We start from the raw sequence: 144,179 nt of genomic DNA, 5'->3' as shown, positions 1-144,179 counted from the left end.
GTGAGGAATGTGTGAGTGTGTTACCTGCAGGAGCATCAGAGTGGTGGCATGATAAATAAGAGAGTGACAGACAGTGGAGAGGAAAGCAGAAAGCTAGAGAGAGAGAGAGAGAGAGAGGCGCAGCACAGAGCTGGGAGCTGTTCACTCACCTTTATACACATTGAGAGTGATAGTCCTGACTGCGATCCTGACCATGCTCTCTGGATGGTTGAAAAACTTAATGGCCTCCGTGTACAGGGCAAAATCATTAGTGTGCTGGAAGCATGGGAGACAGAGAGCGAGCACGTCAACGCGAGGAAGGATTCACTCAGAGAGAGGAGAGCTGTGGTCACACCGCTACAGCTACGCCACAACATATAGTCCATCATCCAATACACGTGCTTTCATACAATCATATCCTCAAATCTGATTGGTCAGAAGCTCTGACAGTAGAAAAGCTGCATATCACAGGTTTACAGGCCTGTTATTGAGTGATATCGTTTCTAAAGTAACAATACATAAGGATTCGCCAGTAAGGCGGGGCAATGTGACGATAAAATGTCAATATCATGATAAATTAAGTCACTGTTCTAAGATATCACTGGTGTGGTGAAATCCTTTTTTTATTTTTATTTGTAAATAGGAATTATAAACTCTGATTACAAGCTGATTTCTTGTTAAAAATTTGTACTGAACCATTGAAATTTATATTATATATATATATATATATATATATATATATATATATACACACACACACACACACACACACACACACACACACACACACACACACACGGCATATGTCGTGATATGATATTTCTACCATATCGCTCCACCCCTTGTCTCCAGTGTCAGGGGGTAAAGCTGTAACGTTAAGCTTTTTTAGACATCTTCCCAGGAGTTTCCACTTTTCTGGTGAGAGAACGACTTTTTATAGCTGATAAGTGATAACAGGAACGAACTTGCTCCACGGGCGAGCGACCACAATAAATGCAACGACCAACAGATAAAAAAGTATGCGACCTTAAACCAAAGTCTGTAAAGTATTTGGGGGGAATTCTAACAATCACATTTTCTTTCCACTCCCCTAAAAAAATAAGTCTTATATGGGAAGTCATGTTTTAGTATTTAATATCTCCAGAAATAATATTCCCAGCCAGATGAGACAAATTTAGCAGAAATAAAGACAAATTTGTTTTATCTGTGTAAATGCAAAATTTCCAAATGTGAGTGACAGTAAGGGATTAGAGAGCCCACTTTAATAGACACAGTTTGTGCTTACACTACTGTATTTCATGGACTCTGTGAGGTCTGAGCAACCAATACAATTCAAGATATTGACAAATTGACAAGAGAAGTCTATTTGGACATGCGCAGATGGTGATGTTGACTCACTTCAACAATAAGACAGACAATATAAAAATCCTCCCCACCGACTGTAGACTGTTGTAGGAAGCGCTTTATGAAGTCATACATATTTTATGTCCATTTTATGTAAATTGGTACAGTCGATGCTATGCAAAAACATCATCAACATCGCCATCTGGGCACGTCAAAATAGCGCAAACTTTTGAACTTGTCATTTTGTCAATATCTTGAATTCTGTTGGCTGTTCACACCTCAGGTTTTGACACAAAGTCAACGAAATACACTAGAGTAAGCACAAACTGTGACCTTTAAGCCCATTTGGACATTTTGCACTTTTGACCCGTTTTAACGATCCCATAAGAAAAAAAATGGCCTTCTGTGGTGACTTCTGAGCATTTCTACAGATAGAAAACAAGTGTGTATTTACGTCTGTCAAATTTCATCGGGCTGGGAATATTATTTCTGGAGATATTAAATCCTAAACATGACATCCCAGACAAGATTTTTTTTCAGGGGAGTGATAAAAGAATTACTAACATGTGAGACATGCAGCAGCAATTATATATGAATTGACACGGAATAAATAGTTAGCCATAACTTTACTTCATTAAAGTTTTGTTCAAAATATTCAGAGAATTGAACTGAATCCTGACGCCAGTATCGTGATTCAAATCTAATCGTGACCCGATAAATAAATGACCTAATTTTATCCCTGTTTATAGATAACAGTGTGAGGCTGAAGAGATGCCACACTTGCTAAACGGGTAGCTTTAGGCTTCCATTACAGGTTAGCCTTGTAGCACAAGTTCAGAAAACAGAAAACATTGCAGCGTCTCAAATTAACTACTATATGTACTAAACGAGATTAGAATTAGTGTGTCCCTGATCATACTATATTGAACCGAGTATCCCAAAGGGACCCGGATGCTCTACTATTTATGATAGATTTTTGAAGTGTGGATCCGTGGACACGTTTTCAGCTAAGATTACCCACAACTCCTTACACGAGGGAGGGAGGAGGAGCTTTGTCGAAATTTAAGGACACATTTTAGAGCGATGTAAATGAAATGTGGAAATATAAATCAAAGGAATGATTAATTAAATTAAATAGTAAAAAATATGTAAAGAATAATGAAAGAAGAAAAGCTTAAAAGCTGCAACGAGGAGTTTGGTTATGGTGACGGTGTGCATAACTAGGCAACAGCGTTCTCTTCAGTTATATGACGCGTTAGTATGTCCCAGTACTTGCATACACACACACAAAAAAAAAAAAAAAAAAAAAAAAAAAGGTCATACTATTAGTGTGTAGTACAAGTACGCAGCACATGACTATATTTGAGTCAGTGTAATTTTAATTTATAGTATTAAACTTTAAACCTATAAAAATAATAATTATCATAAGCGCTAACTACAGGACATTCCAGACAGAAGCGGTGTATCACATCATATTATTTGCGTTGTGTAAGTTCCTACAATAATCTTCTTTAATCTAGGGTTATTTTATTAGACAGCCACAGAATTTATTAAAAGCTTTTTCCAAAGTATCTTCTCTAAACTGTTCACACCTGCAGCAACAAATCTCTCATACAGCAAATCCTTCCTCCCAGGCTTTCTCTATTCCAGACACCAGCGCACCGCCGCGGGTCAGAGAGGTGTCCGAGAATAAAGAACACAGGGTAACACTTTATTCAAAGGCTGTTTACATAAGGACTCCATAACACATGCATGCGCTCTGAAAAGTTTTGCATAAGGACAGAAGATAGGATAAGGAGGGAGAGAGAGAGAGAGAGAGAGAGAGAGAGAGAGAGAGAGAGGCTGGTGAGGGAGCGAGAACAGAAGTGTAACAATAAGGAAAATGATCAACTCGTGAATACGAAGTAAGTGTTACGAAGCTCTTAAGTCATGTTGTGCATGTGTTATGAAGGTGTTATGTAGACAGCCTTGAAATAATTTGATACCGAAAATAACATGTGCAACCATTTACAGTACACCAATAACTTTCCCCTATACAAAAGAGCCGAACCAAAAAAAAAACAACCAAAAAAAAAAAAAAATTTTTTTTTTATTCATTGGTTGATATTTATTTATGTCTTTTTTTTTTCCCCTTCACTGTTTGAAAATGTTTCTCCGGAACCTTCCAGGACCTTACCACAGCCTTACCTCGTTGTAAAAGAAATGCACGGTGTGGTTGTTGAGTTTCAGCGACAGCGTCTTCAGAAAGGAGATGTAGTAGGCCATGATCTCCTCATCGGAGAAGTCAAACTTATGCACGATGATGGAGTTGACGTGGTTATTCGACAGCAAGTAGTCTGTAGAAATTTTTTAAACAAACATCAAAACAAACCATTAAGTGTAAAACAAAACAAAACAAATCAGTGAAAACTCTGAAATGTTCACAGACGAAAGCCGAGCACTTACAGAGAGACGTCTCGTGACTTATGTTCTCGAACAGGATGTTGAGCGTCTGCAGGAGCTGCACGCAGACGTACCGGCCCGACTTCTGCCGCAGGATGTTGAGGAAAAACGCAAACATGTTCTTCTCCAAAAAGAAGCTGAAAAGTAAGAATGAGAGAGAGAGAGAGAGAGAGAGAGAGTGAGTAAGACCTCAAGCTCTCACGACTCAAACAAAACAATAAGTTAAAAACGCACTCGAAGACCGAGCTGTCATTCTGATCGCCCCAAATGAGGATTTCCGTGATGGAGCGAATGGTCTCGACGAGCAGGTTCCGGTTGTGATCGGTCACCGTCGTGTTCTTGGTCAGAACGTGATACATGTACCTGTGGAGACGAAATGAAAAACATGACAGGTCAAGGATGATGAGTGAAGTATGTAGTCTCGCTGACAGGAGAAGATGTCTTTGAAGGAGTTCCCAAATTTAATACATTATCTAAAGCACTGGGATTTCGTACTAAAGTTAAAAAATACAATACAATTAAATAAAGCTTTATTTTTCTCTGAGGTTTTTTGCCTAGACTGCACAATAAATAACGAGTACACACTGTCGATCCGTCCTGGCCTTCTAATGATATAAACGTATTTAACAGATGAATAAATTGTGAATTTAAAAAAATAACTGAATTAAAAAAAGAATAATAATAATAATAATAATAATAATACACTGATATGTGTATAGCTACTAAGAGACCAAAATAAGTGGCCTCCAACAAATACAAATCCATAATCACTGATATGGTGATGTTTTCTGTAAGGAGACTGGAAGTTTATTGAACATTTGTGGAAGGAATCTCCGGTATCAGCAGGTAAAGCTGTAACTTCAAGATTACCGATGAAAAGGTATGACGAGTCGCTCATTTATGAATTTGATGAAAGTCGTAATTGTTGGAAAATTGCTGCGGTATAAGAAGAATAAAACACTTCAGGACAAACTGTCACAGGAAAATAATCAACTCTGGAGTTGTAACTCAGACTCCGCTTCATCACGCCAACTTTACTGTAGTGAAAACAGAACAATAAGCGGATTTAACTAGTTACAAAAAATGCAAAAGAAAATCGCATTTATTCAAATTTGCTCATTTGCATAATATACAAGATGCCAATATAAATCCTTTTGGCTGATTGTTTAAAAACAGTCCATTTTAAAAGCATACCCATTACGTTTTTTAAAATACCATATATTGTACAGCACCTAAAGAATGTTACATAATTAATGTGTGCGTGTATCATGCATACATTTACATAATTATAACGAGGCACGTCCTATAACGCAAGATTTATATCCACAATAAAGTTATTGGACTTGAATACGATTTAAGATAGCTAACGTAGAGCAAAAACAGGCTACTTACTGAGTGTTTAAAGCTTATAATAACGACCATGAAAACACGAAAACACACAAACACACAAACACACAAAAAAAAGTTAGCTAAGCGACTAGCTACAATTTTGTTACGAAACGTAGCTCGCGCTATGTAGCTAGCTGTGCTGTACTAAGCGACAAGGGTTTGTTACGCTCTTAGCAACACTTACTTCAAATGATCCAAAGAGTGGATGTTTTTGGACTTCCCTTGCCCTCCCACCCAGCCCCTGGACCGGCCGAACATGGTGGCGTTTTATTTTATGGTGTCACTTTGTTTTTATTTATTCGACTCGAGTAAAATAATCCATTACGGCTCTGGTGAATGAAAAAACATCGCTAAGGTTAGCTAGGACAGCGACAAGAGAGGCTGAAATCCAATACTGTCGTAAAGCCCTATTCGAGTACACTGCATAGGGTTTGACGTAACCGCTTTTCTGCGCTGATCTAGTGCGCTAGAGCTCGTGTAGGGAGGGATTTGGAATTGAACCGCTGCTCTGGCGAGATATTGACGCTCATCCGGCCAAGAACGTGGGATTTGTAGTTTAGCTACCAACACGGGCGTAGACATTGTAAACGCATATCCGCCATTTACGGACTACAACTCCCAGAGTATAATTTGAACGAAGGATTATATGAGGCGTGTTGACGTCATAAGCACGCGACATTTGTTTTTGTTTTTCTTATTTGACACCGATTGTCATTTTGTCTCGATTTTAACCTTGTTTTCCCTGTTTTTGTGTAAAAGTTAAGTAGACGTGCATGATACCGCCATTTTAAAACAATCGACGCGGCGTTCCACAAGAGGAAATTTTAAAAGTCGAGGTGTTAAAAATGGATGTTAACGTCAGAATGCGGTTTTATACAATAACACAAGTTGGTTGGTGTGCAGACAATGGAGTTATCCAGGTCTACATGGAATGTTAAGAGACATTTAAATGATAAAAACGTGCTGATTTCTTCGTAAACGTCTGTTTTTCCCCGAGGTGACTGGTATGTTGGAGAGTTGCAGAGTCAGCAGATGTGTGTGAAGGAGTGCATGTGCTGTAGTTGGCCTGTTCATTCATTGTACACACACCAGAGCGTTTAACAGACTGGATAGAATTTATTATTATTTTTTTTAAATCTTACCAGTAACTACAAGTCATGCACCAGAAGGAGTCACTCATTCTGCACTTCATCTTCTTCAGCTAAACCTTTTCCGCAAGTTTGCAGGATTTGCCCCATGAGACAAGATCACATGTCTGAGATTCTATGCCACACTCCGTCTATTTCCGATTAGATTCTGTGGAATCTTTAATTGACGTCCTTCCATATATGTTTTATCTCGGCCTCTTCTTTATAAACGTCCTCATCCTCTACTATGCCTTTCTGATGGAATACATAGTGCTTAATGTGGGAATCGTGTTCCTGCCCGAGGACATGGACCAGGCACTGGTGGATCTGGGTGTCCTCTCTGACCCGGCGTCCGTCCCATATGAGACAGACACAGAGTTTGATGTGTTTGAGGGATATCTGGAATAGCTAGTACAGATAGAAAATGGCTCGAGTTATATGCCATATAAGTCAGCTGTGTGGTAGGAAGATGGCATTGTGGGTAATACAGCCAAGGACTGGAGCCATGATGATGATGATGATGATATTGATGATGAAGATGGATGGAAATCATGTTTATGATCGCTGTAGGTGTGAGAAAATGGTGCCTTGGTCATCACATGGAAGAAATCCGTGCATAAAGAAGTAAGTTAACACATGCTCTTTTGAATTTGTGCAAAATAAATGACCCGTATGATAAGGTCATGAGGTAAATAAGCAAGGAATATAATGCATGCTGTTACAGTAAAATAATCACCAACAGGGTGATGTGATGAAGCAGAATGAAGTGTGTGTCCCCTCAAGTGAAGTCCCCAAGCGTTTTATTCCCCTTATACAACAGCAACAATTTACAACAAATAAAATGATTTATTAATTAACAAACATCACACTTTTTTTTTTACCCATGTACAGTTGCATTTGATGTTGTGGAACATCCTCAAAACAAGTTAGTTCCTGTTCTTGCTTATTTTATAGCAGCTATAAACACTCGTTCCTTCACCAGCCTCTATTTATTTCCTCTCTATAAGACTCTCTCATGTCAGAAAACATTAAGTTACAGCTTTATCTCTGACTGTTACAAAGCATGGACACTGGAGAATCCTTCTATAAATGTTACATAAACTTTACAGAAAACTTTACAGAAAACTTCGCCATATCAACAATTGCATGCTTTTGGGTTTTTTTTATTCTATGAATGAGCTGTTACTATAGAAACGATAACATGTTAGAACGAGGGCGTTAAAGAGCATCTATTATGCTATATAAGCGTGCCTAATTTTGTTTTAGAGGTCTCATACAATAGCTTTACATTCGTCCAAGGTCAAAAAGCACTTTAATTTTCTCTTAATTTACACTACAGCATCACCACTTTTTCTCACAAACGACTCACTCAATGATCCGTTCACTTAAACTCCTCCCTTCAGAGAGCCTACTCTGCTCTGATTGGTCAGATGTCCCAGTCTGTTGTGATTGGTCTACCGCTTACAGCCCGTGTTGGAAAGGAACCGCCCACTACCATATCTGAATTTCAGCTCAGTAATAATGACGGTTTTACCTTATCAGTTTGAGCCTGAGTCTGATAATGATACTTCGGAAGATCAACCCGAACCACCATCGCAAGCACGACGAGAACAGGACGTTTCTCAGTGGTAAGTTTATATGTAGTTTGACAATAACGTGAGTTAGCTGGTTAGCAGAGGCTAACAGCTGTGCAGTGGCTGTACACGTATATAACACAAAACTATGTATTGGGAACACTTGGTAGAAAATATATACATAAATAATTAATCATACTTACAGGTTGTGATCCAGAGGCGCAAGATGGTTCAAATAAAGTGGGTACGGCCGAATCTTTAACGAATAATCGTTTCGCAAATCCCGCGTTGACTTCGAAGTTGAACTGCTTTGGTATCGTTTTAAAAATGAATTCTAACCACTGACACTTTACATCCTCATCCTTTGGGAGTCCATGCAAAGTGGTTTTGCTTTTGCAGCATGAACCTAAATCTTTCAGGACGCAACCTCAACTGTAGTGTTTGAGGGTGGGTCAAAGTACACGTTGTTCGCGAGCAGCCGATGAAGACCAGAGGCGGGTTTTTGTTACAAACCTACGTAGGTTTGTGCAGGAAGTAAGTCTGGAATTACTGACGACTCGTTTCAGCTGTTCAGAATCGCTTCCTTCTTTTGGGAGTCAATAACTCCGTTTGTCATGCGCTTTTGATTTGTGAAACTAAGCAGGCTTTTTACATTCACAAACAGCTCTATAACACACTACATGAAAGGAAATATCTGAAAAAGCATAATAGGTGCACTTAATATAAACCTGTGCTACTGTCAGAGCTGCTGTTACAGAAAAGTAATCAACACGTTCCAGAATCCCACAGCGCTGTGGTGTAAGTTAGAGATGAGGATTAAGGTGATTGTTTTGCGTATCAGTGGTTGAGTGTGTCGTGTCTTCTCAGGTTGTCCAGGCTCAAGAAAAACGACGTGCAGATCTTCTCATCAGGTGGAATTTTCCAAGGGAAAAGCAGGACTTCTGCGCCGTTAAACGGATCGGATCGACGTCGGACATGACATCATCATCTACTCTGTGGCTCACTAATCACCAAGCTGGCTTAGTGACATTTAGACTGAGGTTTTATTAAAGCTGCTGAGATTCAGGTTTGGTTTACGCCAGGGCTTCATTGCATTTCATAATCAATTTATTTTTATTCGATAAATGAATAACTTTTGACACTTTCATTCCGGCCAGAGATGTCCGAGTTCTGCATGTGTTTTTTTTTTTGTTGTTTTTTTAAAAAAAATCTTTTATTTTCTAGATTAGACGATTTAGTTGAGCAATACCTCTTTGAGACTGATGTGATATTCTCAGTATTGTGCTGCTTGTGAGGAGTTGACGAGCTGTACGCTTGTTCCATGCTGTAAAACATGGATTCAATCCAACTGGTGGATTTCAGATACAAACCTTATGTATATACACACACACATATATATATACATATATATATATATATATATATATATATATATATATATATATATATATATATATATATATATGTATATATAAAAATATAAAATAAATAATTAATTTCACTTAATGCAGCTCTGACATTGTGATGCTTCTTTCATTTTTTTTCAATTACGCAGGAATAACATATATTTAACATATATTTTTTAAAAACAATAATAATAACAACTTAGCTTTTTAAATTTTATATAGAAAAGTACTTTATTAGGCAGCAGCTGGCTCATAAAAAATGAAAAAAAAATCAAACAGAAATAGTGCAACACGAAATTGATTACGCACCGTAAGAACATTAGTGTCTTAGCCGAGGCGACAGCGTTCAGTAAAGTGTGTGTGTGTGTGTGTGTGTACCTGAAGAACACAGTGTTAATAGCAGCAGTTTTCTTTCTTAAATAAAAGGTGAATTATAGAGCTTTAATCCTGCAGTCTTGGAGCTGAAGATGCTCAAAAACCCCGTAAGGAACACAGTCGTTCCACATCCTGGAAGAAAAAAGAGAAAACGATTCAGAAGCAAGACAGAAGATGATCGTTTAAATGATTTGGGTAGCGTAATGAAATAAAACTATAAATCATGGAAAGAAGAAGAGCATGGTAATGTTAGACATTTTAGTTTTGTAAAAGTTATGCGTTCAAATCTTGATAAAAATAAATTAGTAAATAAAAAAGAAAAAAAGATGACTGAGCTGTGACTGTTTTTTCCACACGTTAATTTCAAGCACTGAAGATGTGTCTTGGAGGGGAATGGTGTACGGTTTATTAGGAAACGAAAAGAAACACGATAAAGCTTACAGCATTAAAACACGTCGACTTCATTACAGCTTGAGATACGTTTAAAGTAGTGATGAAATGTGTGAAATCTGAAGCTAATACTGTTTTTAAAAAACTCACTCTGTGTGTGTGTGTGTGTGTGGAGGTGACTTACTGAAGAGACTTCACACTCGACGATTTCTTTAATGCAGCGCTGAGCTTTTTGGCTCCAATGTCTGTGAACTTGTTGTACTTCACACTGAGGACAGAAACATGATGACGATGATTATTATTATTACATTTATAGACAAATGATTTAAAGAGCACTTGGGAAATTAATTAATTTGGTTTTGTCACGTTTCCTACTAATTCGATTACATTAATTAATTCATTTATTTTTAAATGTACTTTAATGTAATCTAAATTATAGCTAATACTTATTTTATGTTTGTTTTTTTTTTTAATTCGGGCTTAGACCATGTCTTTTTTTCTTATTTTTTGCTGCTGTTGTTTTTTTTTTAAAGTATTATTTACTTTTATATTTTGTAGCTTTTAACTTTAATTCATCACTGAAAATTTAATGGAGAAAAATAATCAGTTTGTCTCCATCATCTTTCCCCCCTTTATTTGTGGCTTACTCCATTTTTTCTTTTCTTTTTTTTTGCTGTTTTGTTCTTTTATTATTATTATTATTATTATTATATATTTTATTAATTTTCTTTAATGTTATGTCCAAATTAAACATTGAAAAATAATCCATTTGGCTCAGACACTTTACCCCCAAATCAATTACATTTTATTTATTGAATACATGTTATATATGGAGCACACGGTGGCTTAGTGGTTAGCACGTTCGCCTTCAAGTTTGAGGGTTCGATTCCCGCCGCTGCCCCGTGTGTGTGTGTGTGTGTGTGTGTGGAGTTTGCAAGTTCTCCCTGTGCTGCGCGAGGGTTTCAGAACTACAGGGGTTTCCTCCAGCTACTCCGGTTTCCCCCCCCAGTCCAAACACATGCATGGTAGTCTGATTGGCATGTCCAAAAAGTGTCCGTAGTGTACGAATGTGTGTGTGAATGTGTGTGTGTGATTGTGCCCTGTGATGGATTGGCACCCCTTCCAGGGTGTCCCCCTCCTTGTGCCCCATGCTCCCTGGGATAGACTCCAGGTTCCCCGCAACCCAGTAGGATAAGCGGTATAGAAAATGGATGGATGGATGTTATATGTGTTACATATTTTGTTTTTTGTTTTTTAAACCTTATTTTATTTTGGGTTTTTTTCTTATTTGGGCTTACTGCATATATTCTGGAGTTGCGTGTTTGTTTGTTTTTTGTTGTTGCTGTATTATTGTTGTTGTTGTTATTATTATTAAAATTATTATTCTAATTATTTACTTTTACCCCCTTTATCTTTTAACTTCAAACAACATTCAACACATCATTTAAAATGTGGTTGGTTTTTTTTTTTAAAGAATTGACTGAAAGTGTGCTACACTCGTGAAGCGGCTCGAGTCTGTCCATCTTCTTTATCTGGCCAGAACCGGGCCTGTCCACATTTTAACTCCGTGGGTGGAATTGCCAGACGGTCCCTTAGGGCCCAAGTTGTGTTGTGATACCGGGTCAGAATATTCTCAGGTGTAAATATGCAGCTCTAATACACACTGGTATTTTTGAGTAAATGTTTTATGTCCATATAGAATAATTGAATATTATTAAAACTAATGGTGGTATTGATATCTGTGTAAGACTGTCACCTCTATAGAACAAGGGCAGGGGAAAGTGAATATCCAGCGAATATCAAACCTAAAACTAACTTTATTGCAGTGAAGCAACATGTTTGAGAAGCCACTGATGGATTCTGCACGCTTTACAGTTAGTTCAATTACACCCGGGTTATGCGAGCATGCCACAATACCAAATAACTCCAACTCAAAAAATAAGACGGGAAGAAAGTAGAAATGAGGCATATTTGAAATATGTTGCAATTTTTAGGAAAAAAATGGGTTTTAAACATAATTCATTGGTCCTTTTAGTTTTCAATATTAAAACAAAAAATTAACGAACGCATCGTCATTTGTAATTTATTTTTCAATTTTGAAACTAAAAAAACCTAATGAACAAAACGTACACGGACCAGAATTTGCAAGTTATTTATGTGTTTGTTTAATATGTTATATATTTGATGAATTTCCTAACAGCTTTTATGTGGCTTAACCCAGTATTTCATTTTCTTTTTTTTATATGAACTTTAACACACTGATTGTGGGTTTGCGGTAGTGTATTGATCCTGTCCGCTTTCTGGTTTCTCCTCTATTTGACCTGGAACTTAATTTAGACCCTGGTTGCTGCGGTGGAAACACACAGAGTACCTCCAAACGCCTCTAGTTCCTGGTGAAAGTTTCTGTGGTGAAAAATGTCATGTGTGTCTTGTTTTAGTTTCAGCTTTAAGCTCATACACACAAGGAGGACTCCGCCTAGAGGGTGTATGTGTGTGTGGCTGTGTGTCTGTGTGCCCATGTCCATCTGTCCTTCCCTTCATTGTTTTCTTTCCTTCCTTTTTTTATTCTTTCTTTCTAATTTGATACAGTGATAATGAAATGCGAGTTTGATTCATTCCCAAGCTCATAACTTTAGAACCTTGTGTATCTTGAACGAATCTCAAAAGCAATAGGCCTTAAATGATCATGAAGGTCAGTGAAGTTCACAGCTCTTTAGAATGTGCCTTCTCCTCTCATTTAACATGCGTCAGGTCAGATCAGTGGAAGCCCTGAACCTGGACGTGTGCCGATTTCAGTGTGCTAGAAGAGAAAGCTGAAATCTGAGCCGTGTGTTACACTGCACGTGTAAAGCTGAGCTTTACTGATGAACGAGACTCACTCCAGGTCCAGCAGAGACGTCATGAGCGGTAAAACTGACGCCAAGCTCTCAGCGCCGCTGTCCCCGATCACGTTTCCATACAGGCTGGAGGAGGTGAGAGTGACAATATTACTTCATAAATACAACACACCGCATCATTCTCTACAGCTGTACACAGGTGTGCTATTATCATTTTCTCATTTGTAAGTTGCTTTGGATAAAAGCTTCTGCTAAATGAATAAATGTAATGTAAATGTAAATTTAGATGAATAAAGTGGGCGTGGCAGGAGGTTGTACCTGAGGCTCTGCAGCGAGGACGCGGACGGTAGGGCCTCGGACAGTTTCTGCACTCCGGCGTCTCCGATGCAGTTCTGAGAAAGACTGGAATGTCGGAGGAAGGAATTTAACGTTACACGCGCTGTGACACTTTCACACAGATTTTATAAATAATCAGCGAGTTCAGGAACACATGCGAGACTGACTTCAGCAGCTTCAGAGACGACAGCGAGCTCAGCACACCGGCCAACTGCTCCGCTTCAGCATCCCCCATTTTATTATTCTCCAGACTGCAAGAGACAAACAGAGTGTTAAAGAGAAGCGCAGTGAGGCGTGTATGCACACACACACACACACACACACACAGAGACGGTACAGCAGTCCTGTATCCTTCACATCAGCTTTACAAACCGCTACACAACAAACTCATAAACTCTCTCTCTGTTTAACGCCGCTTTCTCCCGTCCATCCTTTACATGCTCTATTCCTTTCTTTTTCTTAGTTTTTTTTTCTTTGATTATTTATACATTTCCACTTTCCTTTTCTCTTTTGTTCTGTCCTCCATGCTTTCTTTCTTTCTTCCACTTTTTTCTTTCTATTTTTTTTTCCAGTTTCATTTTTATTGGACATTTCTGCTGGACATTTCTGCTGGACATTTCTGCTGAACTAAACATTTCTATTGAACATTTCTATTGAACGTTTCTGCTGAACATTTCTGCTGAACATTTCTGCTGAACATTTCTGCTGAACATAACATTTCTGCTGAACATTTCTGCTAAACATTTCTGCTGAACATTTCTGCTAAACATTTCTGCTGAACTAAACATTTCTGCTGAACACGTCTACCAAACATGTCTGCTGAACATCACCTTTTTTTCTTCTCTCCTCCCCTCCCTTTCCCAAATATTCCATTGAGAAGAAAAACAAACAAACAAACAAACAAAAAAACAAGTTGAGCAACACACACCAGTAAACATTCACAGGTTTTTTTTTCTTTTTATACTAACAAAGGAAAACAAAATTAAAAGTAACCCCCCCCCCGCACCGGCTCATCATGGCTACCCAATAACTATCGCTGGTTATATAGATATTGTAAGACCCAACAACAGGCACAAAAATTTAAGTGGGAAGTGTCTGTAACTCCATAAAGTATACGATAAAGGGATGCCATTTATAAAAAAAACTTGTCCGTACAACCCTTCATCGTATACCTTATTTTCTCGAGTTTTAGAAAAAACATCACGTCCTTTAGCCACTGGGAGATAGACGGGTATTTAGCAGACTTCCAACGCAACAGTAGAGAACGTCTTGCTATAAGGGATGTGAAAGCAACAACAGCCTTTTGTATCGAGCTCAACGGAACTGAGTCATCAGGAATCCCAAATACAGCAATCAATGGGCAAGGCTTTAAATCTACCCTAAGAATAGTGGACATGATGGTAAAAAAAAAAAAAACAGACCAAAAACCATGGAGATCAGGGCAGAAGAAAAACATATGGCCAAGATGGCAAGGAGAGCCATGACATTTATCACACTTGTCCTCTACGTCAGGATACATCACAGAAAGTCTCGACTTGGACAGACGGACTCTGTTTGAAACTTTGAACTGTATAACTGTGTAACTTTGAACACTTTTTTCTTTCTAAATGTTTTCCTTCCTTCTTTAGAGTTTTAGTTTCCTTTTATTTCGTTCTGAACTTCCATTTTTCTTTCTTTTTGCTTCTCTTTCTTCCTTTGCATTCTTTCTTTCTAAATATCTTTTTCTTTCTTCCTTCCTTTGTTTTTTTCTTTCTAAAGTCTTTCTTTATTTCTTTCTTAGTTTTTTTTCTTTCTAAATGCCTTCCTTCCTTCTTACCATTTTCTTTTATTTATTTCTAAACTTCGATTTCTTTCTTTCTTTCTTTACTTCCTTCTTTCCAAATTCCCTTTTTTCTAAGCTTCCATTTTCTTTCTTTCTGACCTTTTTTCTTGCCTTCTTTTGTACAGGATACAAACCTTTGTACATTTCTTCTTCTTTTTTTTTTTTTTTTTTACCGCGTGATATTTTTCCGCAGGTGAACGTTTATAAGTAGAGAACTTACTCCAGATGATGGAGAGACTGAAGAGCAGATAAGACCTCTGCCTGCCGGAGAAAAACCTCAGGACTGTTCTGCTGGCCGAGCCTTTAGTACATAAAGAGAACACAACACGCTGATCAGTACACACACACACACACATACACACACACACACACACCATCACAGTGTTCCTGTGGACTCATCAATCCTCAACATGCCCCTGTTTATTACTTAGCACCAGATGTTCACTACCTGAGGGCTTGTGTCACCAATTTACAGAAAAAATGTTTAGAAAAGAGAAGAACGAAGCTCGTTACACATACCACAGGTGTGTGTGCATGCGCAGACACCTAATTCATTTAATCTATAATAAAGTAAGTAATCTAAGCTTCAGTACCCATCTTTAATTTTCTGCTTTTCTATCTTTTATTTTCTTGCTGTCCTTTTCTTTATTTCTTTATTCTATAACACCCGACATAAACCAGCTGAATAACGTATCCCTGACGGTCACTGATGAAAGACATCATAAGAGATTTAACATAAATCAAAGAAGATGGGAAAAGGAGGCTGGAGGATTCACAAAGGGTACCACTTTTTGCTTTTTTTTTTGTTTTTGTTTTTAAAATCGGATGGTGGCGTCTTCTTATTCACCGCTCAAATGGAGTCCACATCTAATCTAACACTTTCGCATCATCTTGTCGATATCAAATGAATTAAAAACAGTTATTATTAAGGCCATCATGAGTAATAAGAGATAGAAGTTGACTGAAGTAATTACTCATGGGTGATAACAGAGCTGGGCGATATGACAGAAATATCCTCAAGTATCCTGATATGATATTTTTATGACACATGATGCGCACCACAATATAAACTTTAGCCAACAAACTCTGCAAAACAGTAGTAAAATAAACAAAAACAACCGTTAAAACTAACTGTAATGTCAACAAAAACAACGACAATTAAGTTTAAAAAATGACATCGAATCAGCAGCATCAATTTAGTACCATTTCATTTGTAATGATTAAAACGTAACAAATACATCATCATACCAACGATATCTCAGAAAAGTGTATCGCGTAATCATATATCATTTATATTGATATATCGCCCAGCCCTATGTGATAATGGTTCTTAGTACATGAGCGTTATACGGACAGTTACAGAGTTAGCAAGCTAATTCATATTTGGTGGCTAAAAACGTCATGACCTTTACAACTCCTTAAAATCCTTTAAAAGCGGCAGATATGTTGTCAGTGAAAGAAAATCACAAGACGAGGAACTTCCGAGCACAAATCAAGGCAACAAAAGTAGGAAACGTTCTGTAAGCACAGTGAGGAGTCTTTAAAACGCTGATGTACTGTATCTGCATGGACAGTATGTGTTTGGAGCAAGTTTCTAACGAAAGTATGAAGCCAGCTTTCTTAAAAAGAGATTTGAAAGGACAAAAACCAGTCAAACGTATCAATGAAAGTTTGCTTAGAATTAATTTTTTTTTTTTTTTAAAGTAAACAAGTTTCAGTTAAAGCTAGCCTGACTGAAATTTCTTGTGCTGCCTTCAAGTGTTGTCACAAATCTATGCACTCGGACGGCATCACAATATCATAATTACAAATCAGGAATTCATATTTTACTATGATTTTTCCAAGTCACTGTACAGCAGACGGGAAGATTTAAGTGGGAATTTTGCATGTTAGCTAGTCAGTTCTATATTTTCTTTCAGCACTCCACTATTTCTTTCCAATCAAAGCACTAGAACACACCGCATCATAATAACCACCTTTGAACCCATACAAACAAACAAGGAGGACGTGAAGGATGCGTTTAAGCAAATAATTTCGGTTGAGGGGTTGGGAGGAGGTTTTAGTAGAACTAAATGTGTTGGAATTAAACGTGAACGTATGTATATATGTTCAAATTGATTTTATGGATCCTCTTTAGCCTACTGGTGATTTTACTGTCCAAGTAGACATCAGATTATACTGTAGATCAGAAGGTTTTGAGGGCCTTTTAAAAAAAAATAATATTATGTACATTTCCAATAATCTAAATAGATGGCCGTGATCAGCGGAAGATCTGTTGCTAAGTACAAACCTGAAACATGACAATCTTGTCTGATATTGCAGTCAAATATTATTTGAACAGGTTTTGGTAGGACTCACTCGTACTCCAACTTGTGAAGATGTCTCACCGCTGGGACACCGTCCTCTAGAGCCGGCTCCGCCTCGCTGAAAACACAACGGTGACCGTCACTACATCAGGCTACACAAGTGTTTTATTCTCCCTGTTCACTGGATCTTTAAGCATACAGTTGTGCTCATAAATTTACATACCCCTTGCAGAATCTGCAAAATGTAAATAATTTAAAAAAAACAAGAGGGATCATAAAAATTGCATTTAGGTTTAGTTCTGTGCTGAATAAGCTGTTTTACATAACAGATGATTACATATAGTCCACAAGACACAATAATAACTGAATTTACACAAATGAACCAGTTCAAAAGTTTACATACGCTTCATTCTTAATACTGTGTGTTACCTGGATGATCCGTGACTGTGTTTATGTTTTGTGATAGTTGTTCATTCCTTTGTTTGTCCTGAGCAGTTAAACTGCCCACTGTTCTTCAGAAAAATCCTCCAGGTCCTGCACATTCTTCTTCTGCATATTTGACTCCTTTCCAAAAGTGGCTATATGATGTTGAGATCCATCGTTTCACACTGAAGACAACTGAGGTACTCATACACAACTATTACAAAAGGTGCACATGTTCACTGATGCTGAAGAATGCAACACGATACATTAAGAGCCAGGGGCGTGTAAACTATTGAACAGGATGATCGGTGAAAATTGTTATTATTTTGTCTTCTGGGGAAAATAGCTTATGTAGCTTATGAAGGGCAGTACTAAATAAAAAAAAAAGAGCTTTAAACAAATTTCAACATCATATAGCCGCTGCTGGAAAGGAGTCAAATATGCAGAAGATGCTGGAAAAGTAAAGAATGTGCAGGACCTGGAGGATTTTTCTGAAGAACAGTGGGCAGTTTAACTGCTCATGACAAACAAGGGACTCATGAACAACTCTCACAAAACATAAACACAGTCGTTGATCATCCAGGTAACGACACACAGTATTAAGAATGAAGCGTATGTAAACTTTTGAACTGGTTCATTTGTGTAAATTCAGTTAGTATTGTGTCTTGTGGACTATATGGAAACATCTGTTGTGTAAAACAGTTGATTCAGCTCAGAACTAAATAAAAATCAACTTGCAATTAAAAAAAAAATTATTAACATTCTGCAGATTCTCCAGACAACTGTATGTGCCGTTACTGTAAACACAAATCTCAACGAAAGAACAGAAAACCCATTTACTCCAATGGAAGATAAAAGGAAGTTGTTCAATTTAGTCAATAAATGTTTTAATTTTAAATGAAACGTTTTGTTAGACGCGTCAGCCAGCAGTGTTTGTAAACTTAGTTGTAAACCTGGTTAAACATTGGTCTGGGACTACTTTTCAGAGGGCAGAATTTGTGGTTAGTTGTGGCTCTGATGGCGTATGGATACAATGCAATCTTCAAGAATGTGTCAAGTGTATAAGTCCACAGTTTTTGCTTGCGAGAATTTGCATCTACACAACACTCATCATTAAAGCATTGTTGATGTCTCACCATAAGGGCAGCTTCTTCTCATTGTGGATTTGTACAAGAACGAGCAGGTTCTCCACATGAGACACCTGAGACACCTTCAGAGGGTTTATAGTAAACTTGTCGATGGCATTTTTCAAACTCAGTTTATCATTGCTGTGATGCAGGTCCTCCCACAGATTAATGGCGTCCATCGTAGGTGCTCTATTGGGGGGGAAAGGCAATAAATAATTAAGAAGTCCCCAATATAGCTTTATGAATATAAATATGTACAAGATTTACAATATATCTCAAATATTCAAATATATTCTACTTCAAAAAACAATATAGAATGTTTTTGATGACAAGAATTAACAAAAAAATTTATTTCAGTTTTAAATTATACATCTACATTACTGCATCTACACCTTGCAATATGTCTTACCTTGAGGCTATTTAAAAAGTTAACTAAAGTGTGCTTTTTTGTATGATTTGCCACAATAATGCTGTTGTCGATAAAAACAAATTGCAAATCTTAAATGGTCATGTGCTGGTCTCGAGTTAAAATGGTTGGCCTTAGATTGCTTAACATGGCCTTTGGGACCAAAAATGGCCAACAAAAAAATTCTGGAAGTGTCTGAAATTGTGGAACAAAATCTCGTAATCTCATGATTGTTGACAAGTCACCAATAGGACTTGTGAGAGAATGTAATGTATGAACTAATGTACAGATCACATGAACATGACTCATATTGCACAGAATTAGACTAAGATCTTATTGGCAACATCTTGTTCACCATGATGTGGGACAAACTGATAACGCCACTGTTACTGCATTGTGTAAAGCAGAATTAAGCAAACTTAAAAACATGGATTTCTCACCGGAATGAGGCCACACAGTCCAGCGCAACCAGCTCTTTGAGACCACTGAGAGGAACACACGTGTCCCTCAAGTCAATGGAAAATGTCCGTTTGAGTCCTTTGGTATTCAAAAGAAGATGCCAAACAACATAGACATCCACTGGAGAGAGCTGAGCTCCGCAAAATGACAGATTGTCAGGAAGGTTTTTGACCAGAAGTTTGGCAAGTTTGACATTTCTGGCCTCGTACACACAGTGAAACAGTTCCAGTAACCTGCTGGGAATCAGCTCGCCCGGTTTCAGATTCTCCAAATGGACTTCCACTGCTTTTCTTTTGGCCTGTAGGTCAGTACTGCTTTGGAAGACCCTGAAACAGGGGGGGGTGTTTTTCTGAAAGAGTAATCCCATTACGAACCTTTGTAGCATATCCTGCCATTCTCCTGGAGACTTCCTTTTACGTTGGTGGAGTGCAGTCTGACCCAGCAGCGCTTTATCATTCATTTCATTAGAATGTACCAAAAGCAGAGCAGTTAGAAGGTTCTGCACAAAAAGATTAGCAAAATAGGTGACCTGCTTGTTGCCAGGTTCTTCATATCGTGTACGTGTCGTAAGTATCCCAGAGTTGAGTCCGTAGTCTACCAGGTTTTTGTTTTGATTTTGGTTTAAAAGGGAGCTTTGCGTCTTAAATCCATCCCATGCCACGTTACACAACTGCACAATGTCCTTGTTGGATCCCTGAAGGTTATCATTCAGCTCTAAATGCTGGCTGAGCACTCTTTGGTATAAATCCGTAAGAGTCGAAGGCAAACCATTGCTTTTTTGATGCTCTGACAAAAAGCACGTAAGGCGACATAGCAAAGGGTTCGAGCATAAGTTGAAAATATATTTTTGGCTTGTTATTGTTCTTAGTGCATTCTCTTTCTCTGATGTATCCACAAAATAGTTTGAGACATACATTTCTATGTCCTTTGGAGAAAAGCAACATAACTCCAAGATACTGTCTACTTTCCGCAGCAGCTGATTCAAGACATCTTTGGGTCGGGTGGCAATCAAAAGTGTGCACCCTGACAGAATCTTTTTCTGGAACAAACCAGAAAAGAGCTGCCGGATACTGTAGTCGCCATCTGTGGCTGAGGTAGCGGTGGATTGAAGAAGACCTTCAAGGTCTTTCATGTCATCGAAACTGTCAAAAACAACGAGAACATTCTCGGGAAAGGCGAGAACGTGTTTGAAGACGGCCTCTGAATCCTCACACTGAGGAAACATGGATGAGTCAAACAGCAAACTCTTCAGACTATAGCTCGCCTGAGTCAGATTGAGAATTTTGCAATTCAGCAAAAAGATGAATTGGAACTGCTGAAGGCCACCGGTGGACCAGTCCAAGGCCAAACGCTGGATAAATGTGCTTTTTCCCATGCCGGCTTTCCCAAGGACTGTGATCAGTTGCTTGTTATTGGATCCATAGTTTTGGAAAACATGGCTCCTGTGCATCATGGCTTTCTTTCGCTCTGAATCACTGAGCACCACAAGTTCCTTCTCTAAGCATTTGTTTGCATTTTTGCCAGTTCTGATGATAAGCTTCCTTTGCACCAGTGGTGTGTCTATGTAGTGAGACTCCATGCTCATTCCTCCTTGCATCATACTACACGTTTTTTGTAGGTGTAACTTCAAGCACTCAATGGAGTCTTGAACATTCTCTGTACAAAAAACACATTTTAGATATTATTGATATGAGCTTTAAATGATTATTTGGACACAGAATTAGTCTAGTAACTTTATTTTGCCTCACTTGGTATCACTGGCATCTTCTTGATTTGCTGGGTTGTAGAAAGATACTCTTTGGAGGGTGATTTGTCTGTGATGTAACAAAATCAGACAAAATAAATGGTTCTACAAAAACAACCAATAACTGACCAGCCACTGAAATACTGATTATATAAGCAAAGACAAGAACAGTAAGTCTACCTTTTGAGGGTGAAACAGGAGCTAGTTGGGATGGAGACTGACCCCTACTTGCGCTGTCCGATAATGAGCTTACGGGATGAATGGACATGCTGAGCTCTAAAGGAGCCACTGTACCATCGACTGAAGAAGCAAAGGATAGTTGATAGTTAATGCACATATAATGAGTACCATCATTCTTTTGAACATGTACTTGGTGGTGTCAATTCAATTTAACCAAGCCCAAAGTTATGCATTATTAACTCTGTTAATAATGCATGACTCAATGCATATTTCCATTCCTGACCATTCACCTGTCATCAATTGAATTGGCATGGCTGGTTTAATTATATAATTATACCAATATTTAATACCAATACAAGTTAATTACAGTGGTTGCAAAAGTTCTGGTTTCTTCTACTTTACATAGGAACTACAATCTCTTCAAAAACCTTCATGGCAATCTGTTGTTTTGTCTTGCAGAAACTGTAAAGTGGAAGCCAACATTGATGGTCCTTGGAAGACCAATCTGAGGATATATTTCCTGTAACACCTGAGGAAGTTTGACCAGCTGCAAGAGCTGTTGGTCCAGTTCAATAATCTGTACTCAGCACTTGTATGAAAGTCTGGTTTGGCTTTGCCAACAATCATGAGTTCAACAGACCACACACCAGGACATGTTCCATATAGAGCTAGGAAGCGAATGGCAAATATTACAACCGACCCCTTGCATGTTGGCTACAATGTAAAGTAGTGAGTGTACAGCTTGTATAACAGTGTAAATTTGCTGTCCCCTCAAAATAACTCAACACACAGCCATTAATGTCTAAACTGCTGGCAACAAAATTGAGTACACCCCTAAGTGTAAATGTCCAAATTGGGTCCAAAGTGTCAATATTTGTGTGGCCACCATTATTTTCCAGCACTGCCTTAACCCTCTTGGGCATGGAGTTCACCAGAGCTTCACAGGTTGCCACTGGAGTCCTCTTCCACTCCTCCATGATGACGTCACGGAGCTGGTGGATGTTAGAGACCTTGTGCTCCTCCACCTTCCGTTTGAGGATGCCCCACAGATGCTCAATAGGGTTTAGTCCATCACCTTCACCCTCAGCTTCTTTAGCAAGGCAGTGGTCGTCTTGGAGGTGTGTTTGGGGTCGTTATCATGCTGGAATACTTCCCTGCGGCCCAGTCTCCGAAGGGAGGGGATCATGCTCTCGTTCAGTATGTCACAGTACATGTTGGCATTCATGGTTCCCTCAATGAACTGTAGCTCCCCAGTGCCGGCAGCACTCATGCAGCCCCAGACCATGACACTCCCACCACCATGCTTGACTGTAGGCAAGACACACTTGTCTTTGTACTCCTCACCTGGTTGCCGCCACACACGCTTGACACCATCTGAACCAAATAAGGTTATCTTGGTCTCATCAGACCACAGGACATGGTTCCAGTAATCCATGTCCTTAGTCTGCTTGTCTTCAGCAAACTGTTTGCGGGCTTTCTTGTGCATCATCTTTTGAAGAGGCTTCCTTCTGGGACGACAGCCATGCAGACCAATTTGATGCAGTGTGTGGCGTATGGTCTGAGCACTGACAGGCTGACCCCCACCCCTTCAACCTCTGCAGCAATGCTGGCAGCACTCATACGTCTATTTCCCAAAGACAACCTCTGGATTTGACCCTGAGCACGTGCACTCAACTTCTTTGGTCGACCATGGCGAGTCCTGTTCTGAGTGGAACCTGTCCTGTTAAACCGCTGTATGGTCTTGGCCACTGTGCTGCAGCTCAGTGTCAGGGTCTTGGCAATCTTCTTATAGTCTAGGCCATCTTTACGTAGAGCAACAATTCTTTTTTCAGATCCTCAGAGAGTTCTTTGCCATGAGGTGCCATGTCGAACTTCCAGTGACCAGTATGAGGGAGTGTGAGAGCAATGACACCAAATTTAACACACCTGTTAATGGCTGCGTGTTGAGTTATTTTGAGGGGACAGCAAATTTACACTGTTACACAAGCTGTACACTCACTACTTTACATTGTAGCAAAGTGTCATTTCTTCAGTGTTGTCACATGAAAAGATATAATCAAATATTTACAAAAATGTGAGGGGTGTACTCACTTTTGTGAGATACTGTATATAAACTCCTTCTCTCTAGAACGCACTTCAGATAAATATACATCAAAACCACAAGATGCCAGAATGTCTACCTTATTCTTCTCAGTTCATGTTACTACATGTCTCTACTGTGCCAGTAGGATGCCAGTTTGGCAGATTGATTTACTGGGTCCATTCCAGAACAAACAAACCTACCCTGGAAAAGTTCCCACTTTCCTTCCCTGACTTCCTATGCAATAGTTGCATATTGTGTCTACATCTGTAGATAGCAAAAAGGCCAATATATTGGTAATACAGTCTGTGTTCTGCCTGTGTTCTGCCAATACAGCAACACTTTACACTTAATGCAACCATTAGTCTCTACATTGGCTGTATTCTTGACTGGTGAACAGAAACCATTTGACATTCTGATTATTTTTGCTTCAACGTACAATGAAGTAAAACTGAAATGTGCAATCTTATTATGTCTGTTTCACTTTCCCAACAGCAAAGGTGTGGCCTCATCTTGCCATCGGAAATAACACCCCTGGGACCTAACACTGTGACCTAATCATTCAAGCAGCCATTATTGAAAGTGTCGCGTCATTGCTGTGTCATTCGTACAAACAGATATTTGATTTGGAAAAAGTCATCTGTTTTACTTACCAGGTGACATAGGGGCAATCTGTGGCATTGGCACTGGAGCTAGAGATTGTGGAGAAACTACAGAGTCACAGACAAAATGGTGGTCACTGTTTAGACAAAGAATAAACAAACAGATGGTGAGATAATGAAACTCATGACTCACCCAGCACATAGGTGTGCCCTACCGGCAGAATGCCTTTAATCACTGGAGGAGAGAGAGGGTTGAATGTTTGTATGATCTGCATTGCTGGTGCACCTGAAAGAGTGGAAAAAATCCACACATGGTTACATGGTGGCTGAAATCTAACCAGGAAACGGGACCAAAATATTAGAGCTCATGTTCACCAGATGGCATCAGAGAGGCGGTAGTGGCAATCGTTAAGGGGAAGCGTACAAGCGAGGACATGCCAGTGACGTGGAAATCCCCTTCCTGCACAGCCATGTTGACTTCAGGGGGAGTTTCAGAGCTCTGGGGGGCTAATGGAAGGATGAGACAAGTGGGAAACTAAGGGGATTACCAATTAAACAAAGAAAAGGTTTCACTTTATACTTTGAAATGAGTGTGCATTCACAAATGTCTTTCAGTATTTGACAGTTACATTTTTGTTTTGTTTTTTATTCTGAGCTTACCTCTTTTACTGCGTTTAGGGCGAGGTGTTTTCTTCGGTGCCCTTTCACACACTACTGAGAATCACACAGATACACAGACACACACACACACACACACACACACACACACCCCTCGTGTGTTCACAGTTTGCAAGAGTAATAAAAAAAGAGCAAATAAAGAAGTGTAATCAATGAATTTAAATAATGTTCACCTCGACGCTTCCTGGTTGGTATTTCCTTGGGAGCTGAAATCTCACTGCATCCATCATAAACCAGTGTGGATTTTTCATCTAATCCATCAGATAAAGAGAGGCAGAAGCAGCAGAAGCAACAAATCAACTGTCAGTGGTTAACTTAAAAGCAAACCAGTTTAACTCCATATCCACCATCAATGGATGATAAAGATGCGGACGTTTAACTCATTTTTCATCTTCTGGTGCACTTTAGTAGTCGGTTCTATCATTGGTGTCTTTACATGCCATAAAAAACTGCCTTGCACTCACCTGGGATATCGTCCCAGACCTCATCTGAGTAACTTGAATCTATTGTTAAAAAAAAGGGAATGCATAAATATATTTTAAAATAGAATTTTAAACTGAATCTTAGATGTTTGTCATTTATGTGTAGAGTGGAGTTTAACTGACCGAGAAATTCTTCAAATGGAAATTCTTCAAGTGGAGCAGAGACGATCATGTCCAATAGACGATCTGTTACTTATAAAAACAAACAAACAAACAATGCTTCATATTCTTTAATTGTCGGCTATATATATATATATATATATATATATATATATATATATATATATATATATATATATATATATATATATACACACACACACACGCACAGTGGGGGAATTAAGTATTGAACGTGTCCATAGGGGTTATTCACATGAAATTTTCACCAGACATCAGTATTAACTCAAGAAATCTGCAAATTTAAAGAATTCACAACATTAAAGTCCATAAATAAAGTTGTGTGTAATAAAGTGGAATGACACAGGAAAAAAGTATTGAACACACTAATAAAAAGCAGTTCTCCAAGGCAAGTTAAGGCAAGGGACCAGCTGAAATCCGTAAGTAATTATACCCCCTATCTGTGTAAATTAATATCAGCTGGGTTAGTAAATTGATGGTCTATAAAAAGGCTTTTCGTTACCAAGGTGTCACACAAGAAACATCTCATGATGGATAAAAGCAAAGAGCTCTCCCAAGACCTTTGCAACCTTATTGTTGCGAAACATATTGATGGAATCAGATACAGACGTATTTCAAAACTTCTGGATCTTCCAGTAAGCACCATTGAGGCCATTATCTGCAAGTGGAAGCAACATAACTCCGTCATCAACCGGCCATGCACAGGAGCTCCTCACAAGATTTCTGACCAGGGAGTCAGAAGAATAGCCAGAAGAGTAGCCCAAGAGCCAAGGACCACTCGGAAAGAGCTCCAGAAACACTTGGAGGCAGCAGGTGCCATCGTCACAGAGAAAAGAATAGGCAATGCACTCCACTGCTCACGCTCACCTCGCAAGACTCCATTACTAAAGAAAAAGCATGTCGAAGCTCGTTTAAAGTTTGCTACAACTCATTTGGACAAGCCTATGAAATACTGGGAGAGTGTAGTCTGGTCAGATGAGAGCAAAATTTTACTTTTTGGCTGTCATACTACACACCATGTTTGGAGAAGAAATTGCACTGCACATCAGCCTAAAAACACTATACCAACAGTGAAGTTTGGAGGAGGAAGCATCATGGAGTGGGGCTGTTTTTCATCCCATGGTACTGACAGACTTCATATAAATGAAGGAACGATGAATGGAGCCCTTTACCAGGAGATTCTTGAGAAGAATCTGCTGCCATCCACCAGGATGATGAAGATGAGACGTGGGTGGACCTTCCAGCAAGGCAACGATCCAAAGCATACAGCAAAGGAAACTCTCAATTGGTTTCAGAGGGAACAAATCAAGGTGTTAGAATGGTCCAGTCAATAACCTGACTTGAATCCAGTTGAACAAGATTTAAAGACAATATGTTTAGAAGAATGGGAAAAAATCACACCTGACTACAGCGGCTGATTAATTACTTCATGCAGGAAGCATCCTGAAGCTGTCATTACAAACAAAGACTTCTCCACTAAGTATTAAATATGTTTCAGTTAGTGTGTTCAATACTTTTTTTTCCCCCTGTGTCATTCCACTTTATTACACATAACTTTATTTATGGACTTTAATGTTGTGAATCCTTTATATTTCTGGATTTCTTGAGTTAATACCAAAGTCTGGTGAAAATTTAATGTGAATCGCCCCATTGGAAATATATTTACTGAAAAATACTATTGGCGAGCCCAATACTCATTTCCCCCAGTGTGTGTGTGTGTGTGTGTGTGTGTGTGTATATATATATATATATATATATATGGTTTTTTTTTTGGTAAATGATCCTTACCAGGCATGGTTTCCCCATGATCCACACTGGTCATGATGTCTTCAGGTTCTATGAGAATACAAACGGGGTTAAACTGGATTCACTGCCAGCAGTGTGAGGGGAACAGGCTTTAATTTCAATTATGCTTAATTATATGGACTTATTTTTAGTTATAGACTGAATAAACATTGCCTAATTAAATTAAAGGACATTACTGTAGCTTGGACATTCCTTTGTTAATATTTTAAATATAGTTTTGTGGTTTGTTATGTTAACTAATGCAGTAAACAATGTTAAGGTAAAGATTCACTATTAATACATTAGCTCAGTAGTGACATGGAATTGTGATTAACCCTTTAAATGCACAGGAGCCATTCAGCAGGTCTTTTAAGGAAGCAATGTACCCCCTAACCATCTGAAGTACCCCTTAAGGAAGCAATGTACCCTCTTGTAATAATATTACTGCAGCAAATGTTACTGAATATCCTCTTGCTGACTCAAATAAAATCATAGCATTGGAACAAATGTGCATAAACACTTATACACACACACACATATATATATATAGTTAGGGGTTATATTGCATCTTTAAGGGGTTCTTGAATAGTTATGGGGTGTATTGTATCTTCAAGAGGTTCTTTGGATACATACATACATATTTATATTCTATTATATCCAAAACACTTTTTTAGTAAGCGCCGTGCACCTTTATTATAAAACAAACCCATCAATGTGCCCCTTAACTATCCAAAGAACCCCTTAAAGCACCAATGTGATTCCTCATTATCCATAGCACCCCTAAAGTAAAAGCTTTTACAGTAAACTAGCACAATGAGCACGTTTTGCTTTTAGTTGTATAAATAGCAGTTAATAGCCTAGATTTACTCACTGAAGGAAATCTTTTCATTTATTTTCAAAACGAAAGCATGTGTAACACTGTATTAGATCATCATTCTCCTACTCATCCTCATCACTACGAATAGCACCATTGTGCTAGTCATGATTAACTTCCATCAGATTAGGCTATATCATCAGTTCTTCTCCAGCGCAATTTAACTAGACATTAATAACATTATTATGTTATATAAAACACACATAACGAAACGGTATGCATACATATATGTTTAAAATGACTTTCATGATGTGCGCAGTGTATCTTCAGGAGTCATATCAGTGACTCCGACTCGAACCGCACACAGTGCGCCAAAAATAAACCGCCTCAAGAGTCGCTACATCGATCATACAGCATTTATATATGGCGTCTTTATTGTGGTTAGAAAACACAGAGGAAGAAGCGCACTTAAAAAGATGCACATTCCAACACATTCCAACCAAGCCGGCTACAAAAGTACATCTTTACACAAAATATGTCCCCCAAAAAGTATTAATAGACATCACTGCAACAAAAAAAAAAGTTATTAAATGTCTCCTAAAATAAACAATAACATTATACATAAATGCGCGTAAACATGCTCAAACGTCACCAAGACGCGCTTTTATTCCAGTTCTTTAACGAGGTATTATTCAGCTCTCTATTCTATAGCCTATAAAAATGATAGATTACCTGTTTCGGAGCGTGCCTCCATTTTATACTGCAAAAGCATGTTTTTAGTTCATGATAATATGAGTAGGATTGAAGAGGGGAAGCTGACGCTCTGCCTATGTCCTCTGTTTGCACTGAACTGGCGCAGTGTGGTGCGACTTGGGTTTGATTTGGTTTTACTTTCATATTCAGGGGTCTGGCCTGGAACTGTGGCGCTCAGCACAGATGTTTATACGTGCAGGTGCAAGACTTTAGGATTTCATTTCGAATTACTTGAACGTTGAGTCAATTTATTATAGTAATGGCATGAAAATATAGGAATATACAGAAATAATGCAAATATCGTAACATATTTAGCTCTGTCTGTCTGTCTGTCAGTATGTGCAGACCTGACCCCCCTGACCATCACACCCATTTGTGCTTGTTGAACATCTCATTCTAGATTTATTCCCCACTTTGCTGTTATTATAAGCTCCACTCTTCTGGGAAGGCTTTCCACTAGATTTTAGCACGTGGCTGTGGGGATTTGTGATCATTCAGCTACAAGAGCATTAGTGAGGTTGAGATCAGACACTGATGAACAGGATGTCTAGGAGGCTCCAGTTCCAGTTCATCCCAAAGGTGTTCAGTGGGGTTGAGGTCAGGGTTCTGTGCAGGACTCTCGAGTTCTTCCACCTTCTTCCAACCATAACACACTTCATGGAGCACGCTTTGTGCACTTTCATGCTGGAGCAGGTTTGAGCCTTTTAGTTCCAGTGAAGGGAAACTGTAATGCTACAGCGTATAGAGATGTTCTATACAACTGTGCGCTTTTAACTTTTGGCAACAGTTTGAGGAAGAACCACATACGAGGGTGAAGGTCAGGTGTCCACATATTCTTGCCCATATCATGTATATCAATCAGTCTATCTATCTACCTGCAATTGCCCATGCCATTTTTGGGTGTAGAGGCAGTGCCAACTGTACCAGGTGTGAAATGCAGCCTTACAACTCATCAAATACACAAACCCTGGAGCTGGAATTACACTTCCTGTTTACTCCCATGGTTCGGTGCCCATGACAACACCGCCAACATTCTTCTGGAGTGTCGTGTAATGATCTACCGAACCAGTATTAAAAATTCAAAGACATCACTGATTATAAACAGCCATTAGAATGTCGTGATTAAAACCTGCCAGACAGGAAGGTCTGCTAGGTTTGGCTCTGCACTGCCAAGAACACAACCACAAATGCCAGTTATTATGCAGTGCTCTGGCAAGAGGGTGGGGGATGGGTGGCAGTTTCTTCTTGGCTGCACTGCCACATATTTCCCATGACTTTTCCCACAAGTTATTTTGGGCCTTCAGGATTTATCAGAATTTAACAGGGTTCCTGGACACACGTTTATTCTACAGGTTTGAATAACAATAATAATAATAATAATAATAATAATAATAATAATAATAATAAACAACACTATCAACTGAAAAAAAAATAATCACCAAAGGTTTAGAGGACAATCATACCATGGATATCTCTCTCGTTCTCTGTGAGGACTGAAGAGAGGATTACTTTGCTGGCATCCCATTTCTCCCAAACAGGAAGAGCGAGTCTCCTGGCCAAATCGTCCACATCCACATCGCTCAGGCTCTCGGAAAAAAAGCTCTGGTAGTACTGAGCAGAAAAGATCTGAGCCTCCACAAGCTGGGTGAGAAGTGAAGGCAGGAAGTTCGGATTCAACTCCTGCAGAACCCTCCTCACCTCGGATAGAACGTCTTGGAAAGGCACCATGATTCCACAAGCTCTTCATAAGATTCTCATGAGGCATCCAGGACCTTCATCAAAATCTTCACCAGACTGTTTGGATGGAGGAACAGCTCGAAAGCAACTCACAACAAAGCATTCATGATCGCCAACATGCAATGCTCGGACAGTTTCACATGTGCTTTTCCCAAATCAGAGAAACACGCAGATACTTTGAAGAGGATGGCTCTATCTCACTTCACTTTTTTTTTCAGACTAGAAATCAGATGTAACGGAGAAGTGGGAAGTTTAATTCCATCACAATGCGTAAAACTCATGAAAATGGTGAAATGCTAATCAAGCATCGGTGAGTCAGTCATGTACGATCCACAAATCTGATCCGAGGTCAGAACTGCACTGAGCTGAACTGAATAAACAGAACTATTCACATAAATAACAAATTATTAAGCCTTCGGGTCACATTCTAAGAGAATCAAACAATTTTTAAGTTATTAACATTTTTAACAGTGAATTGTAAAAATATAAAACAGAGTATTACAAAATAAAAACAATCATATAAAGCCATTACAGATGCCGGTTTGATTCTTAAAGACTCTGGTATTGACTTTCACTTTTGCAAGAAATTCATTTCATTTCAGACTGCACTTTTTTCTTTGTGGAAATCCCCCACCAATTTTTTAATGTGTCATTTTTAAAAAATGAATCAACTCTATTAGGAAACATGACATTTATTTTGAACAGTATACTCTTAGTGGATCCCTACAACAATGTGTTTTCCTTCTAATCCAAGTACTGGAAAGATCCAGCGAACCCTTAAAGAACCCTTGGAGAACCTTCCCCCTATAAAAGTGTATGTATTAACGTGTGTACAGGTGTGATGGAACTTGTAAAAGTTCTATGTAGAACCATACAACAATGTTTTCCTGTAAGAAAGAGTATTTGAAAGCAGTAAGGGTTTCAAGTAGAGCCTTTAAGAGTTTCCACATACCCAGTAAAAATACACGTTCCTAGAAAAAAAAAAGGTTTTCTAAGGGTTTGTTAAAGTTTTATTGGATAAATAAAGGACTGTAGTTTCCAAAAAGGGTTGTACTTGGATTGGAACAGATAGGAAAACAAATGTTGTAGGATTCTATGAACCCTTAAAAAAAAACCCCTGAAGACTCCATACTTATTGCACAGAAGCCTTGAAGAATGTAGAACCCTATATATAAGGGTTTATCAGAAAAAGGTTCCAAGTGATAACATTTTTGGAAGCAACCAGTGAACCCTCAAAGAACCCCATTTCCCTTAGCTTGTACTTATTAACTGCATAAGCATGTTGGGGAACCTTTAAAGATTCCATCTAGAACCCTACAAAGTGTTTTCCTATCAGAAAGGCTTCCAATACAAGTACAAGCTTTTTTTTTTTGGACACTAAGAACCCTTAATTATACAATGAAGGCTTAAAGAACATCTGAAGAACCTCTACTTATTAAAAAAGAAACCTTGAAAACTGTAGCTCCATACAACTATAAAAAAGAGCTTTTTTTTGGAAGCTAATATCCCTTAAATATACAATGAATCCTTAAAGAACCCTTAAAGAACCCTTGAAGAACCCTTGTTTCTAAGAGTGTATGTATTAACTGGGTAAGTACTGAACTTGTCCCGAGTTTAACATTTAGCTCTTGGTAGCTGCTTAAGGGTTCATATCTTTCTAAAAGATTCTTAACTGGACCTTTAATAATGTTTGAAAATGTGATCTACCCAAGCAATGAAGTAAAACTAAACATTATTCCTAAACAGGATTTACTATTCATGATTCATTTCATTTAAAAAAAAAAGAATGAAAAAACACAAAGCATTTCTGACGTCAAATATGATCTATGAAATATGATGAATTGTAATTAAAAAACACATTAAAATGATTCAACTATCACCATGTTCACTTTTAATAATAGCATCCATTGTGCAATTCGACAATGATCCTGATTACCAAAAAAATTCCAGAAAGTACAGAAGGAAATTTTCCCTTTGTTAGGTCCCCAGTCCGTTTAGAACAGTTTCTTCTTCATGGGTCTTACATTTTCCTCACTAGAAACTTCACACCTTTTCAGTGTTTTTTGAAACTTCCCTGAAGTCCCCGCATTTAGCTTTGTTGTTATATTTTAAAGGTCATCCATGAAAAGAGAATACATTAAAATGCCATGTGCAGAAAAATGAGGGAAAGTTAAAAAAAAAAAAAAAAGTCAAAAGACAACCAAATAAAAGCATCAGTGTCTTCCAGAAATGCTTTCCAGAAAAAAGAAAAAAGAAAAATCCAAGTCTGCAAAAACAATGACTTTAAAATTCCACATTTTTCTGAATGGCACCAAAATGATACCTTATCAAGTCAAATTATGTGTAAGCAAAATGATCCAAGATATTATCTATATATCTATAATATTTCCATTTTTACATCATTATAAAATAAATACATAGCTTATTTCTAAACATTCACCAACTTTCACCCTGAAAATATCTCATTCTGTTAGTGTTTATTTCCAGAAAGAAGCTAAATTAAGCATTTGTGTCAAGGTTTAATATGAGATTATGATGAAATATTAGATAAAGGAGACTATATTTGTATTCATTATGCTCACTTGTGCAGTGTGTGAGCATGGGGTTTGCTATGGTGGTGTTTTAGCGGTTTGTGATGGCAGCTTTACAGAACCGATGATCAGACGATAAATCAGGATGGAATGCTGTTGAGGACGTTCAGGTAGATCAGGTGGACATCAGACCTGCGTTTCAATGCTTTGTTAAACACACCCTCGTCTACTTCCTCTTATGACTCAGAAGTGTGTGTGTACTTGTAAACCATGTAAACAAACATCTCCATGACCATTTGTACACTTTATTTATTCTAGCTGTTTACAGAGTTATACTGCCTAGAACAGCGATTACTATGACGTGTTCATTAATAACTAAAAAAAAAAATGCTTTTATCCATTTACAGTTACATTTAATGTCTGTGAAACAAGTTCATTCATTGATCTAAACTAAAGTTTGGAAAAGTTACAGCACTGACACTGGAGACTCCTTTCTATAAATGCTGAATAAAAATAAAAAACGTCCCCAAATCAACACACACTTGTTAATCTGTTTATTATTTGTGGAGCGTCCGCCGTACAAGTCCCTGTGAATGATCTGTTGCTATAGAATCCGTAATGTACACACAGTAACGAACAATCAACATGTTCTGGCCAATCAGAAAGAAGATTTCAACAACGCTGTGGTACGAATAGGAACATTTCACTACATGAAGCCTCATTTTGCTCGTGTTCACATTGAAAACAAATTCAGAACAGAAATCATAACCACTGATGTTGACTGAAATGTTCTCCTTCAGTGGTTCATCTACTCATCAGGGATCACTTGCATTCATAAAGAGGAAAATTTAAACCATTACCATAGTTCCGTGTTTAGCGATGCGCTAAAAGGAACTGCTAATTTAACCCCTGAAACTCCGAGTGGGAAATTTTTTCCACATTAAAAAAAGAATCTGAATGAGCACTGAGTATTTCAGCATGGAAGAATTAAAGAGCAGTTACGTAACACATACATTTAAAGAAAAAGGATGTAGATGTCGGTGCTGTCACATAAATTGTAAAGGAATATCGCAAGGAGTTCATGACCAGAAATGACTCACTCAAGCGTTCCTATAGATGTTCAGATAAAGCCAAACTGGGGGGGCGACGACTACGTACCCCCTATAAAGAATGTAACATGCTCTTGTAGCTCTTGTAGAATGAAAACCAATTCTGGAATTGATTATGATTGTGATTATGATTATACACCACAGATTGTTGTCCAGCGCTGATGTTCACTTGTTATCCATGTTTGAGTTTCCATTTGAGGAGAAACCAGAATCACAGTAATCTTTTATACCTGGGTGGGGGGGAGAAAAATAAAAAAAGTTATAACTTGCAGTAGATTTAATTTCTGTAAGGAAAGGGTTAATTTTTTAATGTTTGGCTCTATGCACTTCCTTAAAGCAGTCACTTCTGGGGTTTTTTCTGTCGTTGTTTTGCCTGATGAGACTCTAGGGTTATATGAAAACCTCACCCATGTCGGTTTTTCCTTATCACTGACTTGAACACTTGCTACTTCCACATTTTAAACCAAAAATATACCAATAACAACCGTAAGAAATTATAACATTTTCACACTAGTTAGCCAACATCCATTCTTAAGTTTTCTGTCACCAACACTGCTAACAAACTGCAAGCAAGACAGGTGTTGCTTTTAAATAAAAGTAAAATCCCAATTTTAAAAAAGGTTTAGATTGAACAGTTTAACATGCAACCAAAAAAAAAAAAAAAATCTTGAAGAACTATTTTTTCTGAAGCGTCCATGTCTTCTCAGGCTTTGGTGCTTTAGTTATTATGGTTCTTTTGAAAGACAGAGTTCTTAGCTTTTTATAATGGTTAACACTTTTCTCAGAAGGAAACTCTTCTGTTTAGCACTCTCTTCCTGTAGGTTAAGCAAAGACACAACGGAAGAAAACTTTTAGTTTTGAGAACCAACAAGGTTTACAAACACGACAACGGGAGGATTTCCTCATCGCAAAAAAAGTTCCAATAAGAATCCGTAACAATCCAAAGACGACTTGAAGAAGCCCCACAGAGGGATCTATGTAGACTGGCCAAAATATAATGTGCATCCCCAAGACAGTTACTAGCATAAATGATAACAGTATGTAGTACAATTTTTGATTCTGGGTAGTAAGTGATATTGTCCATTTTCTTTCGATAAAATGGCTATTAATCCCCTCAAAGTTTGCTTTAGTGAACAAGACTTCTGTATTAATGAACTTTGCCTATTTTCATTGAGAAAACAGGTGAATTTGGATCTTTTCATTCATATAAAAAGTCAGAATAAAACAAAATATGAATCCAATTAACATGTATCTATAATAAACGTATACAAAAATGACCACAAAAGATTTAGAAGGGAGTTGTTTTTTTGAGATTTACAATCATATTGTGAAGCAGCCCCTAATTCGTCGTCGCTCATCATGTTCTCGTTATATTGTCCTTGGTAGTGGTGTTCAAAGGGGCAAGCTCCTCTGAGTACACTCCCATGTTCTTCCTTAAGTGATCAACATAAGCATCAAGGACTGGACTTTGAGAGATACAATCTGTCTGACAATCTACAGAGAAATACATCCAATCTAATCAGGAGGAACTTCATCATGCAGCAAGACAATGATCCAAAACACATTGCCAACTCAACAAAGGACTTCCGGAGGGGTTGGGATGTCTTAGTGGAAGTGGAAGGTTTTAGACTGTCAATCACCAGACCTTAACCCAGTTGGGCAGTATTTCACCTCCTGAAGAGGTTCAATGGCTCATCATCAATTATTCCTTAATTAACACATACCTTAATGTAATTGTGACATTAAATTCATGTTATTTTCATAGCGTTTCAAAAAGGTCACAGTTATTTTCATAGGTTATGATATTCATAATTCAGATATTCATGTTGCTCCACTCAGTCCTGCTGCTCATGCTTTAAAGTTTGTAGCATTTTTTTGTGCGAGACAGACATTGGGAGATTCAGCACACTGCATTGTGTACCACTTTGATCTGGTTTAAAGGTTGTTGCTTTTTTTTATTCTCAAAATTGAAACAATCACGGTTACCTAAGGAGAGGAAAGTACTAGTGAATTGTTATTTGTCAATACTGGCAGAAAGTGAATCTTGAATTCCTTATGTAAGGGTCTCTTTAGCAGCAATGTCTGCTTGTTCATTTAAAAAAAAAAAAAAAAAAAAAAAAAAAAAAAAAAACAGAATCCAACACAAAATGTTGTAGTTTTGCTTTTGTAACAAGTCTACTTTAAAATGTGAACAATTATGGGGTGGTCTTTAATGATTTAATTGATTGAAGACTTTGAATCTGTAAAAAATGAAAAAGTTCCATAAAGGTTCATAAAGGAACCATGAGAACAGGCCAGGTTCTAATATAAACCTCTATTGTCACAACAAAGTTTCCAAAAAGAACTGATATGTACCAACTAACCAAGGGATCGTTATAAAAGCTACAAGTTCCATGTTGAACCTTTTTGATAGTTAGAAGTTCATATTTGCAGTTCTTTTTTGAACTCCAAAGTTTCACACTCCAAAATGTTGTTCTCCAGTATCTTCTATCTGTGGTCCGACAAAGACACTGGCTTTGTCTTTTGAGTGTTGAAGGGACTTGAAGGCTGCCGATGCCATAACAAGACCTGTGACAAATTGTTTCATAAGGCCCAATTTGATGTGCAGTGGTGGCAGCAGCACCTTCCAGAGGTCCACCAATAGCTCCCACTTGACCTTGCTCCTCCTAACAGCGAATTCCACAGCGTCCTTTGTAGCCAGTCCCACCTCTGGTAGTGCGCCTTGGTGTCCCTGCTGCCCAATATACAATGACAGCAGGGAAACGTTTTCCTTGAAGATCCATCAGGAATGCCACTATTTTAAAGTCTACGATGACCTCCCAGCCATACTCATTATACTTCAAGGCATCCAGCAACGTCTTGACGCTGTTGTAATCCTCATTGAGTTCAGGAAAATCAACATATTTTGAAATTTACCTATTTTATTCTGACTTTATGTGAACGAAAGATGCAAATTCGCCTGTTTTATCAATGAAAATAAGTCGATATCAAATTACACACAAAAGCACCTGGGTCACAAAAGCAAAATTTAAAGGGAATAATAGCCATTTTATATACTTTTGCAGTATAAGCAATTAAGAAATAACACTTACTACACAGGAACAAAAACAAAGTTTCATAGTGATAGTTAGCACACTAGCATTTCGGATATGCTAATACGTGACATTTTGCACGACATTTTTTAGCAGTTTAGCTGTATACATTTCTGAAGGGCAGCTTTCAGTGTCCTTTAATGTTCAATCTTCTGTGGTAATAGCGAGATAGCTGTGTTTAATAACCTAGAACAACTACTGAGCCCTTTTCCTTCTGTTTGTGGAAGGAGTCTTTATATTTTTTTTGCTGTCTTATTAACTTCACAAGAGAGAATAAAAGAGAGGCTGGTGAGGGAACGACTTTATAGCTGGTAAAGGAGAACTTGTTTCGCTGACGTTCCACAATGTTAAATGCAACTCGTGTGTCGTTCTTTAATAAATAAAAAATTGTAATTTTAGCTAATTTGCTGTGGTGTAAGAGGGATAAAGCCTTTCAGGATGTGCTGTTATACTTCCCAGTGGTATCAGTAACTCTGCTTCATCACACCATGGGGTTGGTGATTATTAACAGCAGCTCAGATAGTAGTTTCAGCATGGATCAGAGAAAGGAGTGGCATTAGTAGATGATTGTTGATGTTGACTGTTATTGTCACCACATTTAAAAAAGAAAGAATAAAACATAGAATGAACTGAATTGATTTTCACATTTCATTTCATTTAGATTTAATTTATTAATTAATTAATTAATTTATTTATTTATTTATTTTCGTCTCAGGGCTGACTTTTGAACCATACTGTACAGCTTGGCAGATTGCTACAGCATGATAATTTTTGTTATGTATGGTTACCAAAGCTTTCAGAGAAACATGGCTGACAATAACATGGTGTGTATTACCAATAAAACCATAAATAAAATGGTTTTATTGATGGAATAAAATCCTTGGCTGTACCTTTGCCTATGTTGGTTGAAATGATTTACCATGCAGTTAAAGAAAGAAAACTGACACTGAAGCACTGGTGCACTTTAATCATGATTCTCCATGACTTCTGGAGCTATAGATAAAAAAAAAAAATAATAATGAAATTAATTCTAACATCTAACAAGTCGATTCAGATTTGAGCTTTTAGAAGATCATATCAAGTAACTTTAGTTCCACATTAGGATTTTCCTGCCAGTCACATGGTTTGCCAGCACACACGAAGTATAAAGCTTGCAGATCAGGTTACAGAGGCAGTAATGAAAGGTGTTTTCCACCTCTATGGGAGGCATTTCATTAGCTTTGCTGCAACATAGACTATTACAACCTAGAAAGGGGCTTTTATAACGGCACTAGCTCATCTCCAAAACACCCACGTGTGTGATAAATGTCACAGTCTGGGGTCTGCTGGTATATATATATAAAAGAAAAAATTCCTTAGTGGCTTCTTATTGATACAAAATGAAAGGAAGTACCATCAACAATCACATGACTGGTAATTTCCCAAAATTAAAGGCATGAGAAAATCATTGATATGGAGTAAGTTAACCCTCGGAGGTTAATCACACCACATTTAATAAATCTTTGATGGAGACTTTAATGACACACATTCTCCCACTGTTGAATGACCACACATTTGGTGAAAAAGGTCTGGCTGTGGAGTATAATCTGAATAAATTAACAAATTAATAAATTAAGAAATGTTTTTTGGGGTTTTTTTTTATTGCTAAACTGTGAAGCTATGAGCTAGAAATGTTTTCGTGATAGAATTCACACCAAGTTAGTGTTTCTACAAACCCTAGAATGCATTCTTAATTAAGGCTAGACGATACGATGAAAATATCAGAGCACAATACAATTTTTACAATACAAGATATGCAACACAATATACACCGATCAGCCACAGCATTAAAACCACCTGCCAAATATTGTGTAGGTTCCCCTTGTGCCTCCAAAACAGCTCTGACCCATCCAGGCATGGATCCTTTAAGTCCTGTAAGTTGGGGCCTCCATGGATCGGACTTTTTTGTCCAGCACATCCCACAGATGCTCGATGGGATTCAGATCTGGGGAATTTGGAGGTCAAGTCAACACCCTGAACTTTTTGTTCTTCAAACCATTCCTGAACAGTTTTTGCAGTGTGGCAGGGGCATTATCTTGCTGAAAGGGGCCACTACCATTAGGGAATACTGTTGCCATGAAGGGGTGTACTTGGTCTGCAGCAATGTTTAGGTAGGTGGTACGTGTCAAAGTAACATCCACATGAATGCCAGGACCCAAGGTTTCCCAGCAGAACATTGCCCAGAGCATCACACTGCCTCCGTGAGCTTGATTTCTATATAGTCAAAGACCCATAGTGCATCCTGGTGCCATTTCTTCCCCAGGTAAGCAACGCACACACTGTCCACATGATGTAAAAGAAAACGTGATTCATCAGACCAGGCCACCTTCCTCCACTGCTCCTTCCTTGGACTACTTTTGGTAAGTACTAACCACTGCATACCGGGAAAACCCCACAAGACCGGCCGTTTTGGAGATGCTCTGACTCAGTTGTCGAGCAATCACAATTTGGCCCTTGTAAAAGTCGCTCAGATCCTTACGCTTGCCCATTTTTCCTGCTTTCAACCCCTCAACTTTGAGAACTAACTGTTCATTTGCTGCCTAATACATCCCATATCAATATCCCACCGCTTGACAGGTCCCACTTTAACGAGTCAACGTTATTCACTTCACCCGTCAGTGGTTTTGATGTTATGGCTGATCGGTGTATATAGTGTTGAATCTTAATCATTTTTATTATCTATAATCTTTATAAATCTGTCATTTTTAATACATTTTACAATTATTAAGTAGGTGAAGTTTAGATAATAAAGAGCATGGCCTTGGCAGTAAAATTCTTATTCAATTATTTTGTAGTGCAATAATTCAAAAGAATTAAAAGCAACCCAAAATGTCTGATCCTGATTTAACAATTTAAGTTTAATGCCAACGCATTACTTTAGCTATTTCTCAGAGACGATAAACCTCAGGAACGAATTTTAGCATTAACCAAAAAAAAGCTAAAAAATAGCAAGACTATTCCAGGAGTTCGAACGCCAACAATGCCTGAGTGGCAATCTCTTTCTCCTGTGTCAATCACAGTGACACTGGCCAATCGTAGGGGTCTGTGAGCTCATGTATGTGGAAGAGGGAAGAGAGTGCTTTCTTCAGTGTGTGATTGGTAGCAGCCATGTGATAGGGCAGAGCTAGCTACTGGGTGGGAATTGGCAGGTGACCAAAGTATGGAGAAAATCCATATCCTACAATCTTTTCATCTTCAGCAACCTAGGACAATCTATTACTCATTCATATATATATATATATATATATATATATATATATAACTCTAGCACTATGTTCTGTATGAAGAGTGAAGTCAGACAGAGTTACGGTTGGACGGATGTGGGAAATAAGTGAAAGGGTCTATAATCAGACAGAAGCCTGAGCATGATGCTGTCTTTTTTTTTTTTTAGAAGCACTGAGACGCAGCAGTAAGACAACAAAAAACCCTACAGGCCATTTGAAGCACAGGACGAACAGATCGTCTCTTGGCTTCAGCAGGTGTTTTGCTGCTTACATGCAAAACACAAACAAAACCTGAGCTGTGACTCTGACTGGGAACTGAAACACTCTGCGTTTTCAACACAGCCTCGCTCTGATAACGACGTGCATGTAATGAAAGCCAGTTTGTCCGGAAAGCAAAACATGCTGCGTTCAGCCACTGTCAGAAATGAGTAAACCAGCCTGAATTACATCTCTGTCTGATTCAACATGGCGGGTAATTCGTTAAATATACAAAACTAACAGCCACGTAAATTGGACTTTGTTTCAAAATATGTTCAAAGTTTTAAAAAGTGGTTGAACACAGAATATTTAAAACACTTGGATAAAGTTTTGAAGTGCCAAGCATAAGAATGTAAACAGTTTGTCTGGAATGAGGAAAATCTTTGCAGACACACTGTACTGACTACACTAAATGCAACAAATTTGTTTTTTGTTTTTCAAGTTTTGGCTTTCTGTTCACACTGAAACAGCGTTTTTGGTCAGCATTTTTAAAAATCAAACATTTTGTACCTGCACCTCATCATTAAAGACACCAATACAATATTAGAATGGAGAAAAAAACAAAAAAACAACAACAACAAAAAAACATCATTCTGGAAAAATATTCTTGTTTTCATTTTATACTTTGCCACTTCTGGGGAAACAATTCAAATGCTACAGATTGCATGTGTAATGCATTACTTAATGTTTATAACGTCGTTTGAAGCCATGAAACACGGGCATTTTGCTTTTAAATCCTGCTTCCTGACATCTCTTTTCTTCAATGAGTGCATCAACATCAGCAGTTTTTGGGCATTTGCTATTTTCATAATGTCATTCAGATGTCTGTATGCGAGTGAAGAGCGAAGGTTGGACTTGTTAATATTCGTTCTGGAAAAAGCCTGCTCATGCAGATATGTAGTCCCGAACACACGAAGGATTTTGGAGGCAAAAGCTGTCATTTTGGGGAATGTCGGTTCTAGGTGTCAGTAGAATAAAATAAAACCACACTGACTTGTGCTGCAGTTCCATTAGTTCCATCATTTATCCGCGTGCGTCTCATCATGTCATTTAATATTGTACTCTTTTGCCAGAGCCATGGGATTGTCGGCTGTTGACCTCACAGATGTCAATTTTTCTTTCTTTTGGGACATGTTTAAGATCACAAGTCGCTTGCCACTCAAGCATTATTTCCAAGCAGCGATCATCAATAAGTCCTGTGTAGAGGTTAGAAAGGATATGCCCCACCTCCGGGGGTGTGTCTAGCTCTGCAGTAGCAGCTCATTAGGAGTAAACGTGGTTCGTCTGTGTGTTTTTGGCACGTCTTCCTGCACACTATTCCCTTTTCCTGCCGTCGCTTGGTTGAGTGTTGGGAAGAAGGTGAAGTTTGTCAGAGTTGGTGTTTATGTGACTTTACCACTAACCTGTCGTTATACACCGTTTCCATTAGTAAGAATCGACAATGTCATTATGTCGACCAATCGGTGACGACCCTGCATCTCTCCACTCGACCTTGGCTCATACACGTACGGCAGGACTCAGGAAACACACGATATCTCGTGGTCTAGGAAATCATCCCAGTAAATGTGGACAGGATATTTATTTAATGCATTTGTGATGCATGATATTTTGTCAGATTGCCCATCCTCTACTCATTTCTGCGTCAATATTAGTATCAACGAGAACCAAAAATAAAACGTTCCTTCTCAACACTCACAGTGAATCTTCTTAGAATATGAGTCTTTAGGTCTGAAAAGAAACACGCTGCATCCCTACCCAGGACTATAAAAAGAATTTGCACAGATGTAGGTAGAATCCGCTGTATAAATGTGCACCTATGAAAAGTCACACAAGGTGCGATCTTTTGTGCTTGCATTTTAGCCTGATATTTATACTATCATTTTTCTTGCTCATTGTTTGTCATTCTTCAGCCTTGTTCCAAAAAGCAGGAAATAAAAAAATAAATAAAAAGATCAGAATGCTTTCATCAGGAAGAGATCACCAAACACATGCTCTCCTCTCAAGGGGTGTGTGTGTGTGTGTGTGTGTGTGTGTGTGTGAGTGGGTGGGTGTGTTTGGGTGGGTGGGCGGTTTTGCCAACATTGTTAAAAACCCGCCCTCCTTTTCAGGTTGTGTGTCCTGGTATGACCCATGCAAAACAAAGACAAAGAATCAGGAAGTTTGTGTGCGTGTGTGTGTTTGATCTTACTCTGCACTATAGCCCGATAGACTGCGGCTGCTGGAGAATCTGGCACTTCATTCAGGAAAGACTTTCCCTCGTCACAGCTTCGACCTTTGAATTTAAAAAAAAATTAAAAAGGAGAATTACAATTAGCAAATGCAGAACCTGGTTTAAAAAAAAGAGAGAACTAGAAACTGGTAGAAACTGCTGGCGACAGAAGTTACATTCTACATCACAAGAATACTCAAAATGACGAGGTTTATATACACCATTTCTTAGAATGACTGTTTTGTTTAAAAGTTTTAAAAAAAAAAAAATTCTAATAGGAAGGGAGAATATAAACGGAATAGTACGCAGGATGTGGTTTTACTGGTTTAATCAGAGAGAGAGAGAAAGAGAGAGACCATTATTATATTCTACTGAGTTATAACTGATATGCTATTACAGAAAAATAATCAACAAAGGAGTGGTGTGATTATTTTCCAATAACAGCACATCTTGAAGTGTTTTATTGCTCTTGTACTACAAGCAACTCCCCAATCATTACAAGCATTGTTTATTAAAGAAGGACACATTGGCCTTTTTATCTATTTATGGCTATGTTTAATGTTGCGGAAGGTCTGCGAGACAAGTTCCTGCTCTCACCAGCCTCTCTTTTTTTTTTTTTTAAGTTAAAAAGAAACTAAGCTTGTCGATTTACACAGAAATTTACAGTTACGTCGTTATGACTTTACAAAGTGCTGACACTGGAGCCGCCTTCTATAAATGATAAATATAATAATAAATCCTGACACGAAACGATTACACACATCCGTTTATGTGGTGCATCCTCTGTGAACAAGCTGTTACTATAGAAACGATAACGTACTAGATTGCGCACATTAACTGTGAAGGAGCTGTGATTTGCTGTGACTGTCAGAGAATAAATCGAACACCTTCCGGCCAATCAGAATCTGGAACCGAGCGGCGCCGTGGCATTGCGTACCTATCCGTGGGTCCAGAGGAACTCGGCCGAGCAGAGGCAGACTCAGCTCCTTGCACATCCGCTGAGCTCCTCCCGTGGTTGGAGGGAAAATCTGAGACGTGTTCTGTTTTAAGGGCGCATGAAATAAAACATTTCAGACACATGAAAGCAACTTGCTCAAGTCTTTCATGCAGAATTTAAAAACGGGCTAAAATCTGAACGCTAACAAGGAAGGGGCTTTAATGGGAAAGCACCACAAATTTCTCTAGACTGGCGTGTGAAGTGGTGTTCACGATTACAATGTGGATAAAAGTTCAGATAAAGCAAATATATACACCAAGTTCCTCTTGTGGGGAAAGTCCCTTGGAGACCAATGTTACAATGTAAAAACAAGCTGAAAGTTAGGATTAAACTCGACCTCTTGCTTCAGAACAGGTCACTATGTAAAACATAAACAGAACAAGAAAGAAAGGCTGAACAAAGAAACACAGAATAATCCGTTTATACAGTCGGGTTATTTTTCCTCTCGTAAATGAATAAAAATTGCGAGTGATCATTTTCGATTGGTTTGCTTAGTCTATTGTCACATTTTCTCACAAAAAAGTGTATTTACATTTATTCATCTAGCAGACGCTTTTATCCAAAGCGACTTACAAATGAGGAAATACAAGCAAAGCCATATATCGAGCGGAGAACAAGCAGTGCTACTATACAAGATTTATAAGTGAGTTCTAGAAAAACAAAGTGCACAGAGTAGAGGTGTAAGTGCCAGAGTATGTGGGTTTTTTATTTTATTTATTTTTTTAGGATAATGTGGGGTTGGCATTTTAAGGGTTTAAACACCGAGTAGCACATAAGATACTTCAATCAAATGCAAATGCTAAACAAAATCTTAGCAGAAAATTAGAATTTGTTTATACCTGTCTGAAGTGGAAAAGAGAAGACGAAAATAGAAATACGTTTTATAAATAAACGCAGGTCACACCTGACACAAATATCCAGATCTGTCTAAATCATAAACATGACATGGACACGGATCAGAGGACATTCACGCTCTGGTTCAGATACAACAAACAATGCTCTCAAGTTTATTGATTCATTTTAATGAAGATTGACTGAATAAACATCAAATGTTAAATCTCTCCGTTACAGCCGTGCACTTCGGGTACTGTAGTATTTGGGTCTTTTTTAAATTCCTGATCACTTTTACGTGCGAATATCTTGAGGCTTTCTGCATGAAAGTCGCTGATGGATTCATGTTTATCAAACTTTTTAGAAAGTTAGTCACTAAAATCACATCACAAACCCATTCACAAAGACCACAAGACGTCCAGATAGACGTCAACATCGCTGTGGAGTTAAGGCGTGTGAAATATAATGACGGTAAATCTTAAAAGTATCGTAATTAAAGATTTAAGCACGCAGACTGCTGGAATGTATTCATGGTTAAAACATCAGTGCCTCCCTTTATTTATTTTTAGATTAAAAGTTCTTATTCTTTAGTAAAAGTTCCTCTTAACTTGCCGACAAACTTTTAGTGCTACTTAGGAGTATTGTTTTTTGAAAAACAACTGTGAATTTGGCCATCTAGTCTAAAATAAAATAAATAAAATAAAATAAAATGCCCAGTAGTAGATAGATTTAAAGATTATGGTTGTCGATTAGTGTGCGCGTGTGTGTGCTTTTAGGACCTTGCCATTTAAGGAAGTTCATCTGGGGGCGGTGTGAAACCACTAAGAAACAAGGCACATGATATCTGTTATAATGAAGACTGAATAGAAGATAAGATGAAGAATAATGAATGTGCTGCATGAAAGGGTGTTTTCATGCATACATATATACACACACACACACACACACACACACATATACATATATATAAAAAAATACATAAAGAGCGCACCCATTATTTTAAAAATAAAATACGTATATATAAATTAAGAAGGAATTTTTTATTCTGTAAAAATTTACAGTTTTTATGTTTCTGAAGATGTTAATGCACACTTTAGATTTGATGAACCTGAGGGGAAAAAGCCTGTAAAAAAGTAATTGTGGCATGTGCAAAAGTTTGGACACCCTACTAAGTCAGTACTTAGTCAGCACTTAGTCACAGCAGATATCACAGCTTAAAAATGCTTTTTGTAGCCTTGTTTAATGCATTTTCACCCAGGGGTGCCCAAACTTTCGCACACAGCTGTAAATTCCGCCGGCGATCTTATTTATTTATTTATTTTTACTCGCCTTGCATTTGGGACACACGAAGCCGCTCATGTTCTCCACCACGCCGATGATGGGCAGTTTCACCTTCTGACAGAATCTGATCTCTTTCCGGACGTCCTGCAGAGATACTTCCTGTTCGGGGAAATTGAGAAACGGTCGGAAGTTGATCAGAGGTAGGAGGATTACATCCTTCACTTCCTTATGCAGAAAAATCTAAATCTTTTGTCTATTTGTAATCGCTTCATATTAAGGGATTTTTGTTCCCCACAGTAGAACGTAAGAAACCTGATGTGGCCTGATTTACACAAGGTTATGAGGTTATGGAGTTGGGTCAGTCTGAGGTGTGTGTGAGTACCTGTGGTGTAGTTATAATAACAGCTCCATCGATGCCTGCTCCACTCAGATACTGCACCACGGACAGGTGTTCATCAGAGGTTCCCGGGGGTGTGTCCACTATCAGGTAGTCCAGCTCGCCCCAGTCCACATCCCTCAGGAACTGCTTTATCATTCCTACACACACACACACACACACACACACGTATTATTCAGCAGCTAGAACACTAAAGGTTACACAAGGAATAAACCCCTGTGTGTTGTGCTGTTAGAGGAAATTAATCATTCCGAAGTTGATTATTTTCCATTAATGGCACGTCCTGTTTCATTGTGTTTAAGCGTTTCATTCCTCTTACACCACAGTCTGAATATGATTAAAATGTAAAAAATAAAAAATAAAAATATTGTTGATATTGTATTTACATTTATTCATTTAGCAGATGCTTTTATCCAAAGCGACTTACAAATGAGGAAATACAAGCAAAGCGTTATATCAAACAGAGAACAGTACAAGTAGTGCTACCATACAAGATCTTTTAATTGAGTTCTAGAAAAGCAAAGTGCGCAGAGTAGAGGTGGAAGTGCCAGAGTAAGTTTTTTTTAAAGGATAATGTGGGGTTGGCGTTTTAGGGGTTAGTTAGGTGTTCACAGAAGAGGTGGGTCTTTAGCTGTTTTTTTGAAGATAGTGACAGATTCTGTGGTCCAGATTGAGTTTGGAAATTAATTCCATCACTGAGGGACAGTCAGTGTGAAGGTTCTGGAAAGGGACCGTGAGCCACGCCGAGTACGCACTACTAAGCATCAGTTGTTTATGTGTTGTTCTTTAATATTTATAGTTACATTTCTAACACACAAGTTACATTCTGTTATCACTTGTGCTATTGCAGCTATAAACAGATGTTCCCGAATAAAAAGACAAATAAAAAAAATTCAGCTTGTTGAGAGAGACAGACATTAGGCCTGTATCTCTGAAACACATCCGTACACCCACACATATATATGTATCCGTGATATTGAAAGTAAAAATATTTCCCGTCCGCCTAGTTCAACTTCCTCAAAATCATCCACAAGGTTTCATGTAAGCTTTGATAATCTCAGAGAAATGCAGTGCATGCACCTTTTCTCATCAAGCAATCTGGATCTTTAGATTTTTATATCCTTATATTCATATTCTTGTATAACAGTCCCCCTCACCCAAAAAAGGGGGCCAATAGGTTATAAACAGACTCCTAAAAATAAATATTTATCTTTATTGTTGTTTTTCTTGACATAGTGCCATCACCAGGAGACGAGGAAATAATCCTTTCCTTACGACGTACTGCAGAAAAGAAAGAAAAAAAAAATGCTACTGATTGAATCCTGGATTCCAATTGGTCAGAATGATGATTAATTTTCTATTACAGTAGCTCTGACTTTAGTGCAGAAACAAATCACAGGTTTATTTATAACCATCATGCTGATTCCAATACGTTTCTGTAGTAACCGCTCATTCGCAGAGATTGATTGTTGTAACACTCAGCAGAAGCTGGAACTATTTCCGGCGTCTTTAGGACAAAAAGGTTTACGCTTTATAGTTTCTCGATAAAATGACAAGCGCCAAGCTGAGTTTGTACTTTTTTACGTCGAGAGAGAACGAAAGAAAGAGAGGCTGGTGAAGGAATGATCGTTTAGATCTTCTATAACGTAAGCGAGAACTCATTTCAACACAATTAAATGTAACCAGAATCAGATAAAAAGTCCAACCTGATGCTCTTTAATATTTCAAACTGCACTCATTTATGGTGTAAGAAGAATAAAACACTTCAGGACGTGGTGATACAGGAAATGAATCAACATGAGGATGGTACGAGTGACTCTGCTTCATCACGTGTTGTTTATTATTGTACTATAACAGCACCACACCCTTGTGTTTAATTGCAGGGCCTTTATCCGTTGCGCTGTCCATCTCATATCGGAAATATCAACACAACGAGGTACTGTGTTGTGTACTTTTGGTGAATAATTTTGCATATTCAACCCCCACAGCACTGACATGGTGGGTTTTTTTGTGCTGAAAGGGAACCGTGTCACCCACAGCGGCGCAGGTGACGGACGCAGATTGTGTGCCGGTGCCATTTTCATCCGTTTGGAGGAAGTGAAACCGGTGCACTGGCTCGAAGTAGTGTTAAAAAAAACCCAAGCAGTGTAGGATATAAACTGCTTCACCAGGTCCTATAGGTCTTACACATAGCCTTCTGTGCAATAATCCTATTTAAATATAGAGCGAAAATAAAGCTGCATACGACTTTGTGCGCTGACCTGGTGCAGATCGAACCTTTCAGCACCATGTGTTGTTTGGGTTTTGGTTACATGGTGGTGGTTTGGTGGCAGGTACAAATAACATTGAGAGCAAACATGTCGCAGCACTTCCCGTTTAGCATCAAGGTGTCAAGTGACCCGAGAGAAGCCACGTGCGGTTCAGGAAATCATGTCCCCTTCAAACAGTCATACGACATGACTGCCATGGTGTCGAGGAAATCTACTGAGTAGATCTGACAAGATACGGCATTATAAGAAGAGGAATAGGAAGAACAATAAGCAGACAAAGAAGAGGAAGAAAAAAGAAGAAGACAAAGAGGAAGAAGAAGACAAAGTAGAAGATGACAAAGAGGAAGAAGACGACAAAGAGGAAGAAGAAGAAAAGAAAGAAGATTAAGACAAAGAGGAAGAAGACAATGAAGAGGAAGAAGAACAGGAAGAACAAGAAGACAAAGAGGAAAAGAAAGAAGAGGAAGACGACGAGAGGAAGAAGATGAAGAAAAGGACGAGGAGCAAGAAGAAGAGGAAGAAAGAAAAGAACAGAAGAAGGTGTGGTGGGGTCACTGCTGTAAGTGTGCTGAGATGAGTGCAGAGTTAGGGGAAGTCTCGTTTCTCCTCCTCACAGCAGCTCGTGGCTCCACCCACCGTTTTTCTTCGGGCCTCTCCAGATTACAGCGTCATCAGGACTGCTGAGCAGGAAGCCGATGGACATGACAGCCAGGTTATCTTCTACGTACTGAGGAGAGAAAACACACACACACACACACACACACACAGTGACATTAATTGCAATCACACACATGCGGTTCAACTTTTTAACATTTATTCAGCTTTAGAGGTGTAAATAGTATAATCTATAACATTTAAAATCACAGATCCTCACCACAGGAGACCAGCCAGAGCCACTCTGATGAACCTACACACACACATAGATCACAAATCACAAACACTCCAAACACATACTGCAGCTATAACTAATAGAAATTGTACTTGATGACACTCTGCTGTGATGTGAGAGGAATAAAACACTCCAGGACGTGCTGTTAGAGGAAATTAATCAACTTCAGGGTAGCAGCAGTGTCTCTGCTTCACCACACCATCTCACTGTTGATTAGTTAACCGTAACGGCACCACACACAGTGGTTTATTCCTCACTTGATGCAGTGTGTTAAGATGAGAATTTACAAAAACACACACACAAAAGAAAGCAATATAAAACTGTAGCGTTTAGAAGCAATTAAAGATCACTGTGGTTTGTGAGGAACACAACCAAGCCACATCTGAAAAGAGGAACTCCGTCTATAAGCCATGACCTTAAAAAGGAAAAGGGAAAAAACAGAGACCAAAAATGTGTAAAAAAATGTGCATTTCTAAAAACACGTATTTCTAAAAACGACAAAAGACGGTAAAAAATTTGCTCATTTGTAAGTGCATTCCAATGTTTGAGAAATCTGTGCTCCTGCCACATCATTGAGCAACACAGTGAGCAGAAAGTGGAATGGAAACTTCTAGAGAAAAGCCATGAGCAATGACGACAGCTCAAGGAGGAACAAAGACAATGTTCACGGTATGATTTTTTTTTGATCTTCTGCATATTTGACCCCTTTCCAACAGCGGATATATGATGTTGAGATCCGTCTTTTACACGGAGGACAACTGAGGGACTCGTACACAACTATTACAAAAGGTGCAAACATTCACTGATGCTCAAGAAGGCAACATGATGCATTAAGAGCCAGGGGGTGTAAACTTTTGAACAGAATGATCGATGTAAATTGTTATTATTTTGTCTTCTGGGAAACAGGGAAATATCTTATGTAGCTTCTGAAGGGCAGTACTAAATGGAAAAAAAGAGATATTTAAATAAAATAACAATTTACACTGATCATCCTGGTAAAAGTTTACACCCCCTGGCTCTTAATGCATCGTGTTACCTTCTTGAGCATCAGTGAACGTGTGCACCTTTTGTAATAGTTGTGTGCAAGTCCTTCAGTTGTCCTCAGTGTGAAAAGACGGATCTCGACATCATATAGTCACTGCTGGAAAGGAGTCAAATATGAAGATGCTGGAAAAGTAAAGAATGTGCAGGACCTGGAGGATTTTTCTGAAGAACAGTGGGTAGTTTAACTGCTCAGGACAAACAAGGGACTCATGAACAACTCTCAAAAAACATAAAAACAATCCAAGTAACGACACACAGTATTAAGAATCAAGCGTATGTAAACTTTTGAACTGGTTCATTTGTGTAAATTCAGTTATTATTGTGTCTTGTGGACTATATGGAAACATCTATTATGTGAAATAGCTTATTCAGGGCAGAACTAAATAAAAAACCTAAATGCAATTTTTATGATCCCTCTTATTGTTTTTAAATTATTAATATTTTGCAAATTCTGTAAGTGGTATGTAAATTTATGACCTCAACTGTATACATCTACAGTTAACTCTTGGGGCTATTTTTGCATGCTTTTGTCTATATATAAACCCTTTAAACGTGTTTACCATGCAAGTGTCTAGTATTTTTTTTTCCTCAGCACAACCTCGCTAAACTGTAAGGAATAGCAACAAACTGCACTGATATACAAAAATAATACACCCCAGATATTTTCCTCTAACAGTATGATTTCAAGAGTGTTATTCCACTTTACACTACAGAGATCTGCCAACAATTAGTCTTTAAATCATTACTAAATAGCACATCGCTAATAAGATATCACACATGGTCCTGCTGCCTTTTGTCGTGGAAAAAAAATCTTGAGATTTACTTTTTGTTCTATATATATATATATATATATATATATATATATATATATATATATAAAAAGTGTCTGTTGTTTTTCCATTTAAATCCGAGCCTCCCTCCCTCCCTCTCCCTCTCTCTCTCTCTCTCTCTCTTCCTGATCCAGACTGGGTTTGAAATGTTAGTGACTGAAGCACTGTGTTGTCGTACCTGCTCTCCCTCTAGCCCCATTATTCTGGGTATCGATGGTCCACAGATGTCCACGTCCAGCAGAGCCACCTGGAATTAAAGAAGAAAATGTTAATTATCATAACATCTAGTTTAAAAATACGGATAATATAAAAAAAAATTTTAAAAGAATATTGAAACGATCCTTTCCTTTGTTTTTTGCATTCATTTTTTAAATAATAAATCAAGTTAATAATTTGGCTTTTTTTTTTTGGCATGGCAGAAGGAGGTGGAGTGGGTGTTAACTGAGGTGGGGGCATGAAATGGGTTAGTGGCACTACTGACCTACCATCTTGTGTATATGGTAGCATGACAGCTGCCTTATTTGCTTAATAACTTGAGGGAAAGTAATGAGTAAGTAGCGATTGTTTATAGCACCAGTGGAAACAGGAACTAACTCATTTCACAGATGTTTCACATTAAAAGTAACTATAAAACGGATAGAGTAGGACATGACAATCTTTTACAAATAAAGAATTGTAATCCATGAAAACCTTGTGTGGTGTAAGAGGAATAAAACTGTCAGGCTGTGCTGATAAATGAAAAAAAACTTGGCTCCCGGTCACTGATTACTTTCCTATAACAGCATGACCTGTAGTGACGTGCAGTCCCACCGGTTCCTGTTCCTCTTTGTGCTCTTCTTCTATTCTGGTCTATCTGTGTATTTGTACCTGTATGTATGTGTATTTCTTTCTAACACATGGCAAAAGGATGGAATAATCATAATGACTAAATGGAAATTTTATATTTATTCATTTATTTATGTTCAATAAACAATTCATCGTGGTCAGGGTTGTGGTCTGCACGGATCCCAGGAAAAATGGGGAGCGAGGTGGGAATACACTCTGGACACAGTGCATAAATTAATGACAAGGTTACCAAACCGGGTGAAAAATAAATAAATGAACAACTGAATGACGAAATGAATACATAAATGGACTACAGTTGCAATCAAAATTATTCAACCCCATTGCAAATCAGGTTTATTGTCAAAATTTACAATTCAACTGAAAATGCAACTTATAATGATTTCTCCATTTTCGAAATTACACAACAGCACAAATATGCAAAACAGGTGTCTCAAGCACACCTGATGCAACTAATCAAGGGCTTCATTAGTTGCACCAGGTGTGCTTGAGCTAGAACACATGAAATACCTGAACTGGCTAGAGGCAGAAAATGCATGAAATACCTGGACAGGGCAGAAAAAGGAAGCTATCAATTGTGAAAAACCCGTGAGTGACTGCAAAAGACCTGCAGCAAGACTTGGGGGCAACAGGCACTGAGGTTTCAGTGAGCACAGTAAGGCGTGTACTAAACGCAGAAGGTTTCCATGCCAGAACTCCAAGACGTACACCACTACTGACCCAAAAGCACAAGAAAAGTTGGCTTGAAATCTTATAAATAAGCCACAGAAATTTTGGGATTGTGTTCTGTGGAGCGATGAAACAAAACTGGAACTTTTCAGCACGATAGATCAGCGGTATATCTGGAAGTAGAGGAATGAAGAAAGAACACTCTGTCCACAGTCAAGCATGGTGGTGGCTCGGTGAGGCTCTGGGGCTGCTTTGCATCCTCTGGCACTGGAAACCTGCAGCGTGTCGAAGGCAAGATGGATTCATTGAAGTATCAGGAAATCCTAGGAGAAAACGTCATGTCGTTTGTGAGGAAGCTGAAGCTTGGGCATCATTGGACCTTCCAACAGGACAATTATCCCAAGCATACCTCAAATTCTACCAAGGCTTGGTTGCAGAAGACGACCTGGACGATTCTACAGGGCCATCACAGTCATCTGACCTTATACAAAATCTCTAGTGGGATGTGAAGAAGACGGTTGCAGCACGCAAATCCAATAATATTACTGAACTGGAGGCCATTGCTCATGAGGAACAGGATGCTGCCAGAAGCTATGTCTCTTGTTTGCAGCAGGTCATAACAGCAATAGGGTGCTCTATTCATAAGTACTCAAGATGCTTGCCATGAAGGAGTTGAATCATTTTGAACCATAAGTTTTCAGTTGACTTTGGGGAAACCACTTGAAGCATTCGTTGTGTTTCAATTTAAATTGCTTTTGTTTGATTTGTTCATTGCAAACAGATGAAAGTCTAAATTTTGACAATAAACCTGATTTGCAATGGGGGTTGAATCATTTTGATTGTAACTGTCAAAGTCATCCATGGTGAGACAATGAATCACTCCAGAGAACACAATCAGTGACCAGTCATAGTGATCTTAAGCTTGTGTGCAGCCATCGACCATGAAAAACACATTTCATGAAGTTTTTAAAGAGGAAAAAAAAAAAACCTGGATGTGCATCAGTATTGGAAATGAAATCCTCAAGGCTCCAGTATCAGAAGAGAAAACGTGCTATAATGACATCTCTAATCACAATATTTATTTTTGATCTTTATATGTATGAATTTTGCTCTAAAACATATCCTTCAGTAACACTTTCTATGCATGTGTGTGTTATAATGCATTCATAAAGCATTATACACGTTGTTATAATCATTTATGCAACTGTTTTATAATCTGCTGTCAGAATGCATCATAACTGTTGTTCAGAACACATTATATTATTAATAAACACCAATTATCAGTCCTAGAGTGCATTAGGTTTAGTCGCAGACACACTTCCAAAAGTCATAAAGCTTTATAAGATTTCCTGATAACATCTCTGTGGTAATTCATTTGGTGAGTCACGATGCAGTATACAATATAAACATATAACGCATTATGGACGCTCATAGAGAACTAATTGTAATTATGTAACTAATTCCAAAACTGTGTATAATGCCTTAAGATTGTGTTAGCACCTGATATGAATGTGAAATTATTAACATTACAACAGTTTATAGTGACTGATGAAACAGAGACTAGGTGAGTTTTATGCGCTACAGCGTTCGGCGTTCCCTCTCTTCCCGTTTGCCTGGTCTACCACTTCGTAGCTGAGCTGTTGATTCTCATAGGCATTTCCATTTCACAATACTTACACTTGACTGGGGCAGATCTAGTGGAGCAGAAATTTCACTAACTGACTTGTTGTAAAGATGATAAAGGTGACATCCTGTAACAGTAAAGTCACTGAGCTCTTCAGTGCAATTCATTCTGTCTCAAAAACCTGAACTCACTCATTACGAGGTGGGTGCACATACTTTTGGCCATATAATGTGTTTATTTTTGTGGTTTCTGACAATGTGTCGATGGTGTTCATAAACACTGCCATGTGACCGTCATTTAAAAAGTTATTTTAATGTTGCTCCTATTTCTGCTGCTGTTGCAATTCCCAGAACACTCAACTTCATGCTACTCACACACACCTGCATCCAATTCACCATGCAATCATAACCACAGTATAAAAGGACTTCCTGTGCATTCACCCTTTGCGATGTATATGCGCAGTTGCCTCATCTCTGTCATTTCCAAGACTTGATACCATGCTAGCTTCTGGTTTTGACCTTGTTCACATTTATGACCTTGTCTCTTTGCCTTGACTGTTTGCCTGACCTCTGCCTGTCTTTGTTTATTGATTTCTGCCTGTTCCATTGGACTATTGTATTAAACTATCTAACCTGCACTTGCTTCTGTCTCAGCCTCCATTATGTGACAAGGACAGAGTTTGGCAAAGACAAATAAGAATGAAAGGAAATAAAGTAGAAGAAATGCAGAAATGTCAGGAATGTCACCCTTTTACATTTTTCCCCCCACAGCAGAGAGAAAGAAAAATGACGATTTACAGATTGAAGTTCAGCAATAATAATAATAATTAAAGCTGCAAGCAGCATTTTCAGAGGCCAAGCACTCAGACTCGGTGAGCCGCACAGTCACAGACGCACTACAATTTTTGCAAATAAGCAATCACAGGAAAGCAGAGCCATAACTTTAGGCAAAGGGATTCAAGAGTGATTTGTAGTTTCACTCATTTGCCAGCGCGTTACAGGGGAACAGTTTTGAGTATCAGAGTTTGGACAAGATTTGGAGGAGTAGTAAAAATGGCACTTAAATGGAAACATTTTCAGCATGTTATTGTACCTTTTGACCAGTAGGTGGCACTGTCACGAATTTTTTTGGAAAGCCTCAGGTCATGGTCCTGATAATGCCTACCAAGATTTGTGTCGGAATGCAAGGTTGTTGCTGAAATACAGCCTCATTTCCTGTTTGGTGGCTTCGCTGTCAGATTCATTGGCCCATTACGCTCAAATCGTTTAGAGTATTGAAAATTCTTTTGTGAGGCTTACTTTGAAAATGATATGTGCCACATATGGTGATGATTGGACAAAATTTGTAGGACGAGTAGCGAAAAAACAGTTTTTGACAAAATCCAAAATGATGGAAAGTCTTGTTAGGTGGAAATTGGCGTCATATGGTGTCTTGGACTCTTTGCAATGCAGGGAACCCAGGGATGCCTGGCTTTTAAATTTGGGACCCACGGTTCAAAAGTTATGACCATAAACATACTTCCAAATTAGGCCCAAAAGTGATGGTGGTGCTAGAGCATTAGCAACACTTTGCCCAAATTTGGTCAGAATGTTGCTTAGACCCTCCTTAATCAGTGTACCAAATTTCCCAACTTTTTACCAGATGGTTCTACAGGCTGCATTCAACACACTAGCCAGAAGAAGAAGAAGAAGAAAACATTGGTGCTTGGCCCCCTAATAAACAATAAATAGCTTGTTTTCTGGCCCGTTTTATTTCCTTGCCATTTCCTTCTATTTCACTGGACAGTCTAGACCTATATGCTTGGCTTTAGGTATATATATTTTGACAGTTTGTCTGTTTGACCCAGAAGAAAGGACAAGTGAACAACAACCTGCTAAAAATGTCAGCTAGGTTGATAAATGAGGGCTCAATTCAAATGTACCTCATTTGTTTTGGGGATTTCCTCTGGGTACTCCAGTTTCCACCCCCAATTCAAAGACATGCGCTGTAGGCTGATTGGCATATCCAAATTGTCTGTAGTGTGTGTGAGAGATTGTGCCCTGCAATGGGTTGGCACCCCTTCCAGGGTGTCCCCCACCTTGTGCCCCGAGTCCCCTGGGAGAGGCTCCAGGCTCCCTGCGACCCTGTGTAGGATAAGCGGTACAAAATGGATGGATGGAATGAAAAATGAGGGAAAAAAATTATTTAAGATTTGAATGATGATTTTATATTAAGAAATCCGTGTTCGTTTTGTGGAAATAAAATGGAAAACAGATTTGGAGTGAACGGATGATACCAGGATTAATCATCTGCACATGTGGGGCGTGTGTGTGAGTGTGTGTACTGCAGTACACACACACACACTGAGTGTGTGAGAGGGAAAAACACTTCTGCTCCTACCTCACACCCGCCCCCTAGTGGAGCTGCTGCTCATTACCTCAGTGAAAATGGAGGGGAAAAAATAATGACTACACTTTTTTTTTTTAATCAGACTTTATACATATAAATATGCTGCAAAAAATTTTTTTAGTGTAAAACAATCACTAAGAGTAGTCATTTTATTTGAAATATTTTAAGGGTGTAACTAACGCTAGAGGTCTAGTTATAAATGCGACCTTCAGAGAACGTGTTTCTCTAAAATGGCTGGAAAAAACGGCCATGTGTTATTTTAGACACATGGGTGTGTACGGGAGTCAGAGGTAAATTGTCTCTGTGTGTGTGTGTGTGTGTGTGTGTCAGGGACAACAGAATATTAGCAGGAAGTGGGAGTAAAACACTACATTTCTAACAGGATGTTCTAATCATGTTTACTTTCCCTGGGTCAAAGAGCTGAGACAGAAAAAACACACACATGGTTCACTCAGAGCCAATGCCTTGGTGAAGGTCGCGTATGGGAGACTTCTATCACACACACAAAATAGAGCACTCGAGTACAAGAGCAGCGTACACACTGCAGAGAGAAGAGTGTGGAAAATATGATGTAATGAATTATCCCTCTGTAGGCAAGACTGCAAACACACACACACACACACACACACACACACACACACACACACACACACACACACACACAACTGCACTTCACACCCCTCTTCATCTCCCTCCACTGGCTTCCTGTAGCCGCCTGCATCAAATTCAAGGCCTTGATGCTCACCTACAAGACCTTGTCTGGAACAGCACCCTCCTACCTCAACACTCTCCTGAAGGCCTACGTTCCCTCACGTAATCTGTGATCGATTAATGACCGACGCTTAGTAGTTCCTACTCAGCATGGCTCAAGGTCCCTTTCCAGAACCTTCACACTAACTGTCCCTCAGTGGTGGAATGAACTTCCAACCTCAATCCAGACCACAGAATCTCTCACCATCTTCAAAAAACAGCTAAAGACCCACCTCTTCCGTGAACACCTAACCAACCCATTAAAATAAATAAATAAATAAAAATAAATAAAAAAAATTTACTCTGGCTGTTACACCTTTACTCTGCGCACTTTGCTTCTTCTGGAACTCAATTAACAGATCCTGTATGGTAGCACTACTTGTACTGTTCTCTGCTTGATATATCACTTTGCTTGTATTTCCTGATTTGTAAGTCACTATGGATAAAAGTATCTGCTAAATGAATAAATGTAATGTAAATGTAACTGCTATTTATTATTACAGTAACATCTGACCTTTAGGTTCCATTCATCACTGCTGTGAAAGCTTTTTCAATCTTGTGCCATTTTATCCTTAACCACATTGTTTAGTGTTGTGGTTTGTTTTAATGTTGGTCTAATTTTTATTTTAAATGCACTGTACGTATCAGTGCCATTTTACACTATTATAAATATTCACCTCACTGATCTCTCTCTCTCTTTTATATCAGGTTTAAGAGCCTCAGATTGTCTTTATGATTTTTTCCCCCCCAGTAAAAACTAGCTGTTAAATTTCCAAGGAAACAAATCCAGAATAATATTTCCTGTTTTCAGTTCTCAGGTAACCTCCTTTTTCTTCAATATTCTAGATACAGAACATGAAACAGACGGCATTGATGTCTGTTACGACGTGAGTGAGAACAGGGACTAACATGTTTAAGTTAAGTGTGACTATAAACAGATATATGAGTGTGTTATTCTTTATTATGAGCCTGATTTAGCTGAGCTTCCTCACCTGTACCCCCTGCTTACACTCTCAGGTGTTTGTGACTGGACTCTGCCTTGCAGATTGGACCCTTTTGGAGGCAGATGCTTTAGTGTCATAACCCTCACAATCTCTTCAACGTCGTCCTTTGCTTTCCATCTTCAAGGCTCAAAAAATTTTAAAACCTTTCTCTATGGTCGTCACTAAATTATTAATGTCAGCATTGACTGAATTCCAGCCAATAAAGCAGGCACACAAACTGTAGGTCATCAGGGGACACGAATCACTCAAGCACACAGTTTTAACTTTCAACAGTTTTAACAGATTCGCTTTTGTTAAACTACAACTGCAGCTTAAACTGCTTACACAAAACCCTCATAATATGACAATATGACAATCTTTAAGCCTGATAGACTTCAGTTTGTGGGAATTTTTTGTCTTTCGTTTCAGGATTTCCATCTGAAGAATCATCAGAACTGAAGAAGCTCTCTACAAATCAGCAAACAAAGCTTGTAATGTCGCAATTACCGTAGTTACGAGATTCCGACTTATAAAAAGCACTCACGTCCTCATAGAACTAGTAATTCCAACTTGTAAACTAGGTATTTTCTGAGAGCTCCGCCTTTACCACCGCTACTAATATAATACTTGTAATATTTCTGTGTAATAATTTGTAAAATTGACTAGGTCCAAATAGCGCAAGATTAATGTGAAAATAAACTAAAGACATACAATACAGTTTAATGTAATTGTGCAGTCGTCAACATCATCATCTCACACGGATTCATTTAATTCCGAGTCCAAGAACGTGAACAGCTCCAAGCAGAATGCCCGGGTTGTCACCTAGTAATTACAGTAATTCCGACAAGGCATGAACGCAGCCATATCCAGTTTGGAAAAGACATAAATGTTCAGAATTCAGTGAATTTCTCATGATTTGTTTATTCATAATGCTTACTAAAATATTTCTGTTTGATTATTTGTTGAACGCTTGATTATTTCAGGCACAAAAACAGCTGGAAGTGTGTATTTTACTGTACCTTGTGTTAATATGAACCTACCTCTGTGGATTCATCACTAGCCAGGGCGTGAGCCAAGTGAGCACTAAACGTGCTTTTCCCAACACCTCCTTTACCAGACAGAACTACAATCTTGTGCTTCACGGTGGACAACTTCAGCTTGATCTCCTCCACAGCTTAAAAAAAAAAGGATAAAAAATAGTATAAGAACAAGTCAAGAAATGTTTATTGTCAGAGGTCCCAAGAATGTAAGATGAAAAGTTCTGACAATGATATTCAATACATAAATACTTTAAAAATCTAGAAAATATGGGATTAGAGATGATCGATAATGTTGAGGAATTAAAAAGGTACCAGGATCTGGAGCTTTGGAAGCACCGGAAGAACATATGGCCTGGTTCGGACATCCTTCACACGCTGAAGATTTGCCAGCTTGCTCACTGCTGGTTCCTGGACAATCTGGAGAAGAAAAATAAATAAACACACAGAAACCCACAAAATTACCTCAAGTAAAAATGCACAACACCACAGTTGCAGGGGTTTTACACTAGCTGGCTAATTTTAGAAACTGGATTTAATAATCTGAACCCGTATTTTGCTTAAACACTATTTAAAGGTTTCGGTTTTAGCTGAAAAAGACGATAAAGTTCAGAGAAAAATACAACACAGCACTTAAGTGTAGTCCGACACTCGGCTCTAATCCCAAATCTCTCGTTATTATATACAAAGTGCACTTGATACGCTATAGAACCCATTACTTTACACCCTACATAGCGCACTCATACAGGGAGAGGGGAACAAAGTGGAACACAGCCTCCCTATCAGCCCGGCAATAACATAAGCGAGTTGGGTTTAAAGTTTTATAAAAAGCCATTTTATTTATTTATTTATTTTATATAAATGGCGAATAGTCCATACAATAAGTATCAATAGTACTGCGATGTAACTCAAATTAAAAGACAAAATTTGGTAATTTAAACTCTTTATTCTATGTAACTCACGTTGAGGAGCGTCATTTGGAATATCCGCCATATTGCTATAAAACTTCCGGATACATTGTGCAGAATAAGAGACTCCGGCCTGAAACTGTGCGCTGCTAATAAAAGGTTCCGCTGCAGAGATAAATACAACATCACGCTTAAAATATGAAATACGAATATCCACGAAAATAAGACTATCCAGAAAATATGAGAATGTCCAAAAAAAAAAAAAAGTAAAGACATTCATAAAATATTTTTTTTTAATCCAAGAAAACGTCAATATTCATAAAACATATGCGGATCCAAGGAAAAAATAATATCCATAAAATTTGAGAATATCTAAGAAAATAGGAATATCCATGCCTTAAAGTTATTGAATACAGTAAAATATTCTGTCCTTTTACCTCTGACATGCGGCATAAATGACTCAATTGAAATGAAAATAAATGTTTTAACTTATAAATAATAAACTATTATTATTATTGTTATTATTATTATTATTATTATTATTATTATTATTATCCATCCATCCATCTTCTACCGCTTACTCCTTTTCAGGGTCATGGGGAACCTGGAGCCTATCCCAGGGAGCATTGGGCACAAGGCAGGGTACACCCTGGACAGGGTGCCAGTCCATCGCAGGGCACAATATTATTATTATTATTATTATTATTATTATTATTATTATTATTACTATTTAATTCAGGAAACATCTCCTTTAAGCAAATGAACTGAAATGCAGGCACAGTCAACCAGCCATAAAAACTGCTTTGTGATTTTACCTCAAACAACATCACTGGAAGCAATACCATTTCTAAACATTCATAAAAATACCAGTACAGTCAGTCAGTATTTAAAGTTATATTCAGGGTTCATAATAGAAACCACTGCAGTTTTTTCTATCATGGATGGATCATCCATCCATTTTCCATACCCCTTGTCCTACACAGGGTGGCGGGGAACCTGGTGTCTATCCCAGATAACCCGTGGCACAAGGTGGGGCTCCAGCCCATCACAGGGCACAATCTCTCTGTCACACAGACACACCGGACAATTTGGACATGCCAATCAACCTACAACACAAGTCGTTGGACTGGGGGAGGAAACCGGAGTACCCGGAGGAAACCCCCGAAGCACGAGGAGAACATGCAAAATCCACACACACAGGCCGGGGGCGAGATTTGAACCCCCAACCCTAGAGGTGCGAGACAAACATATCTAAACCTCCGTAAGCCCTAGTTATTATTTAAGTGTTCTGTCCACCTGCAGATTGCATGTCGCTAAATGAAGCTTGTATTAGGCTATTTATTATTAGTCTGAAACTAAGGGTGCAAAATCAGCACAGGGGTTAAGTTCACCCTGAACACAGACGTGCAGCGGCTTTTGTGTGCATGTGTGTGTGTGTGTGTGTGTGTGTGTGTGTGTGTGTGTGTGTGTATGTGTATGTGTGTATTTGTGTTTCAGGAGTAACACCAAAGGAGCCCTGAGCAGGTCAGTGACAACATGAAGAAAACTTTACTGCAGCTTAAAAATAGAAATCACAACAAAATCAGCACATTATTAAGATTAGTCAAATATGTCTGTCCATGGTGGAGCTGTCCAATCTAAACAATTCGTCATTCCCTGCGGTTTTGCCCCTGATCACAGATCAGAGAGCAAAGCAAAAAGAATGATAAATGTCAGGAAGTGCTAAAAATAGTTTTGTTTTGTTTTTTAATGTTTTTTTGAAAATAGCATGCACAATCGTGCATTTACAGCAAAACAATGTTGTTGTTGTTTTTTGTTGAAAAAAATATAATTATTTTTTATATATATTTTTGAAAATCTTGCTGGCTCTCATGATAGCTCCAAAAGATAATGACACAAAATCAAACATTTTTTAAAACGTTTCAAGTGGATTTTTAAAAATGTTTTTGGGAAAACATTCAACGATTTCAGTCTACATATGTGGTACAAAAAGTACAATAAATAAATAAATATAATATATATATTTTGTAATGTCATGTTTGATTACACAGCAATGGCTCTGCACTTTCTCTGAGTTCTCAGCTAAACCGTTTTTGGCCGTTTGTTGCTGCAGGTGTGTGAAAGCTCTTTTTTTGTTTAAGGTGTGTGAAATTTAATCTGATCCTGCTTTTGTTTGCTTTACTTTCACTGGAACCCTGTGAGAGGAAGTTTTACAGCTCTCAGGTGACTGCTTTATGCCTCCCTCAGGTAAATGCTGGAGGCCTTATTGATGACAGACAGCTGGAGCAGCTGGACTTTAATGTGAATTTTTGTATGAAAGGTATAAGCTTTAGTCGAGATAAAAAAAAATTTAAAAAAAGATTATGCTATTTAACCTTTGGATTTAAAATGGATTCATGGAGCTACAGTAATTAAAACATGCTTTGAGCAGACGCTGAGTGTATTTCTGACCTGCAGGGGGCGACACCGGGGTCTGTTTTTTTTTTTTTAGTTTACAGAATTTATTTTATTTAACATTATTACATTTGATCCTAAACCATTTACATTATTATCAGCAGGTTTTAAGACACAAAATTGGATTTCTGTCAGTCCTGGGATGTGATCTCACACATTTCCAGTACTAACCAAAAAACAAGAAAAAAATATCATCTTTCTCTCTCACAATTAATAAGATAAAGAAAAAGAAAAAAACCCACACAGCTTGTCATTTAATCAAGAAATCGCAAAGAAGAGTAAACTCCTCTGTCCTGAAGATGTCGGAACAAATTGTAAAGTTACAGCTTTACCTCTGCCTGTTACAAAGTACTGACACTGGAGACTCCTTCCATCAATGTTAAATGAACATCTCCTCATAGAAAACGTCACCGTATCTATAACTATATATGATTTTTAATCTGTTTCTGTGGGGCGTCCACTATATACAACCAGGTCCATAAGTATGACACAATTTTTGTCATTTTAACTCTGTAAATCCCCACAGTTGATTTGAAATGAAGCAATCAAGATGGAATCAACTCCAGACATTTTGTCTCCTTCATTTGTCATGAAATAACAAGGAAACAGGCCACACCTGGCCGTGAAACGGCCTTGCTTATCAGTCAATTGTCCAATTACTTTTGACACTGTAAAAAATGGCTGTAATTCCTAAACTGTTAATGCAATATTTTGTTGAATTAAAGCTGAAAGTCTACACTTCAGTCACGTCTCGATTGCTTCATTTCAAATCCATCGTGGTGGTGTACAGTGGCAACAGTCATTGTGACTGTAAATCCCTATGAATATGCAATTAATATAGAAGCGATAATATGTGTCAAAGGAACCACGTGTGTGAGATGAAGATGTGAGAGTGTAATCTGTTACAATGAGTGCATTTGCAACTGCACTACTGTCAGAGCTGCTGTTATAGAAAATGAATCAACACCTTCTGACCAATCAGAGTCCAGAATCCCACAACGCTGTGGCATAAAATGGCATTTAACATCATCATATTAAATACCATCACACCCATAATATAAATAAAAAACCCTTCTCACATGAGAGCGAGAGAAGAGAAAGTAGAGCACACGCGCACACACACATACACACATCATCTAGGTATCAGTGTCACCTTAAATAGCTGAGGGTGAGAGATAAATACCACTAGGTTGTGAACCTAACCCATTTTTGGTTCGATGATAGCTCTTGCCCCGATTTAACCACCCACCACAGAGAACAGGAGCAGTGTGTGTGTGTGTGTGTGTGTGTGTGTGTGTTTGTGTATGTATGTGGGTGAGTGTTTCCTTTTGTGTGAAGTGAAGGAAGTGTATGTTTGCATTTTATGGCTATTGTGCGGCCTCAGAAATCACAGAGGAGGTATGTATAATGAAGAACAGATGTATTATGGGGGTTCGGAGGGGGCGGGGCTAGGTGCCCGTGAGAATTAAAGCGGATTGGGCGTGCACGTGAATATAACGCATTGAGAGAATGGAATGCACTGCATATAATTACAATTCAGGATCAACTGTCCAGTCACAGAGGACTTTGTTTTGTTTATACACTCACAAACCTTCTGTTTGCTTCCACTGTTGTGTTTTCTACATATGTAAAAAATAAAGATATAAAAAGAAAAAAAAAGACCGTACCGCAAAAATGCTGAAGCTCCTCTGGTATGGTATTTTTTTGGGGGAAAGGAAATGAATCCACCTTAAATTGATCCATGTAACGTCTAGTTTTGGTTCGACTCAGCACAACAGAAGTCTGACTTTATTACATCGTCAGTCAAAATAGAGTATAAAATATTACTCAACTCATCTGTATTATTCAGGAATATGTTACATATGAGTGTGTGAGATGAGGAACCGAGTGCGTGAGGTGAGGAACCGTGTGTGTGAGGTGAGGAACCGAGTGCCTGAGGTAAGGAACCATGTGCGTGAGGAACCGAGCGCGAGGTGAGGGACAGAGTGCTTGAGGTGAGGAACTGAGTGTGAGGTGAGGAACCGAGTGCTTGAGGTGAGGAACCTTGTGCATGAGGAAGCGAGTGCAAGGTGAGGAACCGAGTGCTTGAGGTGAGGAACCGAGTGCTTGAGGTGAGGAACCGAGTGCGAGGTGAGGAACTGAGCGCTTGAGGTGAGGAACCGAGTGCGAGGTGAGGAACCGAGTGCTTGAGGTGAGGAACCGAGTGCGAGGTGAGGAACCGAGTGCTTGAGGTGAGGAACCTTGTGCATGAGGAAGCGAGTGCAAGGTGAGGAACCGAGTGCTTGAGGTGAGGAACCTTGTGCGTGAGGAACCAAGTGCGAGGTGAGGAACCGAGTGCTTGAGGTGAGGAACCTTGTGCGTGAGGAACCGAGTGCAAGGTGAGGAACCGAGTGCAAGGTGAGGAACCGAGTGCTTGAGGTGAGGAACCTTGTGCGTGAGGAACCGAGTGCGAGGTGAGGAACCGAGTGCTTGAGGTGAGGAACCTTGTGCGTGAGGAACCGAGTGCAAGGTGAGGAACCGAGTGCGAGGTGAGGAACCGAGTGCTTGAGGTGAGGAACCGAGTGCGAGGTGAGGAACCGAGCGCTTGAGGTGAGGAACCGAGTGCGAGGTGAGGAACCGAGTGCTTGAGGTGAGGAACCTTGTACGTGAGGAACCGAGCGCTTGAGGTGAGGAACCGAGTGCAAGGTGAGGAACCGAGTGCTTGAGGTGAGGAACCTTGTACGTGAGGAACCGAGTGCTTGAGGTGAGGAAACGAGTGCGAGGTGAGGAACCGAGGTCTTGAGGTGAGGGACCGAGTGCGTTAAGTGAATTAAAATTCATAGCATGCCAGTGTTAGCGCCTTGGAGATTAGCAGGCTAACATCCCTATTTTCACAGCTGTCATTAGAAGTCGATTATGCTAATGGATATAATGGCTAATATTGACTGGTCCTTTATTACCCTGACCTGCGATGCTGAGATCAAAATAACGAGCGTCTCATTTATGTGCAAACAAGGGTCCACTGAAAAAAAAAAGTTTCATTATCAGCTGGCTGCAGAGTTAGCGGATTAGCTGAACAAAAATAGCAGCTTTGCTAATGGAGCTTGGGATTTAGAGAGAGAACAGGAGGAGTTAAAAGTAAAGTGAGAGTCACATCTCAGTTATCAGCATTTCAGCAGTTTGTTTAATGTCCTGTTCTAGGAGGGAAAAAAGCAAGGGACTTTCCTGACTTACTCAAATTCTGCACTATTGAGTAAACAGCTGGAGATGATCGTGATCTGCTCCAGATGTGAATTGTGCTGTCACAAAAATCACTTTGGAAACAATGAGATGATTCGGTTCTGGTCAGGTTAATGACGTTTGTGTGGGTTAGCCAAAATAACAATCCCGGATAATATTGAATTCAACAGACAAGACTAACGCCCCAAACGTTTAATTGGAGTTGTTACTAGAACATCAGCCAAACGTTTGAGGGCACAGAATTTGTACTAAGAAGACATCCTGATGGTGGTTGTTTTCCATCAGAAGCATCAGCTACTAAATAGACCACAAGAGTGCAATGTTCTGATGCACAACATGTTATAATAAAGATACTTCTATTTAAACTAGTGTTTGGGACACATACTGAATCTTCACTTAATCAGCTAATGAATTGTCTTATCATCTGTATCATTCTAGCCTGCAGATTAGCACAAAGACCTTTTTTTTTTTGCAGTAAGTGTTGGAACATTTTTGAAACACCGCTGAAGATCAGAACACCCCAGGCATTGTATTATCAGTGTGTTTAGGTCTCTGGAGAACCCAACAGTCATTACAGGTGTGTCATCAGAGAAGATTAATCAACAATCAACTTCATTTCCACTTGATACCAGTCACTTGTCTTTCAAGGTGACATTCACTCTTTTGTTTTCCTGAGGCCCCACCCTTTGGATGCGGTTTTCCCTCCAGGCCACAAAACAGTGTGACTGAACTGTACACAATGACACATGGAATATGGGTGGGGTTCCTCACTCCGGGTTCTTAATTAAACGCTCTATGAGTCAGAGAATATGACTAATTTAATGACTCAAGTCAAACACCAAACCAGCAATGCTCTGAGGGTAAGTAGGAAAGATTCTAGTTCCAGTTCTATCCATCCATCTATTTATTCATATATTCTATATATTTACTTAGAAATATTATCCTCTTGCTTTTCCTTCCATTTATCGAGATCTTGTTGCCAAATACATCCCTTCCTCCATCCATCCACTTAGTCACCAGTTTCATCCATCCCCCTGCCAGTTCCATCCACCAAATTACCAAATACATCCCTCTATTCATCCACCCCCCCCTTTCTTTCTTCATCCATCCACCTATACCTCCATCCCTTCCTCCATCGTTCCATTCATCCTCTGCCAGTTCCATCCACCTAGTTACCAAATACATCCCCCCATCTATCCACCTCTCCCTTCCTTTATCCATCCATCCAGTCATCCTCTTGCCAGTTCCATCCATCTAGTTACCAAATACTGTACATCCCTTCATCCATCCACCCCCTTCCTTTCTCCATCCATCCATCCATCCATCCCTACATCCCTACCTCTATCCATCCATTCATCCTCATGCCAGTTCCACCCATTCATATATTCATAGATCCATCCATCCCTTCATTGATTCATCCTTTTGCGAGATCCATCCATCCTCTTACCCAATACATCATTCCATCCACCCATCTATCCAGTTGCCAGTTCCTTGTGGTTTGGTACACTTTTAGAAAAAAAAATCCAGAACCATAAAGGATCACAGCTTGTCTGTCTGGGAGATCCATCCATCAATCTGTCCATACATCCATCAATTGATCTTTTCAGTTGCTAGTTTAATCCATCCATCTAATTAAAGTTATATCCATATGTCCATCCCTGCATTCATCCAGCTGCCAGATCCATCCATGCACCCATCTGCCAGTTTCATCTATTCATCTAGTTACCAGTTCCAGTAAGCCAGCAAGCCTATCAATCTATGCATCAAACCCTCTATTCATCCATCCCTTCAACTAGTTAACAGTTATATCCATCCCTCTAACCATTTAATTCATCTAGTTGCCAGGTCCATCCATCCATCCATCCATCTGTCCATCCATTCATCTATCAATCTCTCCATCCATGCATTCATCCAGTTTGCCAGTTCTTTGTGGTTTAATACACTCTTAAATCTAGAACCCTAAAGGCTTATTTAGCTTGTCTGTTTGGGGGATTCATCCATCCATCCACCCATCTTGTTCTCAGTTCTATTCATACAGAATTATATTATGTTTTTTGAGGATAAATAATAATGCTATGTGAGTAAAGTGAAACTCATTCTGATTCTTCATTTCTTCCACCCATTCCAGGACTTATTTTTGTGTCATTTCAATTCCTCTACTCTCACCACATGGATATGATGAAATAGGTGTGTCTCTGTCCTGGTGTAACCCACACGTCCTCAACTGGCTGAGGTCTCGCACGTTTCGTCACTCACTGCTGGCCAAACTGCTTGTGTTGCGTACTATATTTTGACTACCGTTCACGGAAGCATCCAGGAATGTAGTTTTACTCAGAATACTTAGAGCGAAAGGAAGTGGGCTTGTTATTTTTGGTACACTCAGGGCTAAATGTCAGTCCAGAAACAGGAAAACGGCCACACATGCGGTTCCTGTCGATACGGCGGCATAGTGTGGTGTTAGGACAGGACACACTGGGTGTGATGGTGTGGCCATCAGTCAGTGACAGTGACAGCACAGAGCGCTGCTACTTTGGACTGGCAGCACTCGAGACAGGACTGCAGCTGTATAAACACACACACTCGCATACACTCACACACACTTCTGCGTCACTTCCAGGTAGAGAAAACACAGCAATGACACACAGAAAAAGAAGCAAAGACAGCAGGGCAACGAAAATAACACATGGTCAGAAGGTGCTGATTCATTTTCTTTAACCGCAGTTTTGACAAATTAATGCTCTTACTATAATACACCATTGTTTCTATAGTAACAGCTCATACACAGAGACTTAATATACTGAAGTTTTATATCTATAAGGAGATTTGTGACTGTGAGGAGTTTATTTAACATTTATGGAAGGAGTCTCCAGTGTCAGCACTTTGTAACTGAGGTAGCTGAGGTAAAGCTGTAACTTTAAAAAAAAAAGTTTTCCAACATCTTTAGGACAGAAGAGTCTATGCTTTATGGGTTCAAGCTGTAATTTTCTCATTTCTTAGACATTCCCCAACATTAAATGTAACTCTAAATGGACAATAGAGTACAGATTTAGATAACAGTTAGGCTTTCTGTGGTGGTTTCCAGCAGTGGTTTAGACCACACACATCGCTGTGGCTGTGTACACGTTGTGGGTTCTGCATGATTGCAGAATAACCCCATCAGCTCGCTATTTTGCTGTTGGTTTAAAAGGTGGAGCTCGGCGGGTGTTAAACAGCAGGATATGGACACGAGTGGACTTTGTACAGCATCCTGCACTTACTATTTATTTACTTTCACGCTCCAGTCTGTGTTTTTTCTCTTTGAATCTACAAGAGAGTTGAGAGATGTTTAAACAAAATACACTTCAATGTGTGTTTCGTATCGTACATTAGGCACAGTGTGTGTTAGTCGTCTGGATTTGACACAATTTCACAGTAGAATGGAGCTCATGCTGTTTTATTGGTTATCGTCATGATAAAAAAAGGACTTAATTACTGCTTCACCACGTCTCTGTATTTATTTAGTTCACAAAAACAAAATGAACTTTAGACTCTACTGAATATTAAATTTGCACATATGGTGTGTACTCGCCTAACTCTGGTGTTATGCGATGCAAAGACTTGATCACATTTCATTTTGGTTCAGTTTCTTTGTATTTGATTATCTGAATGAAAAAATCTGATATCTGAACCTCAAAATGTAAAATATTTTTTTCCTGTAAAATTAAATAAAACAACAGTAAAACACAAAGTTCTTGTCTATATGTTTTGGTTTTGTTCCACAGACAATACAAATGTAAAGAAAAAAAACTATGATTATTATTATTAACAATAATCATCATCATCATCATCATCATCATCATCATCACCACAACTGCTTTTTGAGCCCAAATCTGTCATTACTGTGTTTTTCAGAATTACTGTGGTGCTTGTTGTTGAGAATTTTCTATATTTCTGCATAAATATGACTTAAAACATCATTTTAGGACAGAAAAGTACTAAAAGTAGATAAAGAGAACCCAGTTAAACAAATGAAACAAAAATATTATACTTGGTCATTTATTTATTGAGGAAAATGATCCAATATTACATATCTGTGAGTGGCAAAAGTATGTGAACCTCTAGGATTAGCAGTTAATTTGAAGGTGAAATTAGAGTCTGGTGTTTTCAATCAATGGGATGATAATCAGGTGTGAGTGAGCACCCTGTTTTATTTAAAGAACAGGGATCTATCAAAGTCTGATCTTCACAACACATGTTTGTGGAAAATATACATTATTTTATATTTATTTCGTATAGAAAATATATATTATTTTATATATTTTAAAAATACAAATGAATCAAAAATAAAAGGAAATTTGGCCCCAAACGAGCCAACTGAACAGCAGTGCTTAATGTACATACTGTACATATACAGTACAATTACAGAACTTGCCCTGAGCATGTATGTCAAGCTGTGTGTGTGTGTGTGTGTGTGTGTGTGTGTGTGTGTGTGTGTGAGTGAGTGCACATTATGAATGGTGATTTGTGTTGTAAGTGTTTGTTGCACATTTTAATGACTTGATGACAGGGGTAGGGTAGCAAATCTGGCAGCAAATCTGCTCAAACCGGTCACCTGTAAAAATAAATAAATAAATAAATAAATAAATAAATGACCCAAGGAGGCCTAATTATTCTCTTAATATTTTTTATTTGCATTGATTAAGCTGATTAAATAAATGTCAAAGGGTGTAGAATATCACTTACCCTATTTTTCATTGATGACATATAAAATAATAATAATTTAGCATGAATTTGGTTATATTCCCAAACATCAGCTCTCACTATATTTGATCACAGGCAAGTGATTTTGTCCAGGAATCGTAAAATCAAAATGCTAAAAAAGAAAAAAAAAGGGGTTACCTCAAAATGCTTATAAAGAAAAAAAAAGGGGGTTACCTACTGCATTCATCGGATCTTGCTCTTCCAACCTCCACTCCTTGTGCGCGTGCATCCATGTTGCCTAGTAACGAACGTGCTTGCAGCGGGATCACGTAATTTACCCGGAAACAACTAATTCTAATTTCTGATTGGCTGGTAAATAAGTAAGTGAATTTTATTTATTTAGCACATTTAACATAGCAAAGCTGACCAAAGTGCTGAACAGAGTAAGAAAAGTAAAATAGAAAACAGAATAAAACAAAATATAGACAGACCATAGAAAACATTAGATTAAAACGCCTGGGAGAAGAGATATGCATTCAGCCTCTTTTTAAAAATGATAATTGAGGGCGCAAGGCGGTTGTCCAGTGGCAATTGAGTCCATAAACGAAGGGCGGTGACTGAAAAAACCCTATCCCCCTTAGTTTTTAAACAGGATCGAGGGCCATTCAATTCAATTCAATTTTATTTAAAAAGCAGCTTTACAGAAATATATAAACATGGGATACAGATTTTAAGTGTGTGGATTTATCGCTATTGAGCAAGCCAGTGGCGACGGTGGCAAGGAAAAACTCCCTAAAATGATATGAGGAAGAAACCTTGAGAGGAACCAGACTCAGAAGGGAACCCATCCTCATCTGGGAAACAACGGATAGTGTGAAAGTAAAAGAAAGTTCATTATGGTTTTAACATGAAGTCTGTGTTGAACTAGTCCACTGTTCACTAAAGGAGACCTGAGTGCAAAACTGCATGTGGTAATTGCAGTCCTAAGGCCATAGCAGCAACCGTAGTCCCAGCAACCACAGCGAGAATGTTCATGTGGAATTGAGGTCCAAAACTATTTCATGGTACTTCAAGCTGTATCATCCTCAGCAATCTCCAGGCTGTAGCCTCCAGTTGATGAGAGCTCCATCCAGAGGTAGGGTATATGAACGGATCAGGCAGGTCTGGAGTGCAGAAAGGGTCAGGATCACTGGAATCTCCATAAAATCATGTGTGGCTCGACATACAGACTTAACCTATCAGAAGATCTTAAAAATCTGCTAGATGAATGTGGTGTAAGAAGATCTTTGAGATAAGAAGGATCTTGATCATTTAGAGTTTTAAAGACAAACAACAGAATCTTAAACTGGATCCTACAGTGGACCGGGAGCCAATGGAGCGATGCTAAAATTGGGGTCACATGATCATATTTCTGGTAGGTGGCATTGAACTCTGTATAACTCGAGACAGCTATGAACTCAGCATAAAACTTCCCTCCGTATACCTGCCATATATATGTATATGTCCATTAAATGTATACAGTGGGACAAGTTTCCCCTTACTTCTCAGCATGAGAAATACAAGGTGTGGCATGTGAACTGGTTGAAATGTATGTGTCTCATGATGAATGCATGAGACTTGAGAGCCCTGTAGCACAAAGCTGAAATGCAAATTCTATGGAAAACTTGTCTGGAAAACAAAGAGATGTTGTTCTGCATGGGATAAAAGAGGAACATCGCAGAGAACTTTAATCAAATCATGTTGTTTGCTTTTCCTTATAACTAGGAGTTTTGTATAAACTCAGAAGTGACTCTGCTGACTCCGCCTCCTCCATGATCATTTGTGTCTTTGATTTGATTTCCGTTGCATATTTATAGCCATGATTCCTTTTGTGCTGCTGATTTTTACAATCCTGCGATGCAAATATGTTTTAAATCCTTCCTGTTGTTTTATAGCATTCTGACTTTCAGTATTTAATAAGTTATTGGTTAATGATTACTCGATGTGGCCTAGAGAACTGGCCTAAACTCGCCGAATGTGCATATAAAAGAGTTAGCTATATCAGATGATAAGCCATGGTAAGTCTCAGAGTTGACATGTGAAATAAAGAACTCAGGTTACATTCACTTCAAAAGAAAAATCAAGAAGCTTTTCTTGTTGTATGACTGCATGACTCATGCTGATGACATCATCAAACCGCTGTTAGTGGGCAGAACTTCCTGTGTCACTGTCTCAGCTGGAGATGCCTGTCTCTGGGTCTTTAACACTGGTGTATAATTAAAAACATTCGCACTCAGTAAAGTTTGACTCCCATCTGACCTTTAGGGTTAATGTGCCCCTACTATAACCTGCAACCTGGCGCAGTCTCATAACCTTTGACCTTGGAGTGCACTATTTATACTCTGAAGAGAAAGGTAATCTGTTGGTCTGCTGTCCATTTAAATAAAGTTCCACCAAGTTCACATCATTTTTCTTATTCTTTGGCAGAAATAATTAATCTTTTTTTCAGCATATCTGCTTACCTTAAAGAACCATTAAAAATATATATTTTTTTAATGGTAGACATTTTAGAACACCTTCTTGTCTGTCTGCTCCAAGTAACACCCTATTAGGAGGCTTAGAACCCTTGAAAAACCCATTTTTAAGAGTGGATCAATTACCAGGATGTTAAACACCTGACAGGTTCTAGGTTTTAAGAAGAAAATAATGAGCAATAAGTTGTACCGCAATCTTACCCAGTTAATACATACATTCTTAGGAAAAAAAAGGATCTTTAAGGGTTTATTGCATAAACAAGGGTTCTTAGTTTCCAACTAGGAAACACTGTGTTGTAGTGTTCTACACAGAACCCTAAATGGGTCCCCCAAAGGGGCAACCAAAGAGCACTTAGGGCTTTTAACTTTTTCCAGTAGTTCTTTAAGGGTTTATTGGATAATGAATGCTTCTTAGCTTCCAAAGGTTCTATTTGGAACAGTTTCTGATGGGAAAACACGGTGCTGTTGGGGTTTTACACAGAACATTTAAGGGTTCCCAAATGATGGACACCCTAACAATATTTTTTTTGTAGTTTTACACAGAACTAAAGGACAACCAAAGACCCTTAAGTGATTCTGATTATAAAACTGATGATAAGAGTGTACACATTTAGAAAAAAAAGGGTTCTTTTAAAAAAGGGTTCATTAAATACTTAAGGGTTCTTAGCTTCCAATGGGAACTGTTCTTCAAGGATGAAATACTGCGAATTAGGAGCATACATGTGTGATTTGCAGCTGCAGACCTGCTGTCAGACCAGCTATCAGACCTGCTGCTATATCAAATAAATCAACACCTTCTGACTAATCTGAATCCAGAACTCAATAGCTCTATGTTTGTTATTATACTCTGCAGGACTTTGCTTCTCATGCTGAATGGCTTAAGATGAGGTGAGTCACAAAGTGGTGCTTTGTTTTGCATTATACAAAAATGTGCTCACAGCTGAAACCATCGTGTCGGGAAATAAAACTATATGTATCATTTCCTACTGTCTACGTGCAGATTAGGGCCAACTGAGGCAAAGTTACAGCCTTATATTCAGTTCTATGTAAACATGGATTTAAATTTAATTTCTTTGTGATGTTAAATATTTGTCAGATTTAATATATATATATAATTAACTACAGTTTAATAATAGTTAAATGCTACAAAAACTAACTAAAAAAAGTAATGAAGGCTCTGTGACTCAGTATAAATGTGGAGGTGTGGCCTTTGTAGGTCAGTATAAGTAAAAGAAGTCTGGCCTTGGTGCCTTAGAAAGCAGTAAAGGAAGTGTGGCCTCTGTGCTTCAGTAGGAGTAAAGTAGGCGTGGCCTCGGTGCCTTAGTAACACTAAAGTAGATGGGGTGGGGACTCTCTGTGCCTTTCAGTCTGAGTTAGCAGTGTGGCCTCTGTGCCTCAGCAGCACTAAAGGAGGTGTGGCCTCTGCTTTTAAGACCAAGTAAAGAAGGTGTGGCTTCTGTGCTTCAGTAGCAGTAAAGAGGGTGTGGCCTCTGTGGCTCAGTAGCAGTAAAGAGGGTGTGGCCTCTGTGGCTCAGTAGCAGTAAAGAGGGTGTGGCTTCTGTGGCTCAGTAGCAGTAAAGAGGGTATGGCTTCTGTAATTTTCAGTCTAAGTTAAAGGTGTGGCCTCTGTGGCTTGGTAGCAGTAAAGACGGTGTGGCCTCTGTGCCTCAGTAGCAGTAAAAAGGGTGTGGCTCAGTGGGAAGTAAAGAAAGTGTGGCTTCTGTGGCTCAGTAGCAGTAAAGAGGGTGTGGCCTCTGTGCCTCAGTAGCAGTAAAAAGGGTGTGGCTCAGTGGGAAGTAAAGAGAGTGTGGTTTCTGTGGCTCAGTAGCAGTAAAGAGGGTGTGGCCTCTGTGCCTCAGTAGGAGGAAAGGAGGCATTTGCCTCAATGTAAATGTAGAGGCGTCGCCTCCAAAGCTCAGTCTTAATAAAGGCGACGTTTCTATGTCTGTTAGTAAGAATGAAAGGAGGCGTGGCCACTGTGCTTCAGTAGCAGTAAAGGAGGCATAAGCTCTGTGACTTTCAGTCAAAATATAGAGATGTGGTCTCTGTGCTTCTCTGTCCAAGTTAAGGGCGTGGCCTCAGCCGTCCTACTGGAGGAGGCGGGCACTCTTCTCCTGTTTTTAATGTTTTGAAATGTGGGAATTTTACAGACTTCTGCTGAGGTTTATGGTTGTTTTTTCAGGCTCATTAGAGAGAAAGTTGGAGAACTCACACTGTTCTGGAAACCGTCTCTGTCTCTCTCCCCCCACCCCCTCCTCCTCCTCAGGAAACTCAGGGAGCCAAAATCCTGTGAATACAGGATGAGAGGTGATTATCTCACACTCACTGCAGACGCTGTATCCACATTACACACATTTTATACAGCAGTAAAGTCACACGGCGTCCATTTGCACGTGACAGCGAGACGTGTTTTACTGGTTCTCCACGTGGGAACGTTCTTGCGAGATGAAACGTAGGCAGCAGAGTGGAGAATTCTGGAACACAGCTGTGGATTTTCAACAATTTCCTCAGTGAGTAAATCTACTGGCCCGGGCTTCCTGTCATTTCAATCAGAAACAGGAAAAGGCCTTACCCTTCTTCATCCGTACTGCTTCAGCAAGGAAAAACACAAACACACCGGCACACAGAAACACCCGGGGGAACTGAAGAATGAGGGAAGAAAAATATGTGGGGATAATGTGGCTTTTTAAAATTCTTTTAAGCACATGAATGGATTTGATTAATTTAGATTTTTTTTTACACCATGCCCCCAGTGGTGTCTTTTTTTTTTTTTTTTTTTGCATTTACTAAGAAAGCTTTGTACAAGCTTAGTTCTATATCTATAAGGTTCTACATCTATATCAATAAGGTTCTATATCTATAAGGTCTTGATATCATATCTGACAAAATGCACACCATTCATAAAGTTTATAGAATTTTTTTTTATAGAAAAATACATTTTGAATGGTAGTGTGTGTATACATTATATATATATATATATATATATATATATATATATATATATATATATATATATATATATAATTTGCTGAGTGACAAGACGAGCTTTCGCTGAAGGAAGCTGGAACTGCACAGTGGACTTTACTGTAGATCAGACCACTGAGGAACCACAGACGCATTCATTCCTCCCTACACGTCTGTCTAAACTGCTGGAGGAATTCATTCTCCACGGCTCAGAGAGTGTTATGCTTTGGTGGAGAAGTTGCTGGTGTTCTGGAGGATTTGTGGTGTAAATAGACTGCTGTATTTGATTCCTAAAGAATATGATGACGTACTTTGAATTTCTAATTGTGTGCTAGTTTTTACTTTATTAAGAAGGAGACTTATCTTTTTTCCCTCTTTCCTGTCTGAAAAGGATTGGATTCATTTTTTCCATTGTTCTGTCCCTTTACTTTAAATGATCTGACCCATTAGTTTTTAAATGAAATAATTCTCTCTCTCTCTGTACTCTTTCTATACCTCCCCTACACAATTCTATTGCAGCTCCACCCTGTGTGTGTGTTCCATATTTTTCTATTCTTTTTTCCCTTTCTTTTTGGAGAGGAGGAGCGCGCGCTTTTCACGCCCCGCCGTTCACTACTACAGCCGACTTGCAGCGCGCGCCGTCACGGGGTTTTCTTTCTTTTCTTTTTTTATTTTGCGCTTTTCCCCCCTTCTTAAACTTTTGGTGTTGGACCCTGAAGTCTCTCGGACGCCGTCTTCTTTCTCGTTTGGGACTTTTCTACTCCGGTAAGTCGGTTTTAATGAGTTTGCGCGAGCGCGGCTGTTTATACAGTATATAACGTTTGATAGCGTTTTACAACAACAACAACAACAACAACAACAACAACAACAACAAAACCCCCCACAAACAAACAGGACATTTTTCGCTTTTGTGTGTGTGTGTGTTGGCTGGGTTGTTAGTCCTGTTGTGCATTTTAGCCAAACTCACTCCTGAGTCGAGTCTAGAAAGGGGCGTTGTTCACCTCGCGCGCTTCTAAAGAAAGCTTGTTATGCTAATTAAGCAAATGAGATCGCGCTAATTAACAAGGTGTTAATCCTGCTCCATGCACGAGCTCTTATTTCGTTTAAACCACAAACTATTCAGTCGTTCCTTCAATACATTTTGGGTAATTTGTGAATTCCAATTTTTTATTATTTTATTATTATTATTTTTTTAAAGAAATAATTATTATAGAAAGTATGCAGGGAAAATTAGCAAATGGTTGGTTTAAAAATATTATAAACAAGCTGTAACCTGAAAAAAGTTTGACAATTTTACAAAAGAAATGTTTACATACTAACTGTCCAACATGCAAAATGTCGCCCCCTGGTGACCGATGATGATGATGCTACTACTACTACTACTAATAACAATGTTCTAAAGCTATTTGGTCCCTAAATTGCATTCACGCCCATTACTTGCAAAGGAGTTGCAAAAAAAAAAAAAAAAAAAACAGTAGTTTTTATCCTGCACAAGTTGCTTCTGTTAAGAAGCCATGAGTTGTTTTTTTTTCTTTCTATATGGTCCCAGAATTGCTTCTGCATCCACATCCTAGTTAAAAACACTTACAAAAAGTTGCAACAAAAAACAAACCAAACAAACATGCAGTTTAGTTTTTGTCCTGCACAAGTTGCTTTCAGCTTTTTAAAGAAAGGTACACTAAGGTGGACGTTTCTGTGAAATGTATTGCGTGTACATCCATATCCTTATCCATGTCTTCGATTAAAAAAAAAAAAAAAATGTTTTTGACTTATAAAGTTGTTTTACAAAATAAGCATTTAGTTTTTGTTCTGCTTGAGTTGCCTTTTGAACAAAGGTGCAGTAAGACAGGTTGACATCTGTCCCATGAATTTGCATGTAAGAATTTTTGCATATTAGGCATCAGATCTCACAAACCCATCCTATGTGCGTGTGTAATTGGGCGTGTGAGCCTTCAGCACATTCCATAGTGGTATGTGTTGAGGCGTTTTATTTTTTTTTGGGTGGTGAATGGAGAGAGCCTGTGTGTAGTTGGGGGTTGGTTGGATTTCCGGACTGCAACACAAACACAACGAGCCGTGCCACTACGATCTGGGCACCATGAATCCACCCAGATTTTGGATGAAAAAAAGGAACTTCAGACGAGTGCAGACACTCACAGAACAAGCTGAGATGTTTATTATTGTGTAGCGATGCAAGGTGTCTGTGTGTCCAAGTTCAAGATCAACTCAGTGGCTGATTATTATTTTATGTTTTCATTTTATTTTTAAGTCCAGCTGTGTGGAACACGGCTCCACTGCATCTTTCTTTATTATTCAAAGCATCTGTTCCACTAATCCACTCACAAAGCTGTTTCCTGACACCGCTGGACGTGTAGCACACTGACATTTTTAGAACTGGACATGATAAACACGTTGCCATGGTTACCGTAGCGTACTTAACCCGTTCAGGCTCGGCGTCCGCTATAATGACCACCACGTGATTGACTGATTTTGATAAATAATCATGCAAGTCCACTGATTGGTTGCCAAGAAGTCTTTCACAAGCTATCAGAGGTGAGCTTTGGCACTAATGTGACGTATAGAGTAAATATATTTCAACACATTTCCATTATAATAGTAATCATAATAATATTTATAATGTAAATAATACTTATGTCATAATCGATTCATATAATCAAATATTACAATTTAATCTTAATTTAAAAACAAATTATTAATATAATTTAATACTTTATTAAATGTGAATAATTATAATATTCTAATGTTAATAATAATACACATTGATGCATAGATTTCATTATATTAGCATTATATTGATACATTACTACCTTAATTACCAACAACCTTTTAAATACATAAAAACAAAAACAAAAAAACATAAGGAAGTTGAATCATTCCATGATGCTTGCAAATTAATGTACACTCTTAAAAAAAAGTTAGACCATTAAGTGTTCTTCAGTTGTTCCTTTCAGAAAGGGAAGAATTTTTTGGAAGCATATAACCCTTAACTAGCCAACAGACCCTTAAAGAACCCCTGGAGAACCCTTTTTTTCTCCCATGAACAGTGTGTACTGTATACTAACTGGGTAAGTGTGTGGTGTAAACTGCAAATTACTGCTGATTATCAGTGATTGTCAAAAGGGTTCTTGTTAGGTTCTTTAAGGGTTTGTTGGATAATTAAGGGTTCTTGGCATGCTAAAAAGGTTATGTGGAAAACTTTCTGGTAGGGGAAACACTCTGCTGTTGGGTTCTACACAAGGACGAGCGAAGAATCCTTAAAGTGAACGACCACAATAACAACATTATGTGTGTTGAATTCTTCCTGTACGAGAAAACTTCTTGATCCTGATTGTTTAATTAGAAGTTCTGGAAGTTAAGCAAGACTCAGAATTCTGAATTACTCTCTGAGCATTGTTTCAGTGAGATCCCTGCACAAAATAACCCTATTAAAGGTTTGACATTACCGGCTGAGCTTTAGACGTGTTGACATCTTTGATTAGCCGTGAGAAACGTTCAGAATTTATTTTGGAAAGCTGAGGGGAACGAATTAACGCTTCTGAACTTGAGCAAGTTTATCGTTTATTCTTCCTCGATGAGATCTTCTCTGGGAATCAGAGGTTGATATTGGCCGGAGTTGGAGCTCTCACGTGATTGATCTTAGAGAAGATGAGGCCTAAGCTTTCCGGCGTTTCTGAGGACTCTGTCATGCCGGTGCTGAAAATGCACTTTTTTTTTTTTTTTTCCTGCAACGCTTTGAATTCCATGTCAACGCTTTTCGCTTCAGAGACACGGAAATGTGATGATCCATCAGTCTCCTGCTCGGATCTGCGGAAGCATTTGCATTGCAAAGTGACCGTCACAGTTGCAGAATGTGTGATTAGCGTCGCAGTGCCAGGAAGAAGGAAGAGCGCGGTGGAAAAAACGAGGGCGACATTACGGTCTGCTTCTGCCACTTCTCTGATAAAAAGGAAAAATAATTTATGAATCGAAGGCATGATGTCATTTTATTTTTCTGTGTCTGGGAAAGCTTTTCCAAACTGAGAATAATATCCAAAATGGCTTTTCAATATGAAAATATTTTCATCTTTTAACACTTTTTGATGTTGGGTGTGGAGTCTGCTTTTAGAGAGTGACAATAAATTGCTTGGGTGTGGTTTCATATGTCATGAATTACAAAAAAAAAAAAATTGACCAGCAGTCAAAATTCCTGAAGCTTCTGGCTACAATGATGTTCCCTGTTCCTGGCTAAGACTCACAGGCGGGAAGAAACGGAAACGTCCCTCAAAAGGGTGGGGGTCTACCAGACGTAAAAACAGACGTCCACTTAAGCAGGATTGAGGGATTTTGCTCTCTCTCACACACACACCCACACACACAAGGAAAATGAGATGCGCCTGGCATGTTGGAGCAGTTTTGTTTATAAATGAGGGGACTCTGCGTTCAGAGTATTATATTTACGCTCACATGACAAAAATAAGTGGCGTTTTAAACACGAGCGCTTGGCATGCCGAGTCACAATCTGTTATTCGCATGAAGAGACTAAACACACAAGTGGCACAGGGAGCCGTTGCTCAGATCAGAGATCTTAGGCTGTTGTTTCATCCCCCTGATCCCACGCATTAGTTGCAAAATTCTCAAATTCGAAACGCCCCCACTTCCTCGCACGTTAGCATAATATGCCACAGATGGAAAAGCCAAATGGAATCCCTGAGTGCAGTCCGTGTGAAGCAACAGGAGGCTCAGACAAGGCTTCTGTCTATCTCTCTCTCTCTCTCTCCATCTGAAGATCAAAGTTTCTGGAGAGGATCCAAAAAGCGTGTGAATCAAAGTTCCTCGCTCCTTTGGGCTGTCCAAGTCTGGAATGTTGCACAGTGAGACTCAAAGTGGATATTGTGCAAAATGAAACGGAAAACAATGTGTCCAGAGCCCAAATCCAGACTTTTAACTCTGTAGTGGAGGTACAGCACTGAAATACAACGACACAAATCATAAAGCTTCAGATTTATTTGTTTTGGCAGAAAGTTTGATCTGAAACCACTTCTAACTACGTAGAGGCAGTCAGGTCCACCAGGTCCAAAATCTTAAAACAATTCCAAAGGAAGCTGAACAAAATATGAAGTGTATACAATGGCAAATGTTAGAAAAAAGGAAGCTACAAATGAATAAATAAATGAATTAAAAATAATATAGGCAGACATTTATCAGCAGTTAGCTATTCCAGGCACACACTCAACATGTTTTGAGAAACAAAATTTCCTAAAAGCAGCCCAACAACCCACGTCATTACTTAATCATTCAACTCTGTTTTTGAACTAGACCAATTTTGAATGATCCAAACTTTCCAACAATTTTTAAACTAGTTCAGTTCAGTCCAACCAGACCAATTTCACCCTAGTCCAATTATCCATGTTTCAAACTAGCCAAATTTCCAACCAACTAGATTTTCCAACTGGCCCAGTTTTCCAACCAGACCAAGTTTCAAGGTAGCCAATTTTTTTTTTCCAACTAGCCAAATTTTCCAACAGCCTAGATTTTCCAACTAACTAAATTTTTTAACTACTCCATATTTGACCTTGACCAATTTCGGAACTACCCCAATTTAGTGGGAAAGCTAGAACAATCCATCTATATGATGACAGTAAATTACATTGTACTGTACCTTTTTAAGAGTATTGTGAGAATCCCTGGCACTTCTGTTACACTGATGGTCTCCATTGTTAATCGTTGGAACCTGATGATAGCTGACTGGATGTAAATTTTTATTTTTTTTTAACCAGGGATAGAATTGATAAGTCGAGGGTTAAGGGCCTTTGCCCTTAAGGGTTAACAGCGACTTAACCTCCCATGATAGCGTCATGTTGTTTGGACAGTCAGATGAGAGGGTCTTGAGTAGATGAGTGACGGAACATCTTAAAAACTTTACACTGTTATTCTGACTGTGGACATTATCTCTCCTCGTGTTTCTCAAGATGATTTCTCCTTTGTGTTAATTCCGCACTAGTTCCAGGTCTTCGGTGGGTGGGGCTGAGGTTACGACGGAGTTACGAGCCCTGAAGCAGAACTCGCTTTGTGTCTGTGCATTAAAACCTCAACACTGGCTGCCTGCCAACTCTGGCTTTTGTGTTTTCTCCAGAAATAGGCCTCATCGCTGCACTCAATACGACACCCCAAGGAACCACGAGGAAGAGACAATTAAAGAGGTCAGAGGCCGAGCTGAGTCTCTGCTTTTACAGATTCACTAATCAACAGTGGTTGAGGTTTTGAGCCATAAAAAGTGAGGCTTGTAAACATCTGCAGGCGTCGCTCAGGGCCTGTGAAAAGGCGCTTTGTGCTGAACTGTGCTTTGGGACAGAACTTTGGTAAACAGAAAGGTAATTGGGGAAGGTAATTGTCCTCCAAAGTTGAGTTTCTTTAGCCCTCGGGAAGGTAAGACTGTGATTACAGGCAAATGTGAGTATGCTGGAGCACAGAAGGTTCCAGAAAGTCCTGCTTTTCAACAACAGTAATTTGAGCTGCTGCCATACAGTTGCACAAGGAGTGGAAGATGTCTTCATAAGTATGGGACATGAAATAAAAGGTGCATTTTGACATCTGTAGCTTTATTAAAGCCAGACTTAATTTATGACTTGGAATAAATTAAGCTTTGATCTTTATTCCATCAGTCCTCGCGGCCTTGCTTTCTCTTCCTGCAAGATTTCTGTGCTGCAAAAAAGAGCTTCTTGTTTCAACGCCGTTCTTCGTTCTTTCCAGGAGAAGAACTCTGCACCTTCATTCACTGCAGCTCGTGAAACGACTCGCGTCTCGTATTTTTCCTTCCTTCCTACGAGTTGGAAACTGCGGAATAAACCCGCTGACGCTGAATACCTAAGAGCTGAACGTCAAGACCACAGCTGCTGTAGAGCTGAGCGCTAAAACATTTATTGCACGGATTCCCTCAGTAGGGAAACTCTTTTTCCTTCTTCCCTTTTTCTTCCCACTCCAACACGTCTGGGTTGTCTGAGTTACTGTCCTAAAAAGGTCATGTGGTCCTTTACAGGACTTTTTGAGATGTCTTGCTATCAAACATCAAACTTTCAGACAAACCCTAGATTCAGAAACCACTTAGGATTTAGAAGGAGTCTCCAGTGTCAGCAATTTGTAACAGGAAAGAAGGAAATCTTCCAGACAGAGGAGTTTATACGACAAGATTCGTATTTTATGTATATGTATATATATGTATATGTGTGTGTGTGTGTATGTATGTATGTATGTATGTATGTGTATATATATATATATATATATATATATATATATATATATATATATATATATATATATATATATATATATATATATATGTATATATATATATATATATATATGTATATGTATATATATATGTATATGTATATATATATATATATATATGTATATGTGTGTATAAGAGAGAGAGAGAGAGGCTGGTGAGGGAACGACTGTTTATAGCTGCTATAATGTAAGTGAGAACAGGAACTAACCTGTTTCAAGGGCATTAAATGTAACTATAAACGGACAAAAACATGTCATACTTTAGGCGAAAACATTTGAATTGCTGTCAAATTCCTGTGGAACAAGATGAATAAAACACTTAAAACTTCAGTGTGGTAACAGTAACTCCACTTCACACATCACACCACCTGTCACTGATTATTTTCCTTTAAGAGCATGACACACAATGGTTTATTCCTAACTTAACCAGCACACATTATCAGCACCATTACATGATCTGAGATGATCACATTCCCACATAGTTTTATCATATGTACCAATTATTCATTTCATAATTATTTCCCTTAATACCACAGAACATCTTAAACGTCTTCTGAGCCACACAGGGATCTCCGACATTTCTTCCATGACTGCATCGGCCAACCTGGAAGCTTGGATGCAGACTTATGTGGCTTTTGTGTTATATGAAAAAAAAAAACGCTCAGTTGAAATGTTCGAAAGCCGAGTCAGCGTTTTCCACTGAGCAGGATGAGGGGAAAGACTTGGGCAGATTAGCAGCTGGATTCGTCTCCAGCGTATTTACACATTTTGCTTTGAAGAAAGACGGGACTATGGATTCTGTAATCCTGAAAAGCTGTAGACTAATCCCAGGAACTTTTCCAAGATAAACTTGTAGGTTTTGGTGTTTCATCCCAGTGCACACAGCCTTGCATTAGAGGAATTTCTTCCGTTTATTTACGTTGATTTTTCTCTTTTGAATTCCAAGTGCAGCAGCTGTGATGCAGATGTTTACAATAACTGAGTGATGAATTTGAATGTATAGACGTCATATAGGTGTACGTTCATCTGAAATATTTCCAACATCCATTATTTAAAGATACTGTATGTATTTGTGTAAATTGGTCCTTTTTCAAAAATTAATTCAAGCCAAACCGCTTACATACAGACTGCATTTAAAATTCCTCATTTTTTCCCCCTCCGTTTTTCTCTCTGCCGCTCTTTCAGTCCTTCTTATTGTTCTTGTATTATTTCCCTTTTCATCTTCTTCACCATCCTCTTTCTTTATTCCTCCCAATGTTTCTTTCTGTCCTTTTAAACATAATATTCCTCTTTATTTCATCAAGTCAGTTTCTCTTTCCCTCCTTTCGTTCTTTCTTGAATCTTTCATCTTCTTCTATTCCTTCTTTCTTTTTCCCTTCCTTCCTTCCTTATGAGCCAGTATTCAATTTGAGCTTAAAAAGCAAGTAAACTAGAGTTAAGTTTCTCGAGAGCTCAACACTAGCGCTTTAGCCGTCTTGGGATTCAACCTCACAACCTTCTCATGACTTGAACAGGACCTTAAACGCTGAGCATCACATCATCACAGACTCGTTCATGCTCTTTAAAGCGCCACAATAGCACTGTTGTTTCTGCACTGCCTTTGCTAGATGATTGTCCATTGCTAAGCTTAACTATGAGAAAGCTTGAGATGCTGTTTTACTTCTGTGAGAGTTTTAATATCAGGAATTTCCTTCTGAAAGTTGATCTCATTGCCACCCGTGGAGAATTTGGCAATGTAAGGAAGAAACCAACACTGGTTCGTTTGTTTTAACTCTGTAGGGTGTTGTCCAAATGTCAATTATCACAATCCTAGCTGTTTTACGTTGTTATTTCAGCTAATGGCCAATTCGAACTGTTGTTGGGATCTCTCCGAGTGGTCCTGGCTTGGTTTTATATTGCATGGCACTATAAAAAGGTTAAAAAAGCTGCTACATCCAGGTTATCATCTTCTGATATCAGGGTCCTCTGATCTCATACTAAATATTTTTCACTTTAGTAATAGCGATAAGGTGTTGCTGTAAGGTTGCACCATTTTCTCATTATTTTCTTTCCACCAATGACGAGTTTAAGATTATGCTCAAGAATTAATAATCGTTGCATCAAATGGAAAAAATCCAACCTGACCTCAATCTGGTGCTTCAGGCCAATATCCATTGGTGCAGCCTTAATGTGTAGTTCGGATCACTAATAAAAAATTCTTTTTGAAAAGATTTTGATTCATTAAAAGTAATTATTCATTTTGCAACTGAGTCAAAACACACAGATGAGTATGGATGAGTGGTTACATGGTGGACTAGACTTTAAAATTTATCTACAATAGAATTACAAGAAAATAAACAATATTTTTTTAGATTTGCAGTTAGCCTCGAGATATTGGGGGGGGGGGGGGGATAGGTAAAGACCTGAGCGTTCAGAGAAGGGAGAGAGACATGAGGGGAAAATTCATTTTAAGGTGTGTGCAGACTTTTTCACTCAACTCTAAACACCCTTTTTGTATCTCATGTAGATGTTTCATTTTAGTACATAAAAGTTCCTTATATTAAAAAAAATATATGATTGCATTTTGGTTGGTTTGTTTTTTATTTCTTCCCTCCACCCCTTTGTTTGCATTTCGTTCCCTCCATTTTCCCCGGCTCCTCCCCTCAAGCTGTCCTACATCTCTTGAGTGAATCCACAGAAGGCAGTAGCTGCATAAATTTAGACCATGTGCATAACAAGTCCGTACCCAACCTCCCACTGTATGTTCATCCCCCCCAAAAATGTAGATGGCTAAAAAAACACTCCGTCCAGCTCGGGGGGAGGAGGTGTTTGGTGTCATACTCCACACACTGGTGCACGTTTGTCAAGACTCGTAGCTGATGGAGTTCTCAGTGCTGAAGAATAAGGCTCAGATTTAAAGAATACCTCAGACTGCAGATCTTTATAGCTCATTCTTATCGTCCTCTCGATTGAAGGTCCGCTAATTACCAGGTTCTTCATTTCCTTCATCAGAATTCGGTGCATACCAGAACATACCAGAAGAACAGAGTTTTAATGCCTGTGGTAATCCCTTGCTCCATAATTATAAGTCCAGACCCAGAGAGAATTCTGTCCTGGTAGGGCTGGGCAATATGACAATAATATCACAATATTATATCAAGATATATGTACGATACATGGTGTATATCACGATATATAATTTAACTAACAAACTGCCAGCGTTTAAGTTGTACAGACTGAATGACGTTAATGTTAAACGGAGGTACGTTTAAACAAATGTATCAAAACGTTTTCTTTTACAAAAGTCAGTAGGACATTTTTCTTTGTCTGGTTGTTAGAAGAGTTAAGAAAAAGAAAAGTAGGTGGAAGAGAGACAAGCTGCAGATTTCCTATGAAATGTTAAAAGATTCACTCAGTAAATATCAGCATGTGGTCAAAGCTGCAAGAACAAAATGTTTTTCAGATTTAATTAATAGATATGTACATTGTCCAAAAGTTGTGTGTAGTACCGCAAACAAGGCGCTAAACCCGGCTACTTCACCTTCAATAGATTTAACCTCTAATACCTGTGAAGATTTTTACAACTTTTTTGTAAATAAGATTGATATGATCAGATCACATATTAAACCCTCTAATATTGATTTGCTGATTTCTGTTTCAAGTTCTGTTTTGAATCTGTCTCTCTTTCAACTTTAGCACACACAATCAACAAATATGAAACCGACATCTACTCCTTCAGATCCTATTCTTACTCGACTTTTGAAAGACCTGTTTGAATCAGTTCAGGATTGATTTTTAAGAATGTACTTGTTTTTAAAGCTCCACAATGTATCACAGATCTCCTAAGACTTTATAGTTCATCAAGGCCTATGAGGTCGACAGATCAAATGTAGTTGGCTGCCCCTCGGTCTAAGCAAAAGTCAAAGGGTGATCGGGCATTCTCTGTACTTGCTCCCAAATTATGGAAAAATATCCCCCTTTATATTCGCTTGGGCCCATCAGTGGAGATTTTGAAGTCTCAGCATTAAATTGTGGGAACTCTGAGTACTTGAGATTTGTGTTCTGATATTAATCACTTTAATGTAAATTAATGACTATTAATCACTTCTACTTTGTATATGCAGTTTTTGTTGGAGTTTGTATTGCTGTCGATGTGTGTGCTGGTGTGTCATTTTACTGTTCTTTGATTTTATGGTTGTGAAGCACTTTGTTCAACTCTGTTGTTTTTAAATGTGCTATATAAATAAATTGAATTGAGCTCACTGATCCTGAATCTCTGCCTGATTTGGGATTGCACAAGTCTTTATATTGCATCTTGTAAAATAAATTAGGATTCATTAGTTCCTGGTTTGCGCCTAAAATTCACAGCTAAAAAAACCCCATTGTGTCTGGGAGAACCTCTCTCTCTCTCTCTCTCTTTTTTTTTTTAAGTAAAGTGAAAGCAGAATGCATTTGTAAGATGTGTACACACTTCTGTATTACTCTGGTTGGCCAATTTAACTGCTTTTAGACCACAAAAAAAGTTTCTGGATTCCTGTAAACTGACAACTAGACATAAAAGACGAGTGCCGCAGCTGCTGCCATGCTATAAAAATGTTCTTGTGGGGAATTAGATTACTCTTAAAAGGCAGCAGAAAAAGCAGAGTCTATGTGTGAGAATGACCTGGTAGGCAGTCGTGGATGTTCTGTATATCCTGCTGAGCCATTTATTGTAAATTTCTCACTTTAAGTGTTTAAGTGTTTTTGTGTAAGCAATAACACACTTCAAGCCAGCTGTTATATGAAAATACATTTACATTTATTCATTTAGCAGATGCTTTTATCCAAAGCGACTTACAAATGAGGAAATACAAGCAAATATAACAGCAAAATAATCTGAAAAAAAGTAAAAAAGGCCGTTACCATTCTGAAGACGATCATTTTCATACAACAGCATGGCCTAAAGTGCGTTATTCCGCTTAAATCACAGAAACTCGTCAACAATTGACATTTTTGTATCAATTAATATACAAAATGTTCTGCTTCCTTACTGATTATAGTTACAGGTAAGAGACAAGATGGTTCCTGTTCTCACTTGCATTATAGCAGCTATAAACCGTAGTTCCCTCTCCAGCCTCTGCGTTCTCTCACTTAAAACCAAAAACGCAGCTTGGCGTTGTTTGTTACAGAGAAACAGCAAAGTATAAACTCCTCTGTCCTGAAGATGTCGTAAAACTTCCAGCTTTACCTCTGACTGTTACAATGCGCTGACACTGGAGACTCCTTCCATAAGTGTGTAATGAATGTCTTCTTACAGAAAATGCCACCATATCAATGATTACATACATTTTTCCTTGTTAAAAAACAGCATGCTTTTCTAGAAAAAAAAAAAACCTAACCCATTAGAACAAGCTCATTAAGATATGCCTTACATCTGGAGCTACTGTCAGAGCTGTGCTGTTATATAATAATCACACTGAATTCAACCACACTGTGGTATTTTAAAGAATAGTTCGTTACAGAGAGGTTTACAAAAGGTCCTTCGTTAGAGACTCTCCCAACGTTTATGACTTTTAGAGACATAAATATCTCAGAAGAGAAATCTTCGAAATCCTAGCTTGAGGTTTTAATTATGAATGTGGTTTTGGCTGAGGAATTTCTAGTACTAAGGCAGTCTTAAACGCTAAGTATAAATACTGTAACAGTCGGCCCCAGTTCCACTGGCACCATTTATTCAACCTCCTTGTAGAGGAAGAGAGAGGAATTTGTCCTGTGAGCTCGAACTCCTGCTGGGTGGAGGTCTAATCTGCACTATTTTTATTTGATCAGTGTCAGATACATATTTTTGGTTCATTCTTTCTCACGTACAATGAGTGCTGAGGTTTTTACTCGACTTTCCCAATCCGGGCTTGAGCTAAATTTATAGGAATTCTAATAAACATGACGAATGCCAACACTTGTTGGATTTCACATGAACATAGTTATGATCGTGGAGCCTTTCCTGACTGTTATCTGGGCTACTTGAAACTTTGTGCAAATACTTAAAGCTCAAATGTGAGACAGTGTTGTTCCTCTACATTCTCAGAAAGGTTATAAAGAAGAGAAAGACAGAACAAAGCTGCAGTTTGGGATTGTTCTGTGGCTGTTTTTAGCTACCAGTTTGTCTATGCATAACCATATGCTCTAGGATTGAGATGCTACAATGTTGCTGAAAATCTCGACACTAGTTTTAAACCTTTGGCCACGCTTACTACTGGAGTGGTTTGGGTTCAAAATGGTGAACGATGTGCCTCTGTCCAAAGCTGATTGAGAAGACACCACTGTGGGACGATTTAGACACGGAGTTTCCTTATACTCATTAGCCTCGCAGAACCTGAAGAAGGAAACCTCAGACACCAAACCCATCTTGGCTCATGGACTGGATTTGAAATGTTATTATTTACCGGATGTGAACTTTAAGGTCACCGAGGTTTATGTATTTAGTCAGTGGAAGCCCATGAGGCCCCGCTGAAGTTTGGGTCTCAAGGCTTTACAGCACTCGTAGCCAAATCCAACTCTGAATGTAGGCTCAGACGTGAGCTCAGCGTGAACACTGCCACAGCATGACCTCATCAACTTTATGGCAGAACAATGTGCTCTCGGGCTAAACATGGTGAAGTTTGGGAAATTCTTGAAATATTCTGAGGCACAGCTTATGATCAGAATGGCTTCATGTGTTAGTCAATATGCTCAATCATTCCTCTCGTTTTTGTTTATTTGGTTGTCGCACAGCTCTCATCATAATGAGATCTCGGGGAGCTTTCTTTATTGCACACTATAAGATGACGCTGATAATTAAAACATTCTGGAGCCGAAACTGCCTATTTGACTGTTTGTTTGTTTTTTGTCCCTTGAGGAGCAAAAAGTTTTCTTTGTTCCATATGTAGGCAATTAAAAGGTCGAAAGGTCTGTATCCGGCTTATGTGGCTCTAGTATAAAATAATCAAGAGGGAGGGCGTGTCAGATTGCCACGGGGCTTGGCGTTTTCTTCTGCTCCGACACACCTGAGTCACCAGCTAATTAACGAGCTGCAGCAGGTGTGAATGAGGAAGTGAAACTCTAAACTGTGAATTTCCATTTTTAGTCTCTTTGTTTGACAGGTGCTTTTTTTATTATTATTATTTATTTTATTTTTTTAAAGCAAGTTAAACAAAAGCGAAAACAACTTGTATGTGAGGCAAAATACAGTACAGGCAGAGCGACAACAGAGACATGTTTCACACCAGAAACAGGTGCAATATACTCAGGACTGCTTCATGGACTAGACACAAAGCTGTCAGTCAAACTCTGAACTAATTTAATAATGCTAAAATTCCAAGAACTTTTCCACTGCATTGTAGTTTTTGCAACAGAAAACAGGAAGTCTGCTTTTGGCCAACAGTCCAGTATCAAAGGTTCTAGTTGTACTGTTTTTGGAACCAGCTGATGATTAACACAAGCCAGAACTAAAGTGGTGCAAATGAACTGGACCACCAAGGTCTGCTGATTCTGTTTGAGCCAGTTTCTCTTTTAAACATGCAGTGAAAAAAAAAATGCCCAACAAATGCTGGTTTTGGTTCTGGATTAGAATGTTAAAGCATCTAGTCCAGGCATATATGTTGATTTATCCATTGGCAATTGTATCTACAGTGACATTTATGTGAGGAGCTAACAGCAATACAATTACTGCAGAAGTTTCCATCAGACCATCTGACTCTAGACCCAGTGCTACACAGTGGTGGCCACAGCCACTAGGGTAGGTCCTGACAGGGTAGTCAAGGGTAGACTGCAGCAACTACGGTAGGTCCTGACAAGTGACACACCGTGTAGATGTGGTTCCTTTCCTATAGATGAGCATTAAGGATTTGAACTTGATGCAAGAAGCTACAGTAAGCCAGTGGAGTGTGCTGACTAGGGAATGTAAGGTGCACATGACTAGACAGGCTGCTATACTTGCCACATGGGTTAATATTGAAAGCTGGGTTCAGAGAGTTGAGTCGAGTCAATATTATACAGCTCAGATCTGCAAGATCAGGAGACTGAGGTAGTTCGTTACATTACAGGACTTGCTTTGAAAGGTTGAGTCTTCATACAGGTTGAGATGTTTACCAACTAACATGTTGACCAAAGGGGACAAGCCAGAATGCTTAACAATAATAGACCTGTTCTTTCATGTGCAGTCCATGTGTAGGATCTCATCTTAATGGGAATGTTCTTGTTTCCCTCAGGTTAGTCTCATCCTCCTGCTCCAGTGTCAGCCATGTTGGTGATTTTGGCTTTCATCATCCTCTTCCACATTATTTCGGCAATACTGCTTTTCATATCAACTATCCACAATGTGAGTATCTGATCATTGTAAGGAGCCGAATCCTTTCTACCCTCCTGTGGTTTCATCCCCATCCAATTCTCAGTTCAAGAACTTTTTCAGGACATAAGTTAAATGCAATTGGATCTGAGACTGAAGAACAGGCCATAACGGATGCTGGATAAAATGTTAAAAGTTAAAAGTAAACGGTGAAGGAGAGGGCATTTTTCAGGAATGGATGATTCATTCAATTTCTTCTTCTCATAGTGAAACAAACCCTATAATTTACTGCCATTTTTGATGATTCTGCCACTCACAGGCTTGGTGGTTTACAACAAACGGGGACTTCTACACAGATCTTTGGTACATATGCAACGTCACTTGTAAAGAGATTCCAAAAAGTGCATCCAGTGAGGCAGGTAAGTTGTTAGAATCAGATTTAACATCTTTAATTTCTACACAAAATGATTACCAGGTTCAATATTGTCACAAATCAGTCAAGTTACATCATCTGTATACCCTTTAAGCATTATACTTAATAGGTTTGTCAAATTGCCATCACCATTTACCCTTGACATAACCCTCGTCCGCATCTTAAGGCCCATTTTGATACTTTATTATCCAAGTGATGTGCGTTAGTTGACCCCTTTGAGTGGTTGAGGGATCAAGTTAACAGAACTGATACTGAAACAGAGATTGGCAGGTTGGCCAGTGATCATTACCCCATGGGTCCTGGTGGACCATGATGGTAGTAGCAATACAGAGCCAAACTTGAATAAGCCAAGCTGGAATAACAGATGATTAGCCTTCTTTGAAAGGTTGAGTTGAAGGTCTGGATTTAGACCTTGTGCTACACAGTGGTGGTATCACCAGATGCCTTTCATTCAAAAACCATGGTGATTGTGGTGAAACGTAGGTCCTGACAAATAACTCCATGTAGGTGGACATAGTTTCCTATTGGGAAAGAAGAAGAATGTGAAGTGCACATGATTTGGTTGATTGACGACCAGATGGTTTTCCATGCTTGAGTCATCCTCGATGGTTTAATAAAGACTCTCTGACTTCAGAGAACTGTGGGAGTCTATTCGCAAGGTGAGAAATCCCAGGACAAGTTGTAGTATTGCATAAATCTGACAGGTACAGTCTAATCTTCTAGATACTATACAGGTCAAACCTGCAGGATACGGACACCACCACAAAGTGGTCTGTAAAAGCAGGTTGGCCATCGATTATTACCTCAAAGTTACTGGTGGTCTTTGATGGAAGTAGCTGTGAGGAGCCATATTTAATAATGCTTTGTTTATAGTACTTGTTGGGATGTTGTGCAATACATTTGGCAAACAGGGTCGCAGAGGAAAGGAATCGCAGATTAAATGAATTTAGATCCGTTTTCAAAAACATAAATAGATTCCAGTCACACTCATTGCAGCTGTAAATCCTGTAGAAGAACCTGACCCTTTCTTTCTTCCTTTTCTGACCAGGTTATCTTCAGACCGTGCAGGCTGCCATGATTCTAGCCACGATCCTGTGCTGTGTGGACTTCTTCGTCTTCGTCCTTCAGCTTTTCCGTTTGAAGCAGGGCGAGAGATTTGTCTTCACGGCCATCGTTCAGCTCTTGTCTTGTGAGTTACATGGACAACACCGGTTATTTTTGTTCTTATAGTAAAATGCTGAGCGATGGTGTAAAGTGTATTATAGCTACCACCATGAAGTTGATTATTTTTCTATACACCACCTACTGTATGTCTCAGAGTATTTTATATACCACAGCAATCAGACATTACATTTTTAATATATTAAATGATGATTAATGATTTTATCCATTTATAATTACATTTATTGTTGTGGAGCGTCTGTGAAACAAGCTTGGTCCTGTTCTTATGTCTGTTATAGCACCTATAAACAGTCGCTCCCTCACCAGCCTGTCTCTTCTATCTCTCCTGAAGTTAATAAGACAAAAATACACAGCTTGACATTGTTTGTTACCAAGAAACCACAAAGCATAAACGCTTCTATTCTGAACATGTCAGAAAGCGTAATGTTACAGTTTTTCCTGATTGTTACGGCAGAATCCTTCCATAAATGTTAAATAAACGTCTCCTCACGTCAAGCTGTTGCTATAGAAACGATAACATATTCGAATAAGTGCATTATTATATACCTATGATTTGCTGCTACTGTCAGAGAACATAAATCAACACCATCCGACCAATCCAAATCCAGAATTCAACAGTGCTGTGGTGTAAATATACTCATTGTTCTTTGCAAAACCACTCAAAGACTTTTTCACATATTTATTTATTTACTTACTTACTTACTTTTTTATTTTATGTTCCCCTCTGTGCAGCACTGTGTGTGATGATCGCCGCATCCATCTACACGGCCGAGCGGACAAGTTTCCAGAGCGCGAGTGTAAATGACGGGAACTATGGCTACTCCTTCGTGCTTGCCTGGGTGGCCTTCCCGATGACGTTCATCAGCGGCCTCATGTATTTAGTGCTGCGCAAGCGCAAGTAGACGCCTTACAACAGCCCACCTCAACCGGCTGCGACCTTCGCCAACAGAATTTATTGTGTAAATATGTTTTTGTTTTTTAAATGTGGACATCCAAAACATTGTCAAAACATATCGTTAAAAAAGAATAACGTTAAAGCATAAAATACTGGAAACTAATTAGTTTTTCTTTTCTGTGCTACAGTATGGAGTTTTAACCCTTTTTTTGTTGTAAATTGGTTTTTATTTTTGGAAATTTGAGCAAAATTTAGATACGATTTAATAAGATATAAATTAGAAATAGCAAAACCACTAAATTTTTTTTTTCAGAAACTACACATTGTGAATTAGGCTTTATCAATACTTGACCATTTCTAACATGTCAGATAAAACTCGTGCTGGCAGTTTGTCGAGGACCACATCATACTTGAAGCTGAACAAAGCAAGGCCGGATGTGTACATGACGCCTTTTTTGTGAAAGTTCGTATTCTGTTTTTTGTTTTCTTTTGTAAACTAAGGTTGTAGTTATACTGCATGTTTTATTTTACTTGCATTTAGCTTACCATTGATATCAATTGTAGCACGGATTATAGTTCATTAGGCAGTGTAATAAGCTTATAGGGAAAGATTTGGGTTTGAGGATAAAATGGTTTTTTAATTATTATTCTTGTGTGTTTGACAGAAATGGTTCAAATAATGTAGAAGTTTATTTATGTTTTTTTTGTAATGAAGTATTATTTCATCAAGCTTGAACCCATTTTACTGAAGGCTTTTTATTTCTAATGGAGTGAAATCATAATGGCAGCTTTCTTTCTTTTCCTTTTTTAATCTGTTTTGCTTGTTCTTTGTGTTATGATCTATCCAGTTGCCTGTATTTCCAGTGACCTGTCCCCACCAAGGGCTAATTTTCTGCATTTTTTAAGTTTAATTAAATGTATTTTACTTTAAGTCCTCGTCATTATTTGAGTCTTCTCTCATTTTTACATTTTTGCTTTCAGGTTATTTCTTACAGCTTCAGTAAAAATCATTTTTAGGTCTGACGTTCCATATAAACTCAGCAAAAAAAAACCATCCTCTCACATTCAACTGCTTTTATTTCCAGCAAATTTCTTTGTTTTTATGTTAATAAAAATAATCAACAACTGAGACATAAACTGAACAAGTTTCACAGACATTTGAGGAACAGAAATGGAATAATGAGTCCCTGAACAAAGGGGGGGGGTGAATATTAAAAGTAACAGTCAGTATGTGGTGGCCTCCAGCTGCTTTAAGTACTACAGTGCATCTCATCCTCATGGACTGCACCACATTTGTCATTTCTTGCTGTGAGATGTTGCGCCCCTCTTCCACCAAAGCATTCTCCATCACGACTAGGGGGACACACAGTTACATGCAATTTTCCACTGCAAGGACGATCAGCTGTCCTTCCTGTCTCCCTGTAGCACTGTCGTAGGCGTCTTACAGACATTGCAGTTTATTGCTCTGGATACATCTGCAGTCCTCATGCCCCCCTGCAGCAGGACTATGGCATGTTCACACGTGAGCAGGAATCCTAGGCATGTTTCTTCTGGTGTTTTTCAGAGTCAGTAGAAAGGTCTCTTTAGTGTCCTAAGTTATTGTAACTGTGACCTTAATTGCCTACCACCTGTAAACTGTTAGCGTCTTAAGGACTGTTCCACAGGTGCATGTGCAATAATTGTTTATGGTTCATTGAACAAGCATGAAAAACATTGTTTAAACCCTTTCCAATAAAGATCTGTAAAGCTTATTTGGATTTGACTAAATTATCTTTAAAATACAGTCTCCTGAAAAAGGAACTTTTTTTTTTGCTGAGTTTATATAATATATTTTCCATACTAAGGATTCACCCTCTTGCTGAGAAACCCCTAAAATGATTTGATTGGAAAGAGAGATGGCAACAGCATCAAATATTTAGTTTGCTAATAAAAAAATTCCATCATTATCACACTCCTTGAGTAGCTAAATTGACTGCCCTGAATTTATAGCTCCATTTTGCCCCTAGAGGAATAACAGACTTCCGCTTTCTTTTTTTTTATTCTTTCAGTTCAATTACAGTCCACACGGCTTTAATACACAACACGGATTCTAAAGTCACTGTAACCTTCATCCAGCTGTATATTCGATCCCCCGGTTTACTTGCTATGAACCACATTTTAAATGTTTCTGATTACTGAAAAGGAAGTAAGAAACACTGGTTCAAGAGTACTGCAGCGTTTTTTTTTAACCTATGAGGATAAAGGAAAAGGGTATAAACCTCAGGATCAAACATGATACCATGCAATTTTGATAAGGCAACGATTTGATATTTGACAATACGACTGAATCTGCTATGCTTTAGTATGGACTGATGTTTGTTCAGAATCTGGGGTACCGTTAAAGACTATGATGATATACAGAAAGACAATTATATAAGTAGCAGAGTTAGGAACAAATCAACTTAGTAGCCTATTAAATTATTTACACATTTATATTTACACGTGTTTTATTTTGTCCTTTTTTGATAGTAATTGATTTCTAATCAATGATGATTGCTGATAATCAATATACGACTGTTGGAGCAATTAATTTCAATCGTTGCTTTATTAGTGCATTGCTCCAGTCTTGGAAATTTGGATTAACCACCATTTTGTCCTCTCAACCTGTGCCATTTATTTTTTAGACCTGCAATGACTGTCATTTTGAATTTTCGCTATTTAATTTAAAAAAAAAAAAAACAAAAAAACAGGTATTTATTAGTTAAACTTATTTTTCGTAATGAAGTATTATTTCATTAAGGTTGAGGTTAAGGTTAAGTTATCTGAAGGCTTTTGGAGGCATATCATTTTTAGAGATGGAATTTTTTTGAGAAGGGTGTAAACCTCAGACTTCCACACAATATGATAATGATTGAAGTGATGCACTAGCTACAATAAAAAATATAACTCGTGAGGTAGTGTGTAGCACTTATTAGTCAAAATTAGAGCATCTATTGGTTTAGTTGTTGTCACCGATGATCACAGCGATGTAACGTGTTTAAAAAAGGATTAAATAAAGACAAAGTGCAGAAGAGTCTAGAGGGAAGGGAATGCAAAAATTTTTGGCGAGTCTTTATCGGGGTAACCAAAGAACAGGAAATGTGTGGGAATGTGTTTCAATCTGTATTATGAAAAAGTCAATACTGAGGTCCATTCCTATCGTACACCGTGACCAAATCTGACCATGAACAACCGTGAAACCCTGACAACCACAATACTGCCCCTACTGTTTTTATGATGGCATTGCAACAGATTTATATTGTGTTTCCTGTGACATGCACAATATGGCTGAGTGATATGACAATAATATATATTATAATACCACTATAGTGATAACTTGCATCACAGTATGCTTTTCTGAGATATCGCATATATCGTTATATATTTTTATTAATATTAAAAGAAATATATAATTACATACTTTTTGACTGACAGCAGCGTATGTGATTTAATTAAACACTACTGTTTTAGAAAACCTATACATATATATTTTTGTGCACAATCGACTGAACGAATGCTCTCACTATGTTAAATATACATTATAGTGTAATGATCAATTTCTATACCTCATCTACCTGCCCATTTTCCAGCTGTAAGCGCATCTCCATATAACTACAGATGTTTTGCTGTGGTCTTGTATAAACCAGGTTTCACTGAAAAAGGACAGAATTGCATCAGAATACATTTTATTGTAACAATATCAAAGAATTTACTTGACAAGAAAAAAAAATGCTGAGCAGTTCGCCTTGCTTACGCGTCACTAAAAGTAATACATAAAAACAGATAAAGTTCACGTTTCTCCGGGCCAAACGGTGTGGACGTCGCTGTAGGGTCCGTAGCGGCCGTACACGTCCTTCCCGATGATGATGAAACACAGCGTCTTGTCTCCGGATCGTTCCGCCGCCACTCTGCAGGCCATCGGCAGAGGCATGGCTTTGATCACGCCCATGGTTTTCCATTTGGTGAAAGTTCCGTCACTGCGCTCCTGCGTTACGTAGATGTAGTAGCAGTCCATGGTGGCGGCGTCTGGGTCTTCCTCTTCCACGTTCCACAGCAGGGCGATTCCTCGTGGGGTTTTGATGCGCGCCACTTTCACAACAGGCTTCTGAGGCATGGATTTGCTGGCGGCCGCGACGGGAAGTTGGTTCGGGAACGGAGTGTGTGGGAACGGCGGGAGTCTGGACAGCAGGGCCGCCTGTTCAATTATACAATGTTAGCATCTTAAGAAATTGATCGAAAGGAAAACTCTCTTAATAAAACTCTTTACAAAATGAACATGGAATTAAGAGGGGAAAATTCTGTGCTGTCTAGGGAAAAAAAATACACAGTATGATCAAAGTATACACAATATGACTACATTTCACCTTTAATAAATAAGTAATTACATAAAATGTACATAAAGTCTCTGAGGTCTAACTAGGCATACAACAGGCTTCTTAAGAAAGTGTAAAACACAACTCTGCACTCTAAGATGGAATGCTTATATTATTAAAGCAATTTTTGATGTATATTCAAAACAATTTTAAATGCAGCACCTTGGTGCTCTTAAAAAACCCTCAAATAATAATAATAATAATAATAATAATAATAATAATAAACTACAATACTACTACAAAACTACAATACAATTACTACAATATTATGGGTTATATTTTGTATTAAAGTCCTTAGACTTTGGATTGGATTAATGTTACCTATATATAAAATTTGTAATCGAATTTTAAAAGTGTCCAACCTTGAGTCTTGTTTTCATATATTTTGGTTCTTATTTACAATTTTAAAAATGTATTTAATTCCATACATTTATAATTAATGCCATGATATTATGGCATTTATTTTATATATATATATATATAAAATTACATTGTGACAAACATCTGTACAGCTAGATTGTGTCCATGAGGAGAACAATAAATAAAGTGTCTGCCACCTCGTTATAGAGGTTTGTTGTTTTATATATATATATATATATATATATATATATATATATATATATATATATATATATATATATATAAAAAAATGTAAGGTTTGCATCAAAATTGAACATTGAGATGATGACATGACGTCGTACCTCTGCTTCCTGCACCTCAGGTGTTTTTTTCTCCACCACTACAGAGCCCTGAATCTCACCGTCCTCTGTTAAAAATACACAACGTGCAGGAAACGTGTGATTCTTTAATATACTCCATTTAAAAAATGTAATAAACACATAATTAAATTCTTCAGCATACCCAGTGGAGATGATCTGCTGTCTACGTTTTCCTGTGAGTGAGAGAGATAGAGCGAGATGGGAATGTTAACAAGGAAAGAATAAACATCATGCTTTCAGCCAACAGGTGAGAGCAGACTTACCTGCGATGAGGTTTGGGGAGAATCGCTGTGCTTGGTCCCATTTTTTCTGCACACTGCCTCAGAAAACACACGAACACAGTTCAGCATTATGCATGTCTCACACATCACACTATTAAACAGATCATGTGACATCACGTGCACTAAGAGTGCATTAAAACACAATAAGTATAGATTTTTTTAAAAAGTGTGTATTATTTGTTTCTATATTAACATCATACTCTGAAACGCATTTTATGTTTCGCTACCTGCTCTACATTTTATAAAATATCCGAATTAGAACTCATGATAAATACTAAAATAGGATAAATAATAATACAATAAATTCTCATTATTTATATCATATCCGTCTTATTTATAATTAGATGAATAAAGATGAAGAAAACAAAAACAAAAGAGCAAAGTAATTCATTTTTTTAAAATTGTGCAAACGTAATGTTTATATACAAAAAAACAATAAGTAAAATAAGTAAACCATATAAAACAAAATAAATGCAATATATGCAATAGAATAAATAAAAGTAATAATGCAATCATTTGCTTTTTTTGTTATAGTTAAGTTATATAACATCTTTCACTTAATGCAAAATGAGAAGAAGAATAAACTAAATTAATAATAATAAAAAAATTATAACTAGCTTTTTAAAAATATTTATTTATTCATTAATTCTTTCTTTCTTTAGACTCTTATTTGTTTCGGAGTGCTTTCAACGAATATGCGACGCTAATGTCTTCCAGATCTTTGGTGCTCGAAACAAGACTCCTTCACCACTCTGTGTTTATAAATACACAAACAGAACACTTTTTTTCTTTATTTTAAAAAGCTTAGTCTCTGAACAGATCACACCTTCTCCGTCAACGGTCAGGTCCACAAACTGATTCTTCATGCGCTGGAATTGAAAGAAAAGAAAAACAGATCAAACGTTCTGTCACGCTCGAGTCCACAGATGGAGTGAAAGACATGAAAAATGAAGACAAAAAGCTACCAAACTCTGCCAGCAGTCTTCTTTAGGTTTCCTCGCCGTGTCTCCTTCACTGGTGATGGCTACAAAAATGACATGAAAAGAGAGAGAGAAAAAAAGTGAGAGATAAACCTTAGTTACTAGTTATGGAGCAAAAATAAATCTCACTTAGAGCTGACGCAAGACGTTAGTGATGAACACGCATACCTCCTGATACTGACGTGCCAGAAATCCCTCCGTTAGCAGAACTGTGGAGAAAAAAATAAAGCAATTAACCTCTTTATTTCAGACACTCAGCAGGATTCTGGACTTTTTTTTTTTTCTAACGAGATCATACATTTTAATATATAATCACAAATAATCACTGATCTCTACTCTTCACTGAAAGTATTTTGACACCATAGAGGCATGTGCAAAAGTTAGCATCCCCTCAGGAGAAAATTGAATGGCAGAAACTGTAATTGATTCACTGTGTTCACTTTTACAGATTAGAAGATTAGATACTAACAGCAAGAAAAAAAAAATGTTTGCATCTCCGTTTCTGGACGTAATGAATACATTACAGATGCCTCACATCTTTATTGATAACGATAAAAAGATACATTTTAATCGTTGACAAACTATTGTGGTATAAGAGGAATAAAACATTTCAGGACATGCTGTTATCGGAAAATAATCAACGACAGAGTTACTCAATGTTACTTAACATTTTACTTTAGCAGCACATCTTGACATGCTTTATTCCCCTTATACCACAGCAATTTCCAAGCTTTCACAATTTCATTCATTAAAAGAATGAGACGTCATACATCTTATCCGCTTATTGTTACGATTAATATAGCGACACATCCACAAAACAAGGCCCCCCCCCTACGTTATAGCAGCTATAAAACAGTAATTCCCTCACAAACCTGTTTTGTTTTCTCTGACAAAAAAACCCCACAACTGTCGCTGTTTGTCAGCGAGAAACCGCAAATAAAAAAGCGTGACTCAATTGTCAAAAAACTTATAGCTACAGTGCTGACACTGGAGACTCCTTCCATAAAATGTTACATAAACACATTTCTCCTTACAGATCAATTACTTTTTTTAGTCCGTTTTATGTGCCGCGTCCATTGCGCTAGACCGCTTGAATGAGCTGTTACTATAGAAACGATAACCTATTCGATTGTAATATAAACTGAATCTCTGCTGATTTAACAGAAAATGAATCTGACCAATCAGAATCCAGAAGCGTTGTGGTGTAAATATTCTACAACCACTTGTATGAAGTCAGACTGATAAACGCCTCTGCTGGCCTCTAAGTGGCACTGTTCGCCCTTCAGAGGAGAAAATGGCGCACTCCATTCATCAGAACACCACAAGATGAATTTGTTTTTCACTGACTTAGCAAAGTGCTTTAGAGTATAAGACTGCACATGAATCTTACTAACGTAGCATGGGGCATTTAAGTGCTCTAGCCCTTCCTGCTTCCAAAAACAGAGAGAAGAAAAAGCAGAACTCGATCGATTAACAGAAAGCACAGGTTGCACAGACGGAGAAGGGCTATAACGATGATCATGATTTTTCTCTTAGTTCAAGTCATCATTATCCATCATGAGTGTTTGTTTAAAATAAACAGAAAACAGCATTTCTCCTTTTACAGAACAGAGATTTAGATTTTAATGCACTGGAGTCAATAAAAGGAGATCGTTAGCATAAACTAATTTGATCTAATCTCACCAATATCGCAGTTAATTATTTGAAAAGCCAAAAATAATGATTATATACAAAGGTCAAATTGTGCAACCTTTACATTTAAAATATACTTATTTACTACGATTAAGAAACGCCTACAAAACAGAACATCTATGATTTTATTAATCATTAAGGCCTACAAATTTTTGGCCTGTAATAACGTCAGTGAGTGATCAAATCTGAAGCAAGGTTGCCAATATATAAGAAAAGACCTTAAATTCGTCAAAAATTAAATAAATGAATAAATAAATGGATTAAGAATAGCCTTTAAAAACCATGCACGCACGCATGCACGCACATCAGATTAAGAACAATATAGAATAAAGTTTATTAAGAGTAGTCTTTAAAAAAACAACATAAAAACAACACAAAAACCCACTGGATTAAGAACAGCTTTAGGGGGAAAACGAATAAATAATTAATAAACTGATTAATTATTTAAACTTGATTAAGCTTTTTATTATTAATTGAATAATAAAAAGCTTATTCTCAAACAAACACAAGACCCCCAGACCACATTAAGAATAGCCATGAAGAATTAAAAAAACTGATTAATAAAATGATTAATAAAACAAACACGCACTCGCATACACAGGATTAAGAAGTCTTGAAAAAGTAAATAAGTAAACAATAAACTTAACATTAAAAAAAAGAAAGGATTAACTCCCCCTCCCAAAAAAAGATTAATAACAGCATTTATGTTAAAATACTACTACTACTACTAATAGCCTCAAGAAACAAACACATCCAGATTAAGAATAGCCTTAAATAAAAAATAAACAAATGGACAGATGAATGAATGAATAAATAAATTAATAAATAAACAAGTTAAAGCATAAGTGAATAAATAAATACATAAATAAATTAAACAATAAATGTATGTATAAATTTGTGAATGAATGAACGAAAGAATTGATTAAAAATAGAGTAGGTATGAACAGACTGCTCAAAACCTCAACATACAAATGTAAGATGATGAAGGTCTTAAACGCTTTTAAACTTTAATGTTGTAAAGTGTAAGTGCAGCTAAATCACGGTGTACAGTGTGAGTGTGTGTGTGTGTGGGTGTGTGTATACAGTATATAGGATGCAGTAGGCACAGTGAGCGTTATAGCGGTGATGTAACCAAACAAAACGCTGCATTTTGCACATTTCGGGAAGCGGCGCTGGCAAACGCACGTTATTATTAGACTCTGGAGACGAGACAGCGACGTGCTGTAGCCTTTTTTTAGCTTCGGTTTCTGTGTGCGATTTCTCAAGTATCTGAAAATACGAAGACACGATGCCAAGAGCTGTTCAACACAAACACGACAAATCGATATAAGTCCTACATTCTTGTAGAGTCGGTGTTATAGATTTAACAAGTGAACGTCTGGATGTTGACTGATCTGAAGTAAATACATGTGTATACACTGTAACTCATTTAAATGGGAGCAGCCATGTTAATTTGATGTCACCTACAAATTCTTATATAAAAGATATAAAATAAAATAATAGAACAATAATCAAATAATAACAAGCTAATAATGTATTTTTTTTTATTTACTAACTTAAAAACTAATTTTACTACCACTACTGATGATGATAATAATAATAATAATAAGAATGTACCTGGTCACATTTAGGATTTTTGCCTCTTTTTTGATCACAAGTGTTGGGGGGAGATTCTGGGATCCAGTGGCAGTGAGAGAATTTGGAGGGGGTGGGGGGAGGGGAGAGAGAGAGAGAGAGAGAGACTTAAACACCATCAAACATGATTTTAATTCATTAATACTGTATGAGTGGCCGAAGTTTATTTCTTGAAGCAAAAGTGCAACGAACAGAAAAACAACAGAATTTATTTATGTAATAATTTTAGCATATTAATATTATGACAAAGTGATGGAAAAAAGTGGTTAAAAAAAGCATTTAAAATTAGAATTGTATTTAAAAAAAAAGGAAATAAAATAGCATGAAGCTTTCTTTTAAATACATAATGATTTATTAATTTATTTTTGTAAAATATTTATGTTTTTATGAGAAACAATTTCAGTAAAGAAAGTGACGAATCCCCCCTGAGGACACAGAAAAAATAAATAAAATAGCAAAAACATAAATAAATAAAAAATCTTATATTCAAATGATATTGTAAAATATAGAAAGAAAAGTGTGACGTAAATTTTGATATAAATATTTATACATTTTTAGAATATTTTTCACTAAGGAAAAAAACAGACAAAAAAAACGTATTTTAAGAAAGCATAAAAATAATTAGTTAAAGGGGTCGTATCATGATTCTTAAACAATTTTAAACGTTAATTATTTGGTTTGTTGGGTGTAATACAGTAAGTTAACATGCTTTAAATGGCTCAGGAGATGGCTTCAAATGCCATAATTGATTTGTAGATATTTCACAACTGATTTAACAAAAGTACCAAATCAACCAGATGTTGAATGCTAGCAGTTGTGGTGTTTGTGGTGGTAGTAATAGCAGCTGAAGAGGTTACTTTGTCGGTCATGGCAAAGTAACTAAACACAGTTAATTTCTGTCTGCATTGTACAGCTGATTTGTATTTGTGATCGGACGGCATACGAGATTTAACTGTGTTGACACCCACTGTGCCTAGCTTAAATCATTTTTTATAAACACTGCAAAATCTCTCTATGTTGACCACCAACAGGCTACAACCATGTCCTAAATTCTTCATCTTCCAGCCACTTTTGCTGGAATTTGCACTTCCCCATTTCTTTGCAACTTTTTATGAAACTTACTTTCTCTGCTCGAAGTTTTACTCTTCCTGGTCCCAGCCCACCGCTGTCTAAACATCCGGCGTTACGGCAAGTTTACCCCGGTGAGAGGAAATTACCAAACTGGTTCTGCATGTCTGTCACACCACCATGTACATATTTTGTGACAGCAAATAAAAGTTAGTAATTATGAAGGCTGTTGGATAAAAACTGACCCAGCTGACCCAACTTGGTCAGCTGACCGTTGCATTGTGATTGGCCAAAAGCCTCACGAGTGTGTTGGAAATATAATGCCCCTTGGGTTAGCTTTAGCCACCAAAGCTTCTAAAGCAATGTCATCGGTATCAGCTCGAGCCAGAGTTCAATTCAGAGACTGCGGATGATCAAGTGGAAGCAAGTTTACAAACACTAGCTAGTATTCTTGTGATTCGATTGATATAAACCGTTTCAAGACGCAATCACAACAGCAGCTACAATCAACATCTCTGTCAGACCACTGATATACAAATACTTACAAACCTGAGGCAAGTTAACAAACTTTAGCTAGCACCTTAGCAGAGGTCTACAACTGAGTCACAACACAAAACTCCACATCTGAACAGTCAATAGTAGATACTTCATAAAATAATCAAAACACATTTACAGGTTCTGATTCAGAATCACAAGATTGAGTAATGTGGGAATCGCCCCACGTTTCAGGAGTAGCCTTTGTGTATAACCTGCCTTTACTTGCCCAGGTTTAGGAAGCTCTCCTCCGCAAAATGTGCTGTGCACAAGCAAATGTTTGGGTTGTACTGCTCAGGAACAGCATTATAAATAAACAGTAACCACCAACTCCTGATTTCGTCTGTTTTTGGAAGGCCAAACGAGGTTTTGCTCTCGCACCGAAACACACAGCATTTCCGCGACATGACACCTGAACTCACTGAAGCCTTGCCTTTTTTCTTCGTCGCTGCCTTTGGGCGGGATTATGCTGACACTGCACTCAGTGACAGAGAAATTATGGAAGTAAATTTGGACTTCGAACGACGCATTCGGGAAGGTCTGGAGCAGTGTTCTCTGATGGAAAAAATAAATCCTTCTGGGGAAGACTGAGCTTTGTGACTTTGCAGAGCATATACATGCACAAACAGATACATTACACTCCCAAACAAAAGGAAAACCTTTTTTTTTTAAAATCATGAAATGACCCCTTTAATTATTTATCATTTTAGAATATTGATGCTGTTAATAGATAAAATGACAATGTACAAAAAGTAGAATACAAACAGCGTTCAGCTATCATCTACAATTATGAGCGACAGAAAAGGCAGCATGTCACAATCATTGACTGATCCGCGGGCCGCCAATACTCATAATCAACCCGTTCCTAAGCCCCACCCACTTAAACTTCTATTGCTATGAGTTTTCACACACACGTAAGAAAAGTCTTTACAAAAAAAAAAAACATAAGTCAAGTAAAATAAATAAAAGTGGAAACGTGTTTATCGTGATGTTTATCGCTTTTCTCTCCTGGGTTTTCAGTTTATTTCTCTCCTCCTCGTCACTGCTGCTGGTAAGAATATCTCTCCTGACCTCATGACTCATCTCTGTGTACATATGACTCATGTGTGTGCACGCGCGTGTGAGAGATTATGTCTTACAGTCATAATTATACACTCGATATGCATCCTGGAATAGTTTATGCACCACTCTAATGTGTGGAACGCAGTCATACAAATGTTATTAAAAGGTTAAATAAATGATTAAAGTAATTTACAGAACAGTGAGGAAGTAAAGTTTATTCTCAATCCAGATTCCTAATTATGCTAATAATCTCAACATACAGTGAAAATCTATTTCCAGTAAAGTTGACCCAGTGCTCAATTCTTGGCAGAAATTTGACAGAAAGACGACTCTGGTTATTAAAAATAACGGGAAATGTCCATCAGTAAAGCAGACACATTGCTTTAACTCTGCTTTTTAATATTACAAGCTGTGTTTTGGGAAAAGAATACCTTTCCGAGAATAAATACATTCAATAGATGTGTAATAATAATAATAATAATAATAATAATAACAGTAATAATATTATTATTAGCAGTAGCATTAGTAATAATTTCACTATTAATCTGTTTACCGAGTCCGAATCAGCATGAAAGTGATGCTTTTATTTTACGTCGTCGGAGAACTCTTTCATTCATTGGTCAGAAGTGTGATGAGGAAATAAAGGTAAACTCATGTTTACACCTTCTCCAAGCAGGCGTAGAAATCAACTAAATCACCCGAACAGGGAGAACATGGAGTCGGCGCTCCATAAATGATTCGACGACTAAATAATTAACTGCATATCTAATCTCATCCAGCGTTTATTTTCTCTTTTTTATTCTAGAACAAGTGGCATTTCTGCAGCGCTACATCTCTGTCCTTACAGAAAATCTGAAAAAGTTTTTTTTTTTTTTTTTTTTTTTTAAATCTAACACACACAGCATCTGATTCACTTCCGGTAGGCGAGTCGATTCACTTTCTTGGTAGAGTTCACTAGGAGCAGGTGGGAAAACACCTCGTGCAGGTGCCTAAAGAACTGTGCCACGCCCTGTCGCACCCCTCTGGTTTTAGGCAACACCCCCTACCTGATACCTGCGCCTGCCACTAAACTAGAGTATTTATGATTTTCAGAATATCATCAAGAGATATCACCGTGTTGCACCATGCTAAACTGGTAGCTAAACGCGTACAGTATTTGTTAGCTACGTTAGATACGTAGCATGTTTAGTAAGAGTAAGGAGATATGACTGAAATTCAATACCATTTCGTGCACGCCGTTTTCTTGTACCTGTTCCTGGGCTGCTTCCAAGCTTGCACGTTTCTGTATGTTCACGAACACGGTGTCTCCTCTTCGCTTCACTTTCCTAACATGTGCCTGGAAAAAGGAACAGCAAAATAAATAATAATAATAATGATAATAATAATAATAATAATAATAATATTTAAAAGGTAAATGATTAAGCAAGATGTGTCGACACTGGGTGAGTGTTTATTCTGCATTTACTGTTTCTTGTTTTTAAGTGATTAGAGTGACTTTTGTGCTCACAGGCAAATTACCAGGCTGCGCTGGGTGCTTCCCGATTTCAGACTGAAATGGGGAATGTCTGTAAAATGACTGACAGGAGGCCCATCCAAACACAATGAAGCGCTTCAAACCGGAAAGCAATTTTCCAACCCACGTAACATAATATACTTGTGTTGAGGCTATGGCGTAAGTGATCATTTAAATAAATAAATAAATAAATAAATAAATAAATGAAAGATATATATACATACATATATAATGCTCTAAACACTTTTTCCAGGCTAGTTGCACTAGTAAGAAATTAAAAAAATAGACTATTTTACCCTTTAAGCTAGAAAGATAGATGATTTTGGAATTCTGCCCCCTCTGGTGCAAAAATGCTACTGCAAGTTACTTAAGTGAGACGATTCCCAAGCACTGCAAGCATCACCACTACTTTATAAAAATTTATGCGTCTGCACGACTAATTAACGCGAAGGAACATAATCACTGACCGCGTGCACGCCTCATTAAGTCGATCATCATGTTTCAAACATGACTCCAAAATGTAGTGTGTATTAGTTTAAATGTACACACTAGAAAAATGACACATGCATGCTTGATAACGATACATGCATAAGACGATGTAATATGATATCACGGTGAGTGATGCCACAAAACACTTTGAGATATTGTCAAATTTATTTATTTGGAAAAATATCGATTTCAAACTCTGACTGAAGGTTTTTATTAAAATGTTAAGAATACTGTTCAGCGTTTTCAAAACATTTCCTACTTTACCCAAGTATTGTTAAACTCGACATTTCGCATGCATTTATAGTGATATCGTAGAAATGCATTCAAATATCGTGATATAACAGTATACTTTCATCATATTGCCCCGCCCGACGGCTCTAATTTAAAAACAACTAGATAAATCAGACGATGTATTAAGAGGAAGATCTATTTACACACAAAAAATAGATCTTCTAGCGTCTCTATCTTAACTAAAACTGACTAGCGGCAACTCCCCCCAAGCGCCTTATGGTTACCGTAAAACCCGTATATACGCATGCTACCTTCGGTCGGCACAACAAAATTATTATTTCATTAAGAAAAATTTAGCTCTCATTCCCCTGCATTACTAAATTACAGAGCTGTCTCAAGTAGAACTCCATATATTTGTTCTACTTCAGCGTACACTAATGATTATGAATCGCTTCTCACAGCGTACACTGTGCATGACATGCACTCACCTCCAGCTTCCGAATTCTCACGTCGTATCTGGGTTCGTTATCGACCTCCTGAATTCTGTCCATCAGGGCTTTCATCATTTTGTCAGACTGTTCCAGGGCAGACTTCACCTCTCTGGAGATCAGCTCCTGGATCCAAATCCAAAGCAAAATGTAGAGTTTGAGGATCAAGATTACTTTTATTTTAAGAATGATGCAGTAAGAATTTTTAATCAGTGCACTAAGACAACCTTTGAGACTAGGGCTGGGTGATATGACAAAAATATAATCTCACGATACTTGAGGACATTTTCTACGATATACAATGCGCATCACGATATATAATTTCAATAAAAATGTTAAACTGTCTTTGATGACAAAATTATTTAATGGCATCAAACCAAAAGCATCCATTCAGTCCCACTTAATTTGTAATTATTAAAAACTTTAAATATACATCACCATACCAACGATATCCCAGAAAAGGCTATCGTGCAATCATTTATCAGGATATCGATATTATAGTGATATATCGCCCAGCCCTACTTGAGACGTCTCGACTGATTTATTTTTAAAACGTTCCTGAATCCTTACAGCCCTTTAAATCCCATCAACTATTTTCTCCTAATTAGTTTGGATCCTGAATAGACCAGCACACATTTCAGTTCAGTATGTTTGCACACTCCGATTTTAGTTCAATATCTTCTCCTCACTAATTCTAAAAACCTCTCTCCTTCTACATTAAGTGTTAAACCCTGTCCCCCCCGCGAGACAATCAAGACGAGTGGCGACTGATCTCTTCACCTTGGCTGTAGAGAGGTTTAAAGCAGCAGATGGTTTTTCAGACCCGTCATCACGTCGTGTCCTTTTCATACCTGGAAAAAAAGTGCATGAAACAAAGCATTTATTATATTATTATAATAAATGCTTTTAACAATATATTATAACTATATATTATAACTAATAATTATAACCTTTTAACAATATTTATTCAACACCGCTAAAAATCAGAAAATGGTGTCCAGTTCACTTTAGTCAGGGTTTTGGGAAAAATAAATAAGCAGAAATTTACACAGCTTTTATTTCATTTTATAAAACGTTACTAATAGCCCTAATAGTAAAACCAATAAATAATAATAAACAAAATATATAATAATAAAATATAAATACTAATGCAAAAATAATCCAAAATAAATATGCAATAAATAAATAAATACAGGTAAATACATAAATAAAGGTTATTGGAAGTACTAATAATAAAACTAGAGCTGCAACTACAAATTGATAAAATCGATAATAATCGATTATGAAAAACGTTGTCAATGAATCTCATTATCAATTAGTTGGCCTGCGCATGGTACGAGGTACATTTACTCACTACGTTACTTCTGTTCTGAAAACACCCTTCGGAGAGTAAATACTAAATTTGTGTCCCAAATGACGCACTATACACTTACACTATGCACTCTGCACTACCGTCTAGTGTATGAATTTTAGAAAGGTAAGATCATCTTAAATAGAACACTAGCGGGGGTTTTTCTAACTCGGAAGTATAAGCTGCTTCCTAGTCAGTGGCACATAATGTCATATGCAGCTAATGCGACACCGCTAGCTTTAGCCTAATACCCAGAGTCAACGACAAGGATTTTCTGCAGTTTACTGTTTATGTCAGCGTTACCTTTTATCCCCAACATGACCTCAGTCTCCATCAGACAGAGCCGAAATCGTCACGTGACTGAGGAAGAAAGTCCTCTAAGGCAATGGAGCATTTTATATTAAACACCGCAGAGATCTTATGTCTATATCCAAAATGCTCCACTGTGTGTAAGGGGCAGGGGAAACTGGTGCAAGCTGCTTAAAAGGTTTAGTTTAATTTAAGTTTCTTGTCATTATATGCTGTATTTGTGCGCTTGCAGTGTAAATTCTGTCGTTTATTATAACGGAAGTGATGTGTTAGTAACAAGGCTGCGTTGCTGATCACACGCTGATACAGAGTGGGAGCGTGAGTAAGATCTGTAATGTGTAATTAAAACACTATGATCAAAAGTAAACACAAGTAAAATAATATTCCTTAAGGCAGTGAGTAACAGAAACCACAAGGTGCAATGAAATTGAGTTTATATTATTAACCTAGGACCGTGGTATAATTCAGGGCTTTTTGTGCATCCATAAAAAATAATGCATAAATACTTGTATATAATATAAACTTAAATAAATAAATACTTTATATTACATATAAGTATTTATTCATTATTTTTTTATGGATGCACAAAAAGCACTGAATTAAACTAAAGTCCTAAATTAATAAGATATATTCTGATGTCTGTGTGTGTATTGGGTTCTTTTCTGTTTTGGATAAGCAGTTGTGTAAAGTTTTAGTCTGAAGTTTATATTTGTAACACTCAGTTTGTTGATTTTATTTTAAACAAACAAGGTACTGAAAGTTTGCTTCCCCCCATCCGATTAATCGAAAAAATAATCGGCCAACTAATCGATTATGAAAATAATCGTTGGTTGCAGGCCTAATTTTAACTAATAAATACTGATAAATATACCAAATAAATATAAATAAATAAAACGCTTCAAGTAGTACTAACAATAAAACGAGTAATAAATATACAAATAAATGTTAAAATAAATAAACAAACAAATACCAAAAAACTTTATTCATCTTTAACCTTTACATTTTCAACTTATTAATTATTTCCTAACTAAATTGGGAAAAGGCAGTCATGAGTTATAAACATGTACAAGAGCCATTTTTAAAACATTGAAAAAATATATTTAAAAAAAAATAAACTCATCAAATATATAATGCTTATAATATTCATTTATACAGCTTTTTTTTTACTAAAAAAGTGAATAACTTCTAGAAGATTAAATAATTAAACAAATGTATTCATAAAATAACCACAGAAACTAAACTGTAAATATTTTAAACTAATTACTCAATTAACTTTTAATTTCTTTACTGTTATTAATGTAAATTATTCGATGGTTAATAATAATCATTATTATAAAGCTAATTCAAATATTTTGTATGGATTAAAAAAAATTCTTTTCTATCAGAAATCATTTATTTTAATTCATGATTGTTTTTTAGTTCTATTGATTAATCAAATAGATATTGAGAGGTCGTATTCCAATAAGCTCCATACTGTATGTACAAGTGCACTACATATGCTACGACGAAAAGGAACTTACACCTGCGGTAGGGCGCTACAAAGACGCCTATGCGAGCGATTTGGAACATACCCCAATTCAAGACAAGACGGCGACTACTAAACAATGAAACGACACAGTGACAAAACATTTGTTAAACACGATGAGAATGACTGGTTAATTCATATTTAGCATTTAAGTAAGATATAAAATATAAATTACAGTAAACAATTTAAAAGTTATTTTTAAGAACAATATATTTGATAGCTATTACACGTAGCTAGCTATTATTAGGAACTCGCTTGTGATGGTTTTTTGCGGCCACTTATACAGGATGACCTATGCTTACCTTGTTTCAATCCTAAGCATGCTACAATTTATTAATTAATACATTACGAAAATGATTTCACTGAAATTTTAAAGGGAGAATTGTAATAAACTAGTGAGAACGGTTAGCCCAGCTTGCTGGCTAGATACCATTAGCTGCATGTTGTAAATAGCTCGAACTCACCAGAAGTTTAAGTATTCAGCCCGCTTCTATTTTAATACATATATATTTTAAAAAAATTCAGCAAAATACTTCACGTCTGAGTAATTCTTTATTCTTTTGTCGTCTTTATAATATAAGTCTAGATAATATCAGTGCATGCTAGCTTACTAGCTAGCTAGTTAGCGTTAGCTTCCGGTGGAAACCTCCATTCTATTCAGCCCTCGCGCTATCTTTTCCGTTTAATTTTTGTAAATAAATAGTATTTTTTTACTCACTTGTCATTTTTTAAAACACCGCAAACAAATCTCCAGCCCGCCGCACCTGGAGTTTAAAAAAAATGTATATATATATATTATTTTTTTGTTTCTCCAAATTGCTGCTTCAAAACAACAGCCACGGACCAAACTGAAGAAAGGGGCGGGGCTTATTCGCGGGACTTTTAACATGGGCGTGGTTAAAATGCTCCTACTGCTCCTGCTTTTGCTTAGAACGTTTTTTAAAAATCTTTTCATTCAATTTAGTATAGCTATAGATGCGACGGCGTTTTAGTGTTACGTAAAAATAAAATTACGTGAATAAAGTCGTAATATTTTGAGAATAAAGTCAAAATTACACATCGGTAAAGTTGTTTTATATTGGACATTCGCAGATTCGAGATCCGCTCTTCTATTTCTCAAGAAATAAACACACAAAAATAACAAGGTGTTTTTATTCTCGTAAATTTAACTTTACTCTCAAAATATTATGACTTTATTCTCGTCATTTTGACTTTATTCTCAAAATATTACGACTTTATTCCCGTAATCTTATTTTTTTATGTGGCACTAAAACGCGGATGTAAGTATAGACTAGAATCGAATAGGGTATAATTTATACGTTTTTTAACAGTACAAATTAAAGTCAAGAGGAATGGCTCATTAACATGTATTTATTAATATTCATTAATATTCATCACATTAATTAATTATATACCGCAGCCTTGTTCTGGATTCTGATTGGTTAGAAGGTGTTGCTTGACCATTATATAAGGTTACGCATGTGACGTCACGGCAGGCGGAACTCACCGCTGTCACGCCCACTGAGGGGCAAAAAGACTGAGCGGCAGCATCATTGTACAGCATGAACTCCGCGAAACAACTCATCTAAAATGCGGAAAAGCTGTTGTGAGATCGACTGTGCTAACAGATTGAGCAATAATACAGAGCTATCTTTTTCCAGAGTGCCAAAAAACCATTAAGTCCTTTTTTACTATGTCGAGCAGTGTAAGTTCTTTTGGCATGTGGTGTTCATGTTGTACAAGTTGTAAGAGTCAGTCAGTACGTTTACATGGACAACAATAATACAATATTAACCCGATTAAGACAATACTCTGATTAAGAAACTACCATGTAAACAGCGATTATTGATGACCTTAATCTGATTAAAGTCATACTCGAAGTAAACACAAATCGAATTAAGACGTGGAGTATTCCTGTTTTAGTCACATTACATACATTACAGACATGTAAACACCTTAATCACATTATTAACGTCGTGTGGGAGTTTTCACCGCATTTTGCGACAGGACACGATTACACATGGCAGTGCTCAACCGTTTTACTGCAAACAGGAGAGCACGGCTGCGTCCCAAACCGCATACTTACCTGCTATATAGTAGGCGAAATACATGTGTTTCGGCTACTATATAGTAGGTAACTACGCGGTTTGGGACGCAGCCCATGGCTTCAAGCAGTCATGTATTTGCACGTACAGCATGACAAATAATTAACTCACTTGAAGCTTTCATAAAATTAAAAATGAAACACCCAAAACTGTATACGGTATCATAAGGAAGATGAACTGTATGTAGATACGTGTATGTAGATATGTTATAGAACATAGTTCGATGGACAGCACACGTCATTACGTCGCCACGATGTTCCCTCCAGAATTTCACGTATCAACATACAGTTCGTCTTCGTTAATGTACTGTATACAGTTTTGGGTGTTTTTATTTAACATTTTTACGAACGCTTCAAGTGCGGTTAATTATTTGTCATGCTATACGTGCAAATAGACGACTGCTTGAAGCCGTGAGCTGCGTCCGAAACCGTGTACTTACCTACTATATAGTTGCCGAGATACATGTATTTCGCCTACTATAGGCCTATAGTAGGTAAGTATGCGGTTTCAGATGCTGCCGTGCTCTCTTGTTTGCCGTAAAACAGTTGAGCACTGCCGTGTGTGATCGTGTCCTGTCACAAAATGCGGTGAAAACTCTCACACGACGTTAATAATAGGATTAAGGTGTTTACATGTCTGTAATACACGTCGATAATGCGACTAAAACAGGAGTACTCCACACGGCTTAATTCGATTTGTGTTTACTTTGAGTACGACCTTAATTGGATTAAGGTAATTAAAAATTGCTGTTTACATGGTAGTTTCTTAATCGGAGTATTGTCTTAATCGGGTTAATATTGGATTATTGTTGTCCATGTAGACGTATTGACTGTCGAGTCCAACTGCCTTTAATATAAGCTGATAATCGTTAGTTATACCAGTGTTTTCGCAGCTGCCCCTATTAAAACCAGCCATTTTGTTGGATGTTTTGCCACTCAGTCCGGCCGAGGTGCGTGTTCCCGGGGGAAAGTGATGTCAATGCATACCCTCTGCAATCACAAATTGTTTATAATAATACACTACTCCCATGTGGGCATGGCCTGGCCAGTGTTTTTTCATTGGTAGTAGTTATATTTTGCATCTTCTAAACCTAACTAGTTAAGCACAAATTAAATAACGCAACAATCGCTGTGAAAATTGATTGTTTGATTTCCACATCAGGTGCTTGGCTTCGTTCCCTTAGTAGAGCTGCAAAGCGAGCTAACTGTACTAGCAGGGTTGGGAGGGCTACTTTAAAAATGTATTCTGTTAGCGTTACAAATTACTTGTAACTGTAATGTAATCAGTAATCCAAGTATTATGAAATATGAAAGTAATGTAATCTGATTCATTTTGGATTACTTCAAGATTAAATATGTAAAGTCAATAGAAAAGCAACATGAACTAAAATACTTTTATTTAGAGCTCATTTTAGAGCTTAAAAACATGTTCAATGTTTGGATTTGTTTGAATCCATCCATCCATTTTATATACCGCTTATCCTACAGGGTTGCAGGGAACCTGGAGCTTATCCCAGGGAGCATGGGGCACAAGGCGGGGTACACCCTGGACGGGGTGCCAATCCATTCATACACTACAGACACTTTGGACATGCCAATCCATGCATGTTTTTGGACTGGGGAGGAAACCACTGCAGCATGAGAGAACCAAAACGTGAGCAACCTCCTGGTTATTGCTCAAGCCTGTGAACTAGCTACCTGCCCTCACCAGGGACACAGACGATCTCCGCTACTTACATTTACATTTACATTTATTCATTTAGCAGACGCTTTTATCCAAAGCGAATTACAAATGAAGAAATACAAGCAAAGCGATATATCAAGCGGAGAACAATACAATTTTTTTTTTTTGAAAGAATAATGTTGGGTTGGCATTTTAGGGGTACGTCCTTACAAGCTTTATTTTTCTTCATAATGCCTCCATACATGTTTTATATGGCAAAATGAAAGCATGGTTCTTTTGTTTTTGTGCATCAAACAGTAAACGAAGCGTAGAAAAGAGGAACAAAGTGGGGAACTGAAGGACCGTCGGACCACACGTGATCAGAGGAATCACCAAAGCTAATCATATGGATTTTGTCGGTTTACAGTGTCATAGTGTGATGGGTCTTCGTTACATGTTTTCATTGCAATTGCAATTGAAAAGAAATGACAAACTGGTAGACACATTTATGAATTCAGATTTAAAGAAGAAAAATATATACTTGTTCAGTAATGACTTTTGGTTATGACAGGCTTTGGATCAGGATCAGGCATGGTTTGTAATTTTAGCACTGGCCTAGTCTTATCTGTGCTAAACTCATTTCTAGCTTCATGACTGTCCTGAGATTAACTTCTTTTGGGTCACGATGGGTCGTGTAAAAAAACATCTCTTATCATTAAGGCACAGATGATGAAGCTTAGTGAGGAAAAAGGTGATGGATTCTGAATACAAACTCACTCCAGTGTCTGGCTCTCATTTCCCTGAGCATTTATAAGGACCAGGAAATGGCCAAAAAGTGTAAATATACTCTATATGATTTGAGATGCGTATACAGTATCTCTATGATTACACATTCCAAGCCCCTCACAAACCTCTCACGCCTTCACCTCCGCCATGCTGTGCATGCATTTTCCTTTTTCCGCCTTCACGAGGCCAATCACTTCGCATTATGTCTCAGACATGATACGGCTCCTCAGTGCTCACTCACGACATCACACCCTGCTCATAATACAGGGATGGAACACAAAGCTCCCCTGCGGCTAACTGCCATCTCTGGATTGAGCTCGTTTGTATTTCTTGTTTTTTTTTTTCTTTTTGTAAATGCAAGCCAGAAAATGGAGCACAAAACATTGGAAGGAGGACGCTTGTATGGCAGGCAGATGCTCCACAGTGAGGTTTTTTAAAAATGGGTGTAATTGTGGATTTCTGTGAGGAGGTGTTTTTTTTTAACGGAATGAGTCTCTAGTGTCTAGTGTTCAGGGCATGCTTCTTTATGCTTTCTTGGTTACATGACAAGCTGCATTAGGTTTATTTTTTGTCTTATAATCATCAAAAAAGAGAAGAAAGCGAGGCTGGTGATGGAACGACTGTTTGTAGCTGCTGTAAAGGAAGTGAGAACTTGTTTTGTGGATGTTCTACAACAATATTCATCTTTAAACAGACAAAAATTATCATGTGTCATTGTTTAATTAATAAAAAATCGTTGTTGTGGTATAAGAGGAATAAAACACTTTGTGTCATGCTGTTAGAGCTGTTACAGTAAAATACTGAATGACGGGATGGTGTTATGAGGCAGAAATACTGTTACCACTCCGATGTTGATTACTTTCCTCTTTATGTCTCTTGAAGATATCATTGAGGCAAGTGTACTGTATGATGAGACAAATCTGGGTTTTCATTTATATTTTTTCTTAACTAATGACATGGAATGGGCACACGGTGGCTTAGTGGTTAGCATGTTTGCTTCACACCTCCAGGGTTGGGGGTTCGATTCCAATGCCCCGTGTGTGTGCAGTTTGCATGTTCTCCTTGTGCTTCGGGGTTTCCTCCGGGCACTCTGGTTTCCTCCTCCAGTCCAAACACATGCATGGTAGGCTGATTGGCATGTTCAAAGTGTCCGTAGTGTATGAATGGGTGTGTGAATGTGCACGTGATGGATTGGCACCCCATCCAGGGTGTACCCTGCCTTGTGCCCCATGCTCCCTGGGATAGGCTCCAGGTTCGTCGCAACCCTGTAGGATAAGCGGTATAGAAAATGGATGGATGGATTACACAGAATAATACGTTAGTCATAACACCATGATCGTACACTGTTTTAGAGGAACACTGAAGGCAGTAATGTAACCCTGGAGGATGTTTTTTTGTTTTTTGCGCATGTTGAGTCATGGGAAATAATTGGAGTAATCTCATTGTTTTTATGGATGTGCTCACTAAAAAATGCCTTATTGTTCTCATTACTGTAAGTGATGCTTAATGAGAGAACGCGTTAGCTCCTTGGGATTGTTATTCAGCCCTTTTGTGGTCGTTATGTTCATCAGAGCATAATGATGAGCGTGCAGTTTGTTCATCATCATTATCCAGTGTAAGAATAATGCTGAAATGACTGAGAGAATCTTATACTAGTTAATAAGATCACGCACCCACCCACCCCGCTACCCCCAACAAAACCCCTCTTTCATCTTGAAAAATGTTACAGCTTTACCTCTGACTGTTACAAAGCGCTGACACTGGAGAGTCCTTCCATAAATGTTAAATAACCGTCTCCTTACATTTCTATTTGTTGCATAATAATCTATTAATTAGGCTTAGATTATTTGCAATATTTATTAAAAATTTTTTTTAATTCAGTCGCTTTGATCAAGTCAAGAATCTCCACTACATAAAATTGTATAAATATAAACAAACACAGTTTCAGTTGTTTTTTCAAAATCCACTCCTAAAAAAAAGGGATAAAAAATCACTGATCACCGATCAACCATAACATTAAAATATTATTATTGTGTACGTCCTCCTTGTGCCACCAAAACAGCTCTGACCCATCCAGGCATGGACTTCACAAGACCTCTGAAGGTGTGCTGTGGTATCTGGCAACAAGACGTTAGCAGCAGATCCTTTAAGTCCTGTAAGTTGTGAGGCGGGGCCTCCATGGATCGGACTTGTTTGTCCAGCACATCCCCCAGATGCTCAATCGGATTGAGATCTGGGGAATTTGGAGGTCAAGTCAACACCTTGAACTCTTTGTCATGTTCCTCAAACCATTCCTGAACAGTTTTTGCAGTGTGGCAGGGCGCATAATCCTGCTGAAAGAGGCCGCTGCCATTAGGGAATACCACTGCCATGAAGGGGTGTACTTGGTCTGCAACAGTGTTTAGGTAGGTGATATGTGTCAAAGTAACATCTACATGAATGCCAGGACCCAAAGTTTCCCAGCAGAACATTGCCCAGAGCATCACACTTCCTCCACAAGCTTGCCTTCTTCCCATAGTGCATCCTGGTGACATCTCTTCCCCAGGTAAGCGACACACACGCACCCGGCCGTCCATATGATGTAAAAGAAAACGTGATTCATCAGACCAGGCCAGCTTCTTCCATTGCTGTGGGATCGGACCAGAAGGGCTAGTCTTCGTTCCCCACATGCATCAATGAGCCTTGTGTGCAGGTTCACCGGTTCTCCTTCCTTGGACCACTTTTGGTAGGTACTAACCACTGCATACTGGAAACACTCCACAAGACATGCTGTTGTGGAGATGCTCTGACCCGGTCATCTAGCCATCACAATTTAGCCCTTGTCAAAGTGGCTCAGATCCTCACCTTCGAGAATTGACTGTTCACTTACTGCCTAATATATCCCACCCCTCGACGGGTGCCACTGTAACGAGATAATCAATGTTATTCACCTGTTATACACCTGTCAGTGGTTTTAATGTTATGGCTAATCAGTGTATATGATTTATATTAATCATGAAATATTTTCATTTAATCATTAATCATTTAAAGCTTAAAAAGGCTTACAGTATAAATCAGCAAGGCGCTTAAAGGCAGGAGCGTATGTTATTAGTTATAACAGGAGAAAACAGATGCTTCCAACAAATATAATTACAACAGAGCTGTTCGTTTAGTTGATGTGTTTTATCCACAGATGAGGTCTGAAATATTGAAATATTGCTTTGTACAGGGGGAAAAAAACTGGCACTGAGTCCACTGCCTGCTAGTGGGGAGTGTAAAGAGAACCCAAAGAAAAAAACAACAAAAACAAACAAACAAAAAAAAAAACAACCCTGAAAATGTAAATTTGCACAGTTCACAAAGGGCAGGGATTAATGCTTTAGTATTAGACCATGTCTGATTGTAGAACCTCTCAGTAAATATAATTAACCAGCTACCTGTTTTACTCAATGCGCTTTAATTCACAGATCGACACATTTTGTTCACAGTTCATGTCTGAATTGTTGCTTTCTAAAGGAAAGAGTGGGGTTATTTTTTCTAAAATTAAAGGAATATTTAATCTTCATTTGGGATGTCAACACTATCAGACAAGACGTGTCTGGTGTCTGATGTTTGGTGTCTGTGATGCTAATGGAGCAGATGTAGTAGAAACCTATTACTGTGTTCGAATTACCTCAGAAGTGGAACTCAGAATTAAATAATTTTTTTGATTAAGGAAAACACGTGTATATGTCGTGTTTATTGCTGATGCTGTGAGCAGCCATGTTGATTCGACATCGTTTGCTAAACTCGGAGCGAATCAGAAGAGACCCTTCTGACCTTTCTAAGAGTAGGAATTTCGAGTTGAGAGGACGTTTTCCTACTCGGAAAACCGACTTATGAGTTGTACTCGGTTGCAGCGTATGTCACTCAAAATCTTTCAACATCCAACGTCCTGGTTTTCTGTTGACGTTGTACAGATTTTGGGTTTCAGACAGACTTTTTCACACTTGCGTGAGTTTTCTTCTCCTGGACTCTCGAGTTTGGTACGTTGTGTTGGTGAAGTGCGAAAGCTGTTTTCAAGCCTAAGACCGATTCAGAGATCTAATCTCTGCTCCCGTTGAAAACACTGGCCTGGAGCTCGATTCACCGAACACTGATATGATCCACATTATATGTGGAAATGGGTGCGGAAACCAGGGTTGCATACGCTTTCTGGTTTTTTTTAAATCCTCTTTTTTTACACAATAGTAGATTTTGGCTTTGGAAGTCGGCCTGGCCAAACATGAACCACTTTTCATGTAACTTGTTTCAAGCTTCATAATGGTGGGAAAAGGGATTGTTAAGGTCAGTGCAAGTGTAAGCATGTCATGAAAAATTCATGATTCAAATCTTCTCATGCAACATGGGCTCCTCATTTGAAGGTATTTCTTCATGATGACATCCGAAAAGCAATGTTCTTCACTGCTTAAGGGTTGGTACAAAAGGAAAATAATAAAAAAAAAGGACTAATGTACATTAGTACCTACCATTTTGCAAATCTGCATGCTTTATGGAGTTGCACAGTAGAACCACAGCTCAGAAACAATTTTTCTATGTCTAAGTAAACCTGCCATTATAAGCCCCACCTCTAAGCGATCACAGAACCGGTCCTGAGTGTGGACTCCAGCATTTGTGCCAAGTGTCAAAATGCTTTCACTGTCATCTATAAACATGGACAAAACTTTTAAGCTGCTTTCACACTTGGATTCTTTTTCTCAACCCCCAGTGCATGTTTGACATCCTACAGGAAGCTTTTGAAGAACAAAAGCTGTCTAAATATTTTTTTGTTCACAGCATCATGTAACAGGAGCACAGGATTTATTTGTGATTGGACATTGAGGTCTAAACGTCCAGCAAATCAGATTTAAGTCAGTCTTGCAACAATAAGTGATAAATATCAGTGTCAATGAGCAAAAGCAATGCAATGGACACAAAAAACCCCTCAATGCATCATTACGTACTGTATGTGTGGTCCAAACAAATTTAGCACGATAATCATAGAGAATGCGTGTTCCAAAAGCACTCCTTTTTTATACGTCCTGACCAATCACGTCGCATGTTCAAGCGGCAAGAGGGTGAAACAAACATGGAGGATAGTGTTGGTGGAAGTGAGGAGATTTACGACATGGACAAGAAATAGGAAAATGGTGGCATGTGGTGCAGTGGATAACATCCAGCCTCATAGCTCCAGGATTCCCAGCTCTGTCCTGACCCCGGGTTATTGTCTGTGTGATTTTGCATGTTCTCCCAGTGTCTGTATGGGGTTCCTCCTCGTGCACACGAGTACTTGGATTGGATTGACTGATACTAAATTACCCCTAGTTGTGAATGAGTGTGTATGTGTGTGTGATATTGTATGATTGACATGGAATCCCATTCTCCTTTGCGTTCCTGGGATCGACTCCATATCGGTCCACCATAACCCTAAAGCGAATAAATTACTCTCAAGATGAATGAAAGATGCAATATTGCATTGGAAAGTACAAACTGTGCACCCTTTGCTTTAATTTTGATATTTTCCAAATACTGGGTAGGGCCTCCATTTGCTCTCAAAACAGCTTCAACTATTTGTTGCATGGATTCCACAAGATGTTGGAAACATTCCTTTGAGATTCTGGTCCATGTTGACATGATGACATGCATCACACAATTCCTGCAGATGTTTCAGGTGTACTTTGATGCTGCGAATCTCCCGTTCTACCACATCCCAAAGGTGTTGGATTCAGTTCCGGTGACTGGGAAGGCCAATGAAGAATATTGAACTCATTGTCATGTTCATGAAACTAGATGACTTTTGCTTTGTGGCATGGTACATGATCATGCTGGAAGTAGCCATTAGAAGATGGTAAATTGTGGCCATGAAAGGATGCACATGGTCAGCAACAATACTCAAACAGGCTGTCGCATTCAAGCCATGACTGATTGGTATTAACGGGCTAAAAGTGTGCTGAGAAAACATTCCCCACACCATTACACCACCTCCACCAGCCTGGAATTTTGACACAAGGCAGGGTGGATCCATGGATTCATGCTGTTGGTGCCAAATTTTGACCCTACCATCTGTGCGCTTCAGCAGAAATCGAGATTCATCAGACCAGGCTACGTTTTTCCAGTGCTCAACTGTTCAGTTTTGTTGACTCTGTGGCCACTGCAGCCTCAACTTTCTGTTCCTGGGTGACAGAACTGGAACCTGATGTGGTCTTCTGCTGTTGTAGCTCATCCGCCTCAAGGTTTGACATGTTGTGCATTCTGAGATGCTTTTCTGCTCACCACAGTTGTATAGAGTGGTTATCCGAGTTACTGTAGCCACTGTTCGAACCAGTCTAGCCATTCTCTGTTGACCTCTTGCATCAACAAGGCATACAGATGTTCCTTATAAAGTGCTCAGTGTGTGTGTGTGTGTGTGTGTGTTTGCGTGATTATATATATATATATATATATATATATATATATATATATATATATATATATATATATATATGTATATATACATAAAATCAAAATGCTTCTTGGTTTCTTGACCTTAGTGCGTGATTTTCACTGCAGCACCGTTCTGAAGTTTGCAGTATGAGTGTGAGTAGCAAAGAAAAGGAGGTGGGAAAGAAAGAAAGGAAGGAAGGTAGAAGAAAGGCTCACGGAGCATCCTGCTCTCCTCCGCATTTCATCCTTCAGTTGCAGACCTGCTGCTGCTCTCTGCATGTGTATACCTCTATGTGTGCGGGAGCGCGTGTGTGCGTGTGTGTGTGCGCGCGCGGTTCTTCTTCTTCTTTTTTTTTCAACCCCGCAGCTCTGGATGCGGGACCGAGGAGGCAACACACACACACACACACGCACACACACACACACACACACGCACATACACACCGAGTCATGGATAAAGCTCGCGGACGCCCAGAAGCCACTTTGGATTTAATGTGATGTCGCGGGATCGAAGTTGAAGGATAATAAAGGGCGACCGTTCAATCAACCGCAACCCGGCAGGAGAAAAGAGGAGAAGAAAGACAAAGAGAGAGAGAGAGAGAGAGAGAGAGAGAGAGAGAGGAGGACAGGACCTGCTGCGATGTCCACTCCGATTCTGGAGCTCTGTGGAGGAGAGACGATGCTGTGAGTAGCCCAAATATACGCTATATATTGTTTATTCTCGTCCATTATTACGCATACGCTCTCCAGGAAAAAAGTGCATTGCATCCTAAAAAAGAGGCAAAAAATCCCAAACCGTGCCTGTTACCTATATGAAATGCAGCAGAATAGGTTTGCCATGGATTTTTTTTCTGTCATGTAAACCTGATCTAAAGAGATCTCGGTTGCGAAGAGCAGTATAGAAAGCCTGCATCGTGCGCCATACAGACAGTTCTTTAGCGAATGCCATGCAATGCATTGAGACTGTAGTCTGATTGCAGCAAACTGCTGTGTAGTGCTTGTAGTGTGTGTCGAGATTAAATAGAAATACAATATGAGTGTGTGAGTGTGAAACTGCTTTGGATAATCATGTGAGTCTCCGGAGTCTCTGAGTCCCGAGCGCAGGATTAAAAAAAAAAAAAAAAAACCCCGGAGCCTTGTGCACGAACACAGCAGAGATATCTGTCATAAATCTGATATTGCATTGCAGTTAGACCTATTTTTTTTGGACAGCCTGAACTTCACATTCAAGCAGATCAAATCTTTGTGTTGATTTATTTCTTCTTTATATCCCCCCCCACCTGCTCGGTGACCTGATCACACTTTTATCCAAATAGCACATCCAAATAGTTTCAGTGAAGCGCGCGCTCCTTTAAGACACAATGCGCATCGTTCATACATGACAGCCATATGCTCTAGCTATGTAGGTGTGTATACAGTAGATGTGTATAAGCACGACATTCAATGCGCTGGAGTTGCGTCCTAAAGCGGAATGAGGCTGAGGTCCGGGCTGAGGCGCACCGACAGGTGGCGCGCGTGCATAAAGCTGCAATTTGTGGGAATTAACGAGACATCGATACATCTCTAAAGACATCTATACACGTCTATGCACATCCATTCAAACCTAAACACATCTCTGCACATCTAAAGACATCTAAACACGTTTATACTCATCTATGTACATTTAAAGACCCCTAAAGGCATCTATACAAACCTAAAGACATCTCTACACAACTCTACTCATCTAAACACATCTCTACACATCTCTACACATCTAAAGATATCTCTATACATCTCTACACATCTAAAGACATCTCTACAAAACTCTACTCATCTAAAGACATCTCTACACAACTGTACACACCTAAAGATATCTCTATACATCTCTACACATCTAAAGACATGTCTACACATCTCTACACATCTAAAGACATCTCTACACAACTCTAAACATCTAAAGACATCTCTACGCAACTCTACACATCTAAAGATATCTCTACACATCTAAAGACATCGCTACACAACTCTAAACATCTAAAGACATCTCTACACAACTCTACACATCTAAAGATATCTCTACACATCTAAAGACATCGCTACACAACTCTAAACATCTAAAGACATCTCTACACAACTCTACACATCTAAAGATATCTCTATACATCTAAAGACATCGCTACACAACTCTAAACATCTAAAGACATCTCTACACAACTCTACACATCTAAAGACATGTCTACACATCTCTACATATCTAAAGACATCTCTACACAACTCTAAACATCTAAAGACATCTCTACACAACTCTACACATCCAAAGACATCTATACACAACTCTACACATCTAAAGACATCTGAACACATTTATACATATCTATGGACATCTATACACATCTATACATACCTAAACACATCTCTACACATCTAAAAACATCTATACACATCTATGCACATTTAAAGACATCTAAACATATCTATACACATCTTTACACATCTATACAAACCTAAACACAGGTGGAACACATGCATAAAGCTGCAATTTGTGGGAATTAACGAGACATCTATACATATCTATACACATATAAAGGCATCTCTACACAATTCTACACAACTCTATACATCTAAAGACATCTGTACACATTTGTACATATCTAAGGACATCTATACGAACCTAAACACATCTCTACACATCTATACACATTTAAAGACATCTGAACACATCTATACACATACACATCTACAGTTACAAACAAAATTATTCAACCCCATTACAAATCAGGTTTATTGTCAAAATTGATAGACTTTCAGCTGTTTGCAATGAACAAATCAAACAAAAGCTATTGAAATAGTTCAAAACAATGAATGCTTCAAGTTTCCCCAAATTCAACTGAAAATATAATTTATAATGATTTCTCCAGTTTCAAAATGATTCAACCCCTTCATGATAAGCATCTTTAGTATTTAGTAGAGCACCCTTTTGCTGTTATGACCTGCTGCAAATGAGATGCATAGCTTCTGGCAGCATTCCTGAGGAATCTTAGCCCATTCCTCATGAGCAATGGCCTCCAGTTCAGTAATATTCTTGGGTTTGCGTGCTGCAACCACCATCTTCAAATCCCACCAGAGATTTTCTATGGGGTTCAAGTCAGGTGACTGTGATGGCCTGTAGAATCGTCCAGGACTTCTTCTGCAACCACGCCTTGGTGGAATTTGAGGTATGCTTGGGATCATTGTCCTGTTGGAAGGTCCAATGATGCCCAAGCTTCAGCTTCCTCACAGACGACATGATGTTTTCTCCTAGGATTTCCTGATACTTCGATGAATCCATCTTGCCTTCCACACGCTGCAGGTTTCCAGTGCCAGAGGATGCAAAGCAGTCCCAGAGCATCACCGAGCCACCACCATGCTTGACTGTGGACGTAGTGTTCTTTCTTCATTCTTCTTTCTCCAGACATACCATTGATCAATCGTGCTGAAAAGTTCCAGTTTTCTTTCATCAATCAACAGAACAGAATCCCAAAACGTCTACATCTATACACATATCAACACATCTGTTAGCATCTATAGACATCTGTACACTTCTATATCACGCTCTAATTTCATGGTTTGATCTCCGTCATTCTCCCTCTTCCTCTGTATGATTATTATAAATAGTAAACCTACAAAGTTGCTGCAGATACAGTAAAGAGTCTGATAAATAAATCAATAAAGAAGCCTCATTTCAATTCCATCTACAAACTCAAGAACACATTCTGTAACCATTCACCAATAAATAAGGAATGAAATGTTTATGATATTTATTTAATATGAAAATAACAATCTTCAGGAGAAGTTTGCACGTTGTGGTTTCTCAGTGACATGACGGACAAGCTGCATTATTTACTTCAAAAGAGAGAAAAGGGATAACAGGAACTGATTGGGTTCATGGATGTTCCACAACATTACATGGAACTATAAATGGATAGAATATGGTTCTAATTTCATATGGTTCTAATTTCATATGATTCTTATTTCCCTGCATTTTCTCTTCAATTTTGGTTACCCACCAACCCGCTGGATTTTCCCTATCATACAATAGCGAACAATTGGGAAAGGTGAAGGCTTGCTTCATCTGTGACACGTCATGTCAGCCAACCAATTGGCTAGTGTTGCTGTGATTTACAGGGGAGAAAGAAGTTGCCCCTCCCACCCAGAGAGGATGACCAATGTTGCTCTCTAGGTCTTCTGATTATGTAGTGCTGTGGAATCATCAGGAAATGAACTTGCAATCTCCAAACAATTGGGCAATTGGATTTAATAAATGCTGGATTTAAATATTAAGAAGAGACTAGTTAATCCAAAAGCAATGCGATGGAAAAGAAGGATGGGAAATAAAAGGAGGAACCACCCCTAACCCCCCACTCCCAAAAATATATCAAGCCCGAGGTAAAATCTATGATGTCATCAACATGGATTCCTAAAAAGGGCACATTAGTTTTCATCAGATCACATTCTGCAGCTTCACCTCTCTCTGAACCATATGATCTATGGTGATCTCTTTACCTCGCTTACATATGTAGGCCACGTCGGATGTTCAGGAGGCTCGGTTCCCTCAGTACTCTTGTGGTGTGATGATGTCAGCACTCTGCTCTTCTGCTCTGCTTGCTGCTCAGCCTCAGTGTCAGACGGCATCTTCATCACTCGCTCATTGCCAGCTCCTCATTCGCCTGCTTTCCAAAATGAGACTCTCTGAACATCCAAATGCTTCACAGCTTATTTGCTTCCTGCGTCATGTTTTTACACAGTGACACGTGTTCATTGTGTTCAACGCGCTAACATAAGCTTGTGGATACAGTGTGTAATGATACTGCATTAGGGGGGCAAGGTGGCTTAGTGGATAGCTCGTTTGCCTCACACTTCCAGGGTTGGCAATTTAAATCCCACCTTCTCCTTGTGTGTTCAAAGTTTGCATGTTCTCCCCGTGCTTCGGGGGTTTCCTCCGAGTATTTAGGTTTTCTCCCCTAGTCCAAAGACATGCCTTCTAGGCTGATCGGCATTTCCAAATTGCCTGTAGTGGGTTGGCACCCCGTCCAGGGTGTCCCCCGCCTTGTGAGCATGTTCTCACTCAATCTGAGAGAAAAATCGGATATTAAACATTTTTCAGCTTGACACTCGAGGGGAACTCAAAGGTTCTATACAGAACTGTACAAAAGGAGTGTTTCTCTTTGAGAGAGGGTTCTAAGCAGACCTCTAAGCAGAACATTAATAAGAGCATTGACCATCCCTTAAAGAATGTGTTGATAATGAATCGCCACATTAATTAGCTAATCTGAACATGCACTTGTTGAAGGAGCTGACATTCCAACCAAGCAGGTTCTTCAAGAGTTCTTAAAGGGTACTTTGGATCTTTAAAGGTTCTTAGCTTGGAAATCTTTTTATAGGGAAAATATGTTGTTGGAGTCTATATAGAACCTTTAAAGTTTTTATCTTCATGGTTCTTAATGGTTTTTTGTCCTTTTAGCAGGAGAAAATCTCTAAATTATCCAATGGATGCCTAAAGAACCCTTGAAGAATCTTTTTTTCTAAGAGTCTACCAAATACCAAAGCTAAGTGTTACACGTCTTACAGGTTCTAGGTATTAGGAAGAAAATATTGAGCAATAATGTGAAGTAATCCAACATGAAGAGCATAAAGGTTCTTCAAAGGTGGTTTAGAGGTTCTGCATGGAACTTTTTCTAATATAGAAATACTCTATCCTAGGATTCTATATAGGACTTTTAAAGGTTCCCCCAGGGACAACCCGAAAACCTAACATGGGTTATAAATTATAAAGTATGTCGCTTGTCTCAATGGATAAAAGTACGATGTGTCAAGTCTTTAAAAATGTCTAATTGTTGGAAAATTTGCTGTGGAAAAAGAGGAACAAAACATGTTATGGGAAAATAATCAATGGCCCACATATTACCACTCCATCGTTAATTTCCTATACCGTAACAGGATACTGAGTGTTTTAATGCTGTAAATGTTCTCAAATCTTCACAGAACTGGTCAAGTGTAAAAATTGGAGATTTAGATCAGAACACTGCAGAACATTTCCATAGTTCTGTAGAAATTAAATGTTTCTTTCTAACCTTCATATTAGTATTCTGTAAACGTCAACGTTTTCCTTCTGTGCCAACAGGGAATAAAGTCGAGCACTATGGGGTTTTCCGGCTTGGCATTCCTGACGGTCCCGGCTCTCCTCACCCTGGTGGGCGTGGTGCACGCTGCTGAGAAGGTTCCCATTCTGAACATTGCCGTGATCCTGGGCCAAACGCGCTACATCTCGGACCGGGACATCCGAGCCCTGTGGAGCAAGGACGACCCGATCGACGTCAACGTGGTCACGCTGCTGGTCAATGAAACGGATCCGAAGAGCATCATCACTCATGTCTGCGACCTCATGTCCGGGACTAAGATCCACGGCGTGGTGTTTGGCGACGGCACCGACCAGGAAGCCATCGCCCAGATTTTGGATTTTATTTCCTCGCAGACGTTGATACCCATCCTGGGGATTCACGGTGGCTCGTCCATGATCATGGCGGATAAGGTAAGCATGCATTCAATATTGCGTGGCTTTATTATTAAGAATTTCGGGAACATTTTCCCAAGATTTCTTTCTTCGACATATTTGACCTAAATCCTAGGTCTTGTTCACTGTCAACAATTCTCATTTTTTGTTTTAACAGTATAGAAAAATTGTAGATGACATGTAAATGTAGCTAGCTTGTCGGATTTGTTGATTAGCTACCTAGCTACTCCATACTATAATGTGTATGTCTATTAATAATGTCATTGTGTTTAAATAGAGGAATCGGGCTTCCACTAATTTAATACCTGCCCTTCAGTCATATTCATTTACACACAGAATCTCTGAAGTAACTTTCAGGCTGCTGTAAATCACACTGTAGGTGGTGAATTCATCGATTGGCACTGAATCTACCCACTGTTTTTAGACTTTTAAGTAGAAATGACTAAAATTCTAAATTAAAATGAAGGGAAACGTAAAAAAAAATTTGTTATTTTGGTCACGTAAAAAACCCAAATCCTCTGTAGAGTCAGTTAGAGTTAACGAGCTTGACTATTATTTTGCTATAAAGTTTGTGCTTTAGTAAATCAGGGCTTAAAAGGAAGTAAATGTATGATTATTTTTAATTGCGTGTGTATAAAATCGACCGTACTTACTGTACATTTCACTCGATATAGATATAAATCCTCTCAGATTTAAGTTGTGCACTTTAGCTTCATCGTGGTTCAGATCCAGAGTGCGGTATTTCTTTACTTAAGTTACACATTATACATTATTAAATACCTTAAATGTTCTGCTAGTAAAAATAGTCTCGTGTGCAACTTGAAGACTTTTCTCAGGTTTCAGATTTTCATCTCTGTTCCAAAACAAAGTCTAAAGTATGTTACGTGGCATTATACTGTATTTATACTGTATTTATACTGTATTTACAGATGGAAAGAACTTTAAGTGAACTTCATTGCTATACTTAAGCATCATTTTAATGGAATTATAACTTTTAGCTGATTATAATTAAAATGATTATTGTACTTTTACTGAATTACATTTCCAAAAAATTTAAACTAACGTTTTCATGATTACATCATCAGTTACTGTGCTGTCAATTTACACATGTTTGTGCACATTTAAAAGTTTTTACAATTAGAATTTTTTTTAGAACGTTCACTTGTCATTTAACTGTGCTTCTTTATCCATTATACACTTTCTTCCTTTCTGTCTTTCTTTCCTTGCTTCCTTACTTAGGTATTTCCTTCCTCTCTCTTGCATCTTTCTTTCCTTCCTTTGTCTTCCTTCCTTCCTGTATTTTTCCCATCTTTCTGCCTTTCTTTCTTCCTCACCCTTAATTTCTCTCTTCCTTCCTTTCTTCTTTCCTTCTTCTCCCTTAATTCCTCTCTTCCTTCATTCCTTCCTTCCTTTCCTCCTTCCATCCTTCTTTCCTTCCTCTCCCTTAATTTCTCCCTCCCTCACTTCCCTCCTTTCTCTCTCTCCCTTCATCTCACTCTTCCATCCTTCCTTCCTATCTCTTAATTTCTCTCTCTCTTCCTTCCTCTCCCTTAATTCCTCTCTTCCTTCCTTCCTTCCTTCCTTCCTTCATTTCTATTGTGTCCTGAATTTCTGCCCACATTTTTCATTCCATTGCATCTCTTTCGTGCTGCAGTGATAAACAGTGCATGTTATTGACTTTAATGCCAGTTTATTAGTTTCCTCTCACAAATCGACTCCAGAGCATTGGTACTTTAAGAGCACTTTTATTTCTGAGTGTATTGTCTTGCTGCAGGTTTCTGTGTGTGTGTGTGTGTGTGTGTGTGTGTGTGTGTGTGTGCGTTTGTGTGTGCGTGTGTGTGTGTGTGACTCCACCTGGGTGAGAACAACATGTTAGTGCTAATTAACACGCTGATTAACACACAGGTCACACGTCAGTGCTTAGAAACACGTGCGTCATTATGTCATCGTGTCATATGCTTTATAGCCTGGTACATAAAAAAGGTCAGTGCAGAGGCAGGTTCTCTTCTCTGAGTTACTGACATAAATCTCATGTGTTAAGGTGATAAATTTAGAAGATATTACACTCAGGTGATGTCAGTGTGCTAATATAACGGCTACTGGAGTCATTTTTCTTTACACGAAAAAGCAGAGAAGTGGAAATGTAGAGTGCTGAATGTAAAACAATTTCCGAGTACGGGTTTATTGAAAATTTCATTTCTGCCTATGAGCTGATAAACCCAGTGCAGCGAATCCTTCATGAGCAGCATAAAAGATTATCATCACACACTGCATTATCGATCTGTTCAATTTATTCATCTGGTTTTTATCAGAGAAAAGATTAATTTAGCGGAAGCAAAATTTTTCAGTTTTTTTTTTTTTTGGTGTGTTTTGATGCTTTTCCTCAAAAAAATTGCATTGTACTGGCTTTTTCCGCAAAGACTCGAGACGTGCTAAAACATTAGGCTTTGGGCTTTTTTCTTTCTTTCTTTATTTTTTAACACTGCTGAATCACTGGATTGTGATTGGTCAGATGGTGTTGATTAACTGACAGTAGTGCAGCTGCACATCACAAGTTCATATTCGTGTGCTAATTATAATGTTATTGTTGCTATAGTATCCACTAATAATAAACAGATTATTAGTTTTAAGATTCCTTTCTTTCTATCTCCGTCATTCATGCTTCTTTACTTCCTTTCTTTCTTGCATTTGATCCGGTTTCTGCCAAGAATCTTCTTTCTTTCTTTCTTTCTTTCCTTCCTTCCATTTTTCTCTTTCTTTCTTTCTACAATATGTGTAAAAGTAGAAAAGTACAGTAATGACAATAAAAAGCACTACAGCAGTACGTGTAAAGTAAATAATAAAAGGTAGATAGTTATTTAAATGCTAAAGTTAAAAAAACATGTTTTATAGATGAACATTGTTTAATTTCACTGTTTACATTTACAGTGGGGGAAATAAGTATTGAACGTATAAGCATTTTTTTCCAATGAGGTTATTCACATAAAATTTTCACCAGACATCAGTATTAACTCAAGAAATCCGGAAATATAAAGAATTCACAACATTAAAGTCCATAAATAAAGCTGTGTGTAATAAAGTGGAATGACACAGGAAAAAAGTATTGAACACACTAAGAAAAAGCAGTTCTCCAAGGCAAGGTAAGGCAAGGAACCAGCTGAAATCTGTAAGTAATTATACCCCCTATCTGTGTAAATTAATATCAGCTGGGTTAGTAAATTGATGGTCTATAAAAAGGCTTTTTGTTACCAGGGTGTCACACAAGAAACATCTCATGATGGGTAAAAGCAAAGAGCTCTCCCAAGACCTTCGCAACCTTATTGTTGCGAAACATATTGATGGAATCAGATACAGACGTATTTCAAAACTTCTGAATTCTCCAGTAAGCACCACTGAGGCCATTATCCACAAGTGGAAGCAACATAACTCCGTCATCAAGCAGCCACAAACAGGAGCTCCTCGCAAGATTTCTGACCAGGGAGTCGGAAGAATAGTCAGAAGAGTACCCCAAGAGCCAAGGACCACTCGGAAAGAGCTCCAGAAACACTTGGAGGCAGCAGGTGCCATCATCACAGAGAAAAGTATAGGCAATGCCCTCCACTGCTCACGCTCACCTTGCAAGACTCCATTACTAAAGAAAAGGCATGTCGAAGCTCGTTTAAAGTTTGCTACAACTCATTTGGACAAGCCTATGAAATACTGGGAGAGTGTAGTCTGGTCAGATGAGAGCAAAATTTTACTTTTTGGCTGTCATACTACACACCATGTTTGGAGAAGAAATGGCACTGTACATCACCCTTAAAACACTATACCAACCGTGAAGTTTGGAGGAGGAAGCATCATGGTGTGGGGCTGTTTTTCATCACATGGTACTGACAGACTTCATATAAATGAAGGAACGATGAATGGAGCCCTTTACCGGGAGATTCTTGAGAAGAATCTGCTGCCATCCACAAGGATGATGAAGATGAGACATGGGTGGACCTTCCAGCAGGACAATAAATAAATAAAGGTGTTAGAATGGCCCAGTCAATCACCTGACTTGAATCCAGTTGAACAAGATTTAAAGACAATATGTTTAGAAGAATGGGCCAAACTCACACCTGAATATTGCGACCGATTAATTTCTTCATACAAGAAGTGTCTTGAAGCTGTCATTACAAACAAAGGCTTCTCCACTAAGTATTAAATAAATATCAGTTAGTGTGTTCAATACTTATTTCCTGTGTCATTCCTCTTTATTACACATAACTTTATTTATGGACTTTAATGTTGTGAATTCTTTATATTTCCAGATTTCTTGAATTAATACCAAAGTCTGGTGAAACTGTCGTGTGAATAGCCTCATTGGAAATATATTTATTGAAAAAAAATGTTGACAATACTTATTTCCCCTACTGTGTGTCAGAAACACATTTTACCTATAATCCTTTATCTCACTAAAATAAAACTAAAGTAAAACCTCTGGCTGCTGCTGAACAGGAGGCTGAAGCTGTGAAGCTCGGCACCACAAACCAGTCACTGGGAATCGATTATAATTTCCTAATGTTCGGTGTGGAGAGCACTGCATCAGGTGCACGGCTGAATGAGACTGAATTAAACAGATTCATCAATATGTTCACTGACAGGTCGGTGACTTACATACGAGTGTATAATGACAACGTGCTTATAATTACAACTGAGACAGTCTCAACTGCTTATTAGTACACCTGTGTGTGTGTATGTGTGTGTGTGTGTGGGTATGTTTATTCATTTACACCGTTGCACCTCTTGGTGATCTTAACTCCGGGTTATATTGTTCAGAGCAGTAATATAGTGTAAAATGTGGGATCTCGGAGGAGCTGTTACGCTCTGTCTCCTCGCTCTGTGTGTAGGAACGGTTTTATTTGCAAATAAGACACTCGTTTTATTGCGTGTCAGCGAAATAGTACAATTAAATGAATCTAAATCTTATAAAAGACGTCCTGAAAGCTAGATGCACTTAATGAGAATAAAGAGAAGTTCTGCACAGAGGCTGCCGTTATAAGCAAATGTTTCTAATAATATCTGTGTGTGGAGTAGTCCAGGATACTGTGTTAAAGCAACACTCAAACCTTTTACTGCCTCATCTCCATCTCCATAACCTCCAACACACATGTCTGTGATTACACCAGGATCAGACTCTCAGCACCATTCACTTCACTGAGGAAGAAAACATCAGAAACTAGTTCCCTTTGCAGGATAACATAGTTCCTGTTGCTGTATTAAGTAGTTCCTATTGCAGTAAAAACATAGGTCCAGTTGCAGTAAAAAAAGTAGCTCCTGTTACAGTAAAAAAAAGTAGTTCCAATTGCAGTATACAGTGAGGGAAAAAAGTATTTGATCCCCTGCTGATTTTGTATGTTTACCCACTGACAAAGAAATGATCAGTCTATAATTTTAATGGTAGATTTATTTGAACAGTGAGAGACAGAATAACAACAAAAAAATCCAGAAAAACGCACATCAAAAATGTTATAAATTGATTTGCATTTTAATGAGGGAAATAAGTATTTGACCCCTCTGCAAAACATGACTTAGTACTTGGTTTAAAAACCCTTGTTGGCAATCACACAGGTCAGACGTTTCTTGTAATTGGCCACCAGGTTTGCACACATCTCAGGAGGGATTTTGTCCCACTCCTCTTTGCAGATCTTCTCCAAGTCATTAAGGTTTCGAGGCTGACGTTTGGCAACTCGAACCTTCAGCTCCCTCCACAGATTTTCTATGGGATTAAGGTCTGGAGACTGCCTAGGTCACTCCAGGACCTTAATGTGCTTCTTCTTGAGCCACCCCTTTGTTGCCTTGGCCGTGTGTTTTGGGTCATTGTCATGCTGGAATATCCATCCACGACCCATTTTCAATGCCCTGTCTGAGGGAAGGAGGTTTTCACCCAAGATTTGACGGTACATGGCCCTGTCCATCGTCCCTTTGATGCGGTGAAGTTGTTCTGTCCCCTTAGCAGAAAAAAAACCCCAAAGCATAATGTTTCCACCTCCATGTTTGACGGTGGGGATGGTGTTCCAGGGGTCATAGGCAGCATTCCTCCTCCTCCAAACACGGCGAGTTGAGTTGATGCCAAAGAGCTCCATTTTGGTCTCATCTGACCACAACACTTTCACCCAGTTGTCCTCAGAATCATTCAGATGTTCATTGGCAAACTTCAGACAGGCATGTATATGTGTTTTCTTGAGCAGCGGACCTTGCGCGCGCTGCAGGATTTCAGTCCTTCACGGCGTAGTGTGTTACCGATTGTTTTCTTGGTGACTATGCTCCCAGCTGCCTTGAGATCATTGACAAGATCCTCCCGTGTAGTTCTGGGCTGATTCCTCACTGTTCTCATGATCAATGCAACTCCACGAGGTGAGATCTTGCATGGAGCCCCAGGCCGAGGGAGATTGACAGTTCTTTTGTGCTTCTTCCATTTGCGAATAATCGCACCAACTGTTGTCACCTTCTCACCAAGCTGCTTGGCAATGGTCTTGTAGCCCATTCCAGACTTGTGTAGGTCTACAATCTTGTCCCTGACATCCTTGGAGAGCTCTTTGGTCTTGGCCATGGTGGAGAGTTTGGAATATGACTGATTGATTGCTTCTGTGGACAGGTGTCTTTTATACAGGTAACAAACTGATATTAGGAGCACTCCCTTTAAGAGTGTGCTCCTAATCTCAGCTCGTTACCTGTATAAAAGACACCTGGGAGCCAGAAATCTTTCTGATTGAGAGGGGGTCAAATACTTTTTTCCCTCATTAAAATGCAAATTAATTTATAAAATTTTTGACATGCGTTTTTCTGGATTTTTTTGTTGTTATTCTGTCTCTCACTGTTCAAATACAACTACCATTAAAATTATAGACTGATCATTTCTTTGTCAGTGGGCAAACGTACAAAATCAGCAGGGGATCAAATACTTTTTTCCCTCACTGTAATTATATAGTAATAAATATAGTAATACCTGTTGCAGTTTAAGCTCGTTCCTGTTGCAGTAAAATTTAGTTCCAGTTGCAGTAAAAAGTAGTTCCTGTTACAGTATTAAGTAGTTCCGGTTGCAATAAAACATAGTTCCAGTTGCAGTCTAAAGTAGTTAATGTAGCAGTAAAAAGTAATAACTGTTGAGTTTAAACTAGCTCCTCTTGCAGTAAAAGTTAGTTCCAGTGGCACACACACAAAAAAAGTAGTTCCTATTGCAGTATAAACTAGTTCCTGTTGCAGTATAAACTAGTTCCTGTTGCAGTAAAAACCAGTTCCTGTTGCAGTAAAAACTAGTTCCTGTTGCAGTAATAAAGTAGTTCCAGCTGATTTATTTTCAGCTGATGAGCTGCTATCCATGACGAGGTGTCTACCAGGAAAAGAGACGAGTGGTATGATTAGCCTAGCAGTGGTATTAAAACCCATGTGAGGAATATGAATCTAAACAAACTCACCAGTGGCTTAGCAAAGTGGCTAGAATTTATTTTGAATATATGTGTACATACCAGCATACTGTAACTGTGTCCATAGCACCAAGAGACTCATACAAAGCCTGATTTTTGATTTCATGAGCACTTTAAAGCAGCAAAACTTTAAAACGCTGAGGTTGCTAATGATGAATGTGCGCTAATAGGGGCCAGTTAGCATCAAGCAGCTACAAACGTGTGGAAATGATCTCCATCAACTCTCGTTTGTTGTGGTGAAAAGCTCTTTTGTGGTGATAAATGCTGAAATGGGTATTATTTCGGACTTGATCAGCAGCAGAAGAGCATATGTTTCCTCTGTACAGCTGGTGGATTTAACAGATGGGGACTGAACCCTGGTTTCACACTGAACCACCAGATCAGCTTGCGTGCTGGAATACGCAGTGTACGTTGCCTTTTAAAAAGTCACTACGTATAACAAGAAAGAAAGTAAAGACTTGAATACATGTCCTAGATCTCTGGGCTTTTTATTATATGGTTGTGTAAAAAGCAGTATCTCTTCATCAGAGTGAACAAAAGCCAAAGGTGGAACTGATCTGTGTGGTTCGTCATCCACTTCTTGACAATAACGCTGTCTCCTCCTGAGCGTCTCTCTCTCTCTCTCTCTCTCTCTCTCTCTCTCTCTCTCTCTCTCTCTCTGCTGTAAAGTGAGAGCTTTTTAATCACCTCATTGCGAGTCTATTTCCCAGGTAATAACACTCTCCACCTCAGAAAGCAGAGATAAGAGAGTGCTGTCTCTGTCGTTACTCAGAGATCTGTGATATCACTTTTCCTCTTTAATTGCTTCTGGCAGAGTCATTTATAGACCCTGAGGCTAAAAATATTTATTCAAACAACAACAACAACAACAAAGCCTTCATGTTTGGTTGCAAGCTAATCTGTGTGATTGAGGAATGTTTTTTACACACTGGGATGTTACTGAGAAGTGTGATTAGTGTAAGATACAATTCTGCTGAACAAATTCTTCAATGATGTGGTTCAAGTAAACATGTAACTTTACTGCTAATATTTAAGAACTGATCAGGACTGTTAGAGGTGTCAGCACTCAATAACTGATTAACTGACTGAATGACTAACTGACTGATGATCAGAATGACTGAATGAGTGACTGTATAACTGACTGATTGAATGAACAAATGAATGAATGACTAACTGATTGATTAATTAACTGACAAACTGAGTCATTGATTAACTCAGCAGTTCTCAACCCTTTGTAACTAAAGCCCCCCCAAGCCTCCCCTATCATGTGGCACGCTCCCCTGCCCCCTTTTTGGAGGAGACCAGGTATAATGATTATCTATTCTATATAAACTCTATATATACCTAACCTATAATCTGTTTTGATAGATAGATAGATAGATTGATAGATAGATAGATAGATAAGTAGTTCTTATCTACACTCTTCTGGTACTGCGTTAATAATGTGTTTGGAGCAGTTTATTGATACGCCTCAACGTGTTTAAATGAATGAAAAGTGCCTGTGAGCATTTTCAGCTAGCATGACCTGTTTATGCTACAATGCAGGATTCGGGTAAAACAGTTATCATAGGGGCTTTAAAACAACACAAAAACAGCTAAATCTGCACCTATGTGAGACAAATAATGTGGAAAAGTCAACCCTTGCTAAGATCTAAGTTGAATTTAGCATTTATGGTTGAGAATGGACGAAGTGATGAAGTGAAGAGCTCCATTTGAAGTCTTGCCCTAAAATCCGTGTGTGTGTGTGTGTGTGTGTGTGTGTGTGGGTGTGTGTGTGTTTAAATGGTTGATGGTTGATGTTTGTATTTGAATTGCTAGTCCACTGCAGTGATTTCTGCTAACGGCTCTAAATTAGCTGGAAGAAACCCAGGTCTGTTCACTAAATGCCGCGGCTGATGGAAGCTCCGTGTCAGTCGGTGTGCTTGTGACTCCATTGTTATTTATGTACCCAGAGTAGCACATGGATCTGGCTGTAAATCATCAGTGGTGTGTTTTACTGCAGCTGGTCAGCAGGGTGGTGCCGGCTTCCTCTGTTATCTGCAGCAGAAATGTTCTACAGAGAGCTCGCTCTCTTCCATACACACACACACACACACACACACACACACACACACCGCTAACGTTGCTAATACCAAATCTAAATGAGCTCTGTGATGTTCATTGTGATTGGAAGCACTCTGAGATGAGTTGATCAGATCTCATCTGTTGTAATGCTTATGCAAATTTGCTAATTATTTTTAAAAATGGTTCTAAAACAGATGATGGTGAATGAATTTGGCCTGAAAGTACCAAGAAAACATGAAGGAACTACAGCGCTTAAAAAAGGTCATTGGTAAATGGTCTGCACTTATATTGTACTTTTTTAATCTTAGCACTTCTACAAAACACTTTACACTGGTCCTCATTAACACACACTCACACACCAATGGTAGCAGAGCTGCCATGCAAAGGCTTGCCATTGGGAGCAACTTGGGGTTCAGTGTCTTTCCTAAGGACACTTCGGCATGTGGAGTCATGTGGGTCGGGAATCTAATCGCCTACACTACGATGAGTGGACAACCCGCTCTACCACCTGAGCCACAGCCACCCTAAATGATGGAGGAATAAAAGGAAGATGGAAAAATAAAAAAAAACTATTTAAAATAAATAAATAGGGAAACAGGGCGCACGGTGACTTAGTGGTTAGCACGTTCGCTTCACACCTCCAGGGTTGGGGATTCGATTCCCGCCGCTGCCCTGTGTGTGCGCTGTTTGTATGTTCTCCCCGTGCTGTGGGGGTTTCCTCTGGGTACTCCGGTTTCCTCCCCAGTCCAAAGACATGCATGGTAGGTTGATTCGCATGTCCTAATTGTCCATAGTGTATGAATGGGTGAGTGAATGTGTGTGTGATTGTGCCCTGTGATGGATTGGCACCCTGTCCAGGGTGTACCCCGCCTTGTGCCCGATGCTCCCTGGGATAGACTCCAGTTTCCCTGTGACCCAGTAGGATAACTGGTATAGAAAATGGATGGATGGAAATAGGGAAGCAAGATGAGGAAAGAAAGATATAGATAAGGAACAAGAGGAAAAACAACTAGAAAGAAAGAAAGAAAGAAAGAAAGAAAGAAAAAATAAGAAAGGAAATAAATCGAACCAAAAGAATAACAGGAAGGAAGTATGGAAGGAAGAGAAAAATGAAAGAAAGGGGGAAGAAAGAAAGAAAAGGGAAAAAGAAGGGAAGGAATGGAAAAAAGGAAGGAAAGAGCAAACAAATGAAAAAAAAGTAGATTGAACCAAATGATTAACAGGAAGGAAGGGAAGAAAGAAAGAAAAAGAAAGGAAAAAGTAAGGAAACAAAAATGAAAGAAGTGCAGTAGGAAAGGAAGATGTAAGATGTAAATGAAAGAAAGTCAGAAAACACAGTAATGTTTATTTAAATGACTGCTCTGAAACACAGAGTCAGTTTAGAAAGAAGGAAAAAATCGAGAACGGGATGAAGGAAGACATGGGAAGAAAAGAAAAGAAAGGCAGGATGGAAGAAGAAAAAGAGAGGAAAAAACGAAAGACAAGAAGGGAACAAAATGGCATAATCACACAATCACAAACTAATCACCGCTGGTCATACCGTAAGCACATGCTAAGATGCATTAAAAGTTCTGAATAAAAGGTAAGTGTTAGGGGTGGGGCTAGGGCTGGGGCTAGGGCTGAGTCAGCTATCTTGTCATTTATAAGTTCTTCCGCAGCACATTTCGGTGTTGATGATGTCAGAGCAGATAGTCCATGCGGCAGGTTCTTTCATTTCAGAAATAAATTCCTCACTGCAGTTTCACCTGTGTGTGTGTGTGTGTGTGTGTGTGTGTGTGTGTGTGTGTGTGTGTTGATGACTGAGAAAACATTTGAAGGTCACTCATCACATACAGTATCACATGAAAATTGGTCATTAAGGAATGTATTCCATGTTTGCTCTGCTCAGTGGTGTGATGATAAAGATGGTGTGCAGTCCGTGTCGAGTCCGAGACGCTCAGCATCATCACTAACCTCAGGGTTATTCAGCTTTATTGCCCTGTTCTCAAATCTGATTGATCTGTCAGTAGTGCAGCCCCAAATCACACCCACTCCTACTAATACGTTACGTTATCGTTTCTACCGTGCTGTGAAAAAGTATCTGCCCCATCCTGATTTTTTCCGTTTTTGTGTATATCTCATACTAAATAGTTTCAGAACGGAATACAACATAAAACAAAGGCAAACAGAGTAAACACACAATGCAGTTTTTATGTATTTATTTTTTCTATTGAAGCAAAAGAAGCTATCCATCACCTATCACCAATGTGAAAAACTAACTGACCCCTTAAACTTAAAATCTGGTTGTGCCACCTTTAGCAGCAATAACTGCAACCAAACGCTTCTGATAAATGAAGATCAGTCTTTCATTTACTTCTAGGACTAGGACTTCCTCCTATGCTTTGGATCATTGTCTTGCTGCATAATCCAATTGTGAGTTTCAACGTACGGACTGAAGACTGGACATTCTCCTTTGGGATTTTCTGGTAGAGAGCAGAATTCATGTTTCCCTCAATTATTGCAAAGTGCCCAGGCCCTATAGCAGCAAAGCATCCTCACACCATCACACTTCCACCACCATGCTTGACCATAGGTATGATGTTCTTTTTGTGGAATTCTGTTTTGGTTTACGCCAGATGTAACGGGACCCCTGTCTTCCAAACTGTTCCACTTTTGACTCATCAGTTCACAGAACATTCTCCTGAAATGTTTGAGGATCATCAAGGTGTGTTTTGGCAAAATTCAGACGAGCCTTAATGTTCTTCTGGGTTAGCAGTGGTTTTCACCTCGCCACTCTTCCATGGATGCCATTTTTGCCCAGTGTCTTTCTGATAGTGCAGTCATGAACAGTGACCTTTATTGATGCAAGAGAGACCTGTAGGTCCTTTGATGTTGTCCTTGGCTCTTTTTTGAATTCCTGGATGAGTAGTTGCTGAAGAATTTTGGAAGGTTCACTACTGTGCAGAGTTTTTCCATTTGGAGATAATGGCTCTCACTGTGGTTCTTTGGAGTCCCAGAGCCTTTGAAATAACTTTGTACCCTTCCCAGACTGTTCTATTTAAGTATTGATTTGATTGAACAGGGTTTGCAGTAATCAGGCCTGGTTGTGTCTAATCCAGCTGAACCCCATTATGAATGCGGTTTCATAGATTTGGGGTATTAGTAACTATGGGGGCAAATACATTTTCACACAGGCCCAGTTGGTATTGGATAACTTTTTTTGCTTCAGTAAATATCATCATTTAAAACTGTATTGTGTGTTTACTCAGGTTGCCTTTGTTTGATGTTGTGTTTTGTTTGAAGATCTGAAACTATTTAGTATGGGATATAGACAAAAACAGAAGAAATAAGGATGGGGCAACAGCATCTTTCTTTCTTTCTTACTTTTTCGTCTTTCTTTAAGATTTTTTTTGCTCTCTTTTCAGCATTTTATGTTCTTCCTTCATTCTTTCACTTTATTTAATTTCTATGTTCTTTCTTCTTTCTTTCTTTCTTTCTTTCTCAAAAATTTGATTCTTCTTTCCTACTGTTGGTGTACCTGCCTTTCTTTTTTTTCTTCTTTTTTGTTTATTTTTTTTAATTTTAATTAATTCCTTCTTTCATTTTCTTGTTCTTTATTTCTCTCCCACCTACTTACTTTATTATAATTCTTCTTTTATGTTACCTTCCTTTTTTCTTTCTTTCATTTTGGTTCTTCCTTCCTTTTTCTTCAATTAATATTTTCTTGCTCTCTTTCTTTATCAACTTCTTACATTCTTTTTTCTTTCTTTTTTCTTTCTTTCTTACTTTCTTTCTTTCTTGTCATATGCTCAGAACAGAATAGAAAGAACACATGCAGATGACTGTATATAGCTGTTTAAGTAATTACAGTAACTTGTTTTTTGATTGTTCGACAATGTTAAATGTAACTCTAAATGGATAGAAAACCACAGTCAGTTGTACTTATTGGAATTCTGCTGTGGTAGAAGAGGAAAAAACCACTTCAGGACATGCTGTAATGGGAAAATGATTGACTCATCACATCACTGTGGTGTTGATTATGTTACTGTAACAGTATCACATAACGTAT

At 38.4% G+C, this 144,179-nt stretch overlaps 6 protein-coding genes across 14 annotated transcripts in view; 2 read left to right on the top strand and 4 right to left on the bottom strand.

Annotated features, from left to right (window-relative positions):
* Positions 1 to 5,514, bottom strand: part of clec16a (C-type lectin domain containing 16A) — a 72,752-nt gene extending 67,238 nt beyond the window's left edge. For 2 of the 4 annotated variants that reach the window (XM_053652222.1, XM_053652229.1), the window contains exons 1-5: positions 5,339 to 5,514; positions 4,000 to 4,128; positions 3,769 to 3,902; positions 3,511 to 3,659; positions 150 to 255 (exon numbers count right to left, since the gene is read on the bottom strand). In XM_053652222.1, coding sequence (XP_053508197.1) covers positions 150 to 255; positions 3,511 to 3,659; positions 3,769 to 3,902; positions 4,000 to 4,128; positions 5,339 to 5,412 — 592 coding nt within the window. In that variant the 5' untranslated portion in view covers positions 5,413 to 5,514. Of the gene's footprint in view, positions 1 to 149; positions 256 to 3,510; positions 3,660 to 3,768; positions 3,903 to 3,999; positions 4,129 to 4,635; positions 5,299 to 5,338 lie in introns of those variants that run through there. The other 2 variants (XM_053652243.1, XM_053652237.1) reach the window with 2 other exon arrangements.
* On the top strand, positions 5,431 to 9,241 carry dexi (Dexi homolog (mouse)). Of its 3 annotated transcripts, none has more exons than XM_053652254.1 (2): positions 5,431 to 6,905; positions 8,723 to 9,241. In XM_053652254.1, exon 1 carries the CDS (start codon positions 6,420 to 6,422, stop codon positions 6,687 to 6,689), a length of 270 nt encoding a protein of 89 aa, XP_053508229.1. In that variant the 5' UTR covers positions 5,431 to 6,419; the 3' UTR covers positions 6,690 to 6,905; positions 8,723 to 9,241. The 3 variants fall into 3 exon arrangements, with proteins under 3 accessions (XP_053508229.1, XP_053508251.1, XP_053508240.1); XM_053652276.1 differs by lacking the exon at positions 8,723 to 9,241 and adding an exon at positions 7,685 to 8,716; XM_053652265.1 differs by lacking the exon at positions 8,723 to 9,241 and adding an exon at positions 7,173 to 7,678.
* Positions 9,242 to 9,429: 188 nt separating this feature from the next.
* On the bottom strand, positions 9,430 to 33,563 carry ciita (class II, major histocompatibility complex, transactivator). 3 transcript variants are annotated; one of them, XM_053652187.1, is made up of 20 exons: positions 30,462 to 33,563; positions 27,435 to 27,482; positions 25,632 to 25,700; positions 25,491 to 25,529; positions 25,200 to 25,277; positions 25,009 to 25,062; positions 24,724 to 24,855; positions 24,542 to 24,634; positions 24,400 to 24,456; positions 21,667 to 21,786; positions 21,491 to 21,556; positions 19,724 to 21,398; positions 18,887 to 19,066; positions 17,380 to 17,445; positions 15,242 to 15,322; positions 13,367 to 13,450; positions 13,182 to 13,265; positions 12,906 to 12,989; positions 10,211 to 10,294; positions 9,430 to 9,768 (listed from the first exon to the last, which is right to left on the bottom strand). In XM_053652187.1, exons 1-20 carry the CDS (start codon positions 30,724 to 30,726, stop codon positions 9,693 to 9,695), a joined length of 3,435 nt encoding a protein of 1,144 aa, XP_053508162.1. In that variant the 5' UTR covers positions 30,727 to 33,563; the 3' UTR covers positions 9,430 to 9,692. The 3 variants fall into 3 exon arrangements, with proteins under 3 accessions (XP_053508162.1, XP_053508171.1, XP_053508153.1); XM_053652196.1 differs by lacking the exon at positions 30,462 to 33,563 and adding an exon at positions 28,978 to 29,172 and having other exon boundaries at positions 9,431 to 9,768; positions 25,009 to 25,059; XM_053652178.1 differs by lacking the exon at positions 30,462 to 33,563 and adding an exon at positions 28,978 to 29,171 and having other exon boundaries at positions 9,431 to 9,768.
* A 242-nt stretch (positions 33,564 to 33,805) lies between these two features.
* Positions 33,806 to 61,515, bottom strand: nubp1 (nucleotide binding protein 1 (MinD homolog, E. coli)). The gene is made up of 11 exons (XM_053652206.1): positions 60,993 to 61,515; positions 60,346 to 60,450; positions 60,034 to 60,167; positions 51,915 to 51,983; positions 49,848 to 49,880; positions 49,610 to 49,700; positions 46,689 to 46,843; positions 46,355 to 46,465; positions 44,135 to 44,237; positions 43,177 to 43,260; positions 33,806 to 34,605 (listed from the first exon to the last, which is right to left on the bottom strand). The coding sequence occupies exons 1-11, from the start codon at positions 61,216 to 61,218 to the stop codon at positions 34,541 to 34,543; spliced, it is 1,176 nt and encodes a 391-aa protein (XP_053508181.1). The 5' UTR covers positions 61,219 to 61,515; the 3' UTR covers positions 33,806 to 34,540.
* Positions 61,516 to 77,329: 15,814 nt separating this feature from the next.
* On the top strand, positions 77,330 to 95,182 carry emp2 (epithelial membrane protein 2). The gene is made up of 5 exons (XM_053652165.1): positions 77,330 to 77,533; positions 92,260 to 92,369; positions 92,656 to 92,755; positions 93,818 to 93,958; positions 94,684 to 95,182. The coding sequence occupies exons 2-5, from the start codon at positions 92,292 to 92,294 to the stop codon at positions 94,851 to 94,853; spliced, it is 489 nt and encodes a 162-aa protein (XP_053508140.1). The 5' UTR covers positions 77,330 to 77,533; positions 92,260 to 92,291; the 3' UTR covers positions 94,854 to 95,182.
* A 1,504-nt stretch (positions 95,183 to 96,686) lies between these two features.
* atf7ip2 (activating transcription factor 7 interacting protein 2) lies at positions 96,687 to 113,981 on the bottom strand. 2 transcript variants are annotated; one of them, XM_053652145.1, is made up of 12 exons: positions 113,833 to 113,981; positions 110,710 to 110,780; positions 109,930 to 110,055; positions 108,431 to 108,544; positions 104,527 to 104,582; positions 101,386 to 101,426; positions 101,203 to 101,261; positions 101,064 to 101,106; positions 100,220 to 100,272; positions 100,099 to 100,129; positions 99,939 to 100,003; positions 96,687 to 99,059 (listed from the first exon to the last, which is right to left on the bottom strand). In XM_053652145.1, the coding sequence occupies exons 1-12, from the start codon at positions 113,837 to 113,839 to the stop codon at positions 98,655 to 98,657; spliced, it is 1,071 nt and encodes a 356-aa protein (XP_053508120.1). In that variant the 5' UTR covers positions 113,840 to 113,981; the 3' UTR covers positions 96,687 to 98,654. The 2 variants fall into 2 exon arrangements, with proteins under 2 accessions (XP_053508120.1, XP_053508129.1); XM_053652154.1 differs by having other exon boundaries at positions 108,458 to 108,544.
* Positions 113,982 to 144,179: the final 30,198 nt, after the last annotated feature.

Source organism: Ictalurus furcatus, chromosome 2 (assembly GCF_023375685.1).
Source record: "Ictalurus furcatus strain D&B chromosome 2, Billie_1.0, whole genome shotgun sequence".
Taxonomy (NCBI): Eukaryota; Metazoa; Chordata; class Actinopteri; order Siluriformes; family Ictaluridae; genus Ictalurus; species Ictalurus furcatus.
Note: the sequence above shows the minus strand (reverse complement) of the source record. Positions and strands in the feature narration are given on the sequence as shown.

What these genes read in the sequence shown, in the direction of transcription:
- dexi (XM_053652254.1), top strand. Translation starts at nt 6,420, where the DNA reads ATGCCACACTCCGTCTATTTCCGATTAGATTCTGTGGAATCTTTAATT.
- ciita (XM_053652187.1), bottom strand. Translation starts at nt 30,726, where the DNA reads ATGGTGCCTTTCCAAGACGTTCTATCCGAGGTGAGGAGGGTTCTGCAG. An exon ending in TCCATTTGAAGAATTTCTCG is followed by an intron (nt 25,530 to 25,631) that starts GTCAGTTAAACT and finishes TTTTAACAATAG; the next exon opens with ATTCAAGTTACTCAGATGAG. An exon ending in GAGAAGAAGCTGCCCTTATG is followed by an intron (nt 17,446 to 18,886) that starts GTGAGACATCAA and finishes TTGTGTTTTCAG; the next exon opens with CGAGGCGGAGCCGGCTCTAG.
- nubp1 (XM_053652206.1), bottom strand. Translation starts at nt 61,218, where the DNA reads ATGAATGTCTTTACTTTTTTTTTTTTTTGGACATTCTCATATTTTCTG. An exon ending in TTCCAAAGCTCCAGATCCTG is followed by an intron (nt 60,168 to 60,345) that starts GTACCTTTTTAA and finishes TTTTTTTTTAAG; the next exon opens with CTGTGGAGGAGATCAAGCTG. An exon ending in CTAGTGATGAATCCACAGAG is followed by an intron (nt 51,984 to 60,033) that starts GTAGGTTCATAT and finishes CTTTAATTCCAG; the next exon opens with GTGGCTCTGCTGGACGTGGA.
- atf7ip2 (XM_053652145.1), bottom strand. An exon ending in TAAACCTCTCTACAGCCAAG is followed by an intron (nt 110,056 to 110,709) that starts GTGAAGAGATCA and finishes ATTTGGATCCAG; the next exon opens with GAGCTGATCTCCAGAGAGGT. An exon ending in CTGAGGTGCAGGAAGCAGAG is followed by an intron (nt 99,060 to 99,938) that starts GTACGACGTCAT and finishes ATAATTGAACAG; the next exon opens with GCGGCCCTGCTGTCCAGACT.
- emp2 (XM_053652165.1), top strand. Translation starts at nt 92,292, where the DNA reads ATGTTGGTGATTTTGGCTTTCATCATCCTCTTCCACATTATTTCGGCA. An exon ending in AAGTGCATCCAGTGAGGCAG is followed by an intron (nt 92,756 to 93,817) that starts GTAAGTTGTTAG and finishes TTTTCTGACCAG; the next exon opens with GTTATCTTCAGACCGTGCAG. An exon ending in CATCGTTCAGCTCTTGTCTT is followed by an intron (nt 93,959 to 94,683) that starts GTGAGTTACATG and finishes CCCTCTGTGCAG; the next exon opens with CACTGTGTGTGATGATCGCC.